General features: G+C 43.4%; 1 protein-coding gene across 1 annotated transcript; it reads left to right on the top strand.

The window, feature by feature from the left end:
- The first annotated feature begins 21,435 nt into the window (after nucleotides 1-21,435).
- LOC126183791 (protein obstructor-E-like) lies at nucleotides 21,436-113,022 on the top strand. Its single transcript, XM_049926030.1, has 4 exons — nucleotides 21,436-21,578; nucleotides 81,211-81,438; nucleotides 95,506-95,694; nucleotides 112,321-113,022. Exons 1-4 carry the CDS (start codon nucleotides 21,530-21,532, stop codon nucleotides 112,620-112,622), a joined length of 768 nt encoding a protein of 255 aa, XP_049781987.1. The 5' UTR covers nucleotides 21,436-21,529; the 3' UTR covers nucleotides 112,623-113,022.
- Nucleotides 113,023-144,179: the final 31,157 nt, after the last annotated feature.

Raw genomic sequence — 144,179 nt, forward strand, 5'->3', positions numbered from 1 at the left:
AGAACTACTTAAACCTAACTAACCTAAGGACATCACACACATCCATGCCCGAGCCAGGATTCGAACCTGCGACCGTAGCAGTCGCGCAGTACCAGACTGTAGCGCCTAGAACCGCTCGGCCACTCCGGCCGGCCTGAATTACACAAAATTATGCCATAAGACATCAATGAATAGAAGTCTCCACAGTAAACGTATTTCCTAGTGCTTTAATCATTAAAGACAGCAATTCCATATAGGGAAAATATGTCTGAAATCAAGCGTTTGAGGATTTTTGTAATATGAGTTCTACTTCAAGATCTGATAACTATGCACATCAAGGAATTCCGAATAATCAGTTTCACATTGTGTCTTTAATCCATGCTGTATGGTTATTGATGCTGACATATTTTGTCTTGTACAGAATTGAATGAATTTGTTTTCTAAGTTAAGTGATAGACCATTTACCGAAAACCAGTGAATCATATTTTTAAATGTATCATTTACTGCCACTTCTGCAGTTCTTTTGTGCTTGATTATGACGCTTGAATCGCCAGGAATGAGCAATATTGCTGCTTTATCAGTTTATATTTAGCAAGAACAAGAATGGTCATAGAATTGAACCCTGTGGAACACCACTATCAATTTGTCCACACATAGAAGAATGTTCGCCATGAGAGCTACATGACCTGTTTAAATCGACTTTTGTTTCCTATCAATCAAATATATAGTGAACCATTTACTCAGTGTATATCAAAAACTTCTTCAAAAAATGTTGTGATTTGCACAGTCGGACACCTTAAGACACATTGCAAAAAATGCCTGTAGGTGAAATCTAGTCAATCAAATATTTTATATATTCTGCATTTACCACTAAAACATGAATCTGCGCCTATGGGCATTAGCTCTTTACAAGTGGGATAACTCGTGTCACTTCTACCAAACATTCGAGAGTAGAAATTTAATGGCCAACGCACAGAATGCTTGGTCTGAGAAGAAATTTAGTAATCTGAAGCGCAGAATTATTTGTTGTATTACCCGTATCACGCACACATGCTAAAACAATTATTGACACTTGCACCGTTTTTTGAACATGTGAGTCCAAACTGTTAAAAATAAAAATGTTTCGTCTTTGTATACTGGCTACAGGTTTAGCGAATAGCAGCCTAGCGGCAACTAAATAAAGTAGAATACACATTACTAAAAGATATTTTAAGCTGTGGGCACACCGTTTCTTTAATTTTCAGATGAAAGTAGTCTGTCTCTTTCTTACTATTTTGATGTCGTGATTGCTACGGAACTAATACTTCGACTGGTTTTTTCTAGTGTATTTTCTTCATTTATTAATTTGCTAAAAATTGAAATAGGATAGTAGTTAATTTAATGCACAAATAATTGTGAACATGAACTTATAACACCTTAATCTCGCTCCGGAGATGGCTGAACGATTTACATTTGAAATATTAGTGGACCACAAAGTGGCTCAACTCTAGAAATTTTGTGGATTATATGAAATAATATCACATGCGACTGATGACCTCAGAAATTAAGTCCCATAGTGCTCAGAGGCATATCACACGCTTTTACGCAATAACATACTGAGTAGAGGCCTATGATTTAACTCAGGACTTAGGCGTGTTATGGTTATTATGAAGTGTTCGACACTTCCTCTTTTCCACTAGCTGGTAGAAATACAAGCCGCGAAAATTTCCTCCTCACTCAACATTAGAACTGTCAACATCCTGGCCAAGGGCAACCGCAATATCGTTTTTAGCGACCTCCTCTCCAGCTATGGGACCTAAGTTAGAAGTAGGAAATAATGTCCTTGTGTACTATAAAAATGTACAAAAAACTTCGTTCACTTAATAGGGGAATTTGTGAGTAGTAATCTGACCATTGTAGTACCTGAAAAAATGTCAGTATTAGACAAAAGTAAAACCGAAGATAGAGATGTTTTACTGATACCGACGACCAACTGTAAGTAGCTTAAACACCCCCCCCCCCCCCCCTCAGATTTAGTGATGAATTGACCCAGTGGATAGTCTCATAGTCTGTCAAAAATTGAACACAGATCAAGCATGAAAACAAGGAAGAAGGTGTACTGAACTGTGAAAAAAAGACGCAAAATCTTAACAGTGAACGGTACAAGCCCAAGTTGTGCAACATCGATCGGAGACAACGGATCTTGGCGTCATGGTTCTCTGGACACCAAGGCGGGAAAGCCGTGTTCAAACCTTCCGAGCGCCACTTTTTTTTTATTTTCCCAAAGTTATGAACTGTTCGTCCAGTCATTGATGTGTCTGTTCTGCTTCTGTAGTCTTCGCAGTAGTCATACTGAGCACTAGTTACAGAATAAGAGTCATGAGATAAGTATATATTACTGTCGCAAGTAAATGTGATGAACAGTGAGAGTAGGCGAGATGCAGCATAGACCTTTCACAGAAATGAAAACAACAAATGAACGGATGTGAACTACAGTACTGGCCATTAAAATTGCTACACCACGAGAATGACGTGCTACAAGCGCGAAATTTAACCGACAGAAAGAAGACGCTGTGATGTGCAAATGATTAGCTTTTCAGAGCATTCACACAAGGTTGGCGCCGGTGCGAAACCTACAACGTGCTGACATGAGGAAAGTTTCCAACCGACTTCTCATACACAAACAGCAGTTGACCGGCGTTGCCTGGTGAAACGTTGTTGTGATGCCTCATGTAAGGAGGAAAAAAGCGTACCGTCACGTTTCTGACTTTGATAAAGGTCGGATTGTAGCCTATCGCGATTGCCGTTTATCGTATCGAGACATTGCTGCTCGCGTTGGTCGAGATCCAATGACTGTTAGCAGAATATGGTATCGGAGGGTTCAGGAGGGTAATACGGAACAACGTGTTGGATCTCAACGGCCTCGAATCACTAGCAGTCGAGATGACAGGCATCTTATCCGCATGGCTGCAACGGATCGTGCAGCCACGTCTCGATCCCTGAGTCAACAGATGGGGACGTTTTCAAGACAACAACCATATGCACGAACAGTTCGACGACGTTTGCAGCAGCATGGACTATCAGCTCGGAGATCATGGCTGCGGTTACCCTTGACGCTGCATCACAGACAGGAGCGCCTGCGATGGTGTACTTAACGACGAACCTGGGTGCACGAATGGCAAAACTTCATTTTTTCGGATGAATCCAGGTTCTGTTTACAGCATCATGATGGTCGCACCCGTGTTTGGCGACATCGCGGTGAACGCACATTGGAAGCGTGTTTTCGTCATCGCCATATTGGCGTATCACCCGGCGTGGTGGTATGAGGTGCCATCGGTTACACGTCTCGGTCACCTCTTGCTCGCATTGACGGCACGTTGAACAGTGGACGCTACATTTCAGATGTGTTACGACCCGTGGCTCTACCCTTTATTCGATCCCTGTGAAACCCTACATTTCAGCAGGATAATACACGACCGCAAGTTGCAGGTCCTGTACGGGCCTTTCTGGGTACAAAAAATGTTCGACTGCTGCCCTGGCCAGCACATTCTCCATATCTCTCACCAACTGAAAACGTCTGGTCAATGGTGGCCGAGCAACTGGCTCGTCGCAATACACCAGCCACTACTGTACATGCAATCCAAGCTCTGTTTGACTCAATGCCCAGGAGTATCAAGGCCGTTATTACGGCCAGAGGTGGTTGTTCTGGGTACTGATTTCTCAGGATCTATGCACCCAAATTGCGTGAAAATGTAATCACATGTCAATTCTAGTTTGATATGTTTGTCCAACGAATACCCGTTTATCATATGCATTTCTTCTTGGTGTAGCAATTTTAATGGCCAGTAGTGTATGTTACAACAAAGGAAAACAAGAGTCAGAACTTCCAGAACGGAACGCAAGAGCCATAACAGGTGGTACTCGTGTAGAACAAATAGGAGGTACGTACGTCTGGAGTTTCCTTCCCTAAACCTTGCTGTTGCAAACTTTGAATACAGCGAACAGACACGTCAATGACCGCACAGACAGATCATAGTTTCGCTCGATGTTGGAGATCTTGATCTTGGACTGTTCACTGTTTCGATTTTGCTTTTATTTTCCTGTTTTCATGCTTGATCTGTGGTCAGTTTTCGATGGCCTATCCACTGGGCCATCTTACCACTAAATCTGAAGGGATTGCGATGGGGAGTTTCCCTTGTCTGCGGAAAATTTTATTCACGGTGTTAAAGACAGCAAACACTTTTTCACAATGACGGGAAGACACCTAGCTTCATTTTGGTTTAAAATATTCAGCGGAGGGGCCATTAAAAATACTGTAGATTAATGCTGTGCTTGGTTCAAAAATGGCTCTGAGCACTGTGGGACTTAACATCTTAGGTTATCAGTCCCCTAGAACTTAGAACTACTTAAAACTAACTAACCTAAGGACATCACACACATCCATGCCCGAAGCAGGATTCGAACCTGCGACCGTAGTGGTCGCGCGGTTCCAGACTGAAGCGCCTAGAATCGCTCGACCACCACGGGCGGCCTAATGCTGTGCTTACATCAGTCTATTCTCGAACAAGGTCACGAGCGTTTCCTACTCCTAGCCTTATTCAGTATGAACTAGTACTCCGACTCTAATGACCTCTATGTCGACGGGGCAGATTTTCCTGTCAACAAGGCGTAAAGTATTAAGAAGTAATGTTGCCATTTCTTAATGAATAATATAGACTTTTACAGCATTGTTTGAGCGTCATTCTGCGCTTGTGAGACACAGCTGACACACTGACGATGAACCAGTTCAATGCTTGCTAAGGCTAATGTTGAAAGTCTCGTTAAGCGGAAAGACACACTCGCTCTCCTTCCAGCGGCGCGCCTCAACTGGGTCAGTGCACTTCTCCCAGCGCCATTGTCCAGCGAACCACGAGGGAGAGAGCTCCAACCTGACTGGAGTGAGCGACAGAAATAACAACAAATTCTTTCTTCTTGGAATGTCAGGGAGCTGCGTGAGCTTAATGACTTCTACATTATTTCATGTACTACACCTCTTACACAAGGTAGGTCGTCATTTCGAGTAACGTAGCATGTGTTTAAAGAAACGCGTGCTTATTGTTAGAAGAAATACATCTGTAAACAAAAAATCGATTATCATATCAAAAAATAGTCGTGCATGACGTATGCCAAACTTCATTAAATTGTACACGCATTTTTACCCACTTTCATTATTGAAGTGTCGTTCAAACAACTGCTTATAAGGAAACATGGAGATTTGTGGACTTGTTTGAAAAGATTGGCCAGCTGTTTTTGTGACAGAACTGCTCCAACAACCGAACTCTGCTTGTAAATTTCTTCTTAGAGCCTCTGCTACTAACCGACCCGACGGATGTAGAGTGACGGAAAAAATCGCAACATCAAAATATAAATAAATATAAATAATGTAACGTACGTAAGTGATTACCATTGCATGGGCGTCGGTTAATGTAAACGCGATTAAGCCATTGCAGGTGTGAAATGCTGTTACATTAATAACCAGTGTAGCCGCCAGGATATTTAATGTAAGAATGCAAACCTGCATGCATTGTGTTGTACAGGTGCCGGATGTCAGTTTGTGGGGTGGAGTTCCACGCCTGTAGCACTTGCTCGGTCAATACAGGGACGGTTAATGCTGGTTGTGGGTAACACTGGAGATGTCGTCCGATGTGCTCGATTAGAGACAGATCTGGTGATCGAGCAGGCCAAGGCAACATGTCGACACAGCATGTTGGGTTACAACAGTGGTATGTGGGCAAGAGTTGTCCTGTTGGAAAACACCCCCTGAAATGCTGTTCATGAATGGCAACACAGCAGGACAAATCACCAGACTGATGTACAAATTTGCAGTCAGGGTCGTGGGATAAACACAGGAGTGCTCCTGCTGTCGTACCAATGGCACCTCAGACCATAACTCGAGGTGTAGGTTCAGTGTGTCTAGCACACAGACAGGTTGGTTGGGGGCCTTTAAGTGATCTCCTAACCAGCACACAACCATCAATGATACCGAGGCAGAACCAGCGTTCAGCAGCAAACAACAGACATTCACCATGCCCTCCAGTGAGCTCTCGCTTGACACAACTGAAATCGCAAATGGCGGTGGTTTGGGGTCAGTGGAACGCAAGCTACAAGGCGTCTGGCTCGGAATTGTCCTTGAAGAAACCGATTTGTAGCAGTTCGTTCTGTTACTGTGGTGTCAACTGCTGCTCAGATCGCTGCTGCAGATGCAGTACGATGCGCCAGAACTACACGCTGAAGACGATGTCTTGCCTCTCGGCTGTTGCGACCGTACATTCCTGTGACCACCAGTGACAGCTATCATGTACAGTAGCTACATTCCTGCCAAGTCTTTCTTCAATATCGCTGAAGGAACATCCAGTTTCTCGTAGCCCCATTACACGACATCGTTCAAACTCAGTGAGATGTTGATAATGGCGTCTTTGTCGCCTTAAAGCCATTCTTGACAAACCAGTTCACCACATCCAATCTCGAAGGTAACTAGCGCTGACGACTGTTACAGAGTGTATTTAAAGCGGACCTGATTTGCATTCTTATAGTGGCACTACTACTGCCAGTCTTATGCTGTTGGCGCGAAATCTGAATATACATCTTTTAGATGCAGAAACACGCCTATCGACTTCCGTTTATGTCGCACAACTCCTTATTGGTGTTGCGATTTTTTCCCTCCATGCATTTATACGGTAAGCAGAACCGTTAGCACACAGCGCTACAATCCAACGTGAGCATCAGGTAGTGCACTTCAGATTTGTGAAGTCACTTTAAACAAAGCAGGAGATACACATTGGAAATCAAACAACTTGTCTATTTAAAGGTTTTGTAAACACTACACGAAGAGTATGAGTTGCTTGCATCTCATTTCACGCAACGGTTTAAACACTCAACTCGTGTTGGGGACAACCACGGTTCATATTTATGTCCTGCATACGTATTGATGTAGGCTATGTATTTTGCCATTTATCCGTCTCTAATCCCTGATATGATATCTTGTAAGGCTGGTGCAACTTCTCGGCTTTGTTTTACTATAAATACCCATTATCGTAAATTAAAAATGCATATTTCGACGTTCTGTTCAGTTTGCTGTGTCATCAACCGTTAACAATACCAAGGCGAGGTAATACATCCTCGACAATGTGGTTCTTATGTAAAATTATTTTTTAATTATTCTTCTTTTAGTTGAATAATCCTTGATATACGTTTTTTAAGTGAGTACATTCTATCGTTGAAGAATATCGTTAAAGCATGCAAAATTAAGCGGAATATTTCCATCTCAAAAATTTTAAGGTCAGATCCCTCGTTTGTCACACTGCCAAACGAACTTTGCGTGCAGGTGCGCTGCCCTGTGAAAGGTTGCAATTAGTGTTTTTAATCTGTTTGGTTTGCAAGACATGGGCAGTATTCAATAGTGATAATTTCATTTTTCAGGATAATCAAGAAGAAGAATCCCTTTTCATATATTCTATCTCTTGCTATGTTAAACCGCCGGGCGGATTCGATCCGGGGGCAGCGCGCCTACCCGAGTCCAGGAAGCAGCGCGTTAGCGCTCTCTCTCTCTCCTCCTCCTCCTCTTCTTCTTCTTCTTCTTCTTGTGGGGGCTCGGGGGGCAAAAAAGTGGGCAGGGGTCGAAACCCGAGGCCTGGCCACAATGTCCTTCTCACCACCACCGAGCCTGTGGTGCTTAGGCAAATGGGAGACACAGGAATCAACAGTAGTGGAAGGCATTGTTATTTATTTATTTGCATGTGTTTTTGTATTATTCACTAATATCATGAAATTATGTGAACGCATCGGCGAAAGAGAAAAGAAATATAAATTCTGGTCAAAGAAAAATAAAGGAAAAAGGAAAAGCAAAAAGAAATAAAATCCGCGCAATCTGCGACGCGCTCTCCCATCCGCGGAGGTCAGAAGTAGAATAGATTGTAGGCGGTTGAAACTCAGACACCGCCGGGGGAGGAGGGATAGGTGCCCTCTGAGCCAGGCACCCCCCAACTCAGTGGAGGTCTAACAAAGACCGCTCGAAGATAGTTAGCAAATAATGTTCGGTAACGTGGCGTGTTTTCGAGAGCTGCATGGGCTGTTCGTAAATAGGTCCAGAAGTCGAGGCGGGATTTGGGTCCCTCATGAAAGAGATAAGCGACCGCCCACCTTTTCACCCACGTAATAGCATGACATTTGGCGGCGGGAAAATGTCGGTCCTCCGGGTATAGAAACATTCAAGGTTCGATTGTGTCTGGTGGCACCCGGAGATAGCAGGCAATGATTTGCTGCACGAAGCGCCATACATCTTGCGATGAGGCGCATGTCAGACGGTGTTCATCAGTGTCCAGTTGCTGGCAAAGGAGGGGATTCTGACAAGCCAATGTTGTGCAGTCGCTGCTTCGTGGCAAATTTCGTGTTGACTATGTGATACCACAGTGCCCGGACGTTCGTAGGGAGGAAGGGCTGGTGGACGGTAGTCCACACTATGGGCCACTGGATGGGGGGATGTTTGGTCTCCATCACATTCCGGGGAACACAGCGCAGCAACAGGCTGTAAAAATCCTTAGTCCTGGGTGGGCGTGTATCTGGGAGACTGGTATGTATGTAACTGTAGTCGACGAAAAAGGTCGAAAGGTGGGACAAATGAGGCACGATATGGCCGACAGACACCGATGGTTAGGTGGAAGCAGGTAGGAGGACCTCAAGCAAGCTGCGTGTAGAGATGTACCCTGGCCCATCCACTGTTTTATCATGGTACTCATGTACAAGGCTGCAGCTCGCAGACGGACATTGACGAGCTCGACGCCACCATACCGTGGGGGCAGGGTAAGTGTCTCATAACGGACTTTGAACATTGAACCAGCCATGAGATAATAGCCAAAAGCCGCCTGAAGGTTGCGCGCAATTGCAGTTGGCAGAGGGAGAACTTTTTTTAAAAAAAAAATCTTTATTCTCAATATTTTTATAAGATACAAAGCAATCCACCACCTTATACAATTAGTGGGTCCTATTTTTATACATTTTTTATGTTTTATATTAGTACTACAGCTAACACAATATATTACTTTTCTGTTGCTCGCACTATGGGCACTTCTATCTATTTTTCTACATTGTTTTATTCTACTTATGCTAAGCTACTTCTACCTGCAGCGTTTACATTTGTGCCAGCATAGTATAAACCTACGATGTTGGCCCTGTTCACCGAGCTAATCCCGGTGAACGTGCCCCTGGCACCGGGCTGGCCGGAGTTATGGTACGCTGCAGTACTATACTAAAGATTTCTATCCTAGCTTATCCTACGTCTACTCTATCTTAACCTAGTGTCAAAGTTAGTGAGTGTCTCAAATCGGTAGTTGGGCGCACCCCACCCCCTAATCCCAGGCATGGCGGATTCCAGCCGTGAAGCGGCTGGCCAAGTCCTCGCCTCGGCGGAACAGGTCAGGTGCGCGGAGTCTAATTTGGGAATAGTTAGGTCTTAATTGTTGTTCCTTAAGTAGTCCCTTATCACTTTGAGTGATATTTCATTGGCTAATTTATTCAAGATTGTAAAGTGGTCCTCATGCCTGAGCAGGTGATACGTGTCATGGTTTGGTAATTGCTGACGAAATTGCGCGGCTACGTCGTCGAAGAGGCGGCACTCATACACCACGTGTTCCGGGGTGCCAGGTGTGGCCCCACAGTCACACGCTGGTGTCGCCTGTTTCCCGAACCGGCATAGGTATGCCGGGTAGGGCCCATGACCTGTAAGGAAGTGCAGCAGTCCTCGTGATGGCGTGAAGTGTTTTAATTGTAACCTTTCCCTAATATTGGGCAGCAGTTCATGTGTTCGCCGACCGGTTTCCTCATTATCCCATTGTTCTTGCCAAAGTTCTTCCCCCCTTCGTTTGATTTCAATTTTGTTCCCCACGTATATCCCCATCAATTCAACTACTTTGTCCCTGTTTCCCTTTTTTATCCAGTACCATGCTGCCTGTTCCCGAATTTTAATGTCGAGCGGGCAGAGCCCCATCAGTACTGTTAGGGCTCCTCCAGGTGTAGTTCTGTATGCTCCCACTGATCTAAGTAACATGCTCCGCTGCACTCTTCTCACAGCCATGGCAGGCATAACCCTCGTGAGTCTGTGGGCCCAGATTCCTGATGCATATCCTACAATTGAAGTCAATATGCTATTATGGTATAATTTGATTAGTTCTGGTGGTAAGTGGAATCGCTTATGTCCAATTGCAATGAGATGATTTAATGTTTCTAAAGATTTTTGTGTGACAGTGTCTATGTGTGATGCATAAGTCCACCTCTCATCGACGACTACGCCCAGGTATCCGGCGTCGAAGAACTGGTGAGCCGTCTATCCTCACAGTTGGATTCCTAACTAGTTGTCCTTTTAGGAGTAGATATGTAGATTTTGTTGGAGAAATCTTCATTTTGGACAGGTGGCACCATGTACTTAGGATTGTTATGGCCCTTTCGATTTTCGGCTCTAAGTCTTCGCGGCTGCGGCCACCAACCAGCAGGAGGAGGTCGTCCGCGTAGGCTATGCCCTCTAGCACATCGTCGCTGTTTTGAAGGTTGTCCAAAAGAGGTTCCATATTAACATCCCAAAAGAGTGGCCCCAGGACTGACCCCTGTGGACACCCCTTAGTGATCTTTTTGCTTATTCTTCCGCTAGGAGACGATAGCCAGACCTCCCTATTCTCACAATAGCTCCTGAGACAGCCATATAGCGACCCTGGGCACTCCTTCTCTCGCAGTCGAGAGAAGAGCGAGGGCCACCTCAGGCCGTCAAAGGCGCCACTGATATCCACCATGATGCCGACCACGTATTTGTGCGGGGTAGAGGCGCAGACCTCCGCAGCCAGGGCGATGGCGTCAGACGCCGATCTCCCGGTCCTGAAGCCGAATTGTCTGTCACTCATCCTGCACAAAACTCGATGTGCTGCCAGTCTGTCTGCCAGCAACCTCTCAAAAAGTTTCCCCAGTGTGTCTAATAGACAAATGGGCCTGTAGGATTTGGGTTCTCGTGGATCTTTGTCTGGACTTTTCTTAATTATTACAACTGTAGCCCTTTTCCATATTTGGGGGAATTTCCCGAGCCGCAAACACTCGTTGTACAACTTTGTGAGAGGTGCCATCAATTGGGGAGCCAGGAATTGCACCACCTCTGCAGTGAAGTGATGCCGTCTGGGCCTGGAGCCTTGCCTCTTTTAAGGGCTTTTATTTGTGTAGCTACTTCTTCCTCGGAGAAGGGATATACCATATTGTTGTTTCGGTATTCCTCTAGATCTTGTCTCCGAATCTGTTGTTGTGCTTCAGAGTCATCGTTTTCGCCATCGTCAGGCAGCAGGACACGGAGGAGGACCTCAGCAGTCTCCTGCCAGGTTTCCGTCATCCTGCCCTGATCCCTGACGGTGGACAACACCATGGGTGACCTAATCTTTTCCCGTACTAACTTGTATGGTACGCCCCATGGGTCTGTAGCTAGTTGCGTTTGTACATATTTTTCCCAGCTCTGTAGCCTCACTGCCTTAAGCTCTTGCTGGAAGTGCTCCTTAGCCTCTCTGTATCTCAGCAACCAACGTTGCTTTTCCTCCCAGACGACACTCCGCTGGTAGTACCTCTTCGCTCTCCTGACCGACTGGCGCATCTGTCCCAGTTCGGTTGACCATGGTGACGGAGAGGCCGCTACGGCTCTCCTCCTGGTTCGTACGGCGGCCTTTACCGCCCTTACGACTGCTTTCACCAGCTCCTCTGCGTATTCTTCGACATTTTCGTCACCGTCGGGCAATGTTGGTATTTCACACTCCCTCGCCAGGCGATCCCAGTCAGCTCTGTTGTAGTTTAGCTGTGTCTCCCACCCCATGTCCCAGCGGCATTCCTCGTCTCCCAATGAGAATGTGATGAGATTGTGATCACTGGTTGTTACCTGATCCCAGACCATCCAGTTTGTTACTCTGGTGGCGAGATTGGGCGTGACCAATGTAACGTCAATATTAGTGCCCTCGCCCCCACCTCCTGCGTAGGTGGGCGGGTTTCCTTGCTTGTTGGCGACCATTAGCTGTAGCGCCATGATGGTCTCTTCGGCCTTTTCTCCTCGGTCATCTCGTGTGCGGCTGAACCACAGGGGGGACTTGGCATTTATGTCTGCTGTAATAACACATCGACGTCCTCGCAACGCCGTGGTTATTTGTGTGAGCTTGTCTAGGAATTCATCTATTGTCCGGCCGTACTGGAAGTACATGTTGATGATATATAGTACTCCAGCTGGTGTTTGTAGTTCCACGACGTTGCAGTGATCGTCGGTGAACTGGGAGAGAACTGTGGCTCTTAATGCTTTATTGATTATCATTATAGCTGCTCTGGGTTCTGCTCCGCTATGAATGACTTGCCAGCTTGCTGCCGCAAATGGGATTCGCCCAGCCAGGGAGTATGGTTCCTGCAAACAGAGCACATCCAGACTCCTCTCCTCCACGACTCTGCGGAGTTCCTGCATGACTAATTTGCTATTGTGTGAGTTAATCTGTCCTACGTTTAAATGGGTCTCGTGCATAATATGTTCTAATATGCATTTCGGGCCAGTTCTTGCTCCAGTCGTGAGCTATTCTTCCATTTGTTATGACAGATTGACTGTAAAGTTCATCTAGATCGAATTTCTCATTACGTCTTTCAAATACTTTTTTGATTAGGTCACGCAGGGCTCCAAAGTCAGTGGGGAGATTCATTGTCTTCAGCTGTATTCTGTCGACAGCCTCCATCACCGAGAAGGTGACGTCTCTGCCGTATTCGTGACCGACACGTACCACGTGCCTCAGGGCTGTGGTGAGGACCGCCGGCTCCTCCAGGCGTGCTAATTGTAGTGCGTGTTCTAGGTTGGGGTATACCCTATTGGGATCTACGCCCAAACCTTTTTGTATACCAGAGTTGGTAGAGGAAGATGTGCTGTTTATTATGTTTACTTGTATGTCTTGTTTCTCTGGTACTTTCGTTTGTTGTTTTGCCACAGGATGCCCTTTTGGTCGTTCTAGCTCTTTAAGCGACCTAGTCCCCGTCTTAGGGGAGAGGAAGCACCAATGTAACCACAGGGGTCCGTTTGTACACCAGCATCTTTTGTATCTACTTTTGTGATTCGGATATTGGTAGCTCCTTGTAAGAACTCCCTAAATTTGCTGGCCCTTAGTGCATCCCTCACCCTTTTACTCGGAGACTTTCTCTTAGGCTTCCTGCCGCCTGATATGGATTCAGCCATAATCAGTTCTCGAAATTAGTCTTTGTTCTAATAACCTGTATGTAGGGCAATTTCTTCCCGTGGCATTACAGTTCTTTTTTCCTCTTCTTGTACTAGGGATACATATCCCTGTTTTGCCACAGGTTTTCCTGGTGTGATCTTCTGCGCCACACCTGGAGCAAGCCGGCTTTCGCTCACAGTGTTTGTGAACGTGATCGAGGTCTCCACAATTATGACACTGGGGAACTACAAGGTAGTCCCTAACGTTTATCGAGTGGAAACCCATATAGATTCTGCCCATAGTGGTGAGCTTACGCCACATATTTCCCGAAACTTCAGCTACATGATGTACAACATCGCGCTCTCTGGGTCCAGTTCTAAAGCGTAATTTAAATTCTTTTTTGAAATTGTCCAAACTCATGTTCTCAAAATTTTGTTGATTTATTGTCTCATAGATGTCGTTCTCGTTTATTGCAGTGGGTACGTCGTATAGGATTACTAAGGGATTCCGCTTTTTGGGCGGTTCACACTTAACAACCTTTTTAAGTTTGTCATGATTTAGTATTTTGTCCCGGTCTTCTTCAGTGGCAACATCTACTATAACAACGTTTTTTGTTGCCTTTACCTTGTTTATTTTTATTTTATCTGCTGCCGGGTTTATAGTAGTTGTAAATAATTCCTGTACTTTTTGGATATCCTGGCCTGGCAGGGGTCTTAAGAAGACAGCCGTGTCAGGCCTTTTGGACACCTTTTCAATGGTCTCTTTTGTGGTTTGTGTTTTGGTGGCCGCTTGTGCGACCACTCCTGCCCACGTTTTGGTGGGCTGTTTCCGCAATCGCTCATTTTCCTTTTCCAATTCCTCGAGTCGCCCCTCGAGCTTCGCGCTAGCGATAGCCCAGGCGGCGAGCTCCTTCTTAATTGAGAGTACTGCTGTGTTACTTATTTTACCATTTTTGATACTAGTGTCTAATAATTGATTTATTCTGGTATGCCATTCAGTCACGTTTTCTGCGTTCTGCCCCAGGCCCTCTTCAGGGGTGGGAACAGTAAGTGTCGAACACCTCGAAATAACACTCGACTCACTCGTCTCTTGGTCAGCCATGATTTGTTTGACGAGTGAAAAAGTTGGGAGCCCGTCTCTTACCCCGGACCGGCTCCTCTGGCATGGGGGGGGGGGGGGGGACTATTGCAGCTCGCCCACCGACCTCGCCCCTAGGTCAAGGGCACTCCAGAGCTGCAGGGTTCAACGCGCCGTTGCCAGCGCACTGGTCCCCATCGAAGGCCTCGTCGTCGACGATTTCACACGACGCTCCTCGGCAAGTGCACCCCGCACTCCGGAGAGGCGGATGCACCCCTCGCCCTTCGCCGCCTACTAGCCCGAGCTTCCACCTGAAGGCCAAGGACCCACTCCTACTCAGGTGGTGGGTCGGTGCCCCAGTCGTTCGGCGGTCTGGGCCCATCTAACCTAGCCCAGGCGATGTCACCACCTCCTGGGTTTGGCAGAACACGCCCCGGTTACCCAGGGGCGCGGCGAAGCACCCTTGCCGACTCGCGCCGTGATCCCACGCCGACAAACGAAGTCGCCGGCATGCAGAGCACCTGCTGGTCTGTACCCTGCGAACAGAAAGGGACTGGTGTTCGGTCCCTCGACACAGCTCCCCCTGTGCCACGCACCCTTCGCTTTCGCATCGGGTTGGGTCGCAGCTCTCCCTTTTGACGCAAGGCAGAATGCCAAGCTTGACGTCTGGCACCACGGGAAGGCGGAAAGAGCCACTTGGGAAGGAGAGGCTGTAAGAGACGCATCACTTCCCCGAGTGAGGACTGCCGCGGCACGCTCGACGTAAAGCGATACGCTCCAGTGCGAGCTTCCGTGCCTTACGGCGCGCCGGCAACGGGCGGGCCCGCACCGAAACAAAAATCTTGAGCATATCGAGCTAACACGTGACCTAACCTACGTTGTTACGCAACATATACTAATACAAGAAAAATACAAGTTCATTGATTTCAATGCCGTATGTGTAGCCTGGCCGAGAAATTGACACCCACTTCAAGAGTCGATAATTTACGTCCAACCAAGAAATAACAAAAAAATAAAAAAAACGAAAGTCATGAACTCTGCATTTAAGGGCAAATCAGTCCAGGACGAGAGTATTTCGAAGGAGATAAAAACATCAACAATTTGGATATTGTCCTAAATAAAGGCAGTGCTAGAATTACGTAGGAATTTTTAGCTTGGAACTTCTGCAATTTTCCTGTGACTTTAAAATGAAACATGGCGTATGTTACAGTGAGGTAGGTAACATAACACAATAGTGTTATACAATAGGCTTCAAAGCATGTTTGTTTTTTCTTATTACAGAAGATTATTCGCCCAGATCACATAAAAATACATAATGATTACTAGCCTTAGTGAAATTAAATCGGCATCTTCATATCATCTGCATAGAAAAAATTTTTACAGGGCCAATCCATTTCGTCGACTGTTCACACTAACTGAACACAGCCGTAACGTACATAAAGGAACGTACCTTGTAGAGGCGACATTCCATAGTATCGTCTCTCGTCATACAATAAGAGAATAACTGTGCGAAAAGTGCACAGTAGTCACAAATAAAATACATAAGAAATGTATAAAGTCCTTTCATGTTGTGCCCTTGTTGACATTTGATAGGAAACTTATGAGGCAATCATCAGAGTACATTGTGTTTTGAGGCGCCACCAGATGGCAGCAGTCTTTTGCAACATACGATTATAGCTTCGAAATAGAATGTGAAGAAATTGATATATTTTTATATTCTTTTCACGTACAAAAATCCACAAAGGTAAAGGGATTACATACTTGATTTTCCAAATGTATACGAAAAAATAATTATTATATAGATATTTTTACTCTATCTTACATCACTGCTGTGGTTGTTGTTACCAGACACATAAAGTGGTAAACTACTAATGTTGCAATAATAAATTCAGGCATATAAAAATTAAAAATAGGAAAACGATCTTGTGTGAATTTACTACACGTGAGTGTAGAGTCTCGTATAGTAACGTGTTTTCAACGATCTGCTGATATGTGCTGAGTAGCTCGATGTCTTGGTTATGGTCTGTAGTGTTGGCAGAAGAGCCAACACTGTGTTGCAAGAGGAGGCCGAAATGCACGCGTCAACTCACGCAGGTGTCGCTAGGTCTGAAACAGGATACGTAATGAATGCTATAAAGAAAAGTACGTAGCTGCTGGAATACTTAACTTTAATCCATCATTTGTATACAGCATTCTGGATGATACAAGTGAGACTCTCTCCTGAAATGGTTAATGGCGCCTTGCTAGGTATTAGCCATGGACTTAGCTGAAGGCTATTCTAACTATCTCTCGGCAAATGAGAGAAAGGCTTCGTCAGTGTAGTCGCTAGCAAAGTCGTCGTACAACTGGGGCGAGTGCTAGTCAGTCTCTCAAGACCTGCCGTGTGGTGGCGCTCGGTCTGCGATCACTGACAGTGGCGACACGCGGGTCCGACATGTACTAATGGACCGCGGCCGATTTAAAGCTACCACCTAGCAAGTGTGGTGTCTGGCGGTGACACCACATGGTCCAATGTATAAGTCTGTTATCTGAGTCATGGTCTAGGTTACGATACGTATCACACATTGAGTCATTATACAGAAGTTTCGGACCAAATTCTATGTATAATTGTAAAAGGAGGGAAACGGGCTGCAAGGCATAATCATAAAAACACCAGAGGTGGCACGTCGTTATTATCTATAAAACACGCTCGTGAGCTCTATTTTAAATTTTAATGTACTGCAGCACCTTCCAACGAAATATCACGTACAATTATCTAACAGATGAGAATATATTTAAAAAAGTAATATCTATGCAGTACTCACAAAAAATTGCAAAGCTTACAATACCAGGTACCAGATTGCATTAATATCAATAAAAGTTCAAAAAGTGGTGATACCATTTCACAATATCACCTCATATGACGTGGTAGCGATAACATAGGGCACTGAACACAGCAGAGCTCAAGGTCTAGGTTTAACATGATACAATAAAACCCTGCCTAGGTGAATGTGAAGGCTCTACAGTGGCTGCATGTAACAGTCCTTAATGTAAGCAGAAGTAACACTAGCGGTTTAGCTTACCCTATGGTCGACAACATTTGTATTATAAAGCTTAGTCAGAATAACTTTGTAGTTATAACTACTGAAAGACTAATCAGTGAAGTGACCGGCAGTACATCTACATCTACATCTACATTTATACTCCGCAAGCCACCCAACGGTGTGTGGCGGAGGGCACTTTACGTGCCACTGTCATTACCTCCCTTTCCTGTTCCAGTCGCGTATGGTTCGCGGGAAGAACGACTGTCTGAAAGCCTCTGTGCGCGCTCTAATCTCTCTAATTTTACATTCGTGATCTCCTCGGGAGGTATAAGTAGGGGGAAGCAATATATTCGATACCTCATCCAGAAACGCACCCTCTCGAAACCTGGCGAGCAAGCTACACCGCGATGCAGAGCGCCTCTCTTGCAGAGTCTGCCACTTGAGTTTGTTAAACATCTCCGTAACGCTATCACGGTTACCAAATAACCCTGTGACGAAACGCGCCGCTCTTCTTTGGATCTTCTCTATCTCCTCCGTCAACCCGATCTGGTGCGGATCCCACACTGATGAGCAATACTCAAGTATAGGTCGAACGAGTGTTTTGTAAGCCACCTCCTTTGTTGATGGACTACATTTTCTAAGGACTTTCCCAATGAATCTCAACCTGGTACCCGCCTTACCAACAATTAATTTTATATGATCATTCCACTTCAAATCGTTCCGCACGCATACTCCCAGATATTTTACAGAAGTAACTGCTACCAGTGTTTGTTCCGCTATCATATAATCATACAATAAAGGATCCTTCTTTCTATGTAGTGTTAGAGTGAACGTGTGAGATGAACGGAAAATGTCGAGTGTAAAGTAGACACTTCGAATTCTTATACAACTATCCAGTTTTACGTTTACCCTGGTTCCCCTGAATGGCATTAGACAAATATTGGGATAGTTTCTTGAATACGGCTACGGCTGACTTTCTTCCGTATCTTACTCCGGGCGAGCTACTGCTTCGTCTCTAATATTCTATTCCCTGATGAGAAGTTAAGGTGTAACTGTCCTATCGCTTCAGCAACTGTTCGCTCTGACGATTAACTCTTCAGTATGTATGAGACTGATGTTGGTATATTCATGCTGCAGCATCGTATAAGCGGAATTGCAGATGTATCGTCAGAGAAAAAATATGCCCCGTACGTAATTCTCCGAGTATGTATTCTATGGCTTTTTACTACTCATTTACTTGCTGCATTACACTCTTATTACGTTAGTACTTTCTCGCTCGACTCTGTGTACTAGCACTACGGAGAAACAGAATACTGAGAGGCATCGCGGGTATTGTCCTAATAAGGAAAGTAGATGGTTGGTTGGTTGGTTGTTTGGGGAAGGAGACCAGACAGCGTGGTCATCGGTCTCATCGGATTAGGGAAGGATGGGGAAGGAAGTCGGCCGTGCCCTTTCAGAGGAACTCATCCCGGCATTTGCCTGGAGTGATTTAGGGAAATCACGGAAAACCTAAATGAGGATGGCCGGACCCGGGATTGAACCGTCGTCCTCCCGAATGCGAGTCCAGTGTCTAACCACTGCGCCACCTCGCTCGGTAATGAAAGTAAAGGTGTCATCAAACGTATTAGATTGGTGCATCAGTTCGTAGCGTTTTCGTTTTGCTTGTTGATATTTTGGTTGCTATGGGCTCATTTGCCGACTGCCATTTTTCATTTTTAGTTCACTGTTGCTGTTTGAGATTATATATTGTTATTTTATCACTGAGAGATAAGTGAGTGGAGCTGTGGACGCTAGAAAATGGCGTGCCAAGTGGAGAAATCGGTAAATTTCCAACGTATTCTTCTGTCTGAGTTCAGCAGAGGCGTGACAGCAGTGGAGGCAGCGAGAAACATTGGTCCCTCGTATGGGGATAATGGCACTGGACAGCGCACAGTAAGACGGGTTTCTCGTTTTACGCAGGATCGTTTCAACATTAGTGACTCTCCAAGTTCAGGAAGACCTTCGAGTCATCCTGAGATGAGGATGCGGATAGGAGGGGCGAGTGGTCAGCACACCGCTCTCCCGGTAGTTATGATGGTTATTATTGACTGGAGTCGCTACTATTCGGTCGAGCAGCTCCTCAAAACATGGTTCAAATGGCTCTAGCACTATGGGACTTAACATCTGAGGTCATCAGTCCCCGAGACTTAGAACTACTTAAACCTAACTAACCTAAGGACATCAGACGCATCCATGCCCGAGGCAGGATTCGAGCCTGCGACCGTACCAGCAGCGCGTTTCCGGACTGAAGCGCCTAGAGCCGCTCGGCCAAAGCGGCCAGCCGAGTAGCTCCTCAATTGGCATCACGAGGCTGAGTCATCTTTGTGGATTAAACGCATTAATCCACAAAGAGCCATGTCGGTGTACTCGAGAACTGGCAAATGTGATGGAACTGCGATAATTCCACCATCGATTGACATTTTCATGCAGCGGGAAAGGCGAAAAAATCGGGTGTAAGGTTACCACATGCTGTAAGCCAAAATCACAAAATACAGCGGATGGCCATATGTGCATCTCTTCTTGCTAATCATCAACTGACTCGTGAACAACACCGACCATTCCTATGCTGTATCGTTACTGATGGTGAGAAACAGTGTCTTTACTGCCGGCCATAGTGGCCGTGCGGTTCTAGGCGCTGCAGTCTGGAACCGCGAGACCGCTACGGTCGCAGGTTCGAATCCTGCCTCGGGCATGGATGTGTGTGATGTCCTTAGGTTAGTTAGGTTTAACTAGTTCTAAGTTCTAGGGGACTAATGATCTCAGAAGTTGAGTACCATAGTGCTCAGAGCCATTTTTATTAAAAAAAAGTGTCTTTACTCGTATACTAACATAAGAAAAAAAAAGGTATGGTTAAGCTCAAACGAAGCTCTGTGTGCATCTACAAAAGATAATGTTATGCATCTGGTGGAACAGAGACGGTGTAGTGTACTATAAATTGCGTCCCCCAGGTGTAACCATCCCCGTCTTGCAGACGCAGTCCGAGAACAACGACCAGCGAGATTGAGTGAAGTGTTGCTTCTCCACGGTATCGCCCGCATTCTGATAGACTGGCAAAAAAAGCTATACAGGAGTTGGGTTGGGAATTCATTCCGCACCTAGCTTATTCATCTGATCTTGCGCCCTCAGATTTTACCTTTTCCGCTGTCTACCGAACAACCTTCGAGGAACTTCCTTTCCGGATGGAAATACGCTCCAAACATGGCTAGGCGAGTTCTTCGTGTCAAAACCACGTGATAACAGTCACAGAATCGAAATTTACCACAGCGTTGGGGACTTCTAAATAGTGAAGGTGAATGTGTTAGTGATGGCTGTAGTCTCTGTTGTGCGTATTCGTTGTATTTATGAAACTTATGGGAAAATGCTTTGAACTCATGCGCCAACCCAATAACGTTAGTCCGCAGCTCGTGGTCGTGCGGTAGCGTTCTCGCTTCCCGCGCCCGGGTTCCCGGGTTCGATTCCCGGCGGAGTCAGGGATTTTCTCTACCTCGTGATGACTGGGTGTTGTGTGATGTCCTTAGGTTAGTTAGTTTTAAATAGTTCTAGGGGACTGATGACCATAGATGTTAAGTCCCATAGTGCTCAGAGCCATTTGAACCCAATAATGTTACCTCCCGAACGAAGTAGTCATAAATGGTACTATTCTGAACCAGCATGCATGGTGCTGACTTTCGATCCACGGCGCTATCAGCACGTTTCCGAGCTCGCTACAATTCAGTATTAGTTAAGCAGCTATCTAGTTAGTTCGGAAGTAAGAGAAGTTATGCAACGTGTTTCGTCAGGTAGCAGATTTCGCCCGGGTTACGAAGAGGCCAGTGCTGTTCCCTCCTCGATAGACCATCACACCCAGCCAGGAAGCTTTCCTGAAGCGGAAAAGAGTTTGCTTTATTCAAACAGCCAGTTGCGCCAACGGGAGTCACCTTGTGTAAGAGCCGGCGTTGTTTTTTCCCCCCTTTCTTTTTCGCCGATGAATTTTACGCATCGCGGACGTAGGCCGGAGCTCGGTTTTCTGAAACCCTCCAGGGACGGACTTTTCACTGGCGCTTCCCCGGTGGCCCACTTAGTAACCTCTCGAGCGCTAACCAATAGCCAGCGCCGGCGCGCCGTCCCGGCCAATGACGAGCGAGCGGGCGCGTAGCATGTTTCAGAAAAAGGCAGCGGCAGCACGCCAGCCACCGCAGTAGTGCTTAGTGCAACGCCGGCATGACGTTCCCCGCCAGCTCGCTCTTCGTAGTAGCGCTGCTCCTTGCAGGTAGGCATCCTCTTCCTGACCGTAAGGACCCTTACCGGTTCTCCATTTAGTAAAAGCGAAAGTTGTTAGTGCGGCTCCTGACCTTTCGCCAGTCATCTCGCTAAAGTGCGTAACGCCGAAAGCTCTCTCGCCCTAAAGAGAAAAATAAAATTCAGCACATTCGCTGTATGCATCTACTTTTGAGTCAGTATTAACAAATTACATGTTCAGGTTCTGAAACATAGTATCAGTTTCATCAGAAGCTGGACGTTTACTCTTAAATGTAACAGGAACTGAGCATTGGTAGTTCTTGTGTATAGCAGCCTGATAATTTTGGTCGATACCTTGCGTCAGAAAACTCTAGTTCCTCTCTCCAATCTACACACCGTGCAGAAATCTACAGAGGCTGGAAATGTTGGAAGAAGACCTCCACAATGCGTGACAGTCTAGAGCATGTTACAGAGTTGTTCTGAAAATTCGCATACTAGCTGTGGAATACCTGTAACTGGAAATGTATACTGCGTATGATGCGATTACTTGCCTACGTTAGTACTAGAAATGCAATGCAATAACTTTCAGGTATACCCCGGATAGCTTCCCAATAATTTACATCATTATTTCGCAAGGAGCGCGTCAGCTCTCTCACAAAGTTTCCCAAACACTGTCTGTAACGCCGGCTGGGATGGCCGAGCGGTTCTAGGCGCTACAGTCTGGAACCGCGCGACCGCTACGGTCGCAGGTTCGAATCCTGCCTCGGGCATGGATGTGTGTGATGTCCTTAGGTTAGTTAGGTTTAATTAGTTCCAAGTTCTAGGGGACTGATGACCTTAGCAGTTAAGTCCCATACTGCTCAGAGCCATTTGAACCATTTTGAACGTCTGTAACTTTTGGTCAAACGTTCTCGAGCTTCGCCAGAAGATGATGAGAATGATACTCATCGAAATGTCGCGCAGCCACCCAGATGGAAGCCCGAGAGAATTTCATCAGCAGTACACGCCGTGAAAGCTTACATTCACATATCTCTGACTTTTCACCCGATGTTCACCTCCTGCCGAAGCAGTCGGTATGTGATAGAACGATTTCTGAATTCCTTGAATATTCTTCGTTGACCCTTTTTGATGCTGGTCCTACGCAATTACAAACGACGCAGTGACACATTTCTCAAGAGTTTTATGTATTAAAACTGCAGATAAGCTGTACTGTATTCACAACTGCGTCGGGAAATTGGAAGTCTGATTAATGTTTTCGCACCGTTTCACATACAGAGAAATTTGTTGTGGGGTTTCATTGCGTCGTCTATAATCAAACAAACTTTCAATTTCTCCTACCAATTCATCTTTTTTCCCACAACTTAAAAACAAATAAGGTAAACTATCACACATTTCACAAAGGTGAATATTTATTGCATGTCATATATTGTTGCATCAAAACATTACTGTAATCATACTACATTTCTGCTCACCTATGACAGTATAAACCAAGCTTTAATTAATGAAGCACGATAGTCTTATCCTCCAGCATTCAGGAATTACTTAATATCTCGAACTAGCAATGCTTTTGCCCTCAATGAAAATCTCCTTGTTGCAGTTACAGGGTATTTAAACCAGTAGTTTAGCAAATTCGGACGTGTTTCACTGAAAACAGCTCTTATTTATCCATACAAAGCCGATCCTCTCTCATCACGACCGATCGCTTCATCTTTAGGAGTTGCATTACCAATTAGTTACCAACATGTGCACTGCATTTGAAGAGTTGCCGTTTTACGAGACATTAAATTAGTTAAATTTCGAATCAATTTACTCAGCGAAGGTACTTCGTGTCCTAGTTCACCGTGGCAATTAACACTATTGAACATGGAAATTATTTCTGTGGTTTGATAAGGGCTGGTCTTTTCAAAGAAACAACAAACCTGCAGTTATTTGGACCGGACATGAGAGGTTCTGCTAAGAAGCAGGTACACAGACTAGCAGTTCTAGTGTACAAGGCTAGCTAGCTAGCACTCTGGCACTACGCCAGTCCAGTTGGTCGCACCGGGAGATTTCTCAAGACGTAGACAGCCAGTAGTCTAAGAGTGCCATATAAACTTCATCGAGTATATAAGACAATATTTATATCATTATCTAGCTCTTATACACGACCTAAAAACTTTACCTCGATACCATGGAATGTTTTGAGGCCCTCGTATCTGCTATCATAGACGTGCTGTATGAATCATTTTTTGATGACTCCTTTGGTCATGAAAGTAATTTGCCGATGCAAAGAGCTTCTCAAGCACTTACAAGGTCCACCAGGTATATGCTTTAATGTCATGTTGATTGTTCCCCTAATCATTGTTGACCTGAGGTTAAAAGCTAATCTTAATCTTACATTTCGTCAGCCGGGGTGGCCGTGCGGTTCTAGGCGCTACAGTCTGGAACCGCGCGACCGCAGGTTCGAATCCTGCCTCGGACATTGATGTGTGTGATGTCCTTAGGTTAGTTAGGTATAAGTAGTTCTAAGTTCTAGGGGACTGATGACCTGAGATATTAAGTCCCATAGTGCTCAGAGCCATTTGAACCATAATCTTACATTTCCATGCAACAGGTTCGTATCTAAAACTTCGAGATGGAGGTATCCCGTCTACGTAACGCAATGCTGACCTTAATTGGGGATCGGTACATAGACCGAGTTTGGCGACGTAATGCGACGGATAATCTGATCAATAGTATGATTAAATTAAATACAGAAAATAGTGAAATGACCTTCTACACGTGAGATAAAAAGTCGAAGACGACTGCGTCATCCGTAGCGTGGATGTTGCCTCCTAGGATATTTCGTTTCTCCTTAAAAGAGATGGAGATTTGCTTCATCATCTTTTGCAACATGTACACGTAAAACGGGAAAACCCTTGTAAGCTAACCATACCACACCTTATTTTCCACATGTGCGAAATGCAGCAGACCTTTGGTTTTACTTGTGCAGCCACGCCTTCCAACAGCGAGCAAAACAAGGTTAGAGACTACGAAGGGACGCATGCGCGATAGAAGGAAACCCATATAGTATTTGAACCGAGGGCGTGGTGCAGTAATTACGACACTGGAGACGTATTCGCAGGGAACAAATCCCCACCCGTCAATCCTGATGTAGGGTGTCTGTGAATTTCCCAAATATCTTCAAGCGAAAGCCGGAGGGTACCTTAAAGAGCTTATGGCCATTTCTTTCCCAAATATTTCTCTAGCTGAACTGCTACACCGTCTCTAAAGACACCAACATAGACTATATTTCTAGCTCTAATCTTCCTATTTTTTTGCACTTGCAAACATAGTTCTATTTTTCTCCCAGAAATGCGTGTTAAAAATACTTTCATCCTGAAAAGCATCACATTTATTAAGTAATTTTTTTGGGTGGATGAGGCGTGGGTGCGAAGTGGTGGAGTAGGATGGGGGAGGAGGAGGGGTTCCGTAAGTTGCAGGAATCTGCAAGTCATCGTGAAACAAGGAGATCGAAGCTTAGAATTTAGTCTCACTGGCTTTGAAATCATTTGGGTAAGAGTAGTAGCTCACTTAGGCTAGAATAGGGGAATGAGAGTTGTTTGGGGGTCATCCCAACGGTCCCTGTAAGTTAGGAAAACTACGGGAAGTAAGGGACAGCTGAACCGAGCTCCTTCTCAATGCGCATCCAGTTATCTTAAACATTTGCCCGTTTCTTCGAATCAAGCGAAAGACAAAGTGTGTCGATGATTCTGTAGCTAAACGGCAAACGGGAAATTTAAAATAAAGTGCACTAACATGAATAATCTAATTCTAGACAATCACGCGAGATACTGAGGTTAATACATCGTAGTTGGGATTTAACACGATTCAGTAACACTTCTGTCTTTCTGTGCCAGACTCGCGCTCACATGAGCGCAAAGCACTCTTCTGAAATTGGAAACCATCGAGGTAGAAGTTCAAGTCTAGTTTAACTATTTTAGTTCTGTCACACATGCATTCAGACGATACATTCAGATGCATAAATTCAGACGATAATACAAAATTGGGAAGGTTCGATTATTGTCTCATATCGAGTGGGATAGAAGAGAAGTCTGAAGAAATGCCTTAGACTCGACTGTAAGTCGGTGATGAACGTAGACCTTCCAGTATTATAACTCCGCACTATCAAAAATAATATTTCCAAATATATAACTTGAATACCATTTGCAGCCGTTAGCTTCACAAACCTAGGAAATCTTCTCTACATAGAAGCAAAAAGGCACAATTCAATGAAGTTATCACTGAAATGTTCAAAGTTAAGTTCGCATCGGTGTCAATGAGTGGCAGACTATTAGTTCAAGTTTATGATAAATATCAGCTTTCTTCTTCCTCTCGGTTTTTAGTGGACTGCACACACTTTTTCTGCCATTAGTGCGACTGTTATCATGAAAAATAAATTTATTTGAACAAGATCGCTTTTCTGTCGTTTCAGTTCATACATTTCTCATCGTAGCTCTGTTCCCCACGTTTTACAAGCTCGGTATTTTTCCATTTACTTCCGAATTCTTGGTTTTTTTTTTGTATGTCCCTGTCCCCTGTTACTCATTACTTTCCTCTCCCATTTGCGAATAGAGTGAGGTAAAAATGACCTCATGCTCTAATACGCACACCAAACATCTATTATCTTGTACTCACGCTAGTTACGCGATATATGTGGTAGACAAAGCAGAACTCTTTTGCAGTTTTTCTGAGTAATCGTTCTATAAATTTATGCAATGGCGATGTGCGAGAAGAACATCACTATAACCATAAATTTGTTGAATGAAGGCGACATCTAGTCAGTCATTATGTCATATTTATTAAATCCTCTTTTTAGTCACTGAAAAGAGAGCTAAGTAAATATTGCAGCCTGAATCGAAAAATGTCGCTGTCCTTTAGCTTATTCCACGTACGACCGCGTCTCCGGAAAACTCTCGTATTGACTAAACTGGTCTTATCAGCATACCTCTAAATGCTTTCTACGTTTTCCTTCAAGTCGGCCTGATGAGGATTACAAATATTTGAACAGCGCTGAAGAACAGATCCCATCAAATGCACATGTGCGCTATTCGCAGTAATTTTCAGAATTCTACCAATTGATCGAAGTCCGTCCGCCCCTACTGCAACAGCTCTTCTGGCTCATTTCACTTCATATCTCTGTTATTCTTCGATTTGCCAGTAAAAACCCTTGTCAATAAGGAAATTGAATATTAGAAGATATTTCATCCGTATTTATGCACATTTATTATTCAGTACTCCAAGTTGTAATTTTGTCTAGACTACTCTGACCTGTTGATACTTGTTTAACAATCGCGTAGGAATAATACAAGCAGAGAATATTCTGAAAATGTCCCTTATTTTCTCTGTTAAATCGTTTACAGATAAGGGGAACATTAGCTTTCCTATCACGCTCTCCTTGGACAAACCTGACACTATCTTTCTTTCTAATGAACTTACGCCGTCATTCTTGACAATAATAGCATGAATTCGAGACAGAGGGACCGTTGAGGTGATTCTTGGTACAAACTCTGTTTCCGATGCCCAAGCTTTAATTTTTTCTAGGCTTTTCCAAATAACTTCAGCTGAATATTCGAATAGTTCTGTTCCATCACCCATCCTCCCCACGATGACCTATCGCAGTTCCTCCAATACTCCCACTATAAGTGGCTGGCAGATAGATTGAGCTCAGGAATTTGTTATGGTCTTGATACAGAAACTGTCTGTGTGTTGGCTTTTGGTAGTTCACTAAACGATATACCTTAAATAGAATATAACTTAAATAAAGGTATATAACTTAATGATTAGAGTTGAGATTCAAAACGAAACCACGTAGAACTCTCCGTTCGTTGATTCATGTCGCTGAGGATATTTTCAACGTGCCACTCCAAGACTATGTATGGCAAGTGACTACTGAGTGGCTTCCACTTTCCTGTCGTTTTTCTCGTTTGCACTGGAGCCGTCATTGTTGGTTCGTTTTCACTGATTTACCATCACACCAATACCTCCGTTATCTGTTAGTTAAGTATGCGCCGTTAGATTATCCACTAGTGTTTTACTCATTATTCACAGCAGCCACGAGAAATACACTTGGAGCTATAAAACTGGACAGCGGGAGCGTTCATGAACGAGGGCTGACGTGAAAGTAGTTCATTGAGTGAAACGAAGCCTTTCCCTGGCCTGTTATTGCTGCCCGCTCTGTTCTTATGACCCACTGTTCTCCTAGCTCACTTGTCGGTGGCTATTTTATCCCTGTCATAGACAACAAGGATCCCTCAGCTCGTCTGTCTTCTTTGCCACTGCTAGCGCTAATACGAGTTTGAGTGGAAGGATCCCTGCATGTTTTTTATCGTACATAGGGTAGCAGATGTCTTCTTTCAGGTACAGTTTGAAAAGGAAGAACTGTTCCACATTAACATACCGTCTACATCGAGGTCATTAGCGATGGGCAAACAGCTCAGTTGGAATAGGATGGAGAGAGATTCAACCGCAGCCTTGGTGGAACTATTCTGACTATCCACCTAAATCGATTTTGTGAAGGCATGGGAAATTTAAGTCAGAATGGCCAGACGAGTATTTGCACCTCGCAACTCTGGAATATATGTTCAGTGACTTCAGTACTGTGCCATATAGCTTGGCTTAAGAGAACGAAATTATTTTACGAATGCTCTGGCCTTTGATTTCCTACAGAACTCGGGTTGGATGTCGGAATTAATGTACAAATTCCTACTGGACTCTTACATCCTCCGAGTAGACATCTGATATCATCTGCATCCGTACCTCCAATAAAAGACTTATAACCTTCATGTCACGACGAAATTAAACAGTTCTTGTACCATAATTGACCCAACATGCTATTGCGCTGGTGGACATAAATTCCTGGCAAATCGCTGTACGTGGACAGCAAATATGACTTCCTTTTAATTTGACAGAAAGGAACTGAGGCATTTTATTACCTCTGTTTCGCAGTAGGATCCGCAATACATAGATCACTCTTTCATTTCCCAATTCCACTTATACGACGTATAGTGGATCTTACATCCTACTCTTATTATTTGAGTGTAACTTGTGCTTGTTGTTATTTGACTGTGTTTTATTTAACGACCGTAGTAATATTATCTATATATGGCTTAAAACAAATAGAACACATAAGATCGACATACTCTCTGCATCGTCTCCGCTGGATGGGAAACAGAACTAGTAAAAACTATTTAGTTCCAAGCTCCTGTAAGCATATTCGATATCCTATCAGATCAAAGGCATTATTGTCCATGTCCCATTGACGACAAAATGTTCACAGATAAGCACATACACAGGGTGATTAAAAAGTAATTGTACACACGTCGTGGGTGTAATGAGTGCATCAAAATAAGACTAAAGTGGCTGCAGGATCTGGCACTATTAGACTACCCTTGAAATCAGAATTTCTGTCAGTGGTTACTCTAGCGTCATTCTGCTGATCCACTGTTCGGTCGTCGGATTCTGCTTATGGATGAGAGCCTCTTTAGTCGTGCGGGTATCGTAAACGCTCATAATATGTACGTGCGGGTGTTTGAGAATCATCGCGTTAACTACAGTAAGAGGATATCATCATCGTTTTGCAGTTAACGTTTCGTGTGATATTGTGGACAATCATTTCGTCAGACCGCATGTCAGGGACTTAACATCTGAGGTCATCAGTCGCCTAGAACTTAGAACTAATTAAACCTAACTAACCTAAGGACATCACACACATCCATGCCCGAGGCAGGATTCGAAACTGCGACCGTAGCTGTCCCGCGGTTCCGGACTGAGCGCCTAGAACCGCTAGACCACCGCGGCCGGCGCATGTTATTCCACAGTGCCTAACTGGCAGAGTGTATCGACAGTTTTTGGAACATGAATTGGCTGGTTTGCTTCATGATGTCCCATTCGCTGCACGAACCAACTTAACCTTTATGTACGACGGTGCCCCAGGCAAGAGAGTAGCCCAGTGTTGCTTCAGTAAGTGGGTAGGTCGTGCAGAACCTGTTGCTTGGCCCACTAGATCTTCGGATCTTAACCCCCCTGCACTTCTACCTTAGGGGCCGTCTCAAGAAACTCATGTATGTTATAGAAGGTGAGACTGTAGCACAACTATAGCAGCTAACTAAATGCTGTTAAACTATGCAGAATCTGTTAAACGGAGCCTGCAACGTTCCGAGATTGGTAAGACATCGAGCAGGTCACTGTCATCGTCTATATGGATATCACTTTGAACATGTTCTGGGGAAAATGCATAGTACATAGTTGTGTTGAATTTCGAATACCTAACTGTCGTTGCTTCCTGAGAAGAATTACTTTTGTGATCCCTATCCTACTGCATATCTCGGAAATAAAGCAATTTCAGGGAAAACTTTATTTAACTTTTTACTCTTACTTTGGTGCACACATTACACTTGCGAAGTGAGTACAGTTACTTTTGAATCACCCTGTAGATGTCTGAGCCGTCCTCCGACTCTCTGGCTCATAAAACTGCCTAACATCATCAAGTATTTTAATCAAAAGGGTCGACCGAGAAGCAGCATCAACTCGGATACTAGTCGCTGTCTCATCGCAGCATTAGCTGGCACAACGGACGCCAGTATGACAAACACGGATCCGTTGCGGATGTCATAAGAACTGGCGACCGTGAAGGATAAACGTTATTGAAGTTTGTCAAGGTCGTATGGTGAACGGTGCTGATGGATGCACTCCGCTATTAAGGAGGCTGTGGTCATCCCTGCCGTCATGCTTCAGAGGAAGGCTGACGTCACGCACACTTATTGGAAGAAGAGCTTGGCATTGGTGGCCGCCTGCTTGCAAACGGAAACCAGTTTCTACTCATTCTGATTACGAAACCTCAAGGGACTGGCAAGGCCTTCGGATTGTCCCGCAATTCACCTGCTGCTCTTCGGAGAACTAAAATTAGCTGAGCTCATTGTCGAACGATGGACCGCGCAACTTCGTGTGCGTGACAGATGAACGAAGACCAAAGAATCATTCATTGCTCTGTGGGTGAGGTAATGTTTAAATCTCTGCACGCACCGAAGGATATCTGAAGGAACCCAAGATTGCCCATGGACGAGGGAAGCCTTAATAAGAGTTAGAACAACAGTAATCCGTTTCTTCTCAAATTGGCAATTGGCAAAAGAAGAACCATAATCGTTCTCATAAAGGAAACCTGCCATAACGCACTGCTAAAAGGACTCGTCAGCTGGCTCAAATGCATCACACTGAGCGTTTCTCGCACGCATCTACTATCGTGGTATACAGTACCAACCTCACTTACAAATTTCAAATTAATTAATAATTAACATAAAGGATGTTTAAAAAAGTGTCACAAATTCCTACAGGAAGCAGTATTGTAGACTGGAATCACTCTTTGAAGTTCTGAAGGTAGCAGAGGTAAAATACAGGGAGCGAAAGGCTATTTACAACTTGTATGGAACTCAAACGGCAGTTATAAGAGTCAAGGGGCATGAAAGGGAAGTAATGGTTGAGGAGGAAGCGATACAGGATTGTAGCCTATCCCTGACGTTATTCAATCTGAACACTGAGCAAGCAGTCACAGAAAATAAAGAAAAATTTGGGGAAGAAAGTAAAGTTCAGGGAGAAGAAACAATAACTTTGAGGCTTGCCGATGACATTGTAATTCTGTCAGACACAGCAATGGACTTGGAAGAGCATCTGAAGGGAATGGAGAATGTCTTGTAGGGAGAATATAAGATGAACACCAACAAAAGCAAAACAAGGATAATGGAATGTAATCGAATTAAATTAAGCGATGCGGAGGGAATTAGATTTTAAAAACCAGACATATAGAGTAGTAGATGAGTTTTGCTGTATGGGCAACAAATTTAATTGATGGTTGCCGAGGTATAGAGCATATAAAGATTAGACTGGCTGTGGGAAGAAAGCGTTTCTGAAGAAGAGAAACTTGTTAGCATCGAATATAGATAGATATGTTAAAAATTCTTTTCTGAAGTTATTTGTCCGAAGTGCAGCCGCGTATGGAAATAAAATATGGACGATAAACAGTTTGGATAAGAAGAGAATAGAAGCTTTTGAAATGTGGTGCTACAGAAGAATGCTGAGGATTAGATGGGTAGAATGCGTAACTTATGAGGAGGTACTGAATAGAATCGGGGAGAAAACAAGTTTGTGAAACATCTTGACTGAAAGATGCGATCGGTTGATAGGACACATTCTGAGACATCAAGGGATCACCATTCAGTATTGGAGGGAAGTGTGTGTGTGTATGTGTCTGAGGGGGGAGGGGGGGTTAAAAAACGTACAGGGGGACCAGGAGATGTATGCCTGCACTCCACTTTTTGCAGTACAATTTATTCACATTGCATGGAGTCACTAATCTTCAGCTAACGTAGCGCATGAGCAGTTTAGCCTCAACTGACTGATGTCGCAGATCGTTGCAATAGTGTGACTCCTAGTAGCGCCGCCATCAGTGTCTAGCAAAATACAATGATTCAGACACGCGTAGTAAACGGCAACAGTAAGGCGGCCTTCACCACCGAATACTACATATTATTACTCACATGTAAAACGGTCCATAGCTCAACAGGCATTGGTTTCCGGACATACAGTTATACGAACTTTTCATCTACAGGGTGTTCTAAAGTGATCTTTACAACTTTGATCACGTATATTTCTAAAATGGGGGCAGGTAGGAAGTTTTGGTTTGCGACATAATGTTCACATAAGCCTGAAGTTTAAATAGCCTTGAGCAGAGTTAAACGTATGTACCATATGTAGCACGCAGGACATCTAAGCCATATTCTATTTCCACCCACGTCCGGTCTCTCATGTCCTCTTTAAAATGTGCGACTCGTAGTTTTTGCAGGTCCGGCACTGCAGTGTGGTAGTCAGGATGCTTCACAAAGCCACCTCCCATCCCAAGAAAAAAGATCTAATCGAGTTATGTCTGGAGACCGTTTTTAAACACCTCTTATGTAAAAGAAAATTCCTGGCAGATTAAAACTGTGTGCCGGACCGAGACTCGAACTCGGGACCTTTGCCTTTCGCGGGCAAGTGCTCTACCTCTTATGTAGGATGAATTTATTACTGTTGTTGTTTGGATGAGTAATGTTACAAGGATAGGCAGCTTAATCGATGAGAAATAGGTCCTTCTCTGCCAGTACAGCGACCTGGAAATGCATCGTCTGAAGCCTTCCTAACGATCGAGGCTCCAGAGAGAGGGGTACCATCCTGCCGCAACGTGATGTCAGAATGTATTTCTTCGACCTGTGGAAATGCAAACTCGTTTCACATCTCTATCACTCGCGCTTGTACGCCCAGAACTCATCCTTTTCGAGGCAGTTCAGGGTTCCTTCAAACTCGTGTACCACGGTCTGATGGTTGTAAGCGATGTTGGTGTGCTTCTGTGACGTGTCTGGAAGTTCCGCTGGACCCCGGTGTCATATTTGGTCTTTTCAACCATTACACATTCTGTGCCACCTGCTGCGGATAGCCAGTTTCGTCAGTAACCAGCCCGAAACAAAAACTAGGTGCGTCTGAGCAATATGCCGCAAACCGAAACTTTCTACCCATCACCTTTTCTGAAATATACGTGATCAAAGGTGTAGAGATCATTTTGGAACACCCTTTAATTTTGATTAAAATGGGCTGCTGTAGGAACATGAGACACGATTTTTAGACATCTCGTATGTAGGACATGTTATTACTGTTGTTGTTAGGATGAGTGACGTTACAGGGATAGGCAACCTGATCTAAACGTCAGGAAGGATGGGTGCTGCATGAACCAAGTTCCTAGAGCTGAACGGTGTCCTATTAGGACATTTTGGTTGGCGAGTAGTGACTGGGTAGCTAGTTCTGTGACATTAGACTGAAATAAGGTACTGGATCTCTCAGAAATTGGGCGATAGAAAATGCACACAGAATCAAATAATCAATTTGAAAAATAGTACTGCGATGTTTCAGCTGGGAGTAATATCACTGGAAGTGTTCCAAACCCCGTATTCAGCTTCGATCATGCCACCATGTGCTCTTGCCGCTGTTGATGTCAGTATGACTGAACGCAAATGGTTGGTTTGCGGGACATCACCTGGTTACAATGATCCAGTCCATTAACCACTGCGATATCTCGTTCTGTCCCCGCTTGTGAGCATAGTTCAGGATAAAGGATGTGTTATTTGAAGGAGAAGCAGTAGCTCCAGTTTTAAATACCGATGTTGAAGGGCGTTATCCCAACCACATGATTATCCAGTTCTGCCCTCCAATGACACCGGAAAGATCGAAGTGGCAGTGGACGTGCACTAGGTTTAATGTCCTGTCCAGCCACATAGATTTACGTTTCCCCTAACTTTTCTAAATCATTGCAGGCGAGTGCTGGGATAATTCCTTCGAAAAGGTCATGGCCGATTTCCTTTCCAAACCCAGCCGAACGTGGTCCTTAAGAATACACAAATTAAAGAAATGGCCTCTTATGGAGAGGACGAACCAGCAATCAGAGGTCACGTTTATCCTTCTGGGATTGCTCGCTGAGCATAATTAATTTTAGTTCACACTTTAGGTGTCTAATACACTTTCAACAGATAGGAAGAGCACGTTTTCATGATTCAAAGTCAGTTACACAATGTTTTCACATGTCCTCGCAGTAGCGTAGTACACGTTTTGCTTATTGACATCAATACTACTTCTTGCTTTGTTTATGTTGGTACTTTTGTGCAGTAATGTGAGTGACGACCTGAAATGCGGAATGATTTCGTTCGTACGTCATTTTTAACCCAGTCATACAAAATGTGTTACGTTGAGATAAATGCGCTGACACCGAGATGTTAAAATACCTTTTTGATTTTTACAGTTTATTTCCAAAGAATATACGTCTTACGTCAGTGGAGGTTTGTGATCATAATTCAGGATAAACTATGTGCTAGTTGAAGGAGAAGTAGCAGCTCTAGATCTTGATTTAAAATAACTATGAACTGGGTGGCTGAATTCAGCAGACGATTCGGGAAAAGGGACAGAATCTGCTTGCAAGAGAAACGTTGGGCTATATGTGTTGACGAAATATGGGACGAAGTCGAAAAATAATAGCATTTTCACCACAAAATAGTTTTTCACTGTTCGGTTGAGAATATCTCTCGTTGTCTCAAGGGACACAAGAAACTATAAGGGACAGTCAAATGAAACCGAAAGAGATGGAAACAGATGGAGATTATGTACATAGATAAAAATGAAACTTTCGTGTAGCTCAACGGTCTGGTGCAAGTCTATCTATTGGACGCCATTTCGGTGACTTGCATGTCCCTAATGTACCCCTGTACCCAACCGAGGAAAGGCGATCTACAGTTTAACGTGGAATCCGAACCACGTGTTGTCTGTGGCGACACCTAACATCGATCTCGCAACCTCTTGGCGTCCAGACACGCACTTTACTGCCACACCACCGGGCTCCACATAAGTATATATCGTTCATTTATAGGTTTTAATGAATGAATTTGAGGTCTGGCATTATCTTTTGAGTGCATTGACTTACAAGCTTAAATGTTTTACACTGTCAAGGGACGGTATATGGCTCTGAGCACTATGGGACTTAACTTCTGAGGTCATCAGTCCACTAGAACTTAGAACTACTTAAACCTAACTAACCTAAGGACATCACAAACATCCATGCCCGAGGCAGGATTCGAACCTACGACCGTAGCGGGCGCGCGGTTCCAGATTGTAGAGCCTAGAACCGCTCGACCACCCCGGCCGGCGGGGCGGTGTACCCTACTGCCATAAATTTCAGCTTGATACCTCTACCCGTTCCTGAAAATGAGACTCACGGACGGACTGACGGACAGAAGGGCAACGTAGTTATTCTACAGGGTGTTACAAAAAGGGACGGCCAAACTTTCAGGAAACATTCCTCACACACAAAGAAAGAAAATATGTTTTGTGGACATGTGTCCGGAAACGCATACTTTCCATGTTAGAGCTCATTTTATTACTTCTCTTTCAAATCACATTAATCATGGAATGGAAACACACAGCAACAGAACGTACCAGCGTGACTTCAAACACTTTGTTACAGGAAATGTTCAAAATGTCCTCCGTTAGCGAGGATACGTGTATCCACCTTCCGTCGCATGGAATCCCTGATGCGCCGATGCAGCCCTGGAGAATGGCGTATTGTATCACAGCCGTCCACAATACGAGCACGAATAGTCTACATTTGGTACCGGGGTTGCGTAGACAAGAGCTTTCAAGTGCTCCCATGAATGAAAGTCAAGAGGGTTGAGGTCAGGAGAGCGTGGAAGCCATGGAATTGGTCCGTCTCTACCAATCCATCGGTCACCGAATCTGTTGTTGAGAAGCGTAGGAACACTTCGACTGAAATGTGCAGGAGCTCCATCGTGCATGAACCACATGTTGTGTCGTACCTGTAAAGGCACCTGTTCTAGCAGCACAGGTAGAGTATCCCGTATGAAATCATGGCGGTGAATCGAGGAAGTACAGTACATACTGACGAAACTAAAATGAGCTCTAACATGGAAATTAAGCGTTTCCGGACACATGTACACATAACATCTTTTCTTTATTTGTGTGTGAGGAATGTTTCCTGAAAGTTTGGCCGTACATTTTTGTAACACCCTGTATAAGGCTTCTTTTTTACCGATTGAGGTATGGAACCCTAAAAGGTAAGCAAAATCTTTATTATGTCAAAAGTAATCGCCATAACTGGTAATATATTTATCCCACTGTGAGACAAGGCAAGAAGCTTGATTGTACCCACGAGTACACCTCTTCGTATGACGTACGTCGACGGCCACATTTGTCTTTTTTCAGGGCTCCCAAAATATGGAAATCGCGTGAGGAGATACCAGGACTGTATGGAGGATGTATAACGGCTTGCCAGCGAAATTACTGCAGCGGCGGGTCCACATGTTGCTAAGGTTGCTTCGAGTACGCCGCAGTAGTTTCGCTGGGAAGCCCTTGCCCATCCTCCATACACTCGCGATATTTCCCTGTGCTGTTACCATACTTTTGGAATTCTGGAGGAAGACATTCGTAACCATCGATTTGCTTCTGACGAAAAGGTACTTGCCTGGGTGCTATTAGGTTTCCGTAGGCAACCGCAAGCATTTTTCCAAGAAGACGTTGACCGTCTTGTCTCACATTGAGATAAATGTATTAAGAGTTATGGCGATTACTTTCGATATAATAAACAGTTTCAAAAAATGGTTCAAGTGGCTCTATGCACTATGGGACTTAACATCTGAGGTCATCAATCCCCTAGAACTTACAACTACTTAAACCTAACTAACCTAAGGACATCACACACATCCATGCCCGAGGCAGGATTCGAACCAGCGACCGTAGAAGCCGCGTGGTTCCTGACCGAAGCGTCTAGAACCGCTCGACCACAGCGGCCGGCAATAAACAGACTAATTACTTCTTTTCCACCTGTCTCGTTTTCAAATGACTGTCCTTTATAGATTTAGGAGGCAAGGAAAAAGATTAGGTAATAGTATTATGGAGCTCCCCTGTGCGTAATAAGCAAGGAACGTTAGGAGGAAGAAGACCCGGCGATAATCGGCGGGCTTGCGGAATTAAACGACTTTCACTTAGCCGCAGGTAGAGTCTGCCGTCAGCCACGATTGAAATATCTTCTTCATTTAGTGGTTAATATAGCGTCGCTGGCAGATGGCAGCTCGTCAGCGGGGAGTTCGAGGAAGTGCCGGAGGCGGCGTGATATTTTTTGCGGAATTGGTCGAGAGGAGCAGGCAGGTTGCAGAACGGCGCTTTTATTTATGTAGTCGATCGGAACGGAGCGGCCGGAGGACTCGGGCGGGGCCACTGCGGCCGCGCTGCGTCTTCCGCGTTCGTTTTCACTGAGCGGCGGTGCCGCGGGAAGAAAGTCGCCGGCCGGGAGAAAGCGGAGAGAGTCACACGTGCGGCTTCTCTCCAGACATTGTCACCTGCTCGCACACGCCGCGCACCTGCCCGCCGACGCGTCTTCCCACGCCCCGTCTGTCTAGCGACAGAAAGAGAAACCGCTCTTCGCCCTGTTCCTTCAGCTCCTAGAAGCCAATCAGTCTCTAAATCATTCCACAGAATCCAAATAATACTCTCGTGTTTAATATCCTCTGATAAATGTGTCTGGTCTCTGGGCGTTTTATAACCACTGACGCTCCAACGCTAATTTGGTGCGGTGATGGTGTGGTTAAGACATCTGGGAGGAGTGGGCATAGTAACTCCGTCCGCCCACCACGATTTAGTTTCTCCGCATTGACCCTAAATCACCCGAGGCGAAGACCGGGATAGCGACATTAACAAGGCCACGACCAAGTTACTCCTCCATTCATTTCCACTAGTACTCGGCCTGTAATTACCGTGACGTCGACGGAACATTATCTGAAATTTCATTATTTCCTTCCGGTATGCAGATGCCTTAGCACTCACACAGGCCGCTGCGTCGAAGGCTCTAGAACTGTCTTTCGCCAGTAACAACTATACTACACAAAATTAAAAGATCACGTTTTCGGTCTCCGTAATTGTCCCATTTCGACACATATGTTTATTTGGCTCAAAGATGCCTACAAACTTCCTCTGGAATGGCGGAAAAAAGTCCGCAGCTCAGAAGTCACGTACCCACATTTCGCCCCTTCTTCTGAGGCCTCTGCCATGGTCAGAAACGCGACAAAAAAAAATGGCTCTGAGCACTATGGGACTTAACTTCTCAGGTCATCAGTCCCCTAGAACTTATAACTACTTAAACCTAACTAACCTACGGACATCACACACATCCATGCCCGAGTCAGGATTCAAACCTGCGACCGTAACAGTCGCGCGGTTCCAGACTGTAGCGCCTAGAACCGCATGGCCACTCCGGCCGGCAGAAACGCGACGCCCTGCGTTGAAATCACGTGGCCGAGGCAAACATTTCAGGCATGCTGGCGCTCCGAATCGCCACGAAAAGGCCTCAGGTAGGTGCATTAAGGACATGAGTGAAACCACCCCTTCCCGGAGAGCGTTGATTCCCACGCAGTTCGCGGTCGAAAATGACAGTTCATTGTGCGATGGGCAACAAGAAGGCGTTCTTGACGACGTTCGGCACTGCTGCCACCTTCTGCTCGCTTCAACCCTACTCTAATACATCGTGGGGCTGCAACAGCATTAAACGTGATACAACCCCTTTCGAGTGTAGACGGACTGCAATTTTTGCTCTTCTATACGGGTAGGAGTCACTACGAACTGTTAAAAACCATTCAACGGAAACTGGACGTACACCGAAGCAACAAAGGGTTCATGTGCTTTTCATCACTCCTTTTTCGTGCCCTTCTGTGTCGTGATCACTGGCGGGGGGAGGATGCAACATTAAAGAGTGCGTGAAGAAAACGGCAAAGATTCCCCTAAGCCCCCCCCCACCCACCCTACTTCGGCAACACACTAAGGTGCCGCCAAAGTACCTCAGTTTAGCACGTTAAATAAGTACCTGTCAGAAACGTCGACACAAATTCTGTGTTTCGGCTGCTCTGTCACCTGAAGGCAGACTAACACCACCTAAGGGGTGTCGAAGGGATTTCCTAAACTCCAACGTTGAGGTATCAAAAGAAGGGGATGAAATGTGGGTAAGAGAGAGTGTACCGACCTTCCATCGTGTGACATGTGCATAGCGGCGTTGGGCAGAATTGTGGTGAAATTTAGTGTCAATGTGACATTAATCCATCTTATAGCTCACATGAACTTTTGAGATCTGCGGCCTTTTTTTCTCCTCAAACACCTTGTAATTCCCAGTAAACCACTTCAAGCGAATACTGGGATGGTTCTGCAAACGACGTCAGATGACCGAGTTCCCTCCCCATTAATGATCAGTCAGAGCTTGTGCTCTATCTATAAGGACCATGTTAAGATCTAACCTGCCTTAATTCACAACACGTTCTCATATTATTCCCGATTACAACAATACACTGTAATGAACCGACGGTGCAATAGCTTGGTCTGAAACTTCGGTCCAGCTGTCGTTGAACAATCCGGCGTAAGTATTGAAGATCCTGCTGTAAAGTCATAGACACAGCATTACCTCTGTTACTGGACTCTGGTGAACTTGTTAAAGGAACTGCCATTAACTTGAAAGCGATTAAGAAAACGCAGAAAACCACAATGTGAAGAGTGGGCTGAAATTTAATTGTAGTTTCTCCTGCTAAAATCGATGTGAATTTAGAACAACTTCTCAACCCAACTGTGGAAGGAACTAATGAACCTAGCAATTAGGAATAACTGAAATAAAATTATTCCAGGTGATGGTACTCAGACGGTAGGTCCTTCGGGAATAACCTCGCCCAATGAAAAAAGAATCTGAAGAAAGTACCAAAAACTTGCTTCTTAAATATATTTTTGACAAGTTCCCAAAAAAGAGAAAAACACAAATGGCAAATAAGACAGACAGAAACTGATACTCAAGTTTTCTCGCTGCGCCACTTCAATAAATGATATTAAGACGATCATAATAGCTGGAATTTAATCACCAAGGAAGCTGTCGCTAAATTAAGAAATAATGACTGCAGTTTAAAGTCGTTGCACGTGGAGCGTTTGATTCGTTTGTTTATTACCAAATTAGATGTCACAGTGGTTAACACTGGGCTAATATAAAGGAATAGACCTTCTAGCAACCTAATATGGTTGACTGCGTTATCTCTGCGTCACTAGAAACAGATGCTGACATGTTTATTTAAATAGGCTAACGCTGTTCATTCCTCAATCGATAATAATCTTAACATTGAGTAGACGTTACAACCTTAACCTTCTTTCGCTTTTTTACGATAATGTATTGCTTTAGGAAGGAGGATGCTCTGTCACACAAATGGTGATCTCGTACAAGTATTTAGCACGAATGGTCTGAGTTCCTCCTGATTAGGTGGAAAGAGAACCACTGAATACAGATATAACAATAGTTACATTTCACCTTAAAGCAGAAAATCTGTCTCTAGGAGAGCGAAGAGTTGTGATCTTGTGTGCAAATTAAATGCATTCACTTCAGAATTAATACACAAAGAGTGACTGCACACAACTGTCACACACTGGCGGGTCTTCTCGTTGGAAGAGAAAGGCCGGGTTCACAGGACAATGCTCTTTACGGAACGAGGTTAAAGCGATTTCTTCCCACGAGCGGCTTGAGAGAATTTTCGCATGAACAGGTTGTTGACTTAACTGAATGAAGTTCAATTTCAACCAGTGCTGCCTCAATGGCACATGGCTTCCCTTCGTAATATTAACAGTGTGCAGGCGTGCGCTTTGAAAATCTCCTTGGCTGCGTTATCTAGGATGTTATACTTGATTCTCTTATGCGCTGATATATACCCAGTAGCGTTTTTTCTCCCTCACGCTATGAATGTTCGGAATGACCATTTTATGTTAGGAGTGTTTTGTCTGCTAAAAGTATTAGAGTAAGCACGTAAAACACTCCCAGTTGTTATCCGCTTCGTTGACTGACCTGTTATTTATAGGTCTAGTTAACATGCTGCATGTCAGTCCGTTACTTACCGACTATGTAGGAAAGATACCATTGGATATGAACTGGGCGGGGTGGGGGGGAGGAGCAAAAAAGCTTCGTAGTATTTGATGAGTAACTGTAGTTAAGGAAGCAATGTTACCATAAACGTCGGGGCACACAGGTAGCTGGCGATAAAGTCCTCCTACATAGCACACTGTAGGATCTTCAGGTTTGATCAGAATCATGAGTCTACTACGAAAATGCTAAGAGTTCTGAAATGTCAGGCACTATAAAGGAGCCACCGCTAATGGATATTATAGCACTTGAATTTGGTACTGGTAAAGGAAAAAAAGGTAGTAGGCTAATTGTGCAACATGGAAGACTCCATTAATTATAAATTTCCAAATCAGTTCTTCCTTTTAGCCACAAAAATAAAACTTATTCAGTGTCCGCAAGTTGGTTGTTCGGAAAGGCAGGCAGAAATGAAAAATAAGAGCCCATTGGAGACGGCAAAGGGAATATTGAAACATGTATGAACGAAGGGAAGCTGAGTAAATAGCATCTGGTATAAGATGAAATTTACATAGCAAACTCTTTTTGCTTATTTCGCAGGTAGTGGTCTTAGTGATAAAGTAAAATATACTAAATAACGTAAATGAGATCACAAATAACTAATTTTTGTATGTACTAACGGTCACTTTTGGAAACATTGACGACAGTTATTCAAATTCCTCGATATAGGCAATGGTGTACAGTCAGAAGTAAGAGTGGCATGATAAGTGTTCATTGTGTAAGTATTAAGAATAATTAATATTGTTGTGTAAAGAATTCCTGTATATACTGTGAATATGCTGGGTGATAACAAGTTTTTGTAACTATCTTAATACACAATTCTTCTAGTTCATGATGTCGAGAACGCTCCGTAGATCGACTGTGCTATAACCCCTAGTAATATATTCTTCCCAGTTTTCTACAGTGACATCGGGTTTTAATTACCCAATCAGAAAAGGACATTAGGTTATGATATCATGATTATCAACCTCTTTAATATTGGAAGAATGTCTCTGATATTTCTTAAGGAACGACTTCAAGAGCCTACAGTAACCAAATGATATTTGCATGAAAAATGGATCCCAGTAACTGCTGAATGTTAACGTTGTTTTTAAAACCTCCTTGATAGTTATATTGTCTTCGTGGTGTACGTATTATTTAGATAAGTCTTTCAATAATAGTAATTCTCGTCAGTGGCTTAAAAGCTTCGAGAAAACGGCGTAAATAATAGAACAGAAATATTATTGGCTCTAAGCACTATGGGACTTAACATCTATGGTCATCAGTTCCCCAGAAATATTATTCTATCTATTGTTAGTTAATATGAACAACTCTTTTTCTGCGTTATTTCCGCTTTCTCAGAGACCATACGCGATTGACAATGGCTCCACCTTTATTTGGAATTATTTTATTCTTATGACTAAGATGCCCTTGCAGACGCCACAAAGATTTCTTAATCTAAGGTGAAGGCGTGTTATACAATTGTTGTGCTGTGTGTTGTCATTATTTAACTTTTTGTGTGCTTTATTTCTGAAGTAGAGATGGGTGTGAACTGCGGAATTTGCTCGCACAGATGTGCGAAACCTCACCAGACACCCCATCCAATTGGACTGGTATACCAAACCAAGGTTGGCTATTGTAGCGCGCGGATGCCTTGTCTCAGCAAGTTAGGAAGCTATATAACTATGATACGCATAGTTGTGACTGCGGACGTTCGCTTTATGAAGGAGGTGTACCACAAGTTTACGCAATGTATAAAACAAGATGAGCGACAAGGAAGCTAAGAAGGACTGTGAAACAGAAAGCTTAGTTACACTTTTGTAGTGCAGAATGTAAGAGATTACCCGAAGTGGAAGTTCTTAGCATAACTCAGGTCGCATTAATTGTCACGAGATATGAGATTCAAAAACTTCTAAAAGTATACGCAAGCCCCAGATCAACGGTTTATTTTTACATCATAATTGATAAGAATTTGATCAATACTTAATTATTTCTTACAAAAGAGCAAGCTTCGTGTAAGACATTTTAAGACATGTTTATTCAAGTTTACACGTTTGATTGTCAGACTGAAGTGTTGATATCACGGTTTCCTCAAATGCAGTTTGCTTCTCTCCTGTAGTTGACGTAAAAAGAAGTTCAGGTCCTTATCTCTGTCTGAATGTGGTTTTACGGTATTTATGAAAAAATATCTGGTCATCAAAGATACCGTTCGTTATTGCCCCTCTCGTATCTTTATATCTTATTGAGCGCGAAAAATTTTGCAACAAAATATTTCCACTAATATCAGTTTTGCGAGGTCGTCCAGTTCACAGAACCAGTAATTATATAATTTTCGTCGTTATTGTTCTTTTTACAAAGTCTATTGTGAAAAAAACGGATGTATGGTCTTGGTAGCTATGTAGTTCATCGAGAATTTATCCAAGAACTTCAGCTGGACGCCAGATCGGTTTGTCAGTGGAGAAATATATAATGGACCACTGAGTTCGTGCCATGAACAAAACAGCAGACACATTGAGTTCATGGCGAACTTTATGTACTAGTTTAGGTTCTTCATTTCAATAATGCTAGAATTCATAAAACGATAATTATATGCGACTGTTAAATAATATCAAAATTTCTAAAAGAGATTATCATAGCGCTGTCATAAGTAATTTGACAAGACGGGATGTTCATTCTAATACATACAATTTATTCTCTAGTCAAGTTGACGACATATTGTAGGACAGCTGAAAGATTTGGTTACAAGTGGTTCAAATGGCTCTGACCACTATGGGACTTAACATCTATGGTCATCAGTCCCCTAGAACGTAGAACTACTTAAACCTAACTAACCTAAGGACAGCACACAACACCCAGCCATCACGAGGCAGAGAAAATCCCTGACCCCGCCGGGAATCGAACCCGGGAACCCGGGCGTGGGAAGCGAGAACGCTACCGCACGACCACTAGATGCGGGCTATTTGGTTACAGTTTAACAGACCGTAAGTACTTACAGGCTTACATGTTCACCAGAAAAGAAGTGGATATATATGACCTGCATTAGGCCTGTACGTGGTCTTTCGTAGTACAGTTGAATATGTGAAGTAGAATAAATAGCTTAAACACAACATTACTGTATATATTAACCAATATACTATCGTCTAAACTGTGAAACAAGTCACATGAAAACACCTGGTAGAGACTTGTTGTGTCATTATTTAGTAGGACAAATTTGCGTGGGTGGATGACACAATACCTCGTTATTGTTTTCGAAACGCTGGGTGAGGGTCACAGGAACGATGCTCATTGACGCTAACTGGCTGTGGAAATGAAGTTTCTCCACGCGGTAGAAAGCTGGCTGTGAGAGAGGCCTGTGCGAGTGGATGTTATCGTCGGCGGCTTAAAGAGATCCTGTTGCTGAGAGTTCCTGCCTTTGTAGCCGCACCTCGCATTTCATTTTATTCCAGCTCCCTCATAAAGGCGCAGTAGGTCACAGTTAATAGTCGTATATATTATATTTCGTGTCGACTTCAGTGGCTTAAGGGGAAAGCGCAACACAGCACGACAGGGCTTGAAAAACTACCTATACGTTATCCTGGAGCCACAGGAGATAGCTGTAGAAATAAATCCTTCACTGTGTAGTCTTCCTTGCTGTCAAAGAAGTTAAATATACGGGGTGTTCAAAAAGTCTCTCCGCATTGCCCTATGATTGTAAGCCGCGCGAGCCGTATGCCGCAGTGAATATACCGAAATGAAATTCAGTGAAATACAAGTTATTAATTTATTGAATATTCATTTTTACTGAGATAAACGAAACAGTGGAATGTTGGGAGAGTCCACTTGAAGGGAAGTAACCCAGGCAGGCGAACAATCATACGGCACGCGCGGCTAACAATCGTACGGCACTGCGGAGAAACTTTTTGAACGCCCCGTATCTTGTAAAAGTTATTATATTTTACCGTTTGCTAGCGACTTTTTTTTTTTGTAAGTGAAAAATGCACTCTACCACCACTGTCGTTAAATGTTATAATAGCGACAGCAGTTTCACCAGATAAATGTTAAAAGAAACAGTAACGCTGCGCGAGGATCATCTGCACGGAAATGCAATTGTCTTTATTGTAAAAATGGGATCTTACGAATTGCTTGTGTTGCGAAGTTTATAGGGACTCACAAAACTGACTGCAGTCTGTGCGTCTACTTGCAGCCTACTGTGAGGTCAATAAATGACTGAAATGTACCAGCTACCGATCATTTATAACATTTAAGCTGTGGAGCAACGATATATGAACTGGAAGGGAGTGGCCTCGCTGTAAGATGAAATACAGTCTCAGTTTTCAGTTGGGTTTCGGCAATCGTGTAAGCGAACGCTCTGCGGTTTACCTCAGGAAATCCAAATGTCAACATTAATCTCTTTTATGCTATTCATAGACTGATGGCAACCTGGTTTTAGACTCTGGTTCTTTTCTTTCAAGGGTCATATGCATCTCTGTCGTATAAAAATCGCGTAGCACGAAGGCCTCTTGGATAATCTGTTCATTGCACTGAATGAAACACATCGTAAATGGAACGACGGGCACCCCTGTCATACGTGTAAATGGCTGAACAATGTGGTCACTCTACACTAAGTTTTTTTTTCTCATCGTAGCCAGTCTAAGCAAATTCAGAGAGCGTCCGCAAGCAGTACCATGACCGATATTTGGTGTATCACATTGCAGAAATTTTATATTCATTGATGTGTCGGTAAAAGCTATAATTTAGATAACTGCTGCGGTTTTCTTTGTGGAAATCATCAACAGATTCAATAACAGGAAATAAACTAAAGATCTAGCTTATGAATAACATTGTACAATTGTTGTTGAACGAAAATTAGCAGAACTTTTGTGTTAATTACAGAATAGGTTCCCGATCAGTATTATAACTGCATTTAACTAGTTATGAATTAAGTTTGATTAGACAGCCTCTCTTGTTTTTACCTATAAGGTATATGAGGAACAGTGGTGGAAATGTGACCTGTGATGATATTAACTACACGTTACTTCTCCATTTAATTTTATTTAATTTTTGATTTAAGGTCTCAGGTGCTTCTCGGACCTTTTATTTGGTATCAGTTTGGTGCCTACACACACATACACACACACACACACACACACACACACACACACACACACACACACACACACAAGCGCGCATTATAGATTAATAACAGTGTAAAATAAACATTCATACAAAACTGTACGATTTGATTTGACAGCTTTTTAAACTTCCGTTAAATGAAAGTGCAGTAGAAGATATACTCTAAAAATCTTTTGCGTGAAACAGTACTACTTAACTATTACCAAAATCAGCAAAGAAGATGATACAGACGCTGGCGTGGTTTATCGCATTGATCCTAACAACGAAATGAGATGTAGTTGGACTCATGTTGTCTACCACAGTCTCATCATAGCGATGGGAAGACAGAAAATTACTGTAGCACATTTGATTGAGGATGAAGTGTCTTATAACGTTCTTAACTATTCTGAAACATTTATATTTCTCATGCCAGAAGCTAGTTGCTAGTCTTCGATTTTCTTTTTTGATAGTTTTACCCATGTTTATGTTTCCAAGTTTCTTCTTTGACACACTACTGGGAAAAAAATTGCGACACCCTCAAGGGCAAGATCATTTTGCTGAGAAGTGATGTGACAGGTTGTTAATCATTGTAGGGGTATTTAATAACAAATTACGACCAAATGAAACACACTTGTCACAGTAAAGGGTGCCCAAACAGTCAACTCAATACCCAGTGTGCCCCTCCCTCCTCCTTAGTGGCATCGCAGGTGTTCATTCTTGTCTACAAATGATCACAAAGTTGCCGAATGGCATCCTGCGATAGATTTTCCCAAGCATCTTGCACCTTCTTTTGCAGTTCGACAATGGTTCTTCCAGGCTCTGTAGAACGAGTAGGTTCCCGGTTCATCATGACCCATACGTGTTCAATGATCTAGTTATCTTTCTGGCCAGAGCAGTTGCTGTAGTCCACGAAGAGATCGTGTCGTCGTCGCATCCGAATATGAACGTGCATTGTACTGCTGAAAAACCACATGACCTTCCTGTCAAAGAAGTGGCAACAGCACCGGGATAACAATCTGTGCAATGTAGCGGGCGCTGGTTATTTAGTCTGCAGAAATACTAAAGGTGACCGCGAGTTGTAACTGACCGATGGAGGTGGTACACTGGTTAGTACACCGGACTCGCATTCGGGAGGACGGCGATTCAAACTCGCGTCCGACCATCCACATTGTGGTTTTCTGTGATTTCCCTAAATCGCTCCAGGCAAATGGCGGTATGGTTCTTTTGGAAAGGCAAGGCCGATTTTCTTCCTCGTCCTTGACACAATCCGAGCTTGTCCTCCGTTTCTAATGACCTCGATGTCGACGGGATGTTAATTCAATCTTTCTTCCTTCCTTGAGCTGTAACTGATGGGCGCCCACACCATGAAACCTGGGGAGGGACATATGCGTTGTGGGTGAATGCATTCCGGAATAGGACGCTCACCAGGTCTACACCGTACACGTGTACGTCCATCACTCGCATTCAGACGGAACTTACTCTTATGACAGAAGACAACAGAGCGCCAGTCCATTCTCCAGTTGACTAATTCGCGACACCAGAGTAGCCGTGCTTGGCGGTGCTATTTTGCACACTTGGACGATTCCTATTATTCGGAAGGGATCAACAGATTAGAACAGCGTTGGACGTAGTGTATAAGTCTAAAAGGAGACTATGCCGAAAAATAAAGAAGGTTTACCCCAAACACGTAAGTAAGTATTATTTTTGCACGGACTTTTCAAACGCCCCTCGTAGTACTGCTGCAAGCAGAGGGAGTGCATTGGTCACTGGTGACGCAGCAGGTGAAACATGGGCTCAGATATGCTCCTTGGATGGTTTTCGGTCTGCCACCGTTGCTCACATAATGCGTTGATTTCGACGTGCGTTAATACGACGCGCCGTACCAGAACTTGGGGTGTGGGAATGTTCCACAGACCACTGATGAAAGCAGCGACACATATCACCAGTACATTATATCCAACATGTGCAGCAATCCGACGATACATCCATCCTCCCGTAGGCCCACAATGCGACCCATTTCAAATGGCTGAAGTTTCTCAACAGGCGTACGTATTCCTCGGCGGGGCGTGGTTATACCCTAGAAAGAATATCGCAAACACTGTTCACCTCTAAACTCAGCACAGTTACTGCCTGCAGAGTCAAACCAGGGGACACACAGACAGACCTCTTGAGCACCATCCGATCGCCGATGGACGTGACAAATGGATCACTAACACTACAATCCCTCAGGATGCACATATTCCATCCTGGGGCCACTGCGCACCGACCTCGGGGGGTGTTGTTTCTGTTTTTGGTGGTGTGTTTACCAAAACTGAACGTTTCTTCCTGTCTTGAGAACCTTGATGTTGTTAATACTTCAAATCGTAACAAAATCAGACATTATTTTTATGTCAGCTAACAGGTATTATTTGTTGAACATGTAATTAAATCATATCTCTTTGTATACCTTGCTGTAGCCGTCAATGCTATAAGGGGTACTGAAATTGTATTATTAGGGCAGTATAATTTGAAATAATGTTATCTGATGACACAGTCAGAGCTCATCGATTCTCTGACAGGTGGTGGATTCGTACATTAACAGCCACAGCACTATGCATCAGCGTCCTGGGATACATTTCGAAAATCAGAAATAACGATCGCATTGACTGGACACTGCGTCTTAGCAGGTGAAGAATTAGAAGCTGTTCACGATTATCCGTCTGCCGTATTATATCATTAGGCCTCACTTTGCAGTAGGTGTCTTTCGAGAGGACTGCGGTACATGAGTGCATCGAATCTGACGGACTCTTGTCTGCTCTTCCATATTCATTCATAATAAAACAAGCACAATATCAACACCCACATAGCGTGTACATTACCAATTACGCAACTGACTTTTCATGCAGGTTAGCAAACTATATATACTTGGTTCTTGTACACAATCTCAATCCACGAATTTTGCATTTCTTCAAACGTCCACTTAAAAACAATGAGACCAATTTGTTATATGGTTTCCCTAGTGAAATATCACGAGAGAAGATTAGACGGTACTAGGATACTGCCTGAATAAAAACTGTGGTCAAATCCAATTTCCGTCTTGCTCCTTCAATGTGAGCACAATGAGGATGCCACCTAATCAAGCAAAGTGAATGCCAAGCCACACAGCTATTGGCGGCAAAATACATTATGTGATAAAAAGTATACGGAGACTTGGCTGAAAATGACTTACAAGTTCGTTGCGACCTCCATTGGTAATGCTGGAATTCAGTATGGTTTTGGCCCACTCTTAGCCTTAATAACAGCTCCCACTCTCGCAGGCATACGTTCAGTCAGCTGCTGGAAGGTTTCTTGGGGAATGGCAGCCCATTATTCACGGAGTGCTGCCCTGAGGAGAGGTATCAATGTCGATCGGTGAGGCCTGGCAGCAAGTCGGCGTTACAAAACACCGCAAAGATGTGGTATAGGATTCAAGTCTGGACTCTGTGCAGGCCAGTCCATTACAGGGATGTTATTGTCGTGTAACCACTCCGCCACAGGCCGGCATTATAAACAAGTGCTCGATCGTGTTGAAAGATGCAATCGCCATCCTCGAATTGCTCTTCAACAGTGGGAAGCAAGAAGGCGCTTAAAACATCGATGTAGGCCTGTGATGTGATAGTGCAACGCAAAACAACAAGGTGTGCAAGCCTCCTCCATGGAAAACACGACCAAACCATAACACCTCAGCCTCCGAATTTTACCGTTGGCACTACACACGTTGGTACAGGACGTTCACCGGGCATTCGCCGTACTCACACCCTGCCATCGGATCGCCACATTGTGTACCGTGATTCGTCATTCCACACAAAGTTTTTCCACTGTTCAATCGTCCAATGTTTACGCTCCTTACACCAAGCGAGGCGTCGTTTGGCTTTTATCGGCGTGATGTGTGGCTTATGAGCAGACACTCCACCATGAAATCCAAGTTTTCTCACCTCCTGCCTAACTGTCATAGTACTTGTAGCGGATCCTGATGCAGTTTGGAATTCCTGTGTGATGGTCGGGATAGATGTCTGCCTATTACACATTACGACCCTCTTCAACTGTCGGCAGTCTGTCAGTCAACAGACGAGGTCGGCCTGTACACTTTTGTGCTGTATGTATGACACAAGTGACACCCATCACCTGATCGCGTTCGAAGTCCGTGAGTTCCGCGGAGCGCCCCATTCTGCTCTCTCACGATGTCTAACGACTAATAAGGTAGCTGATATGGAGTACCTGGCAGCATGTGGCAGCACAATGCACTAATATCAAAAACGTATGTATCTGAGCGTGTCCGGATACACATAGTGTAGTAGTGAGAATACCGAAAGGGCGATCTATGTCATCAGTGCAACAGAACAGCGATATTATTAATTAATAAAATCGAGGTTATGCCATTAATTTTCAGTTATATGGAATGATGTTACTTCAGTGGTACTACCATTTCTCGCTACGACAGTGTCGTAGTCTTGTTGTACCCTGTCGGAAATCCGTAGGATTTTTCCAAGTAGCGGTGATGCGACATCTTTAACTGCTTGTCAGGTCTGCCAGGTGAAAGTGAGTTGGCATTTCCTGTTTGACACGCATGTAGATTTAACTGCCACGGCTTTCGCAAGAGGACTTACGAAGTCTTACACTTCGTTCCGTCCCTGTTATGCAAATACACGGTGTTTCCAGCGTTGCCACTCTTGGCAGTGCTGACAGATGCAAATTACCTGGTCATTCGGATATTTTTAGCCAATTTCTTGAAAATTAGAGGGACATAACGGCCATTACATGTACGTGGACCTTCTCTTATGAAGTAACACGCCAGCTTGCGGGAAAAGGAGTAGAGATAGTCCCGTACTCAATCCATTGGACTGATACGTCAGTCAGCATGTGTGAAAGATTCTCCACTTGTTTAAGCGAAAAAAATGAGCTGATTCCACAACTAAACCTTAGATATAAAATACATAAACAGTTGAAAAAAAACAGATCAGAGTTTTCATGATCAGTACCCATATTATGTAAATGTCCTTTCTCTGCTTATAATGAAACATTATTATGGCGTTGCATTCACTACGACCTGAGACTCAGGTGTGGGTACAGCCAACGGGATAACGACACGAAATAAATGTGTCTGATCCTCTGTTTTTCACAACAGATAAGCTCAGTTGGCTGCATAACTCGTAGAGTCTCTAAGCAGACTACATCTGTGTTGATGACATCAACTTTGAGGAAGTAGACAGATTTTTATAATAATTTTATTTATCTGCACAACCTTCACAACAATTGTTCAAAGTGGCGTCCCTCCCCCCCCCCCCAATCCTCCCACCACCAGCTTCTATGCAGGCATGACACCGTGGCACCAACTATCGTACCAGCACGCACTACCAGACCACTATTCGAATAATACCACCGGTACGAGAATTCTTGCTAGGATATCCTTTTCACTCTCTACAGGTGTCTCGTACACAGAACGTGCCTGAAGATATCAAGTGGGTTCAGAGCAAGTGCACTAGCTAGGCACAAACAGTATCTTCTCTCCCTAGGCACCTTTCAGGGAACTTCTAATGAAACGGGAAAAGTCAGGCGGCGCTCCATCATGATGGAAGCATCTATGTTTACGAAGATCAAGTGGAAGCATTGTGGTAGTGAAGGCGAATGACGAACTTCAGTTTATTGGTAGAATTTTTGGAAAGTGTGGTTCATTTGTAAAGGAGGCCGCATAGAGGACGCTAGTGGGATGTATTCGTGGGTAATACTCGAGTGTTTGGGATCCGTACCTGGTCGGATTAAAGGAAGACTATCGTAGCAGTTCAGAGGCGGGCTGCTAGATCTATTACCGGTAGTTTCGGTCAACACGCTAGTATACGGAGATGCTTCGGGAACTCAGATGGGAATCCCTATACGGTAGGAGAAGTTCTTTTTGGGGAACCCTATTGAGAAAATTTAGAGAACCGGCATCTGAAGCTGACTGCCGAACGATTCTACTGCCTCCAACATTCACTGAACGTAAGGACAACGAAGATGAGATAGCAGAAAAAAAATGGCTCTGAGCACTATGGGACTTAACTGCTGTGGTCATCAGTCCCCTAGAACTTAGAAATACTTAAATCTAACTAACCTAAGGACATCACACACATCCATGCCCGAGGCAGGATTCGAACCTGCGACCGTAGCGGTCACGCGGTTCCAGACTGTAGCGCCTACAACCGCACGGCCACTCAGGCCGGTTAAGATAGCAGAAATTAGGGCGTTTACAGAGGTATATAGACCGTCGTTTTTTCCTCATTCTGTTTGTGAATGGAACAGGAAAGGAAATGACTAGTAATGGTAATGGTACCTACCGTACGATGGCATGCGGAGTATGTATGTAGATCTAGATGTACTTCCAACAACGTGGGAAGTATGCCTCCCAGAAATATGGTGCACGGTGCTGAGCGGGGAGGAGGCAATTAACGAACTGATTAAGCTGTCATTCCCCACAATTTCATCGGAAATCTATATTGATGCTTCTTCACTATTGTTATGCGAGGAAACGTTAATCACCCTCTTGGAGCGCATGTAGAACTTGTACCAGAATGGAATGTGACCTTCTATTAATGACCTAAGTCATGGCAGTGAACTGGTGTGCATGTGACAGTCATTTGTATAGAATCAGTGCACTAAAACGGATCGACGCGGAGAGACGACAGAATGTCAGAAAGGAACCTCATGGAAAATGAAGTTTTCCGAAAGGGTGATGCATCAACGCCAACCGTCTAACGTGTCACCAAGGAACGTTGTACCGCTAGCAGCCGTGCAACACGGCCCAAGAGAAGTAGTCGTAAAAATATCGTAACCGACAGGGACTGGAGACGAATGTGAAGCGCTGTCAGTGGCAATGGGTTTCAAACTCGACAGGAACTGGTGCTGTCAGGGAACGCACGTCCATCTCAACCAGACTGCTAGAGAATGTAGTGAATGGACCTGCCTGCAACAGACGTTTGGAGTCGGGTGCCTCGCAAAAGGCCATTGTTTACAGAGGAACTTAAGCTTCACTGGGCCAAACAACACAGAAATTGGACAGTAGCTGCCTGGAGTCGTGTAGTGTAGTCTCGTCTCAGATTGATACAGTAGTCCATCATGCTCGAAGGTTTATTTCATTGTAGGAAAAAGCTGATCAGTGGTTTTCAGAAGTTCTGGTACGAGTGAGAAAACTAAACGAAGCGTGATGACTACTAGTCATTTCCTTTCCTGTTCCACTCGCAAATAGAAAACGACTGTCTAAAATCCTCCTTACGAGCCCTAATTTCTCGCATCTTACCTTCTTCTTACGGGAAATGTACATTGGTGGCAGCAGAAACGTTCTGCAGCCGGTCTCAAATACTGGTTCTTTAACTTTCCACAACAGTGCCCTGTGAAAAGATCATCGTCTTCCATCCAGAAGCCGGCAGCGCTGGCCGAGAGCTTCTAGGCTCTTAAGTCCGGAACCACGCGGCTGCTACGGTCGCAGGTTCGAATCCTGCCTCGGGCATGGATGTGTGTGATGTCCTTAGGTTAGTTAGGTTTATGTAGTTCTAAGTCTAGGGGACTGATGATCTCATATGTTAAGTCCTATAGTGCTCAGAGCCATTTGAACCATTTTTCCCTCCAGGGATTCCCATTTGAGTTCATGAAGCATCTCCGTAATACTTGCATCCTGATCGAACCTACCGTAAACATCCAGCTGCACGCCTATGAATGGCTTCGATGTCTTTCTATAATCCGATCTCATGGGGATAACAAACTCCCGAACAGTATGGATCGCACTAGCGCTACATGCGCCGTTTCCTTTATGGATGAGCTACACTTTCCACAAATTCTCCCAATAAAACGAAGTAGAACATTCGCCTTCCCTACTACAAACCTGACCCTAACATTGCAATGAATTAGTTCAAAAGAATTATTTCCTCATATTAGTTCTGTATTAGAAAACGGCGCTCAGCAAATGATATGAATGGGCAGAGTTCAAATTAATGTCAGTCTGCGTTTAATTATTTTGATTCTTTGTTTTTTACGATGATAGACTTACTTTGATTTGCTAAATTTAAATGTTAACAAACACGAAGAAAATTTCCATAGTTGTTTTGACAGTGAGATGCATGATCTGTTTCTGTCTATGGAAAATAGTGGTACATTTCTGACAAATTCATTTTAGCCAGGGAAGTTTTTGAGTTTATCTGGCTACCTCTGCTTCTTGGCTTTAGATATTTGATTCGAAGGGAATGTTCTTTAGCGCTACCCAGAGAACAGGTGTGGCTTAATGAATGTCATGGACGCTAATAGTCGTACTACTTGTATTATATTACATTGGAGAAATCGCCGAGAGAAACTCGGCGTTGAGCGCCCTTAAGCTCCTTCCTACATTGGAGAACTTGACTGAAGCGTTGATATGTAGTGGCTTAGTAATCTTTGTATATGTGTAGCAACTGTTGTCATTAAAAAAACTCTTAATGTATGCCATACGCTGAATCTATACATATTACATATTAATGTCCCCCTCCGTGTTTTTCAGTTTGTATGTGTAGGCTAATCTCAGGAACTACAGTCGGGATTTTGATATGGTTTTCACTAACACACTGATTCAGGCTGAAAGTTCGTGTGTACTATTTATTAGCACTACGCCAGACAAAACGTCCGCCTGTAGATATTCAGTACTACTCGTGCGAAGCCGTGGTGTGTCTCTATTAAATAAATAAATAATGGTGCTACTGAAGATAGTGCAGCTGTAGAAAATTGAACTTATTAATAGTATACGTCGAAACCAAATTTACGTCGAGGCATCGTAATACTGTTTCACGCCGTTTTCCAAAATCACTCATCCAATCAAGGCGATGTAGTGGTTATCAAACAGAACTAGCTTTCGGGAGAAGTGGGATTAAAATTTTCTTCCTGCCATTAAAAGTTAGTTATTCGGATGCTTCTCTATGTATCTTCATACGAATATCACAGGATGGACAGGGCCGATCCCCACCATCACAATTGCCAAAATTGGAAATTTGTGGTAAGTTCCTATGGGACCAAACTGCTGAGGTCATCGGTCCCTAGGCTTACACACTACTTAATCTAACTTAAACTAACTTACGCTAAGGACAACACACACACTCATGCCCGAGGGAGGACTCGAACTTCCGACATGGGGAGCCGCGCGAACCGTGGCAAGATGCCCAAGACCGCGCGGCTTATTGCCGAAACGGAGCCTTTCCACCGTCTCTAATGACCCCATCGCTGACTTTGCTGAGTCATTCTATGTTAATGGGGTGTTTATTTAAACCAGATAAATCTGATTTCTTCTCCGATTTTCGTCAGCACACAGCAATTTTTCCCATTCCCGTCACTTCGCCCTCGCTGGGACGCTAAATCCTCACTAGAAATGTATCGGAACCACGCAGATGATATTGCTAGACAGACACGATTTGCATGCATGTAAGCATATCGATAATTGTACGCCCAGATTTCTCAAGAAGAGTTCTTCAGTTAATTTTTCAGCCTATTTGTGTGACGGAACAACTGTCTGAAGAACGTTTTCCCCATAGTATAACTTGTAAATGGCTAATAGCTGTTATGGTCGTACAAAAGAAAAAAATGTTTTGGTGTTGGTATGGGGAGTGAAGAATACACTGATAACCTGCGCCGCGGACCAGGAAAGAGAAAGAACTCAGTCGCGTTCACGAAAATAGTCAGCCTTCACATGTAGTGATGTAGATCCTAAAATGAAATTATCGATAAATTCTTTCCGGCCTCTAGTCTGTTGGTGTGAAGCGTAATGTTTCTGATTTTTCTTCCAACTGGCTACCTCAGAACACAACCTTACAGAAGCTTTCAGTATCTCCTAGGTAAGGTGATCTGACGAACACACACACACACACTCACGGATCTTCCTGTTAGTTCAAGGGTTCGTCGAAGGAAAAAACGGTTGACGTGGCTTAAGAAGCATTAGTGATACTGCGACCTCGGCGGCAGCTGCAAGGACACACGCACACGCGAAGACGAGAGGGTGCTATAACGATTCGAAAGTTGCTGGCAAAGGAAATATTCAGAATACTTGGCAACCGGATGAAGGTCACTTAGTCGGCCGAGGAGAATGCTAAGAGCGCTCTCCGGTGAATGCAGCGCGCGGAACCTGTTGTAGCGCGGCTCTCACAACGAATATGTGGACGCGGTACGGCTGGTTAGCTCGTGGTTTGTGGCCCTTAAAACTGATTATCACTGCAGAAGTACTTGACCTGCTTCACTGCCATGCTAAACTAGAAACGGGTCACCTACGCGTGGTACTCGTGGCTTGAGAAGGAAACATGTTCTGTTAGGGAAATGATACCGATGCAGGACGCGCGAGGCGCTCCTAGATCGAGCAGCCTTCACCCAGCTAGTGCAGAGAGATTGTGTGCAGTTGCCTAGTTGACCTCGTGAGACGGTGAAATACAGTTTGCTAACCAGCCTCTGTGGCTACTTCTGACGACTTTTGCTCATCAGATGCGGATAGTTTGAAATTCTTACCGAACGAGGTGGCGTAGTAATATAGTCACTGGCCTCTTACTAGGGACCAGTGATGTTCTAATTCCCAGGTGACCATCCTAATCTAGGTTTTCCTCGGTTGCGAGGAAAGATTTTAGGCGAATGCCGCAATAGCTTCTTCGGTTAGCCCGTGGGTGACTACTAAACTCCTTAGTCAGTTTCATTAGTGCTCTGTTTCCAATTACCCCGTTCTCGACAGGACGTAAAATTATACATTTCTTTCCTCCTTTAGAATATCTTCTAGGTCGATGCGTAAACGGTTTGAGTAACTGTTAGTCTTATGAACCATTATTTTGGTTTTGTACTTGCACTTCGTGATGACGCCAACTGTAACACTAGTATGCAATCTCTAATAACTTCCTTAACAACTTGGCCAACGAATGAAAATTATGCGTGCTTCTTGATAATTTACTCTGAACACTGCAAGGCATATTACACGAAAGATTCATGTTGTTTTTGACTTCAGACAACAAAGACTTCGTCAAAATCGAGATATAAAAATATTTTTGACGATTTTTCGTGTTCACAACTTGCAACACCTTGAGGATCTACAAACTGTAGTTTAAAATATGATAATGACTATAATGAAAATATTTAATAATTCTCTGATAATTTTGTACAATAATCTAACTAGCTCGAAGGCGTTAGATAACGTTACGGAGAAACGAAAATACGTTCAAAATATCATCTTTATCTCTCGGCTGATTCAAAATTTCGTAGTATAGAAACTGGAAGATTGTAGCACGAGTATTTATGTTTATTAAAAAATTTAAAATATAAAGAATTCCATGGTAGTAGCTAATTATTACTACGTCTGTTCCAGTCTTAAACATGAGTAGAAAGATATGTCAATAATTAACGTCTGTGAAAGTTAAGGAATCTGTAAAAAGACGACGGAGAGGCACACATACTGGGAGATAATGTGTCTTTTAACTTCAATGTTCGAAGAACTTCGAGATTATACAGAATACTTCAAGATTCCGTTCAGCAGTTCCTAGAGTGCTTAAAGGATGGCGGTTGGAATCCATTTCGGAAACATACCGTTTCTGCGCTATAGGGACGAACGTTTTAAGCAATGTCTTCCACTCTCCCGCGTCTGCTGAGTAAACGGGCGATATAATTTACTGTGACTGCAATAATTGTTTCATCTGTAATGAAGTAACCAGCGTGGAATGAATGCCCAATGTTAAACGCTATTGTAAGAATGGATTCGGATGCGTAGTGGATGCGCGGACACCCAATATACAATGAAACATGTTAATAGAGTAGGTTTGCCATGTAACTGTTCTTTTACGTTATTGGCTTTTGGGCCGTTCCCACATAACCATCTCAACAGTGGAATGTCAGTTATGACGATACGGGCGTGAGGACAACACAACAGCCAGTCTCCGAGCGGAGAAAAATTCCGACCCGGTAGGGAATCGAACCCGGGCCCCTTTGGCTAGCAATCCGCCGCGCTGACCGCATGTAACTTAGGAGATATCACCGCTACCACATTACTTGTTTGGTTACATACATAGTAATGTCCAGAGGGACAGTACATTACTATCGCTCTTCCAGGCGTGAGAGTGGAGAACATTACCCAGATTTTTTCCTGTAGCACGCAAGGGGCTCGTTCTCAGATAGAAGTTCATGTTCAAATTATTATTTAGCTACCTAGCACCCACTAGACGCCCGAGGCGTTTGTAGGGCGTTTTAAGAAACACCTTGTACAAAATAAAATTTAATCCTTGTACTTCTTTCGCATTTCTTGGGTCTAACATTTTCTATTGATCAGAGTAAGATTAGTAGAACCTAAGGCCTCTCCTCTCCTTAGAAATGGCGTATACCTATGATTGATATCAGAAGTATCTGCATCGAGAAGGTAGTTGGCAGTGTCAGAGCGCGCTATTTGAGGTTACAGCGGCACATTTGTCATGCCAAGCCGTTCACGGACGGGGACGAAGGACACACGCATTCTTCAGAGAGCGACCACCAGGGGACAGCAGTTCGCGCCTGTGGAAACAAACTGGGCACGCTGAGCTACCTAACGGAGCCATCTACCGTACGTGCAGAACTTTCCAGAAGGCCAGGCGAGACGTCGACCTCCACGTCAAAATGGCAGCCACCACTTTCACAAGAGGCTGGCGCATTCTACGTGCGTTCCCGCGTCTTCATGCAATATGCAAGGCACGTTGCGTATTCGTCTCCTCTCCCCATCCCTAAATGCTTCTCACGCAGTGTTGCTCCCACGCCCACGCCCTCTGACGATTATCTCGTTGTCGCTGGGAAGTCTCAGATTTTCTCCGGTAAACGAGTATCCGTTGCTCCGACCTACTGGTTACGCAGTCCGCAATATGTTCCAGAATGGAGAACGCAGGTGACTTCGTTGGAGCTCCTTTCCTTATTGCAACTCGAAATAATAAGACAAATATCGTGTCGTGCCAAAGCATGAATACAATTTTGGATCGTGTAAACTCGTGGTGCCCAGTAAGTAACAGCTGTTACTTGAACAAGGGCATTGATGTTTCCTGCTTATACCTACGTGCATGTATGCCTGTTTCGATAGCCACTGTCCAGTGCATGCCGGAGAGTTGTTCTTCCCTTCTGAGAGAATGAAATATGTCTACCTGGCTGTGTAAACGACCTAATCTCTTGTAAATTATAGATTGCAGCGATCAGTCGTCCTTTTCAAATTTTATTGGCAGATCTAGATTTCAGCTAGAAGCTGGTGCAGGGTGTGGCAACTGACCCTTAACATAGACAAATGTAATGTATTGCGAATACATAGAAAGAAGGATCCTTTGTTGTATGATTATATGATAACGGAACAAACACTGGTAGCAGTTACTTCTGTAAAATATCTGGGAGTATGCGTGCTGAACGATTTGAAGTGGAATGATCAGATAAAATTAATTGTTGGTAAGGCGGGTACCAGGTTGAGATTCATTGGGAGAGTCCTTAGAAAATGTAGTCCATTAACAAAGGAGGTGGCTTACAAAACACTCGTTCGACCTGTACTTGAGTATTGCTCATCAGTGTGGGATCCGTAAGAGATCGGGTTGACGGAGGAGATAGAGAAGATCTAAAGAAGAGCGGCGCGTTTCGTCACAGGGTTATTTGGTAACCGTGATAGCGTTACGGAGATGTTTAGCAAACTCAAGTGGCAGACTCTGCATCGCGGTGTAGCTTGCTGTCCAGATTTCGAGAGGGCGCGTTTCTGGATGAGGTATCGAATATATTGCTTCCCCCGAGGAGATCACAAATGTAAAATTAGAGAGATTCGAGCGCGCACGAAGGCTTTCCGGCAGTCGTTCTTCCCGCGAACCATACGCGACTGGAACAGGAAAGGGAGGTAATGACAGTGGCACGTAAAGTGCCCTCCGCAACACGCCGTTGGGTGGCTTGCAGAGTATAAATGTAGATGTAGATGTAGATGTAGCCATTCTCAATGCACTAGCTTCTAGCAGAAATCTAGATCCGCCAATAAAATTTAAATATGACGACTGATCGCTGCAATCTATAATTTATAAGTCAATATAACAGTCGCTGAGTGCAACAACTTTCCCAGTGGAAGGTAACCTGATGAAATAATCTCTGTTATTTTATTCTCATAATACGAGGGCGTGCTTAAAAGTAATGACTCCGAATTTTTTATGTGTAAACTCGTAAAGCTTTTTAAATAAAACAAACTGTAGTTATCCAGTTTATTGATACCGCCATTGCAGAATGTTTCACCTTTTTCACGGAGCCACAACCTCACCTCTGATTGAACCGCTTCATCACTATCAAAGAGAAGTTGTCGAAGATGTTCTTTAAGTCTTGGAAACGGACGGAAATCGGACGCGGCCAAGTCGGGATTGTACGGAGCATGATCGATGAAAGAGAACCCAAGGCGTCGAATTGTTCCAGACTCGTGTGCGGTCTGGAAATGTCATGCTGAAGGAGAGGGAGCTCCGCGTGTTGGCAAATTTTTCGAATTCTCACTTTGATTTTTTTGACGACCTCTCATACACCGATATAGTTACGTTAAACATCGCCACGTTACACACATTAATTCGGAGGCCTCTACCGGCAGAGAACTGTAATTTGCGTTTGCGAAATGGGAAAGTCAATAGAGTAATATGCATGACATGTAACACCTCAGCCGATATTAAGAACAGAATTAAAAAAATTCGGAGGCATTAGTCTTCAGTACGCCCTTGTACACAACTGGTGCGACAAAGCAGTTCCACACACAATTTCGAAAAATTGATCTTTAACCCCAGATTACTAAACCCACGTAAAATTTACGCTTGCTGTAAGTATAAAACATGATATTCTGCACTTAATTTGGTATACAACATGCGATTGGACGTATAATATTTGTAATTAAATAATGGATAACCTACAAATTGTGTTCTCCTTGTAATAAATTTTGAGGAGTACAATTTACGATGATTTAGCAGCAATGTAATATTTTCCCCCATTTAGTGTCCTAGGATTAAATATACTCAGTATGGCATCACTGCAACCATGTCAACTTTCTTCCGAAGGTTTCAATTAAGAGTTCCCTGTCAACAACTGTTACACTTTAGTGTACTAACCTCATACTTTCCTAGAGGGGCTTTTCTGATTTCCTCGGAAGCATGCAGTTAGTCATATTTGTACAGTTCAGTAGGCTGGAAGAGCTGATGACACCAGCTACAGTATCCAGACATACAGTCAGAAATATGCATCCAGAAGGGGAATATTTCACCTTTCCTTCGCCTGATTTCGTAGACAGGCTCTCTTTCTAACAACAAATTTCCAGTGGATGTGGGAAAGCTAGACAGCCTGTTCAAGCAGTTATCATAAGAAACAAATTACATTGCTTAGATAGGCTATGTAAGTACTTCGTCATGACGTATGGTCGCATAGAATGGATTTACGGATGAGCATGTTCGAACTGTTTAATAGATCCAATCAACCCCAATAGAGTAAGGAGGAATAAAAATCGGAAAACTCATCGCAATGAAAAATACTGCATATTGCATGAAGTTCGAGAAGAAAAAGAAGAACTGAATTTCGATGTATTGTGTCTCCAAGAACCGTATAGTACAGTTCCCTAGTACTCAGATACTCACTCATTGACAACGCTCTACGTCAGCAATAGTGGTTTTAATAACGTCATTAAATTGGCTCGTGGTTGTTGTCGTTGTCGTCAGTCTTAAGATTGATTTGGTGCAGGCCTCCACACTGTTTTATTAGGAATTTGTAGTATGTGTGGAATTTAACTGGAAAGGAGACTAACATCCTGGGTTACATGTATCTTCAATTTAGTGATGAGACGGACGAGATTTCAGTGACAGTAAAGGATATTAATCAACTGGAACGCACTAAACGTTTTATACATGTTATCGAGAGGAACGTGGAATCTGTGTTGTGGTTCGGCTACCTGACTGATGGTTGTGGAAGGCAACTATATCAAACAGTCGTGAAACTCAGTCTAGAGATAATGAATACACCTCAAAATCCGCCAACGACTAGGGCAGAGTAGGAGTAATTTCAGACATAGATGTCAATCTAATAAATACGGCTGACAACATCGAAATCATATATTGGGATAATAATAGAAATCTGGGGAGACTTAGCCGCCTGCTAATGGAAACACTGCTTCCCGAAGATGCAGAAGAATGTGAAACAGAAGAAGCCAGATTACGAATAATGCTATGGAAAGGCTATTTAAATAATAGGCTTGTATATCCTTTCACATTACAAGAAACTGAACCAAAAATTATGTTGTTAAAAATGACAAAATCTCCAGTACAGGATGAATTCCCTACAGAAGTAAAACAAGCCTTAGCTGATCAAATGGCTCTGAGTATCTGTGATCATCAGTCCCCTAGAACTTAGAACTGCTTAAACCTAACTAACGTAAGGACATCACACACATCCATGCCCGAGGCAGGATTCGAACCTGCGACCGTAGCGGTCACGCGGTTTCAGACTGAAGCGCCTAGAACCGCACGGCCACACCGGCCGGCTAGCTGATCAAATGAGCATCTATTCGTATATACTGTATGACGAGAGCAGCATCTTGGAAGAACGCTGAAGTGATGGTTGTCACTAAATGACAGGACAAATGTCCGATAATACCAAAATCTTGTAGACCCATTTGTCTCTCGGTGGTTTTGGCTAATATATTCGAGAAACTAATATATGAAACATTGAAAGACTATAGACTACGCACGATATTAGCATTCACCAGTAAGAATTTAGGAGAGGCACGTCAGAAGAAGAATAAATAAATAATTGAGTCTAGCTTCCGACAGACGCCCAGTCTATGTACACTATATACACTATGATAGATATTTCGAGACTCCACTTCAGCAACACTTTTGTAAACCCTATTTGTTAGTAAGTTGGTAAAAATTTCTTAAAATTGTAGCTGTTTGTTTCATTTCCTTCCTCTATAAAATTAAATGCGCAGCTGTGAGTCCACTACATTCATCCACTTCGCGGAAATGCATCAAGCCATCTTTCTTTCTCGCTGGTGGCCTCGCCGTTTAGAGGCCTACAACACTAATCACGTCACTCCATATGGCTTTTCGCTGTAGCAGTTGGAGAATCCAGAAACGGTATACAACTTCCTAGGAGACTACTGATGCGGAATGCAAATATATCTAGTGCGTCCAGGACAAGAAACAATGAAAGTCAACACGAAAGACTGTTCGTGTGGGGCAATGTGCGGTCCAGAGTTTTCGGAATTCCGAAATACGGAAGATAAGCGATAGCACTAGCGTTAGTGAACTGACAACATTGGCAGACGACATGTTGTTCTTCGTGAGGATCACAAGAGAGAAACAGGAAAGTAAGTGTAATGTTGCGGTCCATTAATTTGAAGGATGGCGTTCAAGTGTTCAAATGTTACCTAGGAAAACTGCATGCTTTCTGCTAAAAGTGAAGTTATTGAGTAATCCTAACAGTAATGGGAGGGGGGGGGACTCTAAAAAGATGACGAATAAAATTATAAATATCTTAAGTAGACCAGATCGGCTTCTCTGAAAATACACTCCTGGAAATGGAAAAAAGAACACATTGACATCGGTGTGTCAGACCCACCATACTTGCTCCGGACACTGCGAGAGGGCTGTACAAGCAATGATCACACGCACGGCACAGCGGACACACCAGGAACCGCGGTGTTGGCCGTCGAATGGCGCTAGCTGCGCAGCATTTGTGCACCGCCGCCGTCAGTGTCAGCCAGTTTGCCGTGGCATACGGAGCTCCATCGCAGTCTTTAACACTGGTAGCATGCCGCGACAGCGTGGACGTGAACCGTATGTGCAGTTGACGGACTTTGAGCGAGGGCGTAGAGTGGGCATGCGGGAGGCCGGGTGGACGTACCGCCGAATTGCTCAACACGTGGAGCGTGAGGTCTCCACAGTACATCGATGTTGTCGCCAGTGGTCGGCGGAAGGTGCATGTGCCCGTCGACCTGGGACCAGACCGCAGCGACGCACGGATGCACGCCAAGACCGTAGGATCCTACGCAGTGCCGTAGGGGACCGCACCGCCACTTCCCAGCAAATTAGGGACACTGTTGCTCCTGGGGTATCGGCGAGGACCATTCGCAACCGTGTCCACGAAGCTGGACTACGGTCCCGAACATCGTGCAGCCCGCCTCCAGTGGTGTCGCGACAGGCGTGAATGGAGGGACGAATGGAGACGTGTCGTCTTCAGCGATGAGAGTCGCTTCTGCCTTGGTGCCAATGATGGTCGTATGCGTGTTTGGCGCCGTGCAGGTGAGCGCCACAATCAGGACTGCATACGACCGAGGCACACAGGGCCAACACCCGGCTTCATGGTGTGGGGAGCGATCTCCTACACTGGCCGTACACCACTGGTGATCGTCGAGGGGACACTGAATAGTGCACGGTACATCCAAACCGTCATCGAACCCATCGTTCTACCATTCCTAGACCGGCAAGGGAACTTGCTGTTCCAACAGGACAATGCACGTCCGCATGTATCCCGTGCCACCCAACGTGCTCTAGAAGGTGTAAGTCAACTACCCTGGCCAGCAAGATCTCCGGATCTGTCCCCCATTGAGCATGTTTGGGACTGGATGAAGCGTCGTCTCACGCGGTCTGCACGTCCAGCACGAACGCTGGTCCAATTGAGGCGCCAGGTGGAAATGGCATGGAAAGCCGTTCCACAGGACTACATCCAGCATCTCTACGATCGTCTCCATGGGAGAATAGCAGCCTGCATTGCTGCGAAAGGTGGATATACACTGTACTAGTGCCGACATTGTGCATGCTCTGTTGCCTGTGTCTATGTGCCTGTGGTTCTGTCAGTGTGATCATGTGATGTATCTGACCCCAGGAATGTGTAAATAAAGTTTCCCCTTCCTGGGACAATAAATTCACGGTGTTCTTATTTCAATTTCCAGGAGTGTAATTAGGATGTATCACCGACCTACAGCAGTGTCAGCTATGGGATATGGTGCGAGCTAGCCTATATACACACTAAGACAAGAGAAAAAGACGCACAACGGAGGAAGTATCCGAATGGGGTGGAAATAGGTAGATGTGATGTACATATACAGACAAACAAACGATTACAACTTCAAAAAAATTAAATGATAATTTATTCAAGAGAAAGGGCTTCACAAATTGAGCAAGCCAATTACGCGTTGGCCCACCTCTATCCTTTATGCAAGCAATTACTTGGCTTGGCATTGATTGAAAGAGTTGTTGGGTGCCCTCCTGAGGGATATATTGCCACATTCTGTCCAATTGGTGCGTTCGAACGTCAAAATTCCGAGATGATAGGTTTGCCCTTCCCTTAATGTCCGAGCGTTCTCAATCGGTGTGAGACCTGGCGACCTTGCTGGCCAAGGGTAGGTTTAGCAAGTACGAAAACAAGCGGTAGACTCTCGCCGTGTATGGGCATGCATTATCTTGCTGAAACGTAAGCCCAGGATGGATTGCCATGTAGGGCAACAAAATGGGGCGTGGAATATCGTCGACGTACTGCTGTGCTGTTGGGGCGCCGAGTATAACAGCCGAAGGGACCCTGCTTTGAAATGAAATGGCACACCAGACTATCACTCAAGGATGTCTGGCCGTATGATGGCAGACAGTCAGGTTGGTATCCTACCACTGCCCAGGGTGTCTCCAGGGACGTCTCCGCTGGTCGTCGGGACTCGGTTCGAAGCCGGGACTCACCAATGAAGACAATTCTACTACAGTCAATAAGATTCCCGCCCGAAGAAGTGTCTGGAGATACTGAAGTGAGCGAAGTGGCTCAATGGTTTAAACATTGTCCTTACAGCTTGGAGAACGGAATTTCAATTCTCCATCCAGTCCTCCATATTTACGTTTTCCGTGATTCTATTAATCACGGCTGGTGGACAGATATTTTGAAAGGACACGTTGGATTTCTTTCCCCATTATTCACGATCCGACTTTGTGTTCCGTCTCTGACGGGACGCTAAACCGTAATCTTCCTTCTTCCTTAAAACACCGCTGCTTCAGCACCATTTCCTTCCAAATATTTTGAAGGAGATTGGAATTTCACTATGCCCTCAGACTTCGGCATCATACTGCGTACGATTTCAGGAGTTTAGATTCATCAGTAAAACATTTCGAGTATTATCTGCATAGCAAAATTTTCGCCCCGTTAAGTACTAAAATTATGTAAGAGCTTGGTTTAGATATCTTGAGTCATCTATTAGCATAGTGAGGTAGTGGTAACTTATGTGATCATGCCTGTATGTCCTTATCCACAATACGCGTTAAATCGATGGTAAGCGGATCGCTGATGACCGTGTCTAAATCTCGCTTACCGTGTATTATTATCAGAAACATGTCCAGCTGCAAAGAACTCTGCCTTTCGCTCGTTATGGGTGAAACTTCATGGCCAGGCGTTATTTTTGAAGCCAGCTCACGGTTGGATCACGATTTAATGTACGACAACAAATGAAAACTGCTCGTTGCATGTTTAGCGGTCCATGGCAACACCTGTACGATCGACGAAGGTTACTTTCCTCTCCATTAAGCTCGTAGCCACAGTCTTAGAGGTGGTGAGTACGTAATTTCTGACTTCGTGACCCCCACTATAATTACAGCAGATCTCCATAAAATTGCCTACACCGGAGTGATTAACAGAACGGGATAAACAACTGGAGGTTCAAGTTTCATGATACGAAGGCTAGCCACTATACTTTCTGCTTCAGAAACAGATTTAGTTTTACTTTGGTTTGACGCGATTCAACAAAACTTCATCAGTTGTCTGGAGGTACTTCAGTGACTTTAAACGAGGCTGGTTATTGCTGTAATAGTAAACCTCTGTACCATGTCGTCGATATAGTTCATACCCGTGACCGCAAGAGCACACTGGAAATCACATAGGCATCGGATATACAGATTAAGAGTACCACACATGGCCAAATGACTCTCGAACAGCCGGACGTTTGTTACCGTTAACCGCACGTAACGAGTGCAAACAACAGAGCTGGCAAAACACATTTTTCAGGAGGCGTTTAAAACCGTAGTAAAGATAGTAACTAAATAAAAGAAACACAGAACGAAGTATGTGTTTTTAGTTCAAATGGGTTAGCCAGAATATCGCTCCATCGTAACTGCTTTGTGTCTGGCGATCTGTAGCCAAAGGAAAATCATGTCTACATCTACATCTACATTTATACTCCGCAAGCCACCCAACGGTGTGTGGCGGAGGGCACTTTACGTGCCACTGTCATTACCTCCCTTTTCTGTTCCAGTCGCGTATGGTTCGCGGGAAGAACGACTGTCTGAAAGGCTCCGTGCGCGCTCGAATCTCTCTAATTTTACATTCGTGATCTCCTCGGGAGGTATAAGTAGGGGGAAGCAATATATTTGATACCTCATCCAGAAACGCACCCTCTCGAAACCTGGACAGCAAGCTACACCGCGATGCAGAGCGCCTCTCTTGCAGAGTCTGCCACTTGAGTTTGCTAAACATTTTCGTAACGCTATCACGGTTACCAAATAACCCTGTGACGAAACGCGCCGCTCTTCTTTAGATCTTCTCTATCTCCTCCGTCAACCCGATTTGTCCCACACTGATGAGCAATACTCAAGTATAGGTCGAACGAGTGTTTTGTAAGCCACCTCCTTTGTTGATGGACTACATTTTCTAAGGACTCTCCCAATGAATCTCAACCTGGTACCCGCCTTATCAACAATTAATTTTATCTGATCATTCCACTTCAAATCGTTCCGCACGCATACTCCCAGATATTTTACAGAAGTAACTGCTACCAGTGTTTGTTTCGCTATCATATAATCATATAATAAAGGATTCTTCTTTCTATGTATTCGCAATAGGGGTCAGTTGCCACTCCCTGCACCAAGTGCCTATCCGCTGCAGATCTTCGTGCATTTCGCTGCAGTTTTCTAATACTGCAACTTCTCTGTATACTACAGCATCATCCGCGAAAAGCCGCATGGAACTTTCGACACTATCTACTAGGTCATTTATATATATTGTAATGGTCCCATAACACTCCCCTGTGGCACGCCAGAGGTTACTTTAACGTCTGTAGACGTCTCTTCATTGAGAACAACATGCTGTGTTCTGTTCGCTAAAAACTCTTCAATCCAGACACACAGCTGGTCTGATATTCCGTAGGCTCTTACTTTATCAGGCGACAGTGCGGAACTGTATCGAACGCCTTCCGGAAGTCAAGGAAAATGGCATCTACCTGGGAGCCTGTATCTAATATTTTCTGGGTCTCATGAACAAATAAAGCGAGTTGGGTCTCACACGATTGCCGTTTCCGGAATCCATGTTGATTCCTACAGAGTAGACTCTGGGTTTCCAGAAATGACATGGTACGCGAGCAAAAACATGTTCTAAAATTCTACAACAGATCGACGTCAGAGATATAGGTCTACAGTATTGCGCATCTGCTCGACGACCATTCTTGAAGACTGGGACTACCTGTGCTCTTTTCCAATCATCTGGGACCTTCCGTTCCTCTAGAAACTTCCTCTATCAGCGAAGGGGGGCAAGTTCTTTCGCGTACTCTGTGTAGAATCGAATTGGTATCCCGTCAGCTCCAGTGGACTTTCCTCTGTTGGGTGATTCCAGTTGCTTTTCTATTCCTTGGACACTTAATTCGCCGGCCGGAGTGGCCGTGCGGTTATAGGCGCTACAGTCTGGAACCGCGTGACCGCTACGGTCGCAGGTTCGAATCCTGCCTCGGGCATGGATGTGTGTGATGTCTTTAGGTTAGTTAGGTTTAAGTAGTTCTAAGTTCTAGGGGACTGATGACCACAGTAGTTAAGTTCCATAGTGCTCAGAGCCATTTGAACCATTTTGAACTTATTTCGATGTCGGCCATTTTTTCGTTAGTGTGAGGATTTAGAGAAGGAACTATAGTGCGGTCTTCCTCTGTGAAACAGCTTTGGAAAAAGGTGTTTAGTATTTCAGCTTTACGCGTGTCATCCTGTGTTTCAATGCCATCATCATACCGGAGTGTCTGGATATGCTGTTTCGAGCCACTTACTGATTTAACGTAAGACCAGAACTTCCTAGGATTATCTGTCAAGTCGGTACATAGAATTTTACTTTCGAATTCACTGAACGCTTCACGCATATCCCTCCTTACGCTAACTTTGACATAGCTTAGCTTCTGTTTGTCTGAGAGGTTTTGGCTGCGTTTAAACTTGGAGTGAAGCTCTCTTTGCTTTCGCAGTAGTATCCAAACTTTGTTGTTGAACCACGGTGGGTTTTTCCCGTCCCTCACAGTTTTACTCGGCACGCACCTGTCTAAAACGCATTTTACGATTGCCTTAAACTTTTTCCATAAACACTCAATATTGTCAGTGTCGGAACAGAAATTTTCGTTTTGACCTGTTAGGTAGTCTGAAATCTGTCTTCTATTACTCTTGCTAAACAGATAAACCTTCCTCCCTTTTTTATATTCCTATTAACTTCCATATTCAGGGATGCTGCAACGGCCTTATTATCACTGATTCCCTGTTCTGCACTTACAGAGTCGAAAAGTTCGGGTCTGTTTGTTATCAGTAGGTCCAAGATGTTATCTCCACGAGTCGGTTCTCTGTTTAATTGCTCGAGGTAATTTTTGGATAGTGCACTCAGTATAATGTCACTCGATACTCTGTCCCTACCACCTGTCCTAAACATCTGAGTGTCCCAGTCTATATCTGGTAAATTGCAATCTCCACCTAAGACTATAACATGCTGAGAAAATTTATGTGAAATGTATTCCAAATTTTCTCTCAGTTGTTCTGCCACTAATGCTGCTGAGTCGGGAGGTCGGTAAAAGGAGCCAATTATTAACCTAGCTCGGTTGTTGAGTGTAACCTCCACCCATAATAATTCACAGGAACTATCCACTTCTACTTCACTACAGGATAAACTACTACTAACAGCGACAAACACGCCACCACCGGTTGCATGCAATCTATCCTTTCTAAACACCGTTTGTGCCTTTGTAAAAATTTTGGCAGAATTTATCTCTGGCTTCAGCCAGCTTTCTGTACCTATAACGATTTCAGCTTCGGTGCTTTCTATCAGCGCTTGAAGTTCCGGTACTTCGACAGTTTACAATTAAAATACCGATTGCTGCTTGGTCCCTGCATGTCCTGACTTTGCCCCACACCCTTTGAGGCTGTTGCCCTTTCTGTACTTGCCCGAGGCCATCTAACCTAAAAAACCGCCCAGTCCACGCCACACAACCCCTGCTACCCGTGTAGCCGCTTGCTGCGTGTAGTGGACTCCTGACCTATCCAGCGGAACCCGAAACCCCACCACCCTATGGCGCAAGTCGAGGAATCTGCAGCCCACACGGTCGCAGAACCGTCTCAGCCTCTGATTCAGACCCTCCACTCGGCTCTGTACCAAAGGTCCGCAGTCAGTCCTGTCGACGATGCTGCAGATGGTGAACTCTGCTTTCATCCCGCTAGCGAGACTGGCAGTCTTCACCAAATCAGATAGCCGCCGGAAGCCAGAGAGGATTTCCTCCGATCCATAGCGACACACATCATTGGTGCCGACATGAGCGACCACCTGCAGATGGGTGCACCCTGTATCCTTCATGGCATCCGGAAGGACCCTTTCCACATCTGGAATGACTCCCCCCGGTATGCACACGGGGTGCACATTGGTTTTCTTCCCCTATCTTGCTGCCATATCCCTAACGGGCCCCATTACGCGCCTGACGTTGGAGCTCCCAACTACCAGTAAGCCCACCCTCTGCGACCGCCCGGATCTTGCAGACTGAGGGGCAACCTCTGGAACAGAACAAGCAGCCATGTCCGGCCGAAGATCGGTATCAGCCTGAGACAGAGCCTGAAACCGGTTCGTCAGACAAACTGGAGAGGCCTTCCGTTCAGCCCTCCGGAATGTCTTTCGCCCCCTGCCACACCTCGAGACGACCTCCCTCTCTACCACAGGTGAGGGATCAGCCTCAATGTGGGCAATATCCCGGGCAGCCACAGTCGTAGTCCGATCGGGGGATGCGTGGGACGAGCTGGCCGTCCCCGACGAACCCCCTTCCGGACCCCCACAGTGATGCCCATTGGCAACAGCCTCAAGCTGTGTGACCGAAGCCAACCCTGCCTGAAGCTGGGAGCGAAGGGATGCCAACTCAGCCTGCATCCGAACACAGCAGTTGCAGTCCCTATCCATGCTAAAAACTGTTGTGCAAAGAACGTCTAAACTAATCTACAGAGAGCACAAACAAATCGACACAAAATTTAAACGGTTATTAAAATACAAGATTGCCTAGTAAATGCAGTAATGCTGCTACTTGCGCACTGCTGACACGCTGCTCGGCGGCGGAAGGAGACTACGCGATTTTACACTATCCAGCTACTAAAACGCGATGCTACATCTCTCAAATACTATAATACGCCCGAAATTTATGAATTAAACAATGCAAGTACCAAAAACACGCAAAGAAATTAAGAATTAAACTATGTAACAAATAAGTGAGCTAGGAGTATACGACTTTCTGGTGGCAGCTGCTTATCCAACGGCGGCAGGGAGCACGCTGGATAAGGATTATAAGAAGTTTAATCCGTTTACAAATGCTAAGAAATGAAAACATCGCTACAGAGGAGTGAGATACGTTACTGGACACGCCTGAATACGTGTGAAATAGCTGACGCAATAAGAATACCAAAAGAAGAATTTCGATTCGTTTTATGTAATGAATGTGAACGCTTCGTGCGAACTAGATGGCACATTTATTAAATTCTTACCGAAGACAAACGTGAAAATTAATTGCTCAGTAAGGTTAGGCCGATTGGAAAAAAATCTTGTGCACTAACTTGTCACTGTGGGTGGTGTTGATCGGCCAATTCACATCAGTAACAAAACAGCTATCGAAGCACTGAATGGAAGGTGGTGGCGTAGCACTAGAAAAGGCGGATCAGTTTCGTCTACCGGAAAGGTAAAGGGCCTTTTTTGTGCTCTGCAGGCCTTCCAAAACTACGCTTCAGGACTGGAATCTACTCACTCGAAAAACATTTTACAAAGTGTAAAAGAAGGCTACATCGAAAAAGAAGCGTGTTTTTTATCTGCCTGTTCATCGTCGTATATTATAACAAGAAAAATAGAACAATAATGGACTGAACTTTGGAGAACAGTTCTTCGAAACTAACTGCCAGCTTCCCATCTAAATCACTACTGGTATGCATCGTAAAGGTGCATTACATAAATACCATCGCTAGTCACTTCCTCTGCTGCTGGCCTAGTTTGAAATTATGAAGCTTATGAGAACTTTTTTCAAAAATATTCTAAATCAGTGACCTACTGTGTTGAAATCAGCTACTTAAGCCTGTGAAGTGATACATATTTACCGTATTTAACAAGTGTAATGCAAAGAAAAGCTACTTATTTGCGTTCTTAGGTTTTCGGAGGTTATTGGTTTCTCAAAAGACGCATTGTCTTCGGCATTTTAGTTATTCCTGTCCTGCAGAAATAAACACATTGGATACAAGGTCGCTGAGAATATTAAAGAGTGTATATAATTGTTTGAGTTAAAACTTCCGAGCCGAGGGCGTTATCGATACATAACACAATTCACTGATCTTTCATCTCCAACTCTAGGGAACATCTTCGCAGGTAAAGCGGCAACTGCAAAATATAAACTTCCACATTTATTAAAATATTTCTGGCGATTAAACTGTGGTCGGATGAATTTCTTGCCGAAATTCAAAGTTTCGTCCGCGTTTTCAGAGGACATATTCAAGCGGGATTGTAGCTTTCTCGAAAGTCCAGTCCACATCTTGGTGGCTCGCTGGTGGCTTGAGACCTTCGAAAAAGCTAAACGCCCCCTTAAAGATGCCCTCCGCAGACGCGGAAGAAACTTTGGGTTTTCAACAAGAAATTCATCCGACTGCGACGTAGTAGCTCGAAATATTGTAATACGTATAAAGGGGCAACTGTAATTTTACCTCTGAAGATGTCTTCCGCAGTCGGAGATGAATTTCAGGGAATAGTTTTATACATCGATGACAGTCTCTCTGCTCAGAAGATTTAACTGAAGTTAACATCGGCCTTGAGAGCCTATGTTATATTGGAGTATATAATTATATTGAAGTCGTTTCGGGAAAATAATACATGAATTGAACAATATCTCTGAAAGTTTTTGGATGAAGTGTACTGATGCTTTAGGGGAAATTGAGTTACAAATTTAGCCCTTTCGACTTGGATAGTAATTTTGATAATCGTGTTGATGATTCGCTACAGACCTGACACACAAGGACAACGCATTAAAATCATTTGAAGCTATTCTCAAGTATCAGCAGGATGTAGGACCGAAAGCTTACCACAGGATAGAGGCGTGTTAGCCTCTGTACTCATTCGGTGTATTCCACACGTTTCTTCCTGTATGGTTTCACTAATCTAAGTGCCTGTTTCAGCACCTGTCGGGCGAGGTGGCGCCGTAGTAATGTCTACTTTCATTCGGTAGGACCAGGGTTCAAAACCCGTCCAGACACTCAGCTTTAGTCTTCGTTGGTTTCCCTTAATCGTCTAAGGCTAATGCCGTGAAAGAACATGCCAAATTTAACTTCCCTACCTTCCCTCTTTTGGAGTTTGTGCTCCGTCTCTAATGACCTCATCGTCGGGGGAACGTTAAAACTCTATTCATATGTCCGTCATTGTTCCTGCTCTGTTCTTAAGCAACCATTATCACGGTTTCTTCGCATATGTAATTCTTAACTGTCACGGTCTCTTCTGTCTCAGCGAGAAGCGGCGCGGAGGTTAAAGCACGGGATTCGTATTCGGAAGGAGCAGCGTACAAGTCCCAGTCCAGCCATCCCCATTTATGTTTTCGGTGGCTTACTCAAGCCACGCATGGCAAATGCCGGGGTTGTTGCTTCGAAAAGGCTACAGTCGATCTCTTGCTACAGCCTTGTCCAGTCCGAGCTTACGAAGAGGACGTACCGACCTAGTAGTTGTCGAGAGTTTACGCCTTAAACTTCCTACCTTGTTTTGTCTCTACATGTTTCCTTTTCCATCAGACTCCGTAGATGTTGTCTATATTTTGTGTTTTTCTTAGCTAAAATTCCTTTTCATGTTCACTATTTGTACTTCTCTAAGATAATTCTAGGATATCTATGGATTTCTTGCTTTTAGCAGAACGCAAACAAAAAGGAAACGTCTTTATACCTTTCTTCACTCAGCACTTTTCTATTTTCCGTAAATTACGTGTTTTATTCGAGTATAAATTGGCATAAGGAAAATCAGCTTTGTAGCTATAGGTTTTGGGAGCTACAGTAGATTATTTTAGGAGTAACAGTAGATTATTTTGGGATATCGTAATGGAGAGGCACCGTGACTTTCTGCAGGATGAGGAACAACATAACTAACTCGAACGTTAGACTCTTTTTATTCTAAAGACAAAGATAAAAACGATAAATATTAATTTCAAAGCATCCTTCTAAGATTTTCCATGATGATTTACATTATTGTGGCGCAAGAAATACTAATTTTTCTGAGAGCACATATCCTCCAACTGTTGCCTTTAGCTGTTTTGGAGTGGTAACGCCGTTTATAACGCTAACTGAAGTTTCACCAATTTTACAGTCAATGGCTCATATATTAGCACAACGTGCGCCAAACTATATTCCACGGAAGACTTGTGTTCCGGGGGAAGAGGATAAGGGCTCCGCGAAAAACTGTTAATGACATGACGTTTTTTCCACATTTTGACGGCGCTAATTATTTTTTTAAATTTTATTATAATATCTGCGTTATTAGTTATGATTTAAAATTGAAGTAATCACTGAATAAAACAAATTTTTCTCATTTTTAAAAATTATATTCTCAAAGTGGTTCGTGAGAGGAAAAGTTTGGCAACCCCCGTTTACATGCGATGGAATGAAATTCGGACGTAAAGTGGATTTAGCCACATAGAGGTTAGCACCAGTTGACTCAAAGATTGCCGTCCGCTGTGACCGAGTGGTTCTAGGCGCTTCAGTCCGAAACCGCGCTGCTGCTACGGTCGCAGGTTCGAATCATGCCTCGGGCATGGTTGTGTGTGATGTCCTTAGGGTAGTTAGGTTTAAGTAGTTCTAAGCCAGGGGACCGATGACCTCAGATGTGAAGTCCCATAGTGCTTAGAGCCATTTGAACCATTTTGGTTCAAATATCAAAACCGGAAAACATTTTAAATGTGTGTGTCCAGACGTATTCCGACGACATCCATAACACCGCAAAAGTGGAATGATTTTACGATATATCGGTAAGGTTTCTGCTATGCTTCCACTGCGCTGACAAATACCGAAAACTATTCAGTTACTTTCGACGGTATTTGCTCTGGTACCTTTTACTACGGTACCATATTTGAAGAACAACTGCCAGCAATGAAGAATTGAAATTATTAACCTAAGAGTATGCTCTAGATTGAACAGTTAGGGAGAGAAAAAAGCGTGACTGCAGTCCAGTGTGAATTTTGAATGGGGTCGCCATTCCCACCCAGATATCTCAACACGAAGGCGACGCATAGACTCGTATTCGAATGATGGTCCGCCACAAACTTCTGACGTAATGTTTACTCGATGTCCATTGAAATGTTTTGTGGTCTTGTGTTGCGCCAGTTTATTTGGTCTTGATTAGCAATCTACTCATTCTGTAGAAGTATTAAGGTGGAGTCATGAACGAAAACAGGTTTTCTTTCTCTCTAGTTGCTTGATTGTATAGGGCAGTACGTTTGCGACCGAGCTGGACACACGAAAAATCACATTCATTAGTCCGCCGCTGTTACGGAGGCTCGCCGTACGCCGCCAAGCCCTGTTGTTTATATAACACTCCTGCAGATGCTTGTTTTGCGCAACAGATGAAAGTGAGTACGTCCTCCTCTGAAGTGGAAGTAAAAGTCCTCCTCTGAAGTGGAAGTAAAAAAGCGGTTGCAGTGAGTTGTTAAGTCTTCCCAGCTGCTAAAGAAGCGTTTGGTGGTTGGAGGCGACAAGGAAGGAGCTACTTCCATTTTCTTCCCAGACTCTCGGTTATCCTTGATGTATAAAACGGCTGCAGAAACTCGAAGGGAGAGGAATGGGAGAAAGAGACGCTAGCGCTATTCGCGGTGTTGCCAGCTGTATTGTAAGAAGGTCACCGTAGCTCCGTCTCCAAATCCATTTGACTTTGGTTCTGCTACACCTGTTTCCGACAAATACCTCTCGATAAGCGGAGGGCAAGAGACGACATTGAGAAAGTTACGCATTTTAAGACAGGTTCAGTGGGTTATGCTGACTGCCAATATTGCTCTCGGGAGTCATAAGTACGTTCTGTCCTGGCAAGTATATTGTTTGTGTTTGTCATTATACCACCTTCGGATCTTACCTGCAATAGTGCGTGGCTGCAGAAGACAACCTGGGATTTTTAGTTCTTCTCTAATAGCCGCTGTTATTCGTCTTACCCAGACCGGTTTAGGCAAACGTTTTCTATAATCAGTGAGTTTTAACATGTTTTCCGTCTCTTAACTGTTATCTGTTTTGGTTTTTACCGACTGATACCGAGCAATCAAAATATCATACAACACTCATAACATTTTCGTTAGAACATGCTGTTCTTCTGAATGTATTGGTCGACATAAACACCGTGTTTTAGTGGCATCCACAGCAGTGCTGCTAGCAGAACGAATCAGCAGTAAGTGCAAGTAATCATCGAAAACCCGAAGACCCAAATCAAATTAATTAGAACTTCTGTAGCTATGTCATAGCACGAGAACTTTCTATCCTATAATTAGCTAGAAACATAATACCCTATTTTGTCTCAAAAAATTATTTTTCACTTAAATGCGAACTACACGTCTTAGTTATTATGTGGGATGAAATCCCAGTGCACAAACTACTGGATATCACATGCTACCTCTTCGAATGACTAGCTTCAAATCCCAATTACTTTGTGGCACTCGAATTCTCCGACATGTCTGTCGTTTTCTAGGCTGTAATCCATTAACATATTTCATCAGGATTTTTGTAGCTACAAGGTGACACTAAGGCAAAACGTTGGCCTTGTACTGTTCTCTATTTAAAATGTCAATCAGCTCCATATAGACATCAAGGTGAACAAATGTAATGTCTAATTACGATATAATTTTCACCCTGAAGAAGAAGAAAGTCCATTTCATATTGCGTTCCTTCGACCTTCGTCCTTGCACTTAATTTATCACGGAGTTCTACATCGATCCACGTTAGAAATGGTTTTGCTCTTAAACGGACTTTTTTTTCACTTTTAGGTTAGACGGAGCTATGAGTTTCCATTGTCATGTAGAAACCGGAAAGAACTGATTTAAACGTAGCTATACGCTTTTCAGGTACGCTGTTGCTCGTTAAATGTGAACCAGAGGTCTGTGCAAATTAGCGTATAATCGTTTCCCATCCAGCGCAGCGAAGCCCTAAGTGAACTAACAAGCGTATCAAGATCGAGTGGGAGGTCAGACAAGGTTTGTTTCGGTTTTCCTCTTTTCCAGATACGATATGGTTATTTATCGCTTTCCTTCTGGATTGCAAGGTCAAGTACAGTCAAAAATCAACAAATAGGCCAATATTTAATTCAGCACCGATGGAACAATTAACATAGAGAAGTTTGAGACGCAACTAACTTGGCTGTTTCTATTTAGTTTTGTGTCTCTAAAATTGCAAAGACTCACATTAAGTTTACATGTTTGCTGAATAATAGGCGGGACAGAGACGAATCGTCAACACACATTGTAAACGAAAATGAAATTGTGGCTTGGAAGTGAAAAGAAATCTCGCTACGTGGTGTAAGCTGGTAAAGGCAGATAGAGAATTATACAGATGAAAGCCACGCTCACGAAACTCTCCCGAAAATGGACTGAAAAAGAAGACCTAACCACATGCCGATAAGAGAGGCTAGAAACGTAGAAGTTGCGATGATGCAAGTTCGTGCCAACAAGGAAATCAAGGTCTGGCACACAGTTTTAATCCACCAGGAAGTTTGAACTCAGCGAACACTCTCCTGCAGAGTGAAAATTCTTTCTAGAAATCATCTCTAGGCTGTAGCTGAACCGTATCTCCGTAGTATCATTTCTTCAGTAGTTCTAGTCCAGGAACTGGAAGATAGGAGATGAGGTATTGGTGGAACTAAAGCTACGAGGCAGGAGCGTGAGTTGGGCTCGGAAAGCTCAATCGCTGCAACACTTGTCTGCGAAAAGTGAAGGTTCCAAGTTCGAGTTCCGATCCGGCACAAATTTTTGATCCTCAAGGAAGTTTCTAGGAATTTGGAGGTATAAAAAGTTACTGTGACTGTCCAGTATCTGAGTGCCACGCTTATTTATGTAACGGTCATGATTGCAGGGTATAAATAAGGCTATGTGTTGAGAGGATCGGTTGTAGATGGGCCATGTCGTTAACATTTTAGACTGTGGCCGCATTGAGTGCAAAAAACGTATTACAAACTCTGATAACCCTCGCTCTTTTCTTAGCCCTGTACTTTCAGTTTTACATTAGGTTTGTCGCTCACTTTAGTGTTGCTGTTCTCTGCTTTGCCCCCACCGCTGCTATGGATGTATTTTTATGAATGAATGTTTTGTATCCATAAGTACTAACTTCCTCTCAAATGACATTCGATGACAGAATATCGAGTGAAACACACAGGGTGACAATTATTGAATTATATGAAATAAAATCGTCATAACTTCTGAACGGTTTGCGGTAGGACGTTCAAACTGCACGGTTGACCACGGGGCATGATGGGAATTAGTATGCACAAGAATGCGACGAAGCTCACTTTCATTTCGATGGGTTCTTCAATAAGCAAAATTGGTGCATTTGGGAGACAGAGAATCCGCATTTCGCAATCGAAAAGTCTCTTCACCCTCAACGGGTGACTGTGTGGTGTCCAATATCCAGTCACGGAATAGTCGGTGCGATATTCCTTGATGGCACGGTGACTACCGAACTCTACGTGAAGGTTTTGGAAAATGATTTCATCCCCATTATCCAACTGACCCCAATTTCGACAAGATGTGGTTCATGCAAGATGGATCTCGACTCCATCGGAGCAGGAGAGTGCTTAATGTCGTGGAGGGCACTTTTTGGACCGCGTTCTGGCTTTGGATTACCCAGAGGCCCCAAAACCATTGCTGAGCAGAAAACAGCTTCAGGTCATCGGCAGCGTCGATGTTCCGACAAATCAGCTGGTCATGCAGAATTTCGCTATTCGTCTGTGCCACATCATCGCCAATGATGGCACACATATCGAACCTGTCATAACCCAAATCCGAATATCTGTAGTGATGTTTACATGTTGAATAAAGTGTGCGCACGTCGTAGTTTGTATGTAATTTACGTTTTTTTTCATATAGTTCAATAACTGTAATTCTGTATAAGCATGTGCAATACTTCTGAGAAAATGTTTGAAGGCTTTAGCAAAGCTCGCGGTTGTTAACACGTATCAGCAAAACAGTGAAACAGATCCATATAAAGGGTGATGAGAAACAGACTGAAAAGCTTGTAAGGATGGTACAGGGTAGGTTGTGCTGAGAAATAATTATTAAGAAAAAATTCGATACGTTGCGCCGTTTTCGAGTTAATTAGCTTTGAAGCTAGCCAATAAGACCGTTCGTTGCGCGCCCAAATAAAATTCGAGCGGCCCACCAGACACGGTGTCGCCAAACATATTCTCAGGTTTGTTTCCTAAAACCGAACAAGACAGCAATAAAAAATTAGACTTCTGACGGTAGTAATGATCCAATCCGAGCCGAAGGGTGAGCAGTCTCGTGCGTTATCAATTACGCTATGAGGACAACTGACACTAACTGTCTCTAGCGGGCCGCTTCAGTTAGTGCGCGGAATGGCCTGATTGGCTAACTTCAATGCTAATTAATTCAGATATTTTATTATTGGTTGGTTGGAATCAACACAGCCAATGTAAAGAGTGTAGGTAAGCGAAAAGACCAAATATTGTTTAACTAAATCGCCTATCATTCATTGGGAACAACTCATACTCGTCAGATATCTGCGACCAACCATACGGACCAACATGAGCTGAAACGACAACGTAACTGTAACTTTGGATAAGCCAGATGCCAGACTTGACATCCACTGGAAAGATACTTAAGATTAATTCATTTTTGGACATCGTCGTCTACAAAACTCTCTTCCGAGAAATTTTGATTATTATCTGGCAAACTGGAACGTATACTAAGTTGGTTTAAGGAAGAAAATCGAAAAACAACAGAAAAGGAAGGAAGAATGAAGATTATGTTGTAATGTCCCACAAGGTGGCCTTTTGAGTATAGACGTATTTGTAGACCTCATAGCCGTGCTCCCTCTAATATACTTTACAAGTAATGGTATCGAGCTGTCTATCTGTAGAATATCCCTGGGGTATGAATTTCTTGAAGAGAGTTTTGTGTCCGAGGGAAAAGACGAAACATCCAGAGAACACATTAAATCACCATCTAGACTGGTTCACCCGCATACCCGCTTTGCAAACGTAATAAATCTCCCTACCAAAATGCCGCAGTTTGAACTACATGACCGATAATGGGTTTATATCTTGTGGATCTGTTTGCTGAAACTTGCAGCAAGAGGTTATATTGGATTCCGGCAATTCTTTTTGTTGTTTGAAGCGCTGCTATTGACCAGACACAGTGGTTCTCAAAATTTTACTGTATACAATGACACTTGATTAAGAAGAAATTTCTATTTTTCTAACGAACTTAACACTAAAAATAAATTTCGGCCGAACAGGCCATGAAGGCCCATCGTTACCGAGCAGGATCCGTGTCATCCTCAGTCCACAGGCATCACTGGATGCGGATATGGAGGGGCATGCGGTCAGCACAACGCTCTCCCGGCCCTATGTTAGTGTACGAGACCAGAGCAGCTACCTCTCAATCAAGTATCTCCTCAGTTTGCCTCACAAGGGCTGAGTGCGCCCCGCTTGCCAACAGCGCTCGGCAGACCGGATGATCAACCACCCAAGTGCTATCCCAGCCCGACAGTCTTTAACTTCGGTGATCTGACGGGAACCGGCGATACCACTGCGGCAAGACCGTTGAGCATCGATCTTAACACTGGGTGCCTAAAATGCCAGTTTTTGTTGTTTACAGGAGGCAGCGAGGCGCAGAAATCGCGTGACCAGGAAGACCCGTGCAAAGTGAAGTCACGCGTCGTGGGCGACGTGACCTACTGCGACCGCTACTGGGAGTGCGTCAACGGCCAGCCGGAACTCTACGACTGCCCCAACGGGCTGGTGTTCGCGGGCAAGCACCGCGGCGTCACCGAGGGCTGCGACTACCCCTGGCGTTCCAACTACTGTGACGGCAAGCAGCTAGCTAGTAAGTACCCAGCAGTCTTCGTGGTGTAACCCAACGCTACATGACCCCTCCCGTTGATCCTTTGGCGAAATAAAATGGTCAAGGACTTGCCTTACCCGTGAAGTCTCAAACAATGTCAGGTTGAGCACTTCAAAAATGGCTCTGAGCACTATGGGACTCAACTGCTGTGGTCATCAGTCCCATAGAACTTAGAACTACTTAAACCTAACTAACCTAAGGACATCACACACACCCATGCCCGAAGCAGGATTCGAACCTGCGACCGTAGCAGCATCGCGGCTCCAGACTGGCGCGCCTAGAACCGCACAGCCACCGCGGCCGGCTTGATCACTTCCTTAGAACAACTGCTTCCCTTCCGTTTACGCAACTCTTCACTAATGCCCTATCCAGCAGATTGTTCCATTCCCCGTTGGCTCACAGCGTCCACCAGAAACGATATTTCTAATCGTACGTCTGTATCTCAATATACAGGTTGTCTCTTGTGATTTAGACAACGTTTGTACTTCGTAGCAGACCGGAGTGGCCGTGCGGTTCTAGGCGCTACAGTCTGGAGCCGCGTGACCGCTACGGTCGCAGGTTCGAATCCTGCCTCGGCATGGATGTGTGTGATGTCCTTAGGTTAGTTAGGTTTAAGTAGTTCTAAGTTCTAGGGGACTGATGACCACAGCAGTTAAGTTCCATAGTGCTCAGAGCCATTTGAACCATTTTGTACTTCGTAAACATCTCAAGATATATTCGTCTTTTGGATCTGCAGCTCTTGTCTTTTTTCCGTGTTTGCAGTTAAATTACTGGATATAAGTCCGCCTTTTATGCAAAAACACTGTTTTTCTTATTATTCAGATTTGTTTTGGCACCTCTGTGCTATCCTTAGTGAGCTTTGTTTATTGGAAACGTGATACACAAAGTACATGAATATGTGTGTGCAGTGCCCTCAGAACGCAAAAGAAGAAAGATCAGTCACAACAGAACATGACAAGCTATCCGTGCAGGACACCATACAGATGGTCCTTCAAAACCATATAATGTAAAATAACGCTTTCAATAAACAAAACCCACTGAGGATGGCACAGAGGTGCCGAAACGTGTTTGGGTAACACGAGAAACAGTGTTTTTGCATAAAAGGCGGACCTGTATTCAATAATCTCAGGATATCGTAAGGTGGTTTTCGGCAAAATGCTGAGCCTTCTTCTGAATGTCAATACTCTTAAATTCTGTACCAAGATATTAAAAAAAAAACTTTCTTTTTTTAACGAAGCTGTGTTCTTTAATAACAGAAATGAAGAGTTACTGAAAAGAATATGCAGATATAACTGTCAGTAAAGTTCGATTTGAAATTTGTCTGAAAGATGTCGGGAAACATGACGTTTACGCTACAAAGTAAATGAAACTGTGCTCTATCGACAATCGCGGCCAAAGCCGTATAACGAAAATCCTTTCTATAAAAGATCTTGAATACATTTAAAAAGTCTTCTAACAAGGCACAGTTACTTCAGAATCTACATCTATAGTCCGAAAGGCACATTGTGTTGTGTGGCGGAGGGTATGACCATCATTCCTCACTTTCCTGTTCCATCGGGTAAGCCTCTGCATGAGGTCTGATTCCTCTGATTTTCCCATCAACTTCACGTGGGTAAAAATAATACGTTGCCTTGTTTTCGGAACATACGCTATCTCTGGGTTCAAAATGGCTCTGAGCACTATGGAACTTAACTTCTGAGGTAATCAGTTCCCTAGAACTTAGAACTACTTAAACCTAACTAACTTAAGGACATCACATACATCCATGCCCGAGGCAGGATTCGAACCTGCGACCGTAGCGGTCGCGCGGTTCCAGACTGTAGCGCCTAGAACCGCTCGGCCACCTCGGGCGGCCTATCTCTGGGAATAAAAGGTGACGAGCGTTTACATGCAATGAAACACTCGCCCCAATGAGTACTAGAACTTGTCGAGAACCGCGTTCCCATTATTGAGCTATTTTTGAAACGTTAGAGCCGTCTGCGTAACGTGCCATACTGCCCATACAGATGATCCAGTGGTTAATACTCTCGACTCGTATTCGTAGAGACCGGGATATCACAACCACCATAAAAAAGTCAGACTGTCCGAAATTAGATCTTCTTAAATCAATTCAGCAGAAAAACCAACGATAATACAGAGATTCTGATAAATCCCATCGTGCACAAGAGAAGCGTTACGCATTGTATTTACGCTTTATTTTACGTACTATGAGCGCTGACATGTGCTCAAATGATATAGAAACAAACAGACCAATGATGCCATTATAAGGTAATAATGCTGGCTAAGAACTTCCCCCGTATAATGACTTTCGATTTCTCATCTGTAACTCTAAATGTGTTTATCCGCTTTACATAGTTTTCGTAAGTTCGCTCTGTGGATAAGTCGTCTCGACCTTAAGGACTAAGCTGTTTACGTCAGCCTTCCTAAGTGAGTGATTTCAAAGAGAGATGGAAAAGTTTTGATACATGTTTAACGATAACGTTTAAGATCTAAATGACCTTATAAGTATAACAAGATGTATAGTATTTCTAACTATTGAATCAGAATAACAGCCACACTTTCCGTCTGAAAACTTATTACATTAACGTTAAGGGAAAAACTTTTGGGTAGTTCAGTGTAGTCTAGATCAAGAAAGGAAGGTCGTGCAAATCAAACGCTTCTCAAGTCTGCTTCAAGAGACGAAGAAGAGGCAGAAATGCAGTAATAATATTAGTAACGAACCAAATTAATAAAACGTATTCTTTATGACTTTAAGATTTTGTGTCTTTGCCTTTCAGTAGAGAGAGACTTCTAGCTCATGTACCTTAGAGCTGTATTTTTTTAAATTTATTTTGCATTTTTGAGGAATATGAATGAATATGATTAAGATTACAGAAAGAGATGTTTTCGAGACCAAGACAGATTAGTATAGAACTTGTGGATCGGGCGAAGCTGCTCGCTGATAGAAACATCGCGATTATTTTCTGGAGAAGTGGGCTACAGATACCGGTCCGGTCATTCAGACACTGGTTCTCCGCAGTTTCTCTAAATCATTTCAGATGAACGCCAGTGTGGTTGAACCGGCGAGACATTGTACTCTAAGGTCCTTAAAAAATTGGAAATTTGTGGTAAGATAGTATGGGACCAAACTGCTGAGTTCATCGGTCCCTAAGCTTACACATTACTTAATCTAACTTAAACTAACTTACGCTAAGGACAACACACACACCCAAGCCCGAGAGAGGACTCGAACCTCCGACGGGGGGAGCCGCACGAACCGTGACAGGACGGTCCTTAAATCGGTTCCTGCAGTGACTATCTAAGCGACATCTGCTGCACAATAAAAAAGTATTAACCTTTTGCGGTCGATTCAACCGATCACAGTAGTATTCAGCTCACTACCCAACCGAAGTTGAACGTCTCTGTCGCTCGTGTCTGTAGTAATGTTTTCAATACACTGAGGTTTCAAGACTCATGAGATACCTCTTAATATCGTGTCGCGCCTCTTTTACCCGGCGTAGTGCACCAACTCGAAGTGCATCGTGTCAACAAACGTTGGAAGTACTCTGCAGAAATACTGAGCCATCCTGCCTCTATAGTCATCCGTAATTGAGATAGCGTCGTCGGCGCAGGATGTTGTGCCCGAACTGACCTCTAGATTATGACCCACAAATATTCGATGGGACATATATAGCTCAATCTGGGTGGTCAGATCATTCGCTCAGATTGTACAGAATGTTTTTCGAATCAATCGTGAACAGCTGTGGCCCGGTGAAAATTCTATCGTTGTTTGGAAACATGAAGTCCATGAACGGCTGCAAATGATCTCCAGGTAGCCGAAAATAAGTATTTACAGTCAATGATTGGTTTAGTTGGACCAGAGGACCCAGTCCATTCCATGTGAACACAGCCCACACCATTATGTAGCCACCACCAGCTTGCACAGAGCCTTGTTGACAACTTGGGTCCAAAGCTTCGTTGGGTCTGCGCCACACTAAAATACCACCATTAGCTCTTACCAATTGAAATCAGAACTCATCAGAGCCGGCCACGATTTTCCAGAGTCCACCCGATAGGGTCACGAGCCCAGGAGAGGCACTGCAGGGCAAGCACTCTCGTCGGTCGTTTCATGCCATAGCCCGTTAGCGTCATGTTTCGTCGCTCTGACCTAACGGATACGTTCGTCGTACGTCTCATATTGATTTCTGTCGTTATTTCGCGCAGTGTTGCTTGTCTGTGAACATTGACAACTCTACGCAAACGCCGCTGGCCTCGGTCGTAAAGTGAAGGCCGTCGGCCACTGCGTCGTACGTGGTGAGAGGTAATGCCTTAAATTTCGTATTCTCGGCACACTCTTGTTGCTGCGGATCTCGGAATCTTGGATTCCCTAACGGTTTCTAAAATGCAATGTCCCATGCATCTAGTTCCGACTACCATTCCGCGTTCAAAGTCTATTAATTCCCGTCGTGTGGCCATAATCACTTTGGAAATCTTTTTGCATTAATCACCTGAGTGCAAATGATAGCTCCGTCAATGCTGTGCCATTTTTACCCTACGTACGCGATACTACCGCCATCTGTACGTGTGTATATCGATATCCCATGACTTTCGTCACCTCACTGTACATAGCACGTGCCACTTAAACGGATGCTCTGTAAAGTGGATCTCTGGCAGTAGGCAGCTTTTGCTGGTCATAAGACTATAACATTGGTAGTGGGATGTCTTCACTCTTCTTGTTTATTGTGATTTCATATACAGTTTCTTGTGCAAATGTTCGCATACTTTCCTTGATCTTCTCCTTAGCAGTGTTCCAGGATACATTCAAATCCTAATTTTTAATCATGTTGCCTAATCCTTCATCGTGCGATGTCCATATTAAGAAAGCCTTTTCTTTTTGTTTTCTTTTGTATATCTTAAAATTAGTTCATTGTGTCTCTCAAGGCATGTTCTAATGATATCCGCATTTAAAATTGGCTTTCTGTTCTCTTGATTTATTATAATGAATTTTAACACAAATATCCCACATTTCACACCAAACTTCCAGTTCTTGCATATCAATTCACCAGAAGGACTAAACTCACCAATAAAATGGTGAAACACTCGCTAAAAACCGAGACATTGCTCTCATTCATTATTGAGTTATCTACCACCAACTCAGGACTATCCCAGCGTTTATCCCGAAACCCTTGCCAACCTTTAAAGTATCACCCTCTGTATAGGTTAATTCTCAGAGCAGTCGAAAACATCCAGAGCCCAAATCTCCCCTAAACCTTACATCAGTTATCAGTAACAAAATTGAAAGCATCCTTACTCAAAGAATTCATCAATACCTGCCAACACGCCTACCTATTTACAATGTGACTTTCATCCTAACTAGTCCGCAGATGAACAACTTTTTTACATTGCACATTTTATCTCCGATCATTACACAAAGGAAGATTCACATATTTGTGTCCATTGACATAATAAAAGCTTGAGATCGGGTATGGCATTCGAGACAGCTCTTCAAGCTACTAACCTATGTAGTTTAAGTTAACTATGTCCACCTAATTCTATCCTACCTCCACAACCGTCTTTCCCGTGTCAAAAGCCGGCCGATGTGGCCGAGCGGTTCTAGGCGCTTCGATCTGGAACCGTGTGACCGCTACGGTCGCAGTTTCGAATCCTGCCTCGGGCATGGATGTGTGTGATGTCCTTAGGTTAGTTAGTTAGGTTTAAGTAGTTGTAAGTTCTAGGGGACTGATGACCTCAGATGTTAAGTCCTAGCCGGCCGCGGTGGCCGTGCGGTTCTAGGCGCTGCAGCCCGGATCCGCGGGACTGCTACGGTCGCAGGTTCGAATCGTGCCTCGGGCATGGATGTGTGTGATGTCCTTAGGTTAGTTAGGTTTAAGTAGTTCTACGTTCTAGGGGACTGATGACCTAAGATGTTAAGTCCCATAGTGCTTAGAGCCATTTTGTTAAGTCCGATAGTGCTCAGAGCCATTTGAACCATTTGAACCGTGTCAAAAACAACCACACCTTCTCCCGCATCTTTCAACTCATTGCTGGTGTAGCTCAAGCCCCTGTCCTGGCCTTCCTTTCCATCCTTTACAAATTCTAATGGCTCTGAGCACTATGGGACTTAACTTCTGAGGTCATCAGTCCCCTAGAACTACTTAAACCTAACTAACCTAAGGACATCACACACATCCATGCCCGAAGCAGGATTCGAAACTGCGACCGTAGCGGTCGCGCGGTTCCAGACTGTAGCACCTCGGTCACTCCGACCGGCCCATCCTTTACACCACAACGTTCCAAAACCTGCCCCCCCCCCCCCCCCCACACACACCCTTGCCAAACCTGCTTCCTGTTAGATGCTGACGACACGGCTTTCTTATCTGCACACCACACCCTCCAACTCTCCCATGCCTCCATCGAGTGTTACTTTAATCCATGGGTCGCGTAATGTAACACGTGCAAACTACAAGTAAATCAGCAGAAGAGCTAAGCCACCAACTTTTGCCACACCGGACACCGATCCCGTTGCCCAAATCTGCAGGTGATCAGACATGATGCTTACGTACGTGTCACCTATCAGACTCATATCTAGACGCATCAGGGTCCCATATCACTCCAACCGCACACGCCTCACAGCATTACAGAGCCTCCCCATCAGATTGAACAGTGTCCTGCTGACACACAAGAGCCATGGATTCATTGGGTTGTCTCCATACCCGTACATGTCCATCTGCCCGATACAATTTGAAATGAGACTCGTCCGACCAGGCAACGTGTTTCTACTCATCAACAGTTCAATGTCGGTTTTGACTGGCCCAGGCGAGGCGAAAAGCTTTGTGTCGTGCAAAAAAATGGTTCAAATGGCTCTGAGCACTATGGGACTCAACTACTGTGGTCGTAAGTACCCTAGAACTTAGAACTACTTAAACCTAACTAACCTAAGGACATCACACACATCCATGCCCGAGGCAGGATTCGAACCTGCGACCGTAGCGGTCGTGCGGTTCCAGACTGTAGCGCCTTTAACCGCTCGGCCATGTGTCGTGCAGTCATCAAGGGTACACTAGTGGGCCTTCGCTGCCGAAAGCCCATGTCAATGATGTTTCGTTGAATGGTTCGTACGTTGACACTTGTTGATGGCCCAGCATTGAAATCTGCAGCAATTTGTGGAAAGATTGCACTTCTGTCACGTTGAACGATACTCTTCAGCCGTCGTTGGTCTCGTTTTTGCATGATATTTTTCCGGCCGCAGCGATGTCGGAGATTTGGTGTTTCACCGGATTCCCGATATTTACAGTACACTCGTGAAATGGTCGTACGGAAAAATCCCCACTTCATCGCTACTTCGGAGATGCTGTGTCCCATCGGTCGTGCACCGACTATAACACCACGTTTAAACTCGCGTAAATCTTGATAACCCGCCATTCTAGCAGGAGTAACCGATGTAATAACTGTGCCACACATTTGATGTTTTATGTAGGTGTTGTCGACCGCAGCGCCGTATTCTACCTGTTCACATATCTCTGTATTTGAATGCGCTTTAGTGTGTTTCACTTTGTTTGCTAAGTATTCAAAAGTTGAAAATAAAGAGAAGTCTCCGTATCGGGATTCTCCCTCACGAACCTCGGATTACGATTCTGTACTTCTTCCATTGCATCACCCGTAGCCTGGATACTACACTAAAATAAATGGCTCATACCGGCGCGCCACAAAATGCATTTTTTTTCTTAACGCTTGGCCATCTGGATCTCCCACTTGTGTCACTTTCATTTCTGGCCGAGCCCTGCACGTACTATAACTCTGGACGAAAGAGCTCATGCGAGATGGTGCTGTCCCCTTGTTAGCGAAACCTTTAAATTAATGCAATGCCATCACAGATCGTGATTAGAGAGTAGTCTGCTTTCTCCTGTTCGTCAATTCTAAGAACAATTCGTATGTCGTAACAATGGAAAATGGGGCGACGGTTGTCTGAGCAACGTCAAGTTGCAACACCTCGACGGTAATGAGTTTCGCCGAAGATTACTACACTCTGTTCTTCAGCTAAATGTTTTCCTGTCAGAATGGAATTCACGTTTCCATCCACAGAGTATGTTACAAGTTGATAAAGAAAGTTCTGGTCCACGTGATGGCTTAAGAACGAGTGCAGGCTTAAGGACAATTGTAGTTCTAATACAGTCTCCTTCTATAAAATTTTAACCAGGTGTTTATTCAGTAGAGTCGTGTGGTATTAAAATACTTTCTTTCAGCCCCCACTCATTTCAGTATGTTATAGTTAAACAACATAATAACAAAATCAGAAACTTCCGTATTTCTGTGCCTCTTCCAATAACGTCCTCATAGTTTCAAGATGTCTAACGGAAGTTTCCACGTCTGTTTTCTGCACCAGCGCTACCAACAGCATTCTTACTTTTGGATTCATCCAAGATATGAAGTCCGTGGAATGCAGTCAAGTTTGAATATCATTTTTATTTCATAAACAAACAAATTTTATGGGGACCATCAAATGCAGGGATACGTAATTTCATTTTCTTTCACGGTCAGTAATCAGTCTTCACAATTCAGAAACAGTTTTGAAGATTTGTGAAGAAAATGTGGAAATACGTTCTTCTGATGTAAACACTAACCGGAGTTATATTATTTATGTAGTGTGCGAGCAGAAATAGTGTTTAATAAGAAGACTGCTCTCTCATTATCTTTTCATATCTCTTATATGTCTATAAAGTGAAGGGACGCTCGTGTAACTATTTCGACCTTATCACTTACCGTATCATGCAGGTGGAGTCTCAAAGAAAATTAAGGCAACAGGGTACAGTTCGAGAACGTATCTGCGTTATTTCATTTCCTAATTTCTTTCCATAAGCTTCATAGTCCAATTTCATACGTTTGGAAACGTGCATAGATGTATCGATAAGCGTCAGAGGTGAAGTGGTGATACTTATATGTTAGTTCACTTACAAAACACTATACCCGGCGAGCATGCTGCGTGTTAACGCACAATCATCCAAAACAGAAAGCATTCCTATTAAGTAACTGTCACTGCGAGTCATGGTGTGTAACGTGGATTTGACTCATCTGTATCTCATACACGTTAGAACTAACGAAATTTAAAGGCTTTTACACGCAAATTATACTTGTTATGTTTCATTCCACAGGTGCAGTGAAGTAATGTGAGTATGATTAATAACATAAGCGTACGTAGAGAAGGGCTTTTGCCAGTTCCCATCTACGCTGATGTATTTTACTCAACCTCGTATTGTATTCTAAATGTTCCTATATCTCATTTTATTCACTTAATACTTCTATGATGTTTTTGTACTTAACGTCTTCGATTCTAAGAGACTGTACCATGCAGTGAGTGCCGTAGATCTTGTAGGACGATCTGAAATTTTGAACTTTCTCACACATTCATCTTCCAATCTTATTGGTTCATGCTACAATCTTTAATTTGGAAAGTAAGTTATTTGTACTTTTTCTCGGCATTTTTGATACGCACATCATAAAAGTTTTGCATCACCTCGGTTCCGAGAGTTCCGGAACTTGTACAGAAAATTGGAATATAGATCAAGATAAACATCATTTCCGCCCTTTTTATTGCTCATGAAAACCACACATTGCATGTTGTAGCACCATACAGCGAGACCTTCAGAGGTGGTGGTCCAGATTGCTGTACACACCGGTACCTCTAATACCCAGTAGCACGTTCTCTTTAACTGATGCATGTCTGTATTCGTCGTGGCATACGATCCACAAGTCCAGATTGTCCCACTCCTCAACGGCAATTCGGCGTAGATCCCTCAGAGTGGCTGGTGGGTCACGTCGTCCATAAAAAGCCTTTTTCAATCCATCCCAGGCATGTTCCATAGGGTTCATGTTTGGAGAACATGCTGGCCGCTCTAGTCGAACGATCTCGTTATTCTGATGGAAGTAATTCACAAGATGTGCACGATGGGGGCACGAATTGTCGTCCATGAAGACGAATGCCTCGCCAGTATGCTGCCGATATGGTTGCACTATCGATACGAGGATGGCATTCACGTATCGTACAGTCGTTACGGCGCCTTCCATGACCACCAGCGGCGTACGTCGGCCCCACATAATGCCACCCCAAAACAGCAGGGAACCTCCATCTTGCTGCACTCAATGGACGGAGTGTCTAAGGCGTTCAGCCTGACTGGGTTGTTTGAAACCAAATGTCCGATGATTGTCTGGTTGAAGGCATATGCGACGCTCATCGGTGAAGAGAACGCGATGGCAATCCTGAGCGATCCATTCGGCATGTTGTTGAGGCCCATCTGTGCCGCGCATGGTGTCGTGGTTGCAAAGATGGAACTCGCCATGGACGTCGGGAGTGAAGTTGCGCATCATGCAGCCTATTGCGCAGAGTTTGAATCGTCACACAACGTTCTGTGACTACACTAAAGGCATTGTTCAACATGGTGGCGTTGCTGTCCAAGTTTCTCCGAGCCATAATCAGTAGGTAGCGGTAATCCACTGCAGTAGTAGCGCTTGAGCGGCCTCAGCGAGGCATGTCATCGACAGTTCCTGTCTCTCTGTATCTCCTCCATGTCCGACCAACATCGCGTTGGTTCATTCCACCTGGACACTTACCTTGTTGAGAGCCCTTCCTGGCACGAAGTAACAATTCGGACGCAATCGAACCGCGGTATTGACCGTCTAGGCATGGTTGAACTACAGACAACACGAGCTGTATACCTCCTTCCAGGTGGATTGATTGGAAATGATCAGCTGTCGGACTCCCTCCGTCTAATAGGCACTGCTCATGCATAGTTGTTTACATCTTTTGGCGGATTTAGCGACATCTCTGAACAGTCAAAGGGACTGTGTCTGTGATACAATATAAGCACTCAACGTTTATCTTGAGGAGTTCTGGGAACTGGGACGATCAAAACTTTTTTTGATGTGTGTATTTGAAACCCGACTAGTTACTCACTGTATTAGTAACCGCAGTTGAATGAAGTGGTCATTTGAAGCCTAAGTAAACCAATCTGAGCTGTCTTTACTTGTTTTACGGTGTGATGTGGTGCAGCAATGAGAGCATTGAAGTCGCGTTCGGGAGGAGCAGGATTCGAATCGCCGTCCGAACATCCGGATATAGTTCTGCCTTGATTTTACAAAAAGGCCTGACAGCTCCTTTAAATTTTTAGTATCGGTTTCCTGCCATACGTCCAATTTCCGTCTCTAACGATCTCAATGTTGACGCGGCAGTAAACCTTCATTTTCCTCTCTTCCTCTGTTATTTGGTTTGAAGTCTGAATATTTAGTATTATATCAGTTCCTGTTTTGTTCCTGCAGGAATACGTTGTCCTTTTTTACTTTCTGGCTGCAGAACACGTCTGGCGTTCTATCTGCTCCTTCTGTTCGTTTCTGCAATGTTTTCATCTTATCGACCTGTACCTTACCGTATTCATAAGACAATGTTTCTTGCATTTATAAGTAATTAACTTCATGGTCAGGCAGTTTTTGCGGATTAAGCGCAGCTGGTGAAATGTTGCAGCTTCATATTGCTGCTTAATTCTAGATTAATGACTTTACTTTGACTTTTGTTACAGTTATTCCCTCTGTTTACTAGCTGGGGAAGCCGACCCATGGTATTCATGCATGGTGCAGTCTTTATGAATCAGTGACACTGAGTATTAAAGCCGGCCGGTGTGGCCGTGCGGTTCTAAGCGCGTCAGTTTGGAACCGCGTGACCGCTACGGTCGCAGGTTCGAACCCTGCCTCGGGCATGGTTATGTGTGATGTCCTTAGGTTAGTTACGTTTAAGTAGTTCTAAGTTCTAGGGGACTGATGACCTCATTAGTTAAGTCCCATAGTGCTCAGAGCCATTTGAACCATTTGAGTATTAAAACCACGCCAGATGTACTCATGGGAATAAAACTAGAAAGTAGTTATACAAATTTTCGAAAGAACTACATTTCAGTAGTAATGGAGAAGTCTGTCATTGATAACATTCTTATTGAAATTATTTATTGTCCGACGCACTCACATAAAATTCTGTCGTTACCGGTCACCATCAGATCTGAATGATAAGCTCCAGCGCCATTTCTGAATCCAACGCAGCACCAGAGGTCAACGCAGCACCAGCGGTGGCGAAAGCAGTGTGCTAAACAGGTGATCTTCGATTACTGACATTCAGTGACTTGGTGACCAAAGCGGTTGATATTCCCAGACAGATTTAAATATGCAATTGTCAGGCCAGCTGTATTAAGTCTTGGGCATACACACTGAAGTTTGCCTGGGAATATCAACCGATGCTTCATGCTTTGCTCAACGAGTTATTGAATATCATTGTCGTAAAGCACCTGTTTAGCCTCACCGCTGATGCTGAATTCCGAATCGACGCCTGGGCTTGTCCCTCAGATCTGAAAATTACCGGTGACGGCCGAGACTGACAATTTCCTATCGATATTTTACGTGGATTTTCCGCATAATCAATCATATTAGAAGCTTATATCTACGCCCAAGAAATATCACACAGTATGTTATAGATACGACTATACACTGCTGTAAAATAATTTTTTATCACTGTTTATCTTAACATCCCAAAATTAGAGTATATGTTGAGGAGGAGATAAAGATAGTTAAGGAAGGGTTGTAAGAAGGGGAAGTGCTCCCTTCTGTAAGGAGCAAACAGCAGAACTCGTTATTTGCCACACACGCCACACCCGTCGCTGTATAAATGAGGTGCGCACTTCAATTACACAGGGTGATTTCGTGATGATGTTTCCAACTTTTAGCGATAATGAAGAACGGTAAATCTATCAATCTGAGATGAGGGACGCTGGTCCCGAAACGACCTAGTCGAAAGTTACAAGTGAAAGTCTTTCTGATACCCCTGACTGTGGAATACATGTGCTGGTAGTGTTGTTGCTAAGATTGGCTTCAAATGGCTCTGAGCACTATGGGACTTAACATTTGAGGTCATCAGTCCCCTAGAACTTAGAACTACTTAAACCTAACTAACCTAAGGACATCACACACAGCCATGCCCGAGGCAGGATTCGAACCTGCGACCGTAGCGGTCGCGCGGTTCCAGACTGAAGCGCCTAGAACCGCTCGGCCACTCGGGCCGTCTGCTAAGATTATAAGATAAGCAATTTTCAGAGGTGGTACCAGGGACCAAAACAAGAAATACGTATAGAAAACATGGGTCCCGAAGTGCGTACCTTAAGAACTATGAGCACTCCATTTCCGATGCTGTAAAACCCATCTCGTTTTTTCAGATTCTTTGGTTTTCACTTTTTAGAGGAGATGGTATGGACCAAAACAAGAAAACAATGTTCAGTAAACAAGGGCTCTGAAATCCATACCTTAAGAGCTACTGTGACACCCAACTCTTCTACTCAACAAGTGCCCATAGCTCTTAAAGTATGGATGTTATACACCGTATTTACTAGACTTTTCCCTTGTTTTGCTGAATACTACGTCCTCCAAACACATGGAAACTAAATATCTCCCAGTAGAAGAGATGTTTCACAGTAGCCAAGATTAACAAGTGCTCATAGGTCTTAAGTTATGCATTGTATGGTCCATGTTTACTAGACTTTTCTTTCCTGTTTTGGTCGATACTACCACCTCTGAAAGTTTCCTACCCTAAAACCGAAACCACAACAGTATAGGTACATGTAATCCACTGTCAGAGATATCAGAACGATTTTCGCATACAACCTTCGACTCGATTGTTTTCGGACCAGAGTCCTTTACCCCAAACTGATACCTTTACCCTCCTCCATTATCCCTAAAAGTTTGTAACATCATCACGGAACCACCTTGTATATGACAACCTTACTCAAATAGTCAATCTTATAAAAATTTACACGTTGAATTTCGAAGACAATATGCAGCACTTCGTGCAATCTCCCTGTTCATCCTCGAGTAATAAATTGTATGCTTCTGCTATAAAATGCTGCTTATGAGACACGGAGCTCTTTTGCACTAATCCCTCTTTTATTGTATATTTTTCTTTCAGACCCACAAACACAGTGAACATCGGGATTCAGTACCATAAAATAATATGTATGCCGTGGCTGTAGCGCATGTCCTATCTTGCAGACCCACCCATCTCCACGGAGCACTGCGATTGGCTGTACGGCATCTTCGGGCACGAGACGTCTTGCACGCGCTATTGGACGTGCTGGAACGGCACCTCCACCGAGCAGCTCTGCATCGGCGGCCTTCTCTACAATGAGGACACGCATTCCTGCGACTGGCCCGACAACGTCGACGGCTGCCAGAAGCACCGTAAGCAGCACACGCATCATGAAATTTACTCTCGGCATTACTAGTTACAATAACGAGAAGGGATAGTGTTCAGTGTGACCTGCACGCGATAACTCGATACTCGGTATGACCCGAAGCTACGCCGTATTCTGCCATACGACAAGCATGGTTCAACACATTTTGAAATGACGGCTGTACTCCATTAGTAGGTGTTTATTGGGTTTCCTGGGAATTTACCTAAAGCTAAACCTGAAGCTTTTGGACGATAATTTGGAAATTTGTGGTATGTTCCTATGGGACCAAACTGCTGATGTCATCGGTCCCTAGACTTACATACTACTTAATCTAACATAAACTAACTTACTCTAAGGACAACACACGCACCCATGCCCGAGGGAAGACTCTAACCTCCGACGGGGGGAGCCACGCGAACTGTAGCAAGGCGCCATAAGACCACGCGGCTACCCCGAGCGGCTTGGACGATGAAAGATGCCCATTACTCAAGTCATTTTGACATTAAATGTAACCAGAAGTCTGAAATATCATCATTTTACATTCGCTAAACCCATAAAATTGTCTTTACAAAAATACGAGGTGCATTCAAGTTCTAAGGCCTCCGATTTTTTTTCTCCGGACTGGAAAGAGATAGAAACATGCGCATTGTTTTAAAATGAGGCCGCATTCATTGTCAATACGTCCCAGAGATGGCAGCACCGTACCGCAGATGGAATTTTACCGCCAGCGGCGAGAATGAGAACTGTTTTAAATACTTAAAATGGCGACTTTTTCCCTACTTGAACAGCGTGCAATCATTCGGTTTCTGAATTTGCGTTGTGTGAAACCAATTGAAATTCATCGACAGTTGAAGGAGACATGTGGTGATGGAGTTATGGATATGGCGAAATTGCGTTCGTGGGTGCGACAGTTTAATGAAGGCAGAACATCGTGTGACAACAAACCGAAATAACCTCAGGCTCGCACAAGCCGGTTTGACGACAAGATCGAGAAAGTGGAGAGAATTGTTTTGGGGGATCGCCGAATGACTGTTGAACAGATCGCCTCCAGAGTTGGCATTTCTGTGGGTTCTGTGCACACAATCCTGCATGACGACCTGAAAATGAGAAAAGTGTCATCCAGGTGGGTGCCACGAATGCTGACGGACGGCCACATGGCTGCCCGTGTGGCATGTTGCCAAGCAATGTTGACGCGCAACGACAGCATGAATGGGACTTTCTTTTCGTCGGTTGTGACAATGGATGAGACGTGGATGCCATTTTTCAATCCAGAAACAAAGCGCCAGTCAGCTCAATGGAAGCACACAGATTCACCGCCACCAAAAAAATTTCGGCTAACCGCCAGTGCTGAAAAAATGATGGTGTCCATGTTCTGGGACAGCGAGGGCGTAATCCTTACCCATTGCGTTCCAAAGGGCACTACGGTAACAGGTGCAACCAATGAAAATGTTTTGAAGAACAAATTCCTTCCTGCACTGCAACAAAAACGTCCGGGAAGGGCTGTGCGTGTGCTGTTTCACCAAGACAACGCACCCGCACATCGAGCTAACGTTACGCAACAGTTTCTTCGTGATAACAACTTTGAAGTGATTCCTCATGCCCCCTACTCACCTGACCTGGCTCCTAGTGACTTTTGGCTTTTTCCAACAATGAAAGACACTCTCCGTGGCCGCACATTCACCAGCCGTGCTGCTATTGCCTCAGCGATTTTCCAGTGGTCAAAACTGTAGTGGACTGACAAGACAGCCAGTCCACAATGACGGGTAACCGAAAGGTACGCGTTTACTCTCGCTGACTGGCGTTAGGTCTGAAACAGGATACGTAATGAATGCTATAAAGAAAAGTACGTAGCTGCTGGAATACTTAACTTTAATCCATCATTTGTATACAGCATTCTGGATGATACAAGTGAGACTCTCTCTTGAAATGGTTAATGGCGCCTTGCTAGGTCGTAGCCATGGACTTAGCTGAAGGCTATTCTAACTATCTCTCGGCTAATGAGAGAAAGGCTTCGTCAGTGTAGTCGCTAGCAAAGTCGTCCGTACAACTGGGGCGAGTGCTAGTACGTCTCTCAAGACCTGCCGTGTGGTGGCGCTCGGTCTGCGATCACTGACAGTGGCGACACGCGGGTCCGACATGTACTAGTGGACCGCGGCCGATTTAAAGCTACCACCTAGCAAGTGTGGTGTCTGGCGGTGACACCACAAAAACAGACTCCTAAAGAAGCCTTCGCCGCTGCCATGGAATCATGGCGTCAGCGTTGTGAAAAATGTGTACGTCTCCAGGGCGATTACGTCGAGAAGTAACGCCAGTTTTATCGATTTCGTGTGAGTAGTTAATTAGAAAAAAAATCGGAGGCCTTAGAACTTGAATGCACCTCGTATTTGCCTGCGATCCCAAATTGCGGAGCTAATGACCGTCACGTAAATGAAAGACCATTGAATAAAGATTGAAAATGAAATTTTTACTCATTAAAGTAGTTCGTCACGCTCCAGATTCTCGAGATCTTTTTCGAGGTGTATGCCATATAAGGGGGATATACAGGAAACCATATTCTGAAAATGCCTTCAAAACGTCTAGGCGTTCTTCATACCAGTCCGCGATGATTCAGCATCTTCCATTACAGCTCTGACTCCAGACGAGAGAGAGAAATCAATGAAAATCGTGTACCGGCAAAGCTCTGATCGGGGATCGAAGTTTCTCGCGCCGAAATCCTTGTATAAAATATTAATCAGTTTATTTCCCGAGTCAGGTCTGTGTTGAAGCTAGAATTTTTGACGAAATCGCCCAACTGCTTCCTCACGAACAAATGATTCTCGTGTCTGCTGTTGTTGTGATCATTCATAACCCGTATACGGATTGTGATTGGTCGTTGTAAGTCATAATTACGTAATACTGCCAGACATTGTGTCCATGTCTGCTAAATTTAATTTAATGCGAATATGAGAATAATGCTGATGACGTGACTTGGATACCAGAGTAAACTTTGCGATTTGATGCCACTGCCGTTTCGATACTACTACGTATGTATTCAAATAACTACAAGTTAAACAATAAAAAGGCTAAATGAGCCGCATTTCAGACTCGTACCCTATGTGGTTTCCAGGAACATAACCTGGAACCTCCGCGTCAGTAGCTAGCTAGATGGAGCACTACCATATTTTACGAACCAAAAGACGCACCTTTTTCTTCGAAATATTGACTTCAAAATTCAGGTGCTTCCTATACTTGAAACTTATATAAAATTTATATAAAAGTTAAAATTCCCTCGAGTCTTAAAAATGGCTATATATTCGATGCAGCGGGAAACCTATCTCTATCTGGCAACACTGGATCCAACTGGGAGCAGCAGTGTACCGACGCGATGAACATGAGTTACGGGGATTCACAAGCCTGCTAATATAGTGTCCCTCCCACTCCGCCATTAAAAATCCAGAATACTGTCTAGCCTATGATGAAATACTGCAGTTACTGTATACAGTGCCAGTGAACATGAATTGAAAGTGGTTGTGTTATCGGTAAGAGCGCAATATTTTTGTAGCTAGTTTCGTAATGAAAAAATAAAAGGTATTCATAGCAGCTGAGTGACATATCGACCCTCCACCAACAGAAAAACCATTTGCGATTGGCGGGCTAGTAAAGAAGAAATGGAAAAAATGAAGAAGACTGAAGGTGCAAATAGAGCACTGAATGCGATATGGCCAAAACTAGAAAATGACGTATCGAAATGGATTCAAGGACACCGTGAAAATGGGATTGGAATTAACACAGGAATACACTCTCGTAAGCTTGCGCTACAGTGGCACTTAACAGACTTTAAGGGTGGAGTTTGGTTGGTACTACAGGTTTATGTAGCGTCATGGACTTTAGCATGCGAACCAAAACGAAATTATCTCAGAGAATGCCACAAGAGTACTAAGGGAAAATATTATCTTTCCATCGCTTTATTATTCAACGTCGAAAGAAAACAATTTGGAACTAACTCAAATAGCGAATATTGACGAAACTCCACTGACATTTGATGTGCCGAGTAATAGAACTGTTGCCATGAAATGTGCTAAAACTGTAGCTACAAAAACAAGTGGACATGAAAAAATGCATTAAATTGTTGTCCTTTCATGTTGTACCGACGGTACTAAACTTAAACTAACGATCATTTTCAAGCGCAAAACAGTGCCAAAAGCACATACATGACAAGGGTTGGATGGACGAAACTTGTATGAAATTGTTGATTAACAGAGTGTAGGAGAGAAGGAAAGGTACTTTATTGAAGAAGTGTTCTCTTCTTGTACCAGATCTGTTTAATAGTCATTAGAAAAATGCTGTTGAAGAGAAACTGAGACAGGGAAGTATGGAGCTTCCTGTTATTCCGGGAGAACTTACTCCACAAATGCAACCTTTTGATGTCTCGAAAAATAAACCTTTTAAAGTATATATGAGGGAGGAATGGAACAAATGGATGATGGGTGAAATCCAACATGAATTCACGCCGAAGGGAGCTTTAAAACGACCTTTAATCAAAGAAGTGCGTCAGTGGATAAAACAGTCGTGGCCTAGATTGAGATAAGATATTAATGTTGAATCTTTCAAGAAGTGCGGCATAAGTAACGCTCTCGATGGCAGTGAAGACCATCTTATATGCGAAGCGGACAACGATGACGACGAAGAAGAGGAAGAAGAAGAAAAAAAGAAGTAGAAAGGGCAGATGACAATTTTCAGATATTTTAAGGGATCAGTTCGGTTTAATAAACTAAGAATTTTTTTTGTAGTCTGACTTTGCAGTTTAATAATAAAAACGGTTAAAAAAATTAAAATTTCTTAAAAATTAAGGTGAATCTTATAGTCCGCAGCGTCTTGTAGTCCGTAAAATACGGTAGATGATTGAGGTGGGCAGTAATAATACTCAGACGCATGTGGCAGATTTAGCTACAATTACCACCTCCGAAAAATTAATTTGTTATCTCCTCAACTATTTGACAACATCACCTCTGAGAAATAATTGCGAGCTATTGAGCGATAGAAAGTCGCAGGGCTCCAACATCCACCGAATACACTGGAGAGAGAGAGTGGTTTGAGTCCGTGCCGAAAATTTCTAGTGGGATTTCCTGCCACACGGTACACAACGTTACGTAAACGTGCGTTGCCTATGTAGCCTTTCTCTTAGCGGCACCGGTTCTGGCATATTTAATCAGAAACTGCAGTGTAATGTTCCCAATGATAGTGGACATGTAACGATTTACTCGTTTAGCTGCAAAGTCTTCGAGTATTTCTACAAGTTTTATGATTTTTTGTTAAGTTTGAAGCGATCTTAGATTTCAGCAGATTGTGACACGAAAAAAAAATCATTACGTTAATTCGGAATCCCCTCCCGCGATCCCGTTCTAGCCATTCCGAAAGCTCCGTAGTGTCTACTATCCAGTGTCCATACTCTACAATCATATTATTTGCTAAAGTTTCGACAGAGATATGTCGTGTCATCACTGAGCACAGTTCCTCCGCTCCTCATACTTCTCACAATCAGAATTTTTTCGTGTTAGCCTCCCTCTTTCACAGGTGTTCATACAGCACAGAAAGTCTAAAAATAAGCTTACTTTTAGACAGCACTTTTGCAAATGGAGATTAATTATTTGCCTTTCATTATTGTTTGTTCCATAATAAATCCAAATTACGGTTGTCGAAAGGAATGTCACTAACCTCAAACAATGAAAAATACGTTTGATATTATTTAACTGCACCGTTACTGTCTTTGTAAAATTGTGATTATGGTCACCTTACCTCTGACAATCTGTATGTAGATCGCAGAAAAATCTGCATCCTTTTAAGTTGCTTCATCGAACTTTCCTTGGTTGAGGAAGAATTTGTACAGAATTCATGATCGTAGTTCGAAGAAGCCAGTTTTTATGTTATGTTCGGCGCCTTTCCGTTCTGGTCTAAGATAGAAATGAAATCTTCACCGAATGCTATGTTATCTGCCCCACGTACGGGCTAATATTTTGACACTTCTTACGATGTCTTAAATATTCAAATGAGTTGCGCTTGTCTGGCAAGATGGAACTGGTCATGTTAATACAGATGAGAGCCTACACAGACTAAATGAATGATTGTTCTACAAACCAAACAAAATAGTAATTAAAGAAAAAGACAAACTACAACAGTGACAACAGAAGCGTGTGGTCTTCATTTTTCATTTTCTCTGGTAGTGTTGAAATATTTTAAAATTTGCAGTCTTACGATAGAAACAAGGATTCATAGACGGTGGTACAAATCTGCTGAAACATATTTGAGAGAAAGAAATCTGAAAAAAGTGTTTTGCAATAGGAAGCGAACCAATTACTACGATTGCTTCTACAAGCATGGTTCTCGCTCTCATGAAAAGAAGTTATCGGTGCGTTAAAGTGTCTCAAGTGCCATTTCTGGCAACAGTAGTTAATGGAAATATCTGTTAAGATAAAGAACGAAGCTAAGAAAATCAACTTTTTGTGATCTGCTTATCAACATATGTCGTCTCAGAATACAGTAAAAGTATCCGTGGAGCAATCGACAAGCAGATTGGATATTCACATGTGATATATTTGATTACGATTTTTGAAATAGGTGTCGATTATTATTTTCAGGCATATAAGGGATGACGTCAGGAGCCCTAACAAGTAGCCGTTCACGTAGAAAGTAGTGCTTGTCCGTTTCACTCCTTGTTAACACAACTGGGACAGAACATACGATATCAAGTTGTTTTCGGTGGGCGCCTCCACGATATTATCGATACTGGACCTTTTCAATATTTAGTTTTCCAGTGAAATATTAATCTAGTCCAGCTAACTTGTGTAACAGGCCGATAGAGCCTATTAGTAAGACGTATAGCTGCGGTCTAAGAGTTCCGCATATTTCTACGCTGTATTCCCTCCAGGCCGAGTAGGACTGGCGACTTAGTGAAAGGCGGGAGCATTTGTGGCAGTGGCGATACTACTTTTACCTTGAAGCCGGAGGCCACGGGTAAGGAGGGCACTATCTCAGTCTATCACAAAGCACTGCGGGATATGGGTACGTGGATCTTCATCTCAAGTACTACATCCTGCATCTATCTGGATGTCCGCTACAGGCTATTAAGACTGTAAACGTCCCGTATACTTGAGATTCTTGCCGTGTACGCTTCGGCATAATGACGAAACTGTTGAAATAACGTAACTGAAATCTTAGCTAAATAACCTATTCTCTGCCTGTTCATGAATCATACCTTGGGATTGTCAGGGTAGTTCTCGACAGCAAGTTATAGCCATTTAATGGGTTAATTATCTGTCTCAAATGATCTCACTGGGTTATAAATCGTTGTCTGAAAAACAAATCGCACAACCAAAAATATGTAATTGCAGCTGGGCATGTTAAGACGCAGAGGAATGCATCCAGATACATAGCTCCCATACTAACAAGCTAATTCCATTAAGACTACGAGAAAGGAAAACATTTGACGCTGTAGAGCCATTGACGTCTTTATAGTAGTACTGCCACATAACAGGGACATAACTATTTACTTTTTTACCATATATTGCCCCGCTTCCAGCATTAAAATATCAGAAATGATATTAAGCTAAGAGACGTATGTAATTCTCGTACGAAGCCAGTAATACCGTGGCCATTGTAAAAATCTAGTGGCACCGGCTGAGTCTCGTGGAATTGTTATCAGAGAGCTGGAATGGTAAGAGACGGGTTAGTATCTGTCTAAAACTGCCATTACGTACGCATCAAGCAGAACTACGTGTTGAATGAAGCACAAACCGAATACGCTTTTCGTATTGGCAATCGAAGGTCTGGGGGACTCTCTACTTAAACATCACTTAGTGAAAGGGTTTCACGAGTCAAGCACAGAAGCTTTATAGGAAGAACTAGATATTAGAGAATTTGCTAAACTGTTCAAGCTCTACATTTATTCTATTCGATGACAGCGAACCGTGACTAACTCTTTTTACGGAATGCAGCTATCCTTGGCAAGTATCGGAGACGGAGAACCAGTCTTGTCGCTACAAGAGATGCTCTGAGCTAGTAGAGTGCAGAACACTACTTAGAGAATTTCTTACGCTGGGTGTATGCTTTAAAGTACTGGAACTAACTAACCAGCTTCGTGATTACCAAAGCACCTGCTGTTTTGCATGATTGTAAGAGCCCATTTGTAACGTCCTCACTTACCGTCCTCCAGTGAGTTAAAAAGATAGTAAAAGACGAATTATGTTGGTGCATGGTCCATATTATGAATAAATGAGGGGTTACAAACAAATTGTTGTAGCAGCAAAGAGGCGTATCGTGTCCTAACAACTATTCCTTAGCTTAAGAACATATTTCTGATTAGGCAATGTGATATTTTAACAGGAGACGCAATTATGCCCCACGGACATGTATTACACGGCATTTATCTCAGATGGGAAGACCCAATTATTGAGTTTGTGGCGCACACATAACAGTTCGTTGCTTTATCAGAGAGTGATCTTCTAACTGAAAGACAAATGTCGATTCGTGTTGGAATGTACCCCTTTTATGGCTGACGATGAGATGTTAATAATGATTATCAAAGAATTGTTAAGTGGTCCTCTGAAAATGGACTCTCCCTTAATTTTGAGAAAACACGCTGTATTCAGTTCCGTACAACAACCAGTCATACCAACAGTTGACGTAACTCATGAACAGGAGTCAGTAGATAAGGTAGAATGTTCCATATTTTTGGGTGTACATTTTGACGAAAACTTGAACTGGAAGAAGCACACTACATAGCTTCTCAAACAATTAAGTTCAGTTGCGTTCTTCGTATAATTGTTAGTCTTGGAAACAAACGAATCACACTTCTGATATATTATGCATATTTCCACTCAATAATGTCTTACGGAATAATCTTCTGCGGTAACTCATCACTTAGAAAGAATGTATTGCGCAAAAGTGCAATGTGTGGTGTTCGCTCGCTGTCGACATCTAGATACCTTTCCAATGAGTTGGCATTTTAACTGCACTATCACAATACATATAGCGTAGCCAGAATGGGATTTTCACTCTGCAGCGGAGTGGGCGCTGATATGAAACTTCCTGACAGATTAAAACTGTGTGTCGGACCGAGACTCGAACTCGGGACCTTCGCCTTTTGCTGGAAAGTGCGCTGCCATCTGAGCTACCCAAACACGACTCACGAACCCTCCTCACAGTTTCAGTTCTGCCAGTACCTCGTCTCCTACCTTCCAAACTTCGTAGAAGCTCTTCTGCGAACCTTGCAGAACTAACACTCCTGGAAGAAAGGATATTGCGGAGACATGACTTAACCACAGGCTGGGGGATGTTTCCAGAATGGGGGATGTTTCTCATTCTGGAAACTGTCCCTGTTGCAACATATCGGTAAAATGAATACCACGCTAGACTAACCTGAAATCGTTCTGTCAAATGGGCACGTAAAATTTAATTTCAAATTTTTTAATTTTTATCTTTTTATTTTTTTTTTGTAACTGCAAACAAACAGGTCTACGCTGGGTGTCGCATGAAAAACGTGATAAGCAGCATTTGTTTGCACTGACTCCACCTACACGTTGCAAAAACAAAATTGCAAAATACTAGAGCAAATGCGCCTGTTAACTCTTAGGAGAGACATCCTCTATATTCGCTACTGAAATTCTCCGTAAGTAACCCATCACAATTCGAGAAGAATGGTGATGTCCAAGCCTACAATACTAGAGAAAAAATGACCTTAATTATTATTATTGAAGCTGTCATTGGCTCAGAAATGAGCTCTGCAAGTAGCAGCAGAAACTTCAAATCATTTGCCCAATAAGATAAAATGTATTGCATGAGTAGGACTAAAAAGTTATGTGTTCATTAATGTTAACATTAATGTTACCTATCCTGTATCCTGACCCTTCCACGTCATTTCGATAAAAGAACCGTTCAAGTGAACTATGGAACACTTAACTAACTAATTAACTTAACCTATTACATGCCGTAAGGTATCAATGAATTTCTTGCACGTGTATGATCGATCTATCTCGGGTTTATTGTTCCGGCAGTGTTAGTTGTATGTCAATAGTGATACACTACAGTATGGATACGTTTACTGATAAAGAGTTTTCAAAACTTGCACACAAAAATTACTGTGGTAGTCATCGCTGCAGAAAAGCTCAGCATAGCGCCGTTGTGCAACTGTACAATTGCACATGTGAACCCAGACACGAGGTGCACATCGGCCAACTCTTCAACGGTAAACGTACCCTTGCTGCTGGGTATAGCTGTTAGCGTACAACTGACATTGCCGCAAAAACAAACTGTAGACGAAACGGGGCAGTATTGAATGCAAGATCGAGAACGAAGCCGCGCGGAGTGGCCGCGCGGTTTGAGGCGTCACGTCAGGGACTGCGTGGCCCCTCCCGTCGGAGGTTCGAGTCCTCCCTCGGGCATGGGTGTATGTGTTGTTCTTACCATAAGTTAGTTTAAGCAGTGTGTAAGTCTAGGGACCGATGACTTAAGCAGTTTGGTCCCTTAGGAATTCACACACATTTGAACATTCGAGAGCGAAGAGTTTGTTGTTGCTGTGGTCTTTAGTCCGAAGATCTGCATGCCTCTCCGTCTCCGAATAACTACTGCAACTTACATCCTTCTCAATCTGCTAACTGTATTCATCTCTTGGCCTCCCTCGATAATTCCCCCCACCCCCCTCCATACCTCCCTCCAATACTAGACTGGTGATCCCTTGATGTTTCATAATGTGTTCTATCAACCGATACCTTTTTCTAGTCAGGTTGTGCCACGAATTTCTTATCTCCCCATTTCTACTCAGTACCTCCTCATTAGTTACGTGATCTACCCATCTAATTTCCAGCATTCATCTGTAGCACCATGTTTCAAACGCTTCTTTTCTCTTCTTGTCTAAACTGTTTATCTGCATGTTTCACTTCAATACATGGCTGCAGTCCATACAAATACATGCAGAAAAGACTTCCTAACACTTATATCTACCGGGTGATCAAAAAGTCAGTATAAATCAGAAAACTTAGTAAACCAAGGAATAATGTAGATAGAGAGGTAAAAATTGACACACATGCTTGGAACGACATGGGGTTTTATTACAAAAAAAAAAAAAAAAACATATTGTTAGACTCGTGAAGGATCTCTTGCTCAGCCACCACTTTCGTCATGCTTGGCCTCCCAGGTCCTCAGACCTCAGTCCGTGCGATTATTGGCTTTGGGGTTACCTGAAGTCGCAAGTGTATCGCGATCGACCGACATCTCTAGGGATGCTGAAAGACAACATCCGACGCCAATGCCTCACCATAACTCCGGACATGCTTTACAGTGCTGTTCACAACATTATTGCTCGACTACAGCTATTGTTGAGGAAAGATGGTGGACATATTGAGCATTTCCTGTAAAGAACATCATCTTTGCTTTGTCTTACTTTGTTATGCTAATTGTTGCTATAATGATCAGATGAAGCGCCATCTGTCGGACATTTTTTGAACGTTTTTTTTTTTTTTGGTTCTAATAAAGCCTCATGTCATTCCAAGCATGTGTGTCAATTTGTACCTCGCTATCTACATTATTCCGTGATTTATACAGTTTTCAAATTTATACTGACTTTTTGATCACCCAGTATATTCGATGTTAAATTTTTCTTCTTCAAAAACGCTTCTCTTGCTATTTCCAGTCTGCATTTCATACCCTTTCTACTTCGACTATCACCAGTTATTTTGCTGCCCAAGTAACAAAACATATCTAGTACCGCAGTTTAATAAATACACTCACGACACTGTCTGGTGCGAAAGGTGTTACTGTCTGACAGCTATAGCTATACTAGCGCTCCAAGCGGAGAGAAAGCAGATAGTTACACGCGTCGTAAGGATAATGCGTGTTTTTAATTATTCTCTACGTAATTAACGGAATAATGACTATATTTTTGCGTTCCATTGTGTTATTAATTTACCAAGCTTCATGAAATATCGTGAAATATAAGTAAAAACAACCGAATCACACTGATTCAATGATATAAGCTGCAACTCATTCATGAAGAAATACTCTCGAATATGTCTATATTTTCAGCTCATTCCGCTGAAAGCAATCCTCTCCTCCCTCCTTGTTTTCCCCCTCCTCCAGCCCCCCCCCCCCCCCCATCTGCCCTTGGCTACGGAGTGTCATCTTTGTGCCGACATTTTCGTGCAGTGTTTTACAGTGAGTGTTCCGTGTTGTGTGTCTTTTGGGAAGTGTTGCGAACGGCCATCTTACTGTCGCTGGGTGTGATTTTTTATCTCTTGCGAACAGAAACCAGACTGTCGCCATGTTTTTTTAATTGTGTGTCTACTATGTTACTTGTCTGATTCCTGTGTATTTTATTAACATTGCCAACCCCTTTACTTTCTCTTTTTACTTTCCACAATTTTCCGCCATTTTACACTTTAAGTCACCGTTTTACCGCCTGTTTTTCTTGTTTCTTTTCTTCTTCCGTTTTTAAAAAAGTCTGTAGGCTGTAGAGCAGCGTACTAAGCTACTGCCAGCACGCCCCCTTCGGGGGGGGGGGGGGGGGGGGAGGGGGGGGGAAATTGAAAGTCAATAAAGGAAAAAAAACAACTGAAAGCAAGAGAATATAAACACAGTTCATGCATGAGAAGCATATATTTCTGTTGTTGTCTGTTGTTATTATCATAGCCACTTTCGATGAGACTTAAAATTCTTTTGTACAGTCAAATGATTAGTTCGTTTTTACACAGCTATCGACTTTCTAATACACGAATATTCTTGCAAATGCAATTACTTTTGCTTCAAAAGCGAACGTGTTGAAGCTTCTTGCACTAATTGTGGAATTGATTTCTCCTATGTTGGGAAAAAATTGCGAGGGCTATTCGGAAAGTAATGTCTGATTGGGTGCAAAGTGAAAACCACAGTGAAAATCCGATGAAGTTTTACACAGATGTGTTGGGTATTGTCTCTAGCATGTGTCACGTTATTCTTTTGAGTTGTGAGCGCACAGTGAGTACGTAAAGATGCCAAGAACAATAGCGTCTCCCGCCAAGTATGAAGGCCTGGTGTGAGATTTCGCCTGAATTCATGTAGCCCACAAAACATAGCTGTCATACGGTTCCTTCTGCATGACAATTCTCGGTCGCACTCTGAAGGGGCAATGAAGATGTTCCTACAACGTTTTTGATGGGAAGTATTTGGTCACCCACAATAGAGCCCCTAATTGACTCTCCCTGAATTTAATCTCCGCTCACATGAATCGCTATGAAGGCAACGTTGTGGCACAGACAACGAGCTGTAAACCAGCGTAGAGAATTGACAGGAAGCGCAGGTGGCTTCCTTCTACGACGAGGGTATTGGAAAGTTGGTACAACGCTACGACAAACGTCTAAATCGGAGCGCCGGCTATTAAGAGAAGTAGCTGGAAGGTGTAGCTAACTGTTGCAAATAAAACATATTTGATTTTCACAGTGGTTTCCATTTTGTGACTGATCGAACGTTTATTTCCGAGTAGGCCTTGTATATTGCTTTTAACGATTTATTATCACATCTGTGTGGTTTTCCCTTAAGCTACAGTTGTGAGGTATTATTTGATACGTTAAGTAATGTAGATATTACATTCCATATAGGTTTCCCACATACCACATTCACTGACTTGGCTGAAACTGAAGCGAACGAAACTCTGCTATTATGGATAATGTACATCTTTATGCAAAACATCAGGCCGTCTGGTGTTTACTACAATTTTTTTATTATTGAAGGAAAACGACATTATCTCGTAAGCGTCTGTACGTTACAAGAGAATCGTAAATAAGCTGTCCTGTGATGCACCCTTTATTATCTGCGAGGATCCTTAGAGGAAACTAAATCACAAATGTATTAAATGAATTTGTAATTACGAATAAGGACTATCATCAGCTGTAGAATGGAATTACGATAGTGAAAATTCGTGTCCGACCGGGACTCGAACCCAGATTTCCCACTTATCACGAACGGTCGCCTTACCATTTGGCTATCCGTGCACGACTCACGAACAAACCCAAACTTCCATATGTCTTAAGCCATGCGTCTACGACCAGTACTCGTATATACATTATGTAGGAGTACTGGTTTCTACATGCACAAGCTGCTTCCACGTACAACGTCTAACCTGTACGGGAATATGCATAGTGGATGTACGAGTACCGGTCGTAGACGCATGGCTGACAAATACACTGCTGGCCATTAAAAGTGTTACACCACGAAGATGATGTGCTATAGACGCGAAATTTAACCGACAGGAAGAAGATGCTGTGATATGCAAATGTTTAGCTTTGCTAACCGATTTCTCATACACAAACAACAGTTGACCGGCGCTGCCTGTTGAAACGTTGTTGTGATGCCTCGTGTAAGGAGTAGAAATGCGTACCATCACGTTTCCGACATTGATAAAGGTCGGATTGTAGCTTATCGCGATTGCGGTTTATCGTATCGCGACATTGCTGCTCCCGTTGGTCGAGATCCAATGACCGTTAGCAGAATATGGAATCTGTGGGTTCAGGACGGTAATATGGAACGCCGCGCTGGATCCCAACGGCCTCGTATCACTTGCAGTCGAGATGACAGGCATCTTATCCACATGGCTGTAACGGATCGTGCAGCCACGTCTCGATCCCTGAGTCAACAGATGGGGACGTTTGCAAGACAACAACCATCTGCACAAACAGTTCGACGACGTTTGCAGCAGCATGGACTATCAGCTCGGAGACCGTGGTTGCGGTTACCCTTGACGCTGCATCACAGACAGGAGCGCATGCGATGGTGTACTCAACGACGAACCTGGGTGCACGAATGGCAAAACGTCATTTTTTCGGATGAATCCAGGTTCTGTTTACAGCATCATGACGGTCGAAGCAGTGTTTGGCGACATCGCGGTGAACCCACATTGGAAGCGTGTAATCGTCATCGCCATACTGGCGTATCACCCGGCGTGATGGTATGGGGTGCCTTTGGTTACACGTCTAGGTCACCTCTTGTTCGCATTGACGGCACTTTGAACAGTGGACGTTACATTTCAGATGTGTTACGACCCGTGGTTGTACCCTTCATTCGATACCTGCGAAACCGTACATTTCAGCAGGATAATGCAGGACCGCATGTTGCAGGTCCTGTACGACAGAAAATGTTCGACTGCTGCTCTGGCCAGCACATTCTCCAGGTCTCTCATCAACTGAAAACGTCTGGTCAATGGTGGCCGAGCAACTGGTTCATCACAATACGCCAGTCATTACTCGTGGTGAACTGTGGTATCGTGTTGAAACTGCATGGGCAGCTGTACCTGCACACGCCATCCAAGCTCTGTTTGACTCAATGCCCAGGCGAATCAAGGCCGTTATTACTGCCAGAGGTGGTTTTTCTGGGTACTGATTTCTCAGGATCTGTTGTTGTTGTTGTGGTCTTCAGTCCTGAGCCTGGTTTGATGCAGCTCTCCATGCTACTCTATCCTGTGCAAGCTTCTTCATCTCCCAGTAACTACTGCAACCTACATCCTTCTGAATCTGCTTAGTGTATTCTTCTCTTGGTCTCCCTCTACGATTTTTACCCTCCTTGCTGCCCTCCAATAGTAAATTGGTGATCCCTTGATGCCTCAGAGCCGGCCGGAGTGGCCGTGCGGTTCTAGGCGCTACAGTCTGGAGCTGAGGGACCGCTACGGTCGCAGGTTCGAATCCTGCCTCGGGATGGATGTGTGTGATGTCCTTAGGTTAGTTAGGTTTAATTAGTTCTAAGTTCTAGGCGACTGATGACCTCAGAAGTTAAGTCGCAGAGTGCTCAGAGCCATTTGAACCATTTTTTTGATGCCTCAGAACATGTCCTACCAACCGGTCCCTTCTTCTTGTCAAGTTGTGCCATAAACTCCTCTTCTCCCCAATTCTATTCAATACCTCGTCATTAGTTATGTGATCTACCCATCTAATCTTCAGCATTCTTCTGTAGCACCACATTTCAAAAGCTTCTATTCTCTTCTTGTCCAAACTATTTATCGTCCACGTTTCACTTCCATACATGGCTACACTCCATACAAATACTTTCAGAAACGACTTCCTGACTCTTAAATCGATACTCGATGTTAACAAATTTCTCTTCTTCTGAAACGCTTTCCTTGCCATTGCCAGTCTACATTTTATATCCTCTCTACTTCGACCATCATCAGTTATTTTGCTCCCCAAATAGCAAAACTCCTTTACTACTTTAAGTGTCTCATTTCCTAATCTAATTCCCTCAGCATCACCCTAGTTAATTCGACTACATTCCATTATACTTGTTTTGCTTTTGTTGATGTTCATCTTATATCTTCCTTTCAAGACACTACCCATTCCGTTCAACTGCTCTTCCAAGTCCTTTGCTGTCTCTGACAGAATTACAATGTCATCGGCGAACCTCAAGGTTTTTATTTCTTCTCCATGGATTTTAATACCTCAGGATCTATGCACCCAAATTGCGTGAAAATGTAAAATCACATGTCAGTTCCAGTATAATATATTTGTCCAATGAATACCCGTATATCGTCTGCATTTCTTCTTGGTGTAGCAATTTTAATGGCCATTAGTGTAGTTCCTTCAGCAATAAACTGTTGTACTAGATTTGCTTTTGAGAAGGCTAAAGTACGTTTTGTTGTCATTTTTAGCGCTGTGTAACGAGGACGCGAACGGCAACGTGCCGCTGGGCAAGTCGTGCAACCGGTACTGGCAGTGCCAGGGCGGCTACCCGCGGCTGCAGCGCTGCCCGGCCATGCTGGTGTTCGACCGGCGGTCGCTGCGCTGCGTGGTGCCGCCCACGGAGGACTGCGACGTGCCCACGACGCAGGCGCCGCCGCCCGAGGAGCTGGACGACCGCAACGTGCCGGGGCCGGCACGCGGCCGCGAGCAGCCTCTCGACCTGCCGCCCGGAGCCCTGCCCATCCCGCTGCGGCCGCGCCCGCGCAACTAGGCCACTCGCCGCTCTAATTTATCGTGCTCTAGCTGTAGCTCACCTCTCCTATCTAATGGACTCTGTTCTAGTGTATAAGAGAACGGGCGTGAATGGCGCGCCGTGTGCTGTCGTCCTATCCGGGCAATAGCGTCGTTTATTTCTTCCACACTTTCACGTTTGAGAGGCCGAGTGTGAAAGCAAAACCCGATTTTAAAAAATTTTCTTCATTAATCTGCCGACGATACGACTCTAGCGCGTATTCCATTAACTCTCGGCCACATGATTTGCAGCTAGTTTACCTGAGGATATCTTTAAACGATTATGTGGAGAAAAAAAAAATCAAAAAATCGTACTCCTCTCTAGAGCCAGTTATCATTCGGGTTTTTACTTAGAAATGGCAACCTGTGCGAAGTGGAAGGCTTTTCTTATCGCTAAGTGCCAGTAGTAACAAAAGCTCACCAACCGCGGGCAAAATTTTTGCCAATAGATATGAAAATGTTGAGGGAAAGAGATGAGTAGGAGGGGGCGGGGGCGTTATGACCCAGCGCTATAAGCAACACATTAACGAAACCGCCTCGTTACGACTTACGTCTTTCCCCTTACCTTAGATAAATGCTAAATTTCCGTCCAGATTTAACTACGGGTCAATATTTGTCACATTACGGTATATTTATCGAGTAAGTATTCCTTGCTACTGCCTACAGCTTATTCGAAGAAAATAAAATTATATCGCTCGTTTTAACACCAAAAACCGACGGTCTGAGTCTTGATGCACCTCACCCAAGAAGGAAATTTTGTGATATATAGTCAAACAGTAAATGAAACTTTAGACAATAGTTTTCAATCTTACGGCAGATGTCCTCCCGAAATAATTTTCCTGTGGTGTATATAAAATAAACTTTAACCGCCTGAAGATCCTCGTTTTCAGTCTTCCAGTGTCTCTGTACACTTTGAAAAGTTCAAATACTCTTTACATTTTATCTTATATATGTAGACTAAATAATGTGTTACATTTTCTGTTGTGTAATTATTTGATATTCATTGTAGAATTCTCATAGTATTTCCCATCACTTTGTATCCGTGTATTTCAACCGTAAAAGTCTCTTCATTTTCGTATACCTGTTCATCACTCATTAATGTTTGTCAAAGGAAACTAATGATTTCTTTTCATTCTAATTAAGACTGATTTTGTATTAGCTTTTTCCCAGCCAGCAATAGAGATAAATCGTTTTGTTCATGTTTCTAGTTACAACTTAACAGTTCGTTGTAAATTTTTCTTGTACCCAGTATTTCACTTGTGAATATTTTCCAATTTCCTCAAGATAAATTTATTGTTACAGTTCCCAATGTCATTGTAATTCTCATTGAACATTACAATAAAAATCATAAATAGTTTTAACTGTTTGTATGTTCCTACGCACAGACCTCGCTCCTTAACTGCCTAGTCCTTTATCAAAAACACATCATTAGAGGAAAGCTGCAAATGTTACAGATAACTGCATACTTAACAGGACATTTCCCTTTCGTTTCACGGTACTTTATTATCATTTTTTAAAATTTTGAGTGTTACCTATATAGTCAGTCTGTACAAGGGAGAAATAATATAATAAAATTGGGGTATTACTGCGACAACGCTGCAGAGTGGCAAAAGCGTACATAAAATTTTCACTTTATTGTCAGCTTCAGATAATACATCAGCTTCATTACACAAGGTATAGCTCGTAATAATGTGAAATAATGCCTCCTGCTGACGTATATAACGCCTTAAATTTAAAATAAAAAGGACACATATTTTGAACAAGTACAGAGACCTACCACACGTGAGAGGCGAAATGCAGATCATCTGTATTTTTTGCCTCTCACACTGAAGGAACAGAACCCAGACACGCGGGATCTCTATTTGAAACACTTTCTTATGTGTGGGTCACAAATCTACTTACTGTTCAGTCACATTTGCTAATTTCTTCTTGTGCACGTAAAGAAAGCAGCATTATTACCAAAATTAATTGAGGGTATACATGCAAGTACAGTACTCCAAATGCACTCTAAGACAAAGAAACGAGGTACAACGAAGAAGTTACCCAAACTTCTACTTATGTCATATATCGGTTGGGAAAATGGTATGTTATGACTCTGAATTTTAATTTCAGACATCTGTATATGTTGTAATTGATGTAACTATGTTTTTTGTCAGTTTTTTCGTTTGTTAAAGCAGTTGTTGTTTATGCCCTGTTTCTTGTATTTGTTTTAGCACCGATGATGACTGATATCAGTCGAAATCGATTTGCAACAAGATAAATAAATTAGGTTTCTGCGAATGGTTGCTACATTCTTTACAAGTTTATATTCCACGTTCGCTGCACAGAAAGGGATCCTTATGGAGCCCAACATTCATTACATACATGCGTCAGCATTTGAGAGAGGACGCTTAGTTGGTCTCATAGAAGCTGGTTGGAGTAATCGGCGAATCTCTCAACGTTTGAACACGAGCGATGCCCACTATTAAAAGATGTTGGCAGGGTTGGGTGAACCATGGCCGAAAAAAGCTTCAAGAAGAAAGCCGTCGACCTAGAGACACGACAGAACGACAGAACCGAGCAATCGTCAGAGAGGCATTCAGAGCCCTGGTTTCACATTATCATCGATGACCACGAGGTCCTTTAGGCGGCTCACAGAATGGGGGCTGAGGCCACGGCACCCCTTGCTCCGACTACCATTGACCTCTGTACACCAACATGCCCATTTGCAGTTGTGTCGGGCACTTTCGGCCTGAATGTCACTGGATGGAGTGGAATTGTCTTCAGTAATATGTCCCGCTTCGAATTGAGACCCAATGACGAGCAAAGACAGGTCTGGAGACGCCCCAGATAGCGGTGGGATACCAGCCTGATTGTCGCCTGTCATTCAACCCGACAGCCAGGAGTGATGGTCTGGGCTGCCGTTTCGTTTAACAGCAGGACTTCTTTAGTTGTCATTCGCGGTGCAACGATGATATTCTACGTCCTGTTTTGTTGCCCTTCATGGAAAGCCATCCTGGGCTTACATTTCAGCTAGATAATGTCCTTTGGCCACGGCGAGAGTTTCTCCTGCTTGTCTTCGTGTTTGCCAAACCCTACCTTGACCAGCAAGGTCGCCCGATGTCTCCGCAATTGAGAATATTTGGAACATTATGGGCATGGGCCTCCAACCGGCTCGGGGTTTTGATGAGCTATCGCGCCAATTCAGCAAAGTTTGGCACCATATCTCTAAGGAGGATATCCAACAACTCAGTCAATGTCAAGCCGAATAACTGCTTGGATAAGAACCAGAGATGAGCGAACGCATTATTGACTTTCTCAATTTGTGAAGCTCTATCTCTTGAATAAATCATCCGTTTTGCTGAAATTACAAAAATTTGTTTGTCTGTACACGTACATCATATCTACCGATTTCCGTACCATTCCGATAATTCATTCGTGGTGCGTCTTTTTTTCCCCTTAGAATGTAACTCAGAATCGTTCGAATGACAGTTGGACAGGGGGAGATACACTTGATAGCATTGCGTTTCTCATAATACCGGCACTACTACGCTGCAGCCAAAATCTTGAATAAGACCTTTACAAGAAGGGTATTGTATTGTATTTTATGTTAACCGTGTCCCTAGAAATGACGGAGAGGCCCTGTCCCCGCCGCAGCGGCGGTGGTCCACAACCCCACGACGACTACCGCAGTCCACTTCACCCCTCCGCCGCCCCACACCGAACCCGGGGTTATTGTGCGGTTCGGCCACCGGTGGACGCCCCCAGTGAAGGTCTCACACCAGACGAGTGTAACCCCTATGTTTGCGTGGTAGAGTAATGGTGGTGTACGAGTACGTGGAGAACTTGTTTGCGCAGCAGTCGCCGACATAGTGTAACTTAGGCGGAATAAGGGGAAGCAGCCCGCATTCTCCTCGGTAGATGGAAAACCGCCTAAAAACCACCCATAGACTGGCCGGCTCACTGGACTTCGACACAAGTCCGCCGGGCGGATTCGTGCCGGGGACCAGGCGCTCCTTCCCGCCCGGAAGGTCGTGCGTTAGACCGCACGGCCAACCGGGCGGGCTACAAGAAGGGTTATTACAAATTACTGGTCGACATCACAATCAAACATTTTAACCAAAATTCGATAGAAACTGAAAACCGTGTGTCACCACATAAAGGAATGACTACTGCCATACTTAATGATAATTAAGGCCTGAAACCTTCAAGCTATGCAACCGAATAATTCTTATTCCACAGAAATCAGTTTAGAAATGCTATATGACTCGTGGAGTATCCCAGAAGTAGTTACAATCATACACACTTTCGTAATGCAGCATAGCACGTCGAATACTACACAGTGAGTAATGATTGATTGATGTAGCGATACAGAACTAAACAAACAGTTAGCTCGCTGCTTATAGAGGCCAGTAATTGAGAATGTTTCTACAGTTTTTTGATCATTGACTTTAAATACAGAGAATAATTAACCATGAGAACCAGTACATAAATCATGAATATCATTTTCACGTAACATCAGTGTAAAGTGCGAGTTCACTGCGCACGTTATTTAGCACGCAACTGTCGTCGAAACACCACCCGTCGATTTTCATTATCTGCACCTGAAAACTCATAGCATCCAAAGAAGAACTTCTAACGAGGGGTATAAAAAAACCGTAATTACTTTTTAAAAACTACATATTTTCAAATTGTTTACAAAACAACCTTATCCCCTTCAAAATACTCACCATTACAATTAACACATTTGTCCCATCGGTGCTTCCACTGTTCGACACATTTTTTTAGTAGTCAACCTTAGAAACGGCTGACAGCTCCTCCCTCGTTTTTTCTTGACTTCTTGTCAAATCTGTGTCCTTGCATGCCCCTTTTCATGCGCGGAAATAAAAAAAAGTCGCACGGCACCAGGTCAGGCGAGTAAGGTGCGTGGGTGGGGCAGCGGAATCATGCCATTTGAGTCAAAAACTGTCTAACAGCGATGGCTGTCTCTGCAGGTGCGTTTTCGTGGTGGAAGAACCAGTCTTTTGTCTGCCCAAATCTTCCGTTAAAATTCGTTGGACCGAGCTCCAAGAAAACGCACTAATCTCTGACAGGTGATGAATTGTCTGTCGACACGGTCTGTGAGCACAAGTTCTGGAATTTTTTCAATATTTTCGTCGATTCTGGCGGTTGATGGACGTCCAGAACGACATTTGTCATCAGTCGACATGTTGCCATTTTTAACTCGAGAAAACCACTTGTACACTTAAGTTTTTCCCATAGCGTGATCTTGATAAGCTGTTTTCACCATTAAAACAGTTTCAGCAGCATTTTTACCGAGTGGAAAACAAAATTTCACAGGTACACGTTGTTCACTTAAACATTCCGTCATACAAAACGAAACAAGAACAAAACAGCGCTTGCAGAAACAGTCGCTGCACATGCACAGAACAAGCCAGGTCGACAACACAGGCGGTACTGAACTGGCAATGAGTTGCACTACACACACCTAGCGGCAGGAATGCGTACTACACAAGCTCAATCCATGGCAATATATTTCCTTTATTTTTTTTTGTTTTTTTGTTTTTTACCCTCTCGTGCTACTGACATTCAGCGACTGCAGCTCAGTATGTGGTTTCCGATATGCCACCAGGGAGCGTAAGGCGAATCCTCGATACACAGCAAGATGACGGCCGTACAGCATGGCACTATACTATGCATCACTAACAAAAATGATTCGGCTTACATTGAAATAATTCCATAAGAAGTAGACTGAGAAACGCACATGTTATTACTAAACACAGGTAAATGATTTACAAGCTCACATGCTCACATGCGTCCTCAAAGCAACAAACGCAAAATTCAAATCCACGACAAGTAATCCGAACATCACGTTAGCATCACACGACTCTCGACATAACAATAACTATTTCATAATTCAGAAGAGGGTAACAACTATGATTTACAGCACGATGAACTGAAAAATAGTGTACGGCACTATAATAAACTACCATTCAATCAAGCATGAGCAACCTACGAGTTTCTACTTTACCACCTGCAAGCACACTGCCGCATTCTTAATTGTGGAGTAATCGTGACCAAGCAATGCCGAAATAACCAAACCACTATACTTAAGCTAGCAAGTTAAATAGTCACATCCAATTCTTCCATCATTGTATAATCTCCACACCAGCACAGATTACCACCAGACCACGGCAGTCTTCCTCCCGAGTCGGTACACAGGACAAGACTCACCCCATCAGAATACAGGAAACAGAATGGCGAATGGTATTTCAAACTAGGTCAGCCTTGTGGCTTACAATCCGCGAAGCCTTCCCATCGGTGGAAAGCGTCCTCAGAGATACGAAAGTACGTACAGTGATCATGCAATAGGGTGGCTCACAGCACTTCCATCGTTTAATGGGAACTGATTGTAAGAGATACGACAGTGAGACTGGAACCTACAAAAAAGGCTCTCATGCACTTACCCCCACTCAGTTGCGTTCTCTCACACACTCTATCTCACACACGTTAACACAAAGGAGAAAGCGTGGAAGATGCTACATTAGGGATTATATCTGAGGTAAATCGGCAGAGGAGCTAAAACAACGACACAGGGGTATGTGACCGTCTGACCACTTACAAAAAAATAACATGGCTGAGCCAGTGGCCGATGGCCAAGGGAGTACGGTAAACTCACGCTTGTGCTCTTCGAACTACGCACATACGCTGCGAGCTATGTGACACGTATCATTGTCCTGCTGGTAGATGTATCGTGCCAAGGAAAAACAAACCCCGTGTAGGGGTGGACATGGTGCCCAAAAATAGATGCATACTTGTGTTGAGCCTTAGTGGTTCAAGTGGCTCTGAGCACTATGGGACTTAACAGCGATGGTCATCAGTCCCCTAGAACTTAAAACTACTTAAACCTAACTAACCTAAGGACAGCACACAACACCCAGCCATCACGAGGCAGAGAAAATCCCTGACCCCGCCGGGAATCGTACCCGGGAACCCGGGCGTGGGAAGCGAGAACGCTACCGCACGACCACGAGATGCGGGCTTGAGCCTTAGTGCCTTCCAGAATGGTGTGAACATCCAGGGAATGTCACAAAAACGTTCCCCAGATCACATCGCATCCTACTCCGGCCTGGACCCTTACGACGATTGCTCGCCAACGGCCGTCTGTCCGTTCGAGAATAAAACGCGATCATATGAAAAGGTCACCTGTCGCCACTCAGTGGACGCTTAGTTGCGGTACTGGCGTACGAATTCCAGTCTTTGCCATCGATGAACAACAGTCAGCATTGGTGCATGAACCACAAGTCTACCGCGGAAGCCCTTACGCAGCAATGTTCGCTGAATGATCGTTAAGGTAGCGTCTTAGTTGATCTGGGCGGTTAGTTGCTAAACAGTTACACGTCTGTTCTCCTATACACTTCCCCGCAGACGTCATTCACCACTGTCATCTATGGCCCGTGGTGCACCACAATTACCTTGGTACCAGTTTTCGATAGCGCCACTTTCCCACGCACGGTTTACAAACTTATCCGTTTCGAAAATGCTTCCACCGTTGGCTCGAAACCAAATGACCATGCGGCCTTTGGATGCCAAATGAATCGCTTCGTTTCCGCATTACGACAACGACTGCACTGTTTTCCGCGTCCCACCGATGCGCTTTCTATATCCTCCACCGTAAGTTCTGCCACAGGCTGTCTGTGAGTGATTATTGCACGTTGACGTCTAACATAGGCTGTGGTTACACATTAATACGACAAGACCATGCAGTATTGCTTCCAAGGGAGACCCCCCCATCGCACCCTCCTCAGATTTAGTGGTAAGGGCCCTTTGGATAGCCTGTCAAAAACTGAACACAGATCAAGCATGAAAACAGGCAGAAGGAGTACTGAATTGTGGAAAAAAGAAGCAAAATAGAAACAGTGAACAGTCCATACGTAATATCATACTTAGTATATGCAATATTGAGTATCGTTTCTGACCGTCTTGTCGCTGTTGTGTGGTCACGGTGTTACACTACGAAGGGGAAGATGTGGGTTTAAATCTCCCCAGTACCCCAGCCATAGAAACTGGTACACCTGCCCAATATCGTGTAGGGTTCCCGCAAGCTAGCACGGAGAGGTGCCGCAACACTACGTGGCATGGACTAACATACTTTTTTGGTACTCCAAGCTCCAAAAGCATTCTGTACAATTTTGATTGCAATACTGAATTATACGCTTTTGTAAAATTTATGAAAAGATTATGAACTGGTTTATTGTATTCCCATGTCTTTTACACTCCCAAAACGATCTAATAATTCTGTTATGGTTGATTCATTTGTCACCGAGGAAAAGTACGTGGAGAGAGGCCAAATGTAATTGAAGACAGACACGATGAAGTGAAGTGCACAGTTCGCTATTCCAGTGTAGACCGTAGAAATGATTGTGGAGAGCCACGTCACAGTTACATCAACAATAAAGAAAATTCTGCTGCAATGAATTGCTTATAAAATACCACTGGTGCTCATTCTGCAGTTACATGTAGTCTACTGAAAAGAGGGAATTTCACCGTGAACCTTTTAAATGCGTACCTAGTGATTCAACACTGTTCCACCTCGATCGATTCTTCCACGAAAAGAAAGGCGATTTCTGATAATTTTAGTCTGAGCAGTACCAGAGTCCACTGAAACGGATAATTATGTGCAATGAAATGGAATTTTGTTTATGAAGTTGGCCTCTAGGAACAATTTTCGGAAATGTGAAACTGAACGATATCACACTGTCTTTGAGACTGCATGTACAGTCCGGAAGTAAACAAGGTTTGTATCGTTTAAAACGACATTGTGTGGTTCAGTTTTGCTCCCAATGATAACCACCACCGGGCACGTGTCCCTGGAATTGTGGAGGAGGAAAAGATGTTCATTACTCGACAAGACGAGGCTTTATAGATATAACAATTTCAACCTGAAGACAATTGTCCTAAAATGTATTTATGGAGATATTGAAATGTTACTTAGATATATCTTTAAATCCTTTTAATGTTTAATAGGTAATAAGTATGTATTCTAGAATCCAATAATAAATAAATGAAAATAAGATCATACATCATTCCAATGACATACGAATGTTCGCAGTCGATGGATTGGTCGCGCGTTGACCACTGACATCATCTTCTTCCCACTTGCAGTACCATACATTGCATGTTTCCTCTCTAGAAAGTTTCTTCAAGACAAGTGTCACATCACTCCATTTCCAGTATAACACTAACGTATATCACTCTGACGTGAAACACGCTAATGTTACCCTCTGAGAGGACTTCGAAGATTGACCGCATATATGTCTAATCGACAAAGGTATCAGACAATAATTTTGAATTTGGTGAAATTAACAGAAAAACCAAAAGGACTTTAACCTTGGGAGTCAATGAAAGTGGTAAAATCATAAATGAATGAAAAAAATGAACGGTTGCCAGCCCAATTAGGCACATTAATTTGGAAATGTATGTTGGGAAAATTGAATATTGGTTATTGAAGTTACCTTCGTTGAAATTTCCCTTTGAATAGCAAACAGGATACAAACTGACACAGTGCACTCTGAACTGTGTGTAGCAGCAGTTACCAATAGCGCTCACACCAGTAAATTATAGGAAGTAATTTTGCACCAAGCTCATACTAATGACAGTTAAACTCAAGACCATTACTTAATCAAGTACTGAAATGTCACTGCATGTAGTGCAAAACTAAATTTGGACATGAAGGGCTTTTATCTTGACTGACATGGAAAAAAAGAAAAACACAAATAAAGACGAATAATATCAAAAATACACTGTTTAAACTCCTCTACATATATCAGTTTTCCTTAGCAACGGTAATAGTTCAATTGTTTCCTAATAGGTGGAGAATTTGATGGGGACCCATAAACTAGTATAGTTTCACTAGTCAACGCTCTTTGATTATTACAGTACAAAAGACTAATTCAAAAAGCTAATAATTCACTTCGTTTGGAGTAGTTCATAATTTATTTTGCAAGACAATAAAATATAGCACTGGAATTAATTAACTTCAAAAAAGGAACTATTCATGATAGGGATCGAAACCACACTATTTTAGAAAATGAGCATAGCTTATTTGTCTTTTATCACCTGTTTAGCAGGTATTATAGACAATAATATTTACACAATCTTGCACTGTAATCCTACAAAACTATATTTTGTTATAAACTAAGGATACTTTCGCAAAAACCTATCCAACTTCACTTTTAGAGTTTTAGCTTTAACTTTTACTACTCCTTTTACATTAGACAAAAAATTGCTTTTAAATACTTCAATGCAAGAATTGTTCATTTAAATCATGGTACTCGGATTTAGTAGCACTTAGGTGAGGACCCTGCATAGGTTCGTGAACAGGATAGAAAATATGGTTCGGGACACGAATTTATGTTTTTGTGATTATTATTAAAACAAAATACAAATTAACTGGTCCATGCCCATATACATTACTGAATGTATGAATTTAGTGAAGCAGTGGCGAAGGTTGGTGGCAAGCGACATGGCAGCTAACTGTACTCACGGCTCTTAATGTGCGAATGCTCTATAAAATCACTTCTTGGCGTCGGATTTTCAACATATTACAGCTATTTCTTTATGCGGAGAATACCAAATAATAGCCAGACCCACATCCGAGGTAAATCCTTTGTAAAGCAGCTTCCAATTGGAACCGTCGTTGTGTACCGTGCTACGGCTAGCCACATACTGCGTGGCGTTCACACAAAGAGGCCGCTCAATTTGACCGCCAAAACCACCTTTTACATCGCGCAATTCCACTTCCGTTACGGGAGGGCTTCCCTACAGTTTTTATGTGTTACAAATACAAGTGCCCTAAGCATGAACCAGCTTTCAATAAACATTATCATTTTTTGAACATACACGTATTATAATAATTTATCATTTTAACATATCCTTTTGCTTTTTTACATATACACATCACAAAACTCTAATTTTCTTGACACATATCAAGGAGTTTAAATAACACAAAATACACACTTCATGATTGCAGATACACAGTTACATAATATAAACCTACCATTTCAAAATGGTTCAAATGGCTCTGAGCATTACGGGACTTAACTTCTGAGGTAATCAGTCCCCTAGAACTTAAAGCTACTTAAACCTAACTAACCTAAGGAATCACACACATCTATGCCCGAGGCAGGATACGAACCTGCGACCGTAGCGGTCGCGCGGTTCCAGACTGTAGCGCCTAGATCCGCTCGGCCACTCCGGCCGGCTAAAAAACCTATCTGTAATCGATGTAAGTGTTATACCAGCAACACTGGCAAAGGCGATACAGCAGTTTACCATAGCTATAGAGGGCACCACACCAAACCCACTTGCGCCACCCTGGTGAAAAGGCGTTAACCGCGGGACGTCTGTCGTATTACACGCGTGGGGCACTTCGAGAGTCTCTGAGGTCGATGTAAAACGTCGAACGTCTCTCAGTTAGAGACTTTGTCCTGTGGTGTCACCTCCAGACACCACACTTGCTAGGTGGTAGCCTTTAAATCGGCCGCGGTCCGTTAGTATACGTCGGACCCGCGTGTCGCCACTATCAGTGATTGCAGACCGAGCGCCGCCACGCGGCAGGTCTAGACACACTTCCTAGCACTCGCCCCAGTTGTACAGCCGACTTTGCTAGCGATGGTTCACTGACAAAATACGCTCCCATTTGCCGAGACGATAGTTAGCATAGTCTTCAGCTACGTCATTTGCTACGACCTAGCAAGGCGCCATTACCAGTTACTATTGATGCTGTAAAACATGTACCATCAAGAGCGATGTTCACCATTTATGGATTAAAGTTAAGTATTCCACAGCTACGTCCTTTTTGCTAGTCTAAATTCCTTGACCTGTTCCAGACCTCACGCCAGCCTGCGTGAGCTAAAACGCGTGCCTTTCGGCTTCCTCTCATACTGGGTTGGCTCTCTTGCCAATCCACAACATGTCCCTTTAAGACCAAGATTCATTTGTTTTTGACGACACCCGTCGGAGGTCACTGCAGTTTATTCACAGTCTTTTCTCTCGGAATAAACACCATCCATGAAGTGCAATCCAGGAATGTCTTATCTATAGCTGCCATAATCTTTTAATGCTCTTAATTGGACTCATACCGTTTCCCAGCTGCAAATGTCCTTAGATGAGGAATTAAATGTAAATCAGAGGGTGCAACACGTAATAAATAACGTAGATGATTCAAATTTTCGTAAAACGCGTACCCACCTCCGTTTTCCCGTTACCCAAGCTCTTTACTGGTTCATTTCACTTGCCGGCCGCGGTGGTCTAGCGGTTCTGGAGCTGCAGTCCGGAACCGCGGGACTGCTACGGTCGCAGGTTCGAATCCTGCCTCGGGCATGGGTGTGTGTGATGTCCTTAGGTTAGTTAGGTTTAAGTAGTTCTAAGTTCTAGGGGACTTATGACCTAAGATGTTGAGTCCCATAGCGCTCAGAGCCATTTGAACCATTTTTCATTTCACTTTCCCTGATGAAAGATTATATTCCATGCGTCTCCCCGTACTCTAGAAAACATCGAACAATATAAGGACAGCGCCACATCGAGAATTGTCCACCTTACCCTCGTATAAACCACATGAAATATCTCAGTAATTTGCATGCTCTCAACGTATTGTGCAGCAACGTAACGAAGTTTTGCCAGTAGAGGTAATGACACACACAAAGTGAAGATGAAGAATGAAAGCCTTCACGGAAAAGCAACTGCTGCTCAGCAGACATTAACCAGCACATCGTTGGGCGTGAGTGCTGTAAAGCACGATCGTGGAGAATGGGTGAATGGCGAGCGCTGAGCGCTATACGATTAGCAAGCCAGGTCGTAGTGACAGGAGGCAGGAGGAAAGCAATACGTATGCGTGGAGGGTTATCACATCGCCGTAGACACAGCCCAAGGCACTCGGAGAGAAACGGTATTTCAGCGCTGAAGTGCAGGCACGCTGCAGTCTCAGGATCATGGAGTCAAAAGTAGCGACGAACGTGTGATTTTTTGAAATGATAAGATGAATTTATAATTAAGGGTTAAATTACTGACTGGACTTTTTATGCATATTTACTATACAGTAAAAAGTGCCTCTGTATATCCAAGTGACGAATGCGGAGCACCACCTCCATGAAGAATGAGTTAATGACGACCAGACGGCACGACAGAATGAATGTCGTAGAATCGGTGTAAATCAAGACCTGTGATCGAAAATATGAAATTAGTGACACCTAGCGTATAAATTTAGTCGGTACAACGCATAACGAAGTTACCACAGTTACAGTGGTATACACTTGGTGCCCTGAAAGTGAACAACGTAACACGTAAATTTTATTTCAGTCCTGGTGCACCTGTCTGAAAGGATGCAATGAAGTAGTTGTACATCAGAGGAGAGAAACTCTCACCAATCACAAGAAATTCGGGTTTTTTAAGTACCTTGTCAGAGCGTCTCTTACATCCATTCCTGACGTGAGATGATCTTGCACAGAAATTATAGACCCGTCTAAAACTGATAGCAATCGAATTACTGTCTCACGACACTCCAGTGATTTTCGTCGCTACTTACTATCTTAAGGTAATACTGAAACGGGAAATTGTACCGCCAATGCCTTACGTACCCCAGTTTGGAGCATTCGCTACCGTCATTCACAATCTAGTACTATACTTCTCCACAAAACATCAGTGGTTAGCACACTGGACTCGCATTCGGGAGGACGACGGTTCAATCCCGTCTCCGGCCATCCTGATTTAGGTTTTCCGTGATTTCCCTAAATCGCTTCAGGCAAATGCCGGGATGGTTCCTGTGAAAGGGCACGGCCGAGTTCCTTCCCCATCCTTTCCTCACCCGAGCTTGCGCTCCGTCTCTAATGACCTCGTTGTCGACGGGACGTTAAACACTAATCTCCTCCTCCTCCACAAAACATTGGCCCTTTGAGCACAGCTATGTCCAACATCAACGATAAACAATCAAAATTTTATCAACACATGACACTACGTGGCAAAACTGCTGCCATAAAAAATGGATTCGTTCCAAGCGAAGAAGGAAGAAAAGTCACTTGATGTCGAAAGGTTACCTATAAACTCACAAAGTATTTCGGGTTTGATTTCACAGTGATCTATGCGGCTAACGCAAAAAATATTGTTTGTCGGTATAGGAGACTGGCATTACATTCGAACACAAAAAAACGTTCTACTAGAGAAAATTTTCCCTTATAGCAATGAAGAATTAAGTAAATTTAGTGGAAACCTTGTTGAAGTAGAGACATTTGCCGTCGCAACTGTTACATAACGAGCAACCAAGAACGGGAGAGAGCGGGGTCACATGACATCTGTACTTGCCCACCAATTATCCTACTTTCACTTCCAATGACGAATGACAATTATCAAAGACAAATACGCAAATATCTTGGCGTATGTAAGACGTCAGGATTGAGGTTACTGAGGGTCTCCCAGTTCGTGGCGCGTTGTTTATCCATGTCTGAAAATCGAGTATTTCTCTGTTCAACACGAAACGCTGGTAGCTCTCAGAATTACAAGCCGCTCTTTGCGAATAACACTTGATACGGAAGAAACGACGTTGACATATTAACTTCTCAGGATAAATAGCATTTTAAAAATGGTTCAAATGGCTCTGAGCACTATGGGACTCAACTGCTGAGGTCATTAGTCCCCTAGAACCTAGAACTAGTTAAACCTAACTAACCTAAGGACATCACACACATCCATGCCCGAGGCAGGATTCGAACCTGCGACCGCAGCGGCCTCGCGGTTCCAGACTGCAGCGCCAGAACCGCGCGGCCACTTCGGCCGGCCAATAGCATTTTAAATTGATTCAGATCTGTGGAGTCGTTATTGAGAATTACTGTTGTTGTTGTTGTGGTCTTCAGTCCTGAGACTGGTTTGATGCAGCTCTCCATGCTACTCTATCCTGTGCAAGTTCCTTCATCTCCCAGTACCTACTGCAACCTACATCCTTCTGAATCTGTTTAGTGTATTCATCTCTTGGTCTCCCTCTACAATTTTTACCCTCCACGCTGCCCTCCAATACTAAATTGGTGATCCCTTGATGCCTCACAACATGTCCTACCAACCGATCCCTTCTTCTAATTAAGTTGTGTCACAAACTTCTCTTCTCCCCAATCCTATTCAATACCTCCTCATTAGTTATATGATCTACCCATATAATCTTCAGCATTAGTGTTCGTAGTGGAAATTTTCGCAAAAGTGACTCTGAGACATTCTAAAGTTAATGGTCAACATCACCAGCAAGCTTAGAACGTATCGTAGTTAGTTTTTGCAAATCTTATCTCTGCAAACAAAACAAGCACTGTATCAACGTAGTTCCCTTTCAAAATGCTTGGAAATATTATAAATAGTTGATCATTCCACGTAAAACGTCGGAAAAGGTGATCGCAGTTAAATAAAGAGAATAAATCAAGGATAATTATATACAGATGATAACAGAGAGACTAAATAGTCTGAAACACAGACACTGGATGTTGCTGTGAAGTTACGAGTATACACAATGATTACAATAGTTGTTCGTTACATCTTACGCATGGAACAAAATTACAGAAATACTTATTTAGCCACAGTGAACATTTTAGATAGAAGTATTCGTAAATGCAAGCATACGCGTGTATCCTGACCAGTCTTTTCATTCCCCCCTTCAAGATCTTCAAGATACTCAGTTACTGAAGAACTGAAAAACCCTGCCTGTGAAGTAAAACTGCTCCTTCTTTTTCTTCTCTAACACATTAGTACAGGATCAATGGGGAAAGATGTTAATATGTGTCACGTTTTGGCAAATATATGTCTGTTGACTGTGAAAGGTCTTTGCTAGAGATCAACAGCCATTGTGAGTATAGCCTACTCTGTTTGTAAATAATATACTCTTCAAAATGGTTCAAATGGCTCTGAGCACTATGGGACTTAACTTCGCAGGTCATCAGTCCCCTAGAACTTAGAACTACTTAAACCTAACTAACCTAAGGATATCACACACATCCATGCCCGAGGCAGGATTCGAACCTGCGACCGCAGCAGTCGCGCGGTTCCAGACTGTGGCGCCTGGAACCGCTCGGCCACCCCTGCCGGCAATCTACTCTTATCTAATTAAAATGCATTACAGTCACCACATACAAAAGACTGTTAAGTTACAGACAAAAAATAGTTAATAAAAAAGAAATTGACGCATCAACTTATTTAATGGTCCCACTTAGATCGAAAATTTTTTCAGGGATATGAAATATGATACTGAACAATTTCAGCAGCATGACGTTGTGGCAGGGGTTTTGATTTTTGTTCTGGAACCACTGCTGTTGCAGTGTGTAGCAGTTTGTGATGAGTCGGTATTTGAGGTGGCCAATACATGCAATCAGATATGTACAAAAAGGTAGCACATTAATAAGTTTATTTACACTACTTGCACTTAAAAGCTGAGTTACACATAACTTTCAATGCTGTAGGTTCTACTGAGGTGGTGAGCCATATACAATGTTAGGAATGTTTTTGACAGAACCAAATAGTCTTTAACGTTGATACACTTGCTGAATATTAGTAATGTATAGTAGCGTCGTGCTTCGTTGGATGTATTGTCCTCAGTGCCGTATTCTAAACTAACGTTGGTAAGTCTAAAGATGTACTTTATCTGAGGGTGAAGCTCTGAGTGCGGCTGCTTAGGAAGTTGCGCCGGCCAATTAGAGTCGCACAAGTGAGGTCATGTGATTTTAACGCCCTGTGGTGGCCGTCGCTCTGAGAACGGCGAGCAAATGAAGAGGAGGATTTGGGAGTTACAATATTCAGTCTCGCTATGACAAACCTGTGTTCACTTATCGCTGTATCCGTTTTGGTGCTCGTTATTAGCTCAGGATTATTTGTTGCTAAGAGTCAAGTGTGTTTTCACAACCGTTTACTATGCGAATGAGTTCGAGAACTAACTGCTCGAAATAATTTTCAGAGAATGCGTTTACCACAATTTTGGATGATGCTTTATGCGTAATTCCGGATTTAAACATGTATTTTCGCCAACATATCGTGGGTATATTTGAAGTCACCACCAACTATAATTGTATGAGTCGAGTACGTGTTTGGAATTAGACTCAAGTTTTCTTTGAACTTTCCAGCAGTGATTATCACCTGAGTTGGGAGGTCGGTAAAACGATCCAATTATTATTTTATTCAGGTTGCTAAGAATAACCCCTAGCCAAACTAACTCACAGGAACGATCTACTTCAATTTCTCTACAAGATAAACTGCTTCTAACAGCAACAAACATACCGCCGCCAACTGTGTTTAGCATATCCTTCCTGAACACCATCAGGTCTTTCGCAAAAATTTGGGATGAACTTACGTATCCGGCTTTAACCAGCTTTCAGTGCCTATAACTATTTGAGCGTCAGTGCTTTCTATTAGCGCTTGGAGCTCTGGTGCCTTCCCAACATAGCTACGACAATTTACAACTGGTATACCGAGAATTCCTAGATCTATATTCTGCCTGTGTTCGACCAACACCCTTTGAGACTGAAGCCCTTTTTGTGTTTTCCCGAGACCCTCTAACCTAAAAAACCGCCCAGACCACGCCACACAGCCAATGCTAACCTGTAGCCGCCTCCTGCGTGTAGTAGACTCCCGACCTATTCAGCGGAACCCGAAACCCAACCAAACTGTGGCGCATGTCGAGCAATCTGCAGCCTACACGGTCTGACCCTCTTATTCATATATACCTTTATACCAGAGGTCCGCAACCTGTCCTGTCGACTATGCTGCAAATGGCGAGCTCTGTTTTCATCTCGCAAGCAAGACTGGCACCCTACACCACTTCTGATAGCCGCTCGAAACCAGAGGAACTCTTTTCCGATCCAAAGCGATACACATCATTGGTACCAACTTGAGCCACCACCTGCAGTTGAGTGCACCCTGTGCTCTTCACGGCATCAGGATGGACCCGTTCCACGTCTGGAATGACTCCACCCGGTATGCATACGGAGTGCACATTGGCTTTTTTCCCTTCCTTAGCAGCCATGTCCATAAGTGGCTCCATAACGCGCCTAACATTGGAGCTCCGAACTACCAATAAACCCACCCGCTGTGGCTGGCCGCCGGCCGGAGTGGCCGAGCGGTTCTAGGCGCTACAGTCTGGGACCGCGCGACCACTAAGGTCGCAGGTTCGAATCCTGCCTCGGGCATGGATGTGTGTGATGTCCTTAGGTTAGTTAGGTTTAAGTAGTTCTAAGTTCTAGGGGACTGATGACCACAGCAGTTAAGTCCCATAGTGCTCAGAGCCATTTTTTTGTGGCTGCCCTGGTCTTGTAGGCGGAGAGGTTTCCTCTAAAACAGGACAAGCGACTGCATCTGGAACTAGCATAAAAACACTCCCTGATAGAAAAGATGGAATGATTCATAAGCAAAGTCTTCGTATAGAGTTGAATGTGCGAGGATTACTGCCAATATTTTTTTTAAATTCTTGTGGTAGCTTTCCGAAAATAGATTCAGCAGAATACTGCTTTCCAGTTTCTGCACAAAAGTCAAGAAAGTAGGTACCAAATGCAGACTGGATTTCTGTCTCGTATTAATTGAGTGAAAGGTGCAAATTCTTTGGAATAAACTCATATTGTTAGCAACAAATGACATTAAAGAAAATGTGTATTGAGAGGTCATTGTCAGAATTCTCAGACTCCTGAATAGCGGTCGACAAGAGGTTCGAGAACTTACACCACATACTGCTCGAACTCCCCGTTTCGGAACAAAAAATACCCTTTTAAGATGGGAAGTTTTAGCCAGAATATAGTTTCGTATGTCATAAGCTAATGAAAACAACCAAAGTAGACTAATTTTCATGTTGAATTCACATTTATTGCAAATACTGGATGTGCATAACGTTAATGAAACTTTTCAGGTGTATATTGCAACACATCGAGCCCAGAAATGGCTAAGTGTAGCTAATTGCCATCTTTCGGATTTTGAAAAAGGTCGAATCATTGGCGTGAGAGACATGGGAGCATCATACCGACAGATCACACCGGCAGTTTGTTGTAATGCAATGACTGCAAGTGGCGAAGGGAGGGGCTCAGAACAACAGTGAGGCAAGAAGAGTAGGCAGGGATTCTTTTAGAGGGACCACAACACGAAAAGATCGTTCGACTGGCTCTGACGAACAGACGGTTGGCTACAGCTGAGATCACTCCGTGCAGGCTTTACAGGCAGTGTGTCAGCACAAACCTTCAGGAATACATTAGTGGAAGCTGGATTCAGACCTCGAGTTGCCACGCACTGACAACATGCCGCAGACAATAGACTTGCCCGGTGTGGAACCAGAGTTAATAGGGACGCTGAATGGCATTCTGTGGTGTTCAGCGATGAGCCTCGCTTCTGTTTATGGCTGTCAGATCGACTTCAGTGCGTGCGTAAACGACTTGGCGGAAAGCCACAGCAAGCTGCGATTGTCGAAACCCATACTTCTCCAACTTCTGAAATCGCTATGTGGGGAGCATTGTATATGACAACAGACCTGATATGGCAGTTTTTGAAGGGTAGTTCAATGCTCTGTGACCATAACGGTAAACTCTGTTGTCGTACCTTTCATGACCATCGTACCAAACAGTATATTCCAGCAGGACTTAACACTGGAGTTTACGGCATAAACGCTTTAAGGAATGTACGATTCTTTGATGGGTCTCCACGTTCCGTATTTGTTACTCATGGAGCATGTGTGGGACGCCATGGGAAGACATATACTTTCATACCAGCCTCCAGCCAGCAGTTTTCATAAACTGACATGGCATGTGTTTCAGGAATGGCAAAACATTCATCAAGATTACATTCGTAGGGTATTTGCTTCCGTGCCAAAACGAATACAGAAGTCTATTCGTGCCTGTGCGGATCACACCTCATGTTGATGTTGATACTGGCCATCAGTTCCGAATGGAATGAAAGTTTAATCATTTAATGCCCGTTATGTGATGAACATATCCATAAAGACTGATAAATATCAGACTGGTACTTAATGGCTTAACACTCCAGTTCCATCAGGGTATGTATCATATCTCATGGTCTTACTGAATAAATTTTCGAAAAGGCAATCGAATTCATATTAATAATAATCTACTGGGTGGCCAGAAATTGTCTTTGAATTAGAAAAAAATATAAAAAAGTGTTGATATCAGCTAAACGTACACACTTCGCACTGATACAGTGCAAACTGTGAATGAGTGTGAGACACACAATCTGTAAAGTGCAACTGACAATTAAGTGCTTTACACAATTTTTTTTATAACTGTGCGATAAGTTATGGTGAATCATTAGTTTGTAGGGCATACATTCCACAATCGATTCATCGGCCTGAGGAGTAAGTAGCTAACACGAAATACAGGGTAATGTTACAAACATTCGAGGATGATGGAGGAAGGGTAAACGTATCAACCTGAGGTAAGGGAACCTATTCCGGAAACGACCGATTCGAAAGTTATAAGCTAAAATCTCTGGTACCTATGATAGTGGACCGCTTCTGCTGCAAGTTCTTTGCTTTCCATATTTTGGGAGGAGATAGTACAGACCGAAGCAAAAAAAGAAAAAGGATGTTCAGTGAACATGGGCTCTAAATTGAATACCTTAAAAGTTATGGACACTTGTTCATCTTCGCTTCTGTGAAATACATCTCTTCCACTGAACAATTGCTCATAAGAACATCTTTTTCTTTTTTCGGTCCATACTACGTCCTCCCATAATATGGAAAGCAAAGAGCTTGCAACAGAAGAGGTCCACTGTCAGAAGGATCAGAACGATTTTCGCTTGTAGCTTTCGATTCGGTCGTTCGCGAACCAGGGTCACTTATCTCAGACTGATACATTTACCCTTCTCCATCATCCCTGAAAGTCTGTAACATCATCACGCAACCACTCTGCATAATTGTTAGCATGGTTCAAACACGCGTCCGGCCATCCTGATTTAGGTTTTCCGTGATTTCCCTGAATCGTTTAAGGCAAACGCCGGGATGATTCCATTGAAAGGGCATGGCCAACTTGTTCCTCTATCCTTCCATAATCCGAGCTTGTGCTCCGTCTCTAACGACCACTTTGTCGATGATACGTTATGCACTGATGTCCTCCCTCCTCCTCCTTCAAGTCTAGTGAAGTGTTACAATTAATCATTAGAGGAGAGTAACATATATGTGTAGGAGAATTTAACTAAGTAATAAAAGTGAACGGCATGACTGAGACAAACCCAACTACTGAATAAATCACTAGACAAGTGTGAAATTTATGACACATGTACCTATGAGTGATACAAATAAACTACTGATGTTCCAGACCAATACTACCACATCATTGACATTACTGTGTCGCACATTGAGGTACAGTAACAGTTTTTATTCATCGTAATATCGAATCTAAAATGCTTTCCTTGTGTTTGGGTGATGCAAGCTGGACGTTGCCTTTGAAAAAAAAAAATCCACAATTCAACTGTGCTGATTGATAGTGGACACTGATGGGATAGTTGCCTTGCGAGTTGTTCAAATGCAAATTCCCGGCTTTGTAACCACAGAACGCGTGACGTGACCATGAATCGAATGCGGGTCACGGCGTTCCACCAGCAAGCTGCTCATCTTGGCAACGCAGAGTTGTTCTCTGTCTACAGTCTCCAGTGGACGACCTACAACCTCAAACAAACAATAATGGCAGTTCTAAAAACTTCCACTGTTCGCCAGAAACTATATTAATCAATCAGCTGCCGGCCGAAGTGGCCGTGCGGTTAAAGGCGCTGCAGTCTGGAACCGCAAGACCGCTACGGTCGCAGGTTCGAATCCTGCCTCGGGCATAGATGTTTGTGATGTCCTTAGGTTAGTTCGGTTTAACTAGTTCTAAGTTCTAGGGGACTAATGACCTCAGCAGTTGAGTCCCATAGTGCTCAGAGCCATATTTTTTAATCAATCAGCTACAGCCTAACAAAGCACTGGGAGAACAGATTCTGTTCGTAATGGTGTGAATTACGCAGGTCGTTAGTTCAACATCAGGGGTACATCACTACAGCTGTTCATAAAATTCCTCTGTATATCAAGCAGATGATTTATGAGCAATTTACTGGTGCTAGAAGAAATTGAAGACGCCTAGAACGGGATAGATAAATTTTAATTCGCAATAATGCTCCTCAAAAGAGTATGGAGCCGTTCTGGCTTTTTAGCTTTGAATCGTTTCCCTGTATGAATGTGCCACTCCAGTCGGTGAAGTATCGGCCTTGGAATGCAGTGAAGTGGTGCAACGGTTAAGACATGAACTCGCTTCGGAAGGAGTGAAGTCAAATACTCATCCAGTCATTAAGAGCAATTTCCTTAAATCACTGTTGTGTTAACGACGAGACGTTTACTTAGAAAACGCCACGATCTCTTTGCTGTCCCATGATATTCCGATTCATTGCCGAGCAAGATGGTTCAGTGGCAACACAATGGGAATGCATTTAGGAAGACGACAGTTGAAATCCTCCTCCATCTAGCCAGACTTAGGTTTTCATTGGATTCCCTAAATTACTTAAGGTTATTGCTGGGAGGTGTACTTTGAAAATTACATGATTGATTTCATTTCTCCTTTTTCTCTACCGTGAACTTGTCACCGTCTTTAGTGACTTCATCGTCAACGGGGTGTTAAACCTTAACTTTCTTTTCTTTATCCAATCCGAGTTTGTATGATGAACGAACTGCTCCGAAACTCTTGTGAGTTCCTTTACATTATACTCCAACATGAGTTTTCCACAGTCCTCGGATTAGGCTTGGTGTCTAATGTCTAGTCACCTGCTTGAACTTAAGGTATCATTTGTCTCCTCCCTATCAACAGTAATGATAGACACTCGTAACGTTCGACGAACTAAGCCGCCGTCGTGATGCTTGTTCCATTCTGACGGGCCATCACATCCCCCCTCAGTCAATGTCACTTAAACCAACAACTTTCACCGTTCTCGGAACATGGTCTCGGCTGAATGATTTCTCTTTCTCACCAAGACTTGTTACATAAATTTGGTTACGTGCTATACGCCATCCGCGTACCTGGGTGTGCCATTCCCGCAGTACAGGTGTAGTCATTATGGTCTGACACAACATTTTTGGTCTGTCCTTTACTCGGAAAAAAGCAAAAATCTACATAATCTTTGCTATAATTGAATCAATAAAGTAATGAGCAATAACATACAAAGTAGCTTCTGCTGCTCTTAGGAGACAAGTGGAAGACGTTCGAAACACAGTAGAATACAGGAGCCACAGATACACGAGTAGTTCTTGAGAAAAATAGAATGGCTAATTCTCTGGAGACGCAGATTACCGTGACACAAATTAGAGGTTATATGCCCTGTTATACACTAAAGCATAATACGCAGAGCATCAGCTTGTCTATGGAACCTCTTTGCTAACAGATAATGACTAGAAAAATAAGAGTCTCTATGAGCTAAAGTACAAGACGTCTAATATATATCACATGGGACATCACAGATCTGCATCAGAAAATGTGGAGCTGTTGTGCAGAATGATTTAAGAATCTATTCCTTTAAATATGTGAGAGCGAAAGTACAGGATGCGTAATCTGTATCACATGCGAACAACACAGTTATGACGTCAGAAACTGTGAGACTTGTACGCGGAATGTTTAGCTTTCTCTCTGCTTGGCTTACTACCGATTTCCCATGTGTGACGCGACAACCTTGTACCCGGAAGGAATCTTGCAGCTGGTGAGCGTCAGCTCTCTTATTGCACTCAACCTGTTTCCGCGTCTATGTAACGTTTATTCGTATTTTATGTACAGGCAGAGTTGTCTGTGCAACTGTCCAAGCTATCTATATTAGCAAATGTTCTGGCATCCATATAAAACGATACAGAAAAACAAAACAAAAATTATTGCGAACAAATCTAGGTAGCAACTAGGGTCCAGCTTAATGCAAACCGAGAATTATTATTACTATTGTCTTACTCTGCTCATTGTTTATTGGTAGTGACGCTAAGCAACACATTTTTTATCATCAATATTTTCTTACCTATCAAGACACTTTCCTCTATTCGACGCGTATCTTGCAATTTTATTTAAAAATGTAGACCGCATAAGAATTGCGCTGCAAACGTTGTTATTAGTATATCGCAAAATCGTTATTTGTTTCATCCTAAACTCATGCAGCTGTCAATCACACCGATCATTATAACTCAGTTGCCCAGCTTACTAGATTAATTAGGGAGGGATAAAACACTGCTATCTCTTTGGTAGAAGCGAGGTCGAAACGCTCTTCCAACCAACCTGATTTAGATACAAATACTTAGGAATCCCTCTAGGTGTACTGTTGGGTTGCAGTGGCCTTCCTGCTCTTAGGATAATTGCTGCAACTCGGCCGAAGTGTCGAATTATTTTTATATTTTAAATATTTTATGATATGACGTGACAGTGCACCCAGAAGGATTTTAATGAAACCTGATTCACGTACAACGCTGCGACCTATGTTTTTCGGCATAATTATCCAATCAACTAGTGGCGCATATGTAATAACATCATTGACGAAATGATGTCAAATTCTAATTACAAAATTTCATCCTAATTATTTCACCTTGAAACAGAATTTTTTCACCAAGTTCCTACCCTATTTGCATAACGCGTTCCAATCAAAATTAGACCACTTGATGTCAGGGTGTATAACAAGATCTTTTTTCGAGGACTACGATAGAAGGTCTCTTATTCCATCCTTGTAATTATGGTACACAATTATTTTCTTTAGATCTTGGTTGGTAATTCTAAAATTTATTTATGATTTTTTATAATTAATAGAACCTGTCTTTAACGCCTACCGCTATGCCATTAACTAAATATTGGTACTCGTGGTTTATACATAGTCTATAAGGAATTTATTTATGGACAGATCATGCAAAATTTGGAACTAAATTAGCATCATGTTACATATGAATTTCCACGGAATCGATTATAGGAACATTGTTCGCAACGACAAAGTGAACACAAGTGAAACTGTAACCATACACAAATGAATGGACACACGTTTTATTTCAGCATGTTATTGACATCTACTTTCTACAGAATTGTGGAATAATTTATTAGTTCTGGTATGTGATCCTTTATGAATGACGTCTTATCTCCGGAAAGTAAGACGAATATGAAAATAATTAGTAACGTACGACTCACCTTAAGCTCTTCACGCATGCTACCTTGCCACTTTTGTTGCACACTGTTCAAAAGCCAATATGAAACTGATTGTGTCAGCAATATTGGCACCACTAGAAAAAAGTCAACTGATTTAATGAAGCGTACGTAATATGTGCCTTCACCACTTCAATCCATAAATCAGTTATCTACCAAGAAAATGAGAGGAAGCCAATGGTGCTGCATAAAAACAGATGAACTCTAATGACTGTACCTTCGTGGTGGACCACAGTCATGGAGTATTTTTGAAAGAAATTTCCGCCATTTGATTGTAGATTTGTATTGATTTATTCCACACAAATGCGATTTCGTCTTTATAGTCGTTATCAACTGCACTTTGAAATCCCCAAAAATGCCCGACATGCCTAAATGACACGTCATCGTCGAAATGAGATTTGTCTGGTCTTAGAAACCAGTCGTGATATTACATTATATGAGTACATATCAATGACACATAATGTGGCTGAAAATGTGCATAGCAAGTAGATTTTAACGAACAGTATTGCGCATTTGACAGTATGCGAAATTCGTCTTTCAGAAAGGTCTGTCGTTGTTTTTGGATACTAAAGTGAGTCTTCTTACTGATCACCTTGCAAAGAGTAAAACAAAAACGTATACTACTCACCTCCTCTGTATTAGTCTGGCGAAGAAACATGAGAGAAAAAGCCATGGATATACATAATACCTGTAGACTTTGAAATATTCATTCTCAAAGGGAAAATGAAGTATTTGTTATACTAAATGTTGCAAAATTCACCTTGTTCACTGGATTTGGCACCTTTTGACTTCCGTTTGTACCCGTATTTAACAGTATTAGTGGTCTGAAAATGTTTTGAGTCAAAATGAGAGGTTATGCCAGTCGTAGATGAATATTTTGCAAACTTTTCAAATTCACACTTCATGAATGAAATCTTTTTATCGGCAAACGTTGTATGAAGCGAACAGATTTTAAGGGGAGTACGCCTAATAATAAGTACTTTTAACAAAACAGTGTTTCAAAGCAAGAAAGAGAACGTTTCACCTTGCCCTCTCATCTCCTGGAAAGTTGTAACTGGTTTTCCTCATCTACATCAACATCTATCTATACTCCCCTAAACACATCGTGTTGTGTGGCGGCTGTACTTTGTTTAACACTATAACTTCTCCGGTTTCCTGTTCCATCGTTAGTGGGAAGAACAATTGTTGGTGAGCGTAAGTGTGGGCTCGAATCTTTCTAATTTTACCTCCACGGTCTTTTCGAGAGACACACGTAAGATCAAGCAATATGTTGGTGGACTCGTCTAGGAACGTATGATCACGGAATCTTAACAATAAACCATTCCGTGATGCACAACGCCTCTTTTGAAGCGTCTGCCACTTGAGTCGGCTGAGTATCCCTTTGATGCTTCCGCACTTACTAAATGAACGTGCAACGAAAAGCGCTGCTCTTCTTTGGATCTTCTCTGTTTCCTTTATCAATCGTATCTGGTACGGGTCCCAGACTGACTAGCCATATTCAAGTGTATTGGTCAAACGAGGTTTTTTTAAGCTACCATCGTTTTGGGTGGACTACAATTCATAAGGACTGTTCCAATGAGTCTCAGTCTGGCATCTGCTTTACATGCGATTAGTTTTATACGGTTGTTCCATTTCAAGTAGTCTCTATGCAAACCATAGACATTTAATGAATGTGACTGCTTGCAGTGGTCGTTCAATTTTAACAGCAGATATAGGAACAATCCTCAGTGACTGAAATATGTACTGACTGTGGCTCCTTCGTGATCTAATGACGTTATAGATAGTCCTTGTAATTTTCCTTAGTTGCGAGCAAGTTTTTATAGTTTAGGTCACTAACTCTAAGGTTAGCACGATTCACTTCTCTTTTTTCGTCACTTGCCACTTACCTTCTTCATTCAACATAACGGGTGCATTTTACGTCGTCAAACATCTGCCTTGTATACTCATATCTACGCTTATCCATGTGATTCTTTCCTTCCACCACATCTCTGAATATAGTTTTCAGCAACGACTTACGTCGTAACTTGTGCTCGAGACCGTGGTATCTCTTCCATTCATTATGTTCCTACCCCATCGTACACGTTTCGCATTCATAAAGAGCTGTATCCAGAACACAAATAGTCAGGAATCTTTACCTGTTCTATTTCACAGATAGGAAATTCGTCTTCTAGAATCCCTGTCCAAATCGTAACATTCAACCATCCACCACGCCCATCTACTGCGCGTACCAGTGACTTATTTCTGTTACTGTTTAACCAGCACACGTTCAATTTGACTAAGTACACGCATAAATTATTATTCAGTTCCGGCGATTGTCATCAGCAAACTTTATCATGCTGACTTTCTATACGTGACAAACAACTCCAACACTGACAGAGCTCTTTACTTCAGTCACTGACTGGTTAATAACTAGGTAAGTATCAGTCGTAACAATTTCGGCGTTTGTCCTCTCGTACCATTTTGTCAACGCTAACTACTCCAGTCTGCTACGCATAAAGAGAATGGATTATGTCTTATTCCTGCTTTTTATGTCGTAATTTAAAATATATTATTCTATTCCACATTATGAAAAGCTTTCTCTAAATCGATGAACGTAACAGATATTTCGTTATTTTCTATGAGTATGTTCGCTGTTATCATCTGCAGTACTGAAATTGTTTCTCTAGTGGCTTCTACGGCTTCTTAAAAAATGGCTCTGAGCACTATGGGACTTAACATCTATGGTCATCAGTCCCCTAGAACCTAGAACTACTTAAACCTAACTAACCTAAGGACAGCACACAACACCCAGTCATCACGAGGCAGAGAAAATCCCTGACCCCGCCGGGAATCGAACCCGGGAACCCGGGCGTGGGAAGCGAGAACGCTACCGCACGACCACGAGCTGCGGACTTCTTAAATCATAACGGTTCCATCAGAGTTCGTGCAAAGATTTTTGAAATTCAGAGATAAGGAGTGAATCTCCCCTATCAATTTCTTGCAGTACGTTCTCATCTTCAGTTGGCCGAATAACGCCTGCGCAACTATAAAGCTTCTCTAACTACTGTTTCTATCTTCTCACTTTATTTTCTGATTTCAAGCTCAGTTACATTTGTAGCCTCTAATCACTGTGTGGCTTGTTTGTGCTCCATAAAGTGACTGTTTGCTAGTATGTGCGCAGCATTTATGATACTCTCTTCCAATTTTGTATATATTTTATAACATATGTACTCTATCAGTTCTTCCTTAACTCTTCTACATTTACACCAAATTTCTTTCATCATTACCAACGGCTAAGTCTTTTTTGTCTTTTTCAGGGGTAGAATGTTTACTGTTACACTTAATGTACCAACTTTAATGCCATTTCATCCATTATCGACACCAGTATCTCACTGAAATGTTATTACCACTTTTGTGACATGCTCTTTCAAAAAAGTCTAATTTGTTAGTTTTCCTACTTAATGAGGTACCAATATTTCAGCTCCTTTCTCTTTAATTTCTCGAATTTCAATTAGTATTGCAATAGAACTAGGTTAAGATCATTATCAATATGAGCAATTGTATAACGCTTGCAGTCCTTAACTTGATTACTGAATCTTTTTTGCTTAAGCTATAATCCATATGATATCTTTCCTGATCCTTGGATCCTTTTTTACATCTGCATCTACATCTATACTCTGCAAGCCACCCGACGGTGTGTGGCGGAGGGTACCTTGAGTACCTCTATCGGTTCTCCCTTCTATTCCAGTCTCGTATTGTTCGCGAAAAGAAAGATTGTCGGTATGCCTCTGTGTGGGCTGTAATCTCTCTCATTTTATCCTCATGGTCTCTTCGCGAGATATACGTAGGAGGGAGCAATATACTGCTTGACTCCTCGGTGAAGGTATGTTCTCGAAACTTCAACAAAAGCCCCTACCGAGCTACTGAGCGTCTCTCTTGCAGAGTCTTCCACTGGAGTCTATCTATCGTCTCCGTAACACTTTCGCGATTACTAAATGATCCTATAACGAAGCGCGCTGCTCTCTGTTGGATCTTCTCTATCTCTTCTATCAACCCTATCTGGTAAGGATCCCACACCGGTTAGCAGTATTCAAGCATTGGGCGAACAAGTGTACTGTGACCTACTGCCTTCGTTTTCGGACTGCATTTCCTTAGGATTCTTCCAATCTCAGTCTGGTATCTGCTTTAACCGACGATTAATTTTATATGGTAATTCCATTTTAGATCACTCCTAATACCTACTCCCAGATAATTTATGGAATTAACTGCTTCCAGTTGCTGACCTGCTATATTGTAGCTAAATGATAAAGGATCTTTCTTTCTACATATTCGCAGCACATTACACTTGTCTACATTGAGATTCAATTGCCATTTCCTGCAGTACAATTTTCCATTGTTACAAATTCTCGATACACTACAGCATCATCCGTAAAAAGCCTCAGTGAACTTCTGATGTTATCCACAAGGTCATTTATATACAGGGCGTTACAAAAAGATACGGCCAAACTTTCAGGAAACATTCCTCACACACAAATAAAGAAAAGATGTTATGTGGACATGTGTCCGGAAACGCTTAATTTCCATGTTAGGGCTAATTTTAGTTTCGTCAGTATGTACTGTACTTCCTCGATTCACCGCCAGTTGGCCCAATTGAAGGAAGGCAATGTTGACTTCGGTGCTTGTGTTGACATGCGACTCATTGCTCTATAGTACTAGCATCAAGCACATCAGTACGTAGCATCAACAGGTTAGTGTTCATCACGAATGTGGTTTTGCAGTCAGTGCAATGTTAACAAAGGCGGAGTTGGCAGATGCCCATTTGATGTATGGATTAGCACGGGGCGATAGCCGTGGCGCGGTACGTTTGTATCGAGACAGATTTTCAGAACGAAGGTGTCCCGACAGGAAGACGTTCGAAGCAATTGATCGGCGTCTTAGGGAGCACGGAACATTCCAGCCTATGACTCGCGACTGGGGAAGACCTAGAACGACGAGAACACCTGCAATGGACGCGGCAATTCTTCGTGCAGTTGACGATAACCCTAATGTCAGCGTCAGAGAAGTTGCTGCTGCACAAGGTAACGTTGATCACGTCACTGTATGGAGAGTGCTACGGGAGAACCAGTTGTTTCCGTACCATGTACAGCGTGTGCAGGCACTATCAGCAGTTGATTGGCCACCACGGGTACACTTCTGCGAATGGTTCATCCAACAATGTGTCAATTCTCATTTCAGTGCAAATGTTCTCTTTACGGATGAGGCTTCAGTCCAACGTGATCAAATTGTAAATTTTCACAATCAACATGTGTGGGCTGACGAGAATCCGCACGCAATTGTGCAATCACGTCATCAACATAGATTTTCTGTGAACGTTTGGGCAGGCATTGTTGGTGATGTCTTGATTGGGCCCTATGTTCTTCCACCTAAGTTCAATGGAGCACGTTATCATGATTTCATACGGGATACTCTACCTGTGCTGCTAGAAAATGTGCCTTTACAAGTACGACACAACATGTGGTTCATGCACGATGGAGCTCCTGCACATTTCAGTCGAAGTGTTCGTACGCTTCTCAACTACATATTCGGTGACCGATGGATTGGTAGAGGCGGACCAATTCCATGGCCTCCACGCTCTCCTGACCTCAAACCTCTTGATTTTCATTTATAGGGGCATTTAAAAGCTCTTGTCTATGCAACCCCGGCACCAAATGTAGAGACTCTTCGTGCTCGTATTGTGGACGGCTGTGATGCAATACACCATTCTCCAGGGCTGCATCAGCGCATCAGGGATTCCATGCGACGGAGGGTGGATGCATGTATCCTCACTAACGGAGGACATGTTGAACATTTCGTGTAACAAAGTGTTTGAAGTCACGCTGGTACGTTCTGTTGCTGTGTGTTTCCATTCCATGATTAATGTGATGTGAAGAGAAGCGACTGATGACCTTAGCAGTTAAGTCCCATACGATTTCACACACACATTTTTGTCACTGATGACACTGCCACTAAAGCAGAGTTATTAAACACGGTTTTCCGAAACTCCTTCACCAAAGAAGACGAAGTAAATATTCCAGAATTCCAATCAAGAATAACTGCCAAGATGAGAAACATAAAAGTTGATATCCTCAGTGCAGCAAAGCAGCTTAAATCGCCTAATAAACTCAAGGCCTCCGATCTAGATTGTATACCAGTCAGGTTCCTCTCAGAGTATGCTGATACAATAGCTCCATATTTAGCAATTATATACAACCACTCACTCACGGAAAGATCAGTACCTAAAGACTGGAAAATTGCTCAAGTCACACCAATACCCAAAAAGGGAAGTAGGAGTAATCCGCTAAATTACGGGCCCATATCACTAACGTCGATTTGTAGTAGAGTTTTGGAAC

This window comes from Schistocerca cancellata, chromosome 4 (genome assembly GCF_023864275.1).
Source record: "Schistocerca cancellata isolate TAMUIC-IGC-003103 chromosome 4, iqSchCanc2.1, whole genome shotgun sequence".
NCBI lineage: Eukaryota > Metazoa > Arthropoda > Insecta > Orthoptera > Acrididae > Schistocerca > Schistocerca cancellata.

Bases quoted from the DNA above. Each gene is read 5' to 3' on its own strand.
- LOC126183791 (XM_049926030.1), top strand. From the start codon at position 21,530: ATGACGTTCCCCGCCAGCTCGCTCTTCGTAGTAGCGCTGCTCCTTGCA. The intron at 21,579-81,210 runs GTAGGCATCCTC...TGTTGTTTACAG, and splicing joins AGTAGCGCTGCTCCTTGCAG to GAGGCAGCGAGGCGCAGAAA. The intron at 81,439-95,505 runs GTAAGTACCCAG...CCTATCTTGCAG, and splicing joins TGACGGCAAGCAGCTAGCTA to ACCCACCCATCTCCACGGAG.